This window comes from Chelmon rostratus, chromosome 11, assembly GCF_017976325.1.
Source record: "Chelmon rostratus isolate fCheRos1 chromosome 11, fCheRos1.pri, whole genome shotgun sequence".
NCBI lineage: Eukaryota > Metazoa > Chordata > Actinopteri > Chaetodontiformes > Chaetodontidae > Chelmon > Chelmon rostratus.
Genome location: NC_055668.1, coordinates 739,835 through 882,443, shown reverse-complemented (window position 1 = coordinate 882,443; position 142,609 = coordinate 739,835). Strand labels below are relative to the sequence as shown.

The following is a 142,609-nucleotide window of genomic DNA, read 5'->3' as shown; positions in this document are numbered from 1 at the left end:
AGTTGTGGTGATTGCTTCAGGGTGCTGTTTATGAACAGCTCCATCAAACCACGTGATCAAGACAGGACCCAACTGCTGCCATTTGCTGTATGCTAGTTTATGATGATCCGTCTGTGGCAGCACACTTTGCTTATATTGCACACTCTGCTGCCCTATCAATGACATTAGTTGCAGTTTGTGTATGGTAAGTAGGCATTCTTTATTTATGTTATACGGTTACCACAGAAGTACATGTGTATTTCTCTGTATGTGTGTGTGTATTGTCTGCACAGTGAACAGATGGCTGGCTGGCTGCCAGAGGAAATGGTCGCCCATTATTTATTAGCTGGGATGGCAAAGGATCAAACAAATCTGAATATGAACCACCCACACCTCTCTCTCTCTCTCTCTCTCTGTCTCTCTCTCTCTCTCTCTCGCTCTCTGTCTCACTCACTCACTCACACACACACACACACACACAAACACACACACTGACAGCATATCAAATCTGCTCTCCTATTTACCTATCGCTCTCTCTTTCTCTCAGGCTGTCTCTCACACACAGTAGAGGGGGTGACTTGCTTCTCAAGGTGTATCACTGTAAGCACTACAGAGTTTACAAGCTGACTTTCTCCCCCTCACATACACACAAAGTACTTATAAATGCACTCTGCAATGCAGCAGTATTGGGCTCCCGGTGTCTCTGCCAGTGTGCCAGTGTGCTATTATTTAGTTGAGTTCAAGGGTCTCCTGGGGTCCGTTTCACAAAGCAGGTTTACTGAAAACTATGTTTATATATGTTAACCCTGAAATGAGGGAAACTCTGAGTTTTCTGTTTCACATAGGAAGGTAAGTCAAACCAGAGAAAGAGGGGTAACTCAAGCCTGTTTCACAGACAGAGGTAAGTTAAACTCTGAGTCAGTTACCGCAGTAACTGACTCTATGAACCTAACCTGGTCGGGACCAGGGGTCCGTTTCACAAAGCAGGTTCAACAAACTCTGAGTGTAACCCTGAACTCTGAGTTGATCTACTCTGAGATAGGAAACTCTGAGTTTTCGATTCCACAACAGCAGATTTGAGTTAGTTTGATTAACTCAGAGTAGGTTCACCTCGAGTTAAGCGCATGCACCGCAACTTTAAAAAGACAGCATCAATGGAACCATGGCAGGAGTCACCATGGCAACGTGGAAGCGGAAGGCTGCCTACTTCCCGCCATTGGAAATTAGACATTTTAATGCGCTCATACAGCGAATATGAACACGTTTTTAGACGGAAGTCCAACACCGCTGCAGCTGCGAAGGAGAGGGAGACGGCGTGGGAGAACATTGCTGCTCGGGTCAATGCGTGAGTATAAATGTAGTCCTTTGAAATCACAATAATATTACAGGGCAAAACTGCTTGAATGGTAGCCTATTAATTTATTTCATTTAGGTGCAATCCCGCGGGGGAGAAGCGCACTTGGCAGCAGCTTAAAATGAAATATAAAAACATGGTTCAAACAGGTAAGACCTCTGCATGATCTCATGGAGGTAGCTACCTCATTTTGATCATGTTTTACATTGTAAAGTAAATATTAAGTGGCTCCCTTTCATTGTAAAATTGGTTATATTGTGTTCATATTATGTTTTGTTTTTTTGTTAACGAATGAAAGAAAATTTAAAAATGAAAAAAAAGTGTTCTCATCTATATCATGTTATGTTAAATAATTAAGCCTATATTTAAACTAACACAGACTTTTACTCAGCTAACAGAAAGAAGGCAGATGCACGAAGAACGGGTGGTGGCCTACCACCGATAACTGTCTGGAAAAGCAAGAACATCGTGGTCTGATAACTATGTCCTGACGAATATTTAATTCTCTGCGCAGTATCGCTGCACCTTCATCCACGGGATCATGATCAAAAGACGTTAACATGTCATGTTAACGAAAAAAGTCACCACCTACTGTGCCTAATGGACTTCCACTGACTGATATTTTTAATGATTTTTTTAATAACAGACGGCAGAACTATGCCAAAACTCGTCTGCCGACTGAATGAATGAATGAGGAAATGAAATACGGTGTGTGGTTGAAAGAGGGCGGAGACACAGAGAAACTCGAGGTTCCTTGAGTAAAACCTGGTCCCGACCAGGTTAGGTTCATAGAGTCAGTTACTGCGGTAACTGACTCAGAGTTTAACTTACCTCTGTCTGTGAAACAGGCTTGAGTTACCCCTCTTTCTCTGGTTGGACTTACCTTCCTATGTGAAACGGAAAACTCAGAGTTTCCCTCATTTCAGGGTTAACATACTCGGATTTTTCAGTAAACCTGCTTTGTGAAACAGACCTCTGGTCTATTTGCTCATGGAGGTGGTTCAGTATGATCCTCTCTATGGTCTTCATCAGGTGAGAAGTGAAGGTTAGATTAAGATTAGATTTAGATTTATTTGTCCTTTGCAAGGAAAATAGTTTCCCCCTTCCGTTCAGCCTCAAGAATACACCAATACTTCAAACTGGACAGAATACATCAAACTTGACAGAGACATACATGGAATTAACAACATACACCTACTACCAGCACATTCTCAAACTTCCACAAACCTCCACATCAGGGCCTGTAGCCTAGCCTTGCCTTCATCTTCCTGAATTCCTTCCTCACCTGATCTGCTCTTATGGAGAGGCTAGATATATAGATAGATAGATATACTTTATTTATCCCAAGCTGGGAAATTGCAGTGCAGCAGCAGCATTACACACAGGGTTAGGGTTAGGGTAAGACTATAAAGAACAAACTATACATAATAAAATATCAAAATAGCAATCAGTAAAAAGATTATATACATAATGATAACATAGCAAAATAGTAAACAGTAGTACTGAAAAATATTGCGCAAAAAAGAATATCTACAGCAAATGGCAGTGTGTAGAAAATAAAAGTACTACCAGCACATTCTCAAACTTTGCATACAAAAACACACAAACTCAAGGCACATTACAATTCGGATGTTCTATTCAGTTCTGTTATGGCAGAGGGGACAAAACTCCTGCTGAACTTCACTTTTTTCATGCCAGTGACCTGTAACGGCGACCAGATGGGACAAGTACAATGTGTGGGTTGAGGGGGTGACTGGGGTCAAGTGTTATGGTGTATGCACTGCGAGCAGTGGCTGTGGTTTTAAGGTCTGGGAGGTTGGGGGTTGGCAGGCTAATGATCTTGGCAGCCTTGTGTGTGATTTGTGTAAGTCTGTTCTTGGTGGGGATGGACAGCATATTAAAGAAGCAGGGGAGTCATAGTAGCTTACAACTGAGCTGTTATTATTGAGTAGTGCGAGTACAGCAGAGTCATCTGAGTATTTGAGGTATGTGATGATGGGTGAGGGGCTGACACAGCAACTGGTGCAGAGGGTAAACAGTAAGGGGCTCAGGACACAAACTTGTGGGGCTCCAGTGTTGGTGATGATGAGGATGTTGTGCTGCCTACTCTAACATACTCTAACAGACTGTGTACCCAGTGGATGAGAAGTGGCGGGACATTCAGGTGATGGAGTTTCCTGATCATCTGTCTTGTAGGTAAACTGGTTTGGGTGTGAGTGGTTTGACAGTTGGAGCTTCTGCAGGCATTTCATGATTACTGAGATGAGTGCAACTGGAGTGGGGTTTCTTGGGTACAGGAATGATAGTGGATGTTTTTCGCATGGTGGGCACTAAAGCAGTTCTGTAGTACTCCTAGAACAGGGAGTGCACAATGAGAGAGCGCTCCATAGCACACTCCTTCAGCACCCATTCCTGAATGCCATCTGGTAGTTTTTCTTTATATTTGAGTTTGGCTTTAAAGATTTAGTTTTTGATTTGTGAATTTATGATTTTGAGTGAAACCCAGCCCTACCGTTAAAATGCTTTCTGTTTTTATTTTCTAAGGCTTTGCATGGTAAGTTGGGTTTTGAGTTTGGATGTTTTAAGTAAAAATTTAACTGGGATTGTCGTGAAAATGCAGAATTTAATATAGTATGAGATGACTAAAACTCGGTCATTCAGACTTTCACCATTCACAAGATTAGTGCTGGGTGGAATATACACACAGCTGATGACAACAGTGGGAAAATTCCCTTGGAAGATGGAAAGGGTGAAGTGATAGTATCAACATGTCCGCATTTGGAGTCCAGGTCATGCTATGGTTCTTAATGTTGTCACACCGCCTGTTGTTGGCATACATGGAGACACTTCTGCCCCTCTCCTTGCTGGACTCCGTCGTACTGTCTACCCAGAGAATGGTGAAGTTGTCATGGTCTACCTCGGCATCTGAGACAATTACGTCCAGCCAGGTTTCGGTCAGAGCGATGACACAGGCTTGCTCCAGGTTCTCTCCACTAAACATTTTGCATGGAGTATATCCACTTTGTTCCAGAGAGACGGTTCATCAGACATGATGATTGAGGGAAGGGGGGGTTTAAAGGGCTGCTTCCTTAGCCTAGTGCGAACCCCTCCACACTTCTCTCTCCTCCTCTGTCGGATTTCTGCCAGAAAGACACTGCATGGCTTGATCCTGCAGGGCATGGAGGACCAGAGTTGGAGCAGAACTTCCCCTGTGTAGGGGAGTCCATTTCTGACAAGCAGAACTGAAGACTAACTAGACGACTGACAAATAACAAACACCAGCAGTTACTCGAGGCACACAAATGTACGGGCAGTGTTGTTGCAGCAGAGCATGTGTGACATCTGAATTTGTCTAGTGGCTTCCATGCAAGGCTTAGCATGGAGCGTGCTTGCCCAGCCTGAAGTGGTTGGGCTCTATGGGGTGCACAGTCTTTGGGACAAAAAGTTTTCCACAGGGTTGGAACTCTTGCCAGACTGAGGTTCAGGTTGAAAATTGTGCAGAATGACACGTCATAGCTGACCTACACCGTCCCAAAGCAGTCTGGACCTGAGGCCATCAATCAATCAAAATCTATTTAAATAGCACTTTACAACACTCAAGGTGACCAAAGTGCTTTCCAGTTAAAAACAAACAGTGAAATTAGAAATGAAAAACAGATTAAAAGAAAGCAACAATAGAACACATATCAGGGAAATAAAAACAGATTAAATGTGAATAAAATAAGATATGATAAAATAAAATAAAATAAAATGTCACCACATTACTGTGTATTAAAAGCCAGTCTAAAAAGATATGTTTTGAGCCAAGTTTTGAAGAGGCCAAAGTCTGTGATGGTGCGCATGTCAGGGGGTAGTTTGTTCCAGAGTCTGGGCCCAGCGACGGAAAAGGCTCGATCCCCCCAGTGTTTATACCTGGCCCTTGGGACTTCCAGTAATAAATGATTTGTGGACCTTAGCACCCTGTTTGGGTTTCGGACAGAGAGAAGCTCTGTCAAATAAGTAGGAGCTAGGCCGTTGAGGGCTTTAAAAACAAAAAGTAAAATTTTAAAATCTATCCTAAAAGAAACTGGAAGCCAGTGGAGGGAAAAGAGGACTGGGGTGATGTGCTGACGCCTTGAAGTGTTCGTGCAAAATGCAGCAGCTCAGGGCAGACTGGCGGCTCAGGGCAGACTGGGAAACACCAACCTAGAGAGCATGACAGTTATCTATTCGTGAGCTGATAAAAGCGTGAATAGTCCTTTCAAGGTCGGTGCGATTTAAAAAAGGCTTTACTTTAGATAAAGTACGCAATTGATAAAAACTCGCTCTGACCACGTTATCAATCTGTTTGATGAATGAGAAGCTGCTGTCAAAAATAACCCCAAGAGTCTTTACAAATGGTTTTAGCTTCAAAAACATAGAGTCCGAATCTGCAAGAACATTGTCACCAAATAGAATAAACTCTGTCTTGTCCTTGTTCAAATGAAGGAAATTGCTCTCCAGCCATGACTTGATGTCTCTGATGCAGTCTGTGAGGGACTGAAGAGCAACACTTTTGGTTGGGAACACTGGTAAATACAGCTGGAGGTCATCAGCGTAGCAGTTAAATGCTAAATTATGTCTCGCTATAATTGACCCCAGGGGCAACTTATACAGTGAAAAAAGCGAAGGTCCCAAAATAGAGCTCTGGGGAACTCCACAAAACAAAGAGGCAACAGAGGAGGACAGGTCACCAATCATTACAGAAAAGGTCCTGTTGTTTAGGTAGGACTCAAACCACTTGAGTGCGGTACAAGGACAACAGGACGTTTAGCATCAACAGACACAGCTATGTCATTGTGTACTTTAAGCAGCGCAGACTCTGTGCTATGCCGTGATCTGAACCCAGACTGGAATTTTTCCAGGATAAAATTATTTTCTAAAAATGCCTGTAACTGGATAGGCCTGTAGGGCCTGTAGCCTAGCCTTGCCTTCATCTTCCTGAATTCCTTCCTCACCTGATCTGCTCTTATGGAGAGGCTGGGGAGAACTGGCGGGTGGCTCCTGTTGAGTGAGGTGGGGTGAGCAGTATGTAGTCTCTGATGTGAAGTGGAGGGGGGTTGAGTGGTGTGAGCAGGTCTTGACTCCTGTGGGTGGGGGAGGAAATGGGTAGAATCCAATCTGTTGAAAAACAAATTCAGTTCATTTGCCTATCTCCAGGTTCTGGGCCCCTCCTACTGTCACAAGATTGTTTTCAGGCCTCTACAGATGTCTCTGCTATCGTTTCCCTGAAGGTATTCCTCTAGCTTCCTCCCATAGCTGTACTTGCCTCTCCTTTACTCCCTTTTCAGCTCCCTCTGCACCCTCTTCAGCTAATTTTTGTTCCAAGATCTCAAAATCCTCTTCTTCTCACTCAGATGGGCTTTTAGTTCTGACGGCACCCCGGCTTTGTTATTTGGGACACACCTTACCTTCCTGTTAGGCACAGTGTTTTCCACACTAAAGTTTAGCGGTCCGTAATCCAGTCTGGTCAGTGTCCTCCCTGTGTGGACTGCACAACACTGGGTAACTGAGTCCTCACAATGACATGCGAGAGCTCCCTTGGGAGATAATTAGGCTGAATGCTAACAGCTAGTATGTCTCTCGCTCAGCATTGATCCTTCACACATGCCCTGAGTTACACCATCTGTCGTTCACAAACACTGCTATGCCCCCACCCTTCCTCTTACCTCTCTCCACACCTCTCCTGTCTGCTCTCAGAAGTTTAAAGCCATCCAAAGCAACATGGGCATCCGGGGTAAGTTTATCCAGCCATGTCTCTGTGAGGCGCATCATGTTACTCTCCCGGTACTCCCTCTGCAGTCTGGCTAGTGCCATTAGCTCTTACATCCTATTAGGGAGACATCTCACATTCCCCATAATAAGAGATGGTATGGATGGTTTATGCCGTCTTTTTTTCTCACAGCACTTCACTCCAGCTCTGCATCCCCTCTTCCTTCACTTATTTCCATGGGGATCTCGAGTCATTCCACTGGGAGTACTTTAGTGTTGCACAATGCTAACAGCTGTTCCCATGTGTAAACAATGGAGCCGTGGCTGAAAGGATCTTCTGATGTGGTTTTGAATGGTCTCCCTAGTTGTACACCTGTAGGCGAACACATTCAACCGAGACAGAAGAAACACAAAAAAGCACTTGAACACACAAAAACAAAGAAAAGCTGTCGTAGCTGCCACTCTTGTGGTGCTGTCTTGATCCTTATGCTCAAACTCCTGAGTCAGCTAATAGCTGCCCTGCTAGCCTCCAGCTTACCCCCAGTTTCTGAGTCAGCTAACCACTGGCCTGCTTGTCTCTAGCTAATTTCTGTTCCTGAATTGCCAAGATTCCTGCCTTATTCCACTCTGATGATCTCTAGGAGTCCCTGTTGTCCAACTCCCCAACTCTGCCAGCCAGCCTGCAGACTGCAATCCCTCAGCTGGTGGGCCAGTTGGCTAGGGATCATGAGTTCCCTGCCTTATCCTGCCCTGGAGCCTCCATCTGGGAAGCCCCTGCAGAAGGCAGCGGGCTTCCAGTCCTCATCGCTGATCAGCACCATGGAGGTCCTGCTGCCCTGCACCGTGGAGGTTGCAACGCCAGTCTCTGTGGGCCACCACTATGTCTGCTCTTGAGTCGGACAAAATCCCTCCCATTCCTGACCCTGTTCCTGGATCAGCTGACACGTCATCGGTTCCTGAGCTTGTTCCTCAGCCTGACACCTCTGCCATTGCATCTCCCAGCTCCTGAGCCTGAACTGGCCAACACAGAGACTGCTCCTGAGCTGGCCGATGTGTCCTCAGCGCCTTCGGTTGATGCCATGTCTCTTCCTGAGTTGGCCTATGACTCACTCAAGCTCCTGGTTCCCAGTTGGCCACCCAGCCGACACCTGCTCCTGGTTCCCAGTTGGCAGCCCTGTCAACACCTGTTGCTGAGCTCCTGCCGTCTCAGCAGCTTCCTGTTTCTCTGGCTGTACCAACTCACCTGCTAGTCTCACATCTGCCAGCCTACAGTCCTGCAGCCCTGTCACAACCGTCCATTCCTGCTGCCGTGTCACCGGTTTGCTGCTGACCTGTTGCAGGCCTCCAGCTGTGATCTCCAGCTGCTGGTCTCTGCTCCTGCACTCCAGCTACTAGACTCTGATCCTGATCACTAGCCACATTGGAGGCCTCTAGAGGGCTCCTACCTATGCTGCTGGCTGAGCAGCAGGTCACCAGCTTGACCTCCAGAGGGATTCCACCTTTGCGCCCGGCCTACAACTTAACCTCTTGAGGGGTTTTGCCTTTGCTGCCAAGCCCTCGGAGAGGTGCTGCCTTCACCACAGGATCGTCAATCTGCTCAGCTTCCAGGCTATCCTCCAGGGCAACCAACTGTAAGGTCCATCCCTTGCCCTTCCTCCACAGCAGCTCCATCTGCATGACCAGCATCCAAGCCTTTGTCTAGACCTGCTCCACCCTTCAGCTCTGCCTCCTGGTCACCCCCCTCACCTGCACCACCCATCTGTCATACCTCCTTGCTGGCATTCTGAATCCCTCAGCCTGTCTGCTTCCCTCCTGGCCATCTAGGTCTGTCTTTTTTTGTTTGTCTGTCTGCTATCCCTGAATGTCTCCAGCCAGACACACTCCACTTTCACCCATATTCACAGGTTTTTCCTAATAAATATCTTTACTTCACCTTACCTCTGTGTCTGCGTCCTGCATTTGGGTCCACCTTGCAACCACATCATAACACTCTGAATGAGTGGAAGTGGGCTCTTTTTGAATATGTGGGTCCGAATATGAGCTCCCTAACAATCCTACCACTCACCAGTGGACACTTCTGGAAAATAATTTGTTGTGGCTTCACTTGAGGAGTTAACCTGAAAAGAAAGCTCCTCTGATGCTTTGGCATCAGATGTGATAAGGCAGTGTGTGTGTGTTTGTCTGTGTGTGAGTGTAATTGTAAAGGTATTCCACCATATCATACAATATGATACCATACGTTATACAACAGTGGTGTTGTATTGTATAGGAATAGGAATAGGGCATACAGGTCAGTATGGCACCTAGGCTATAGGGTGACCAGATGTCCCGCTTTGTGCAGGACAGTCCCGCATTTTAAATACTTTTCACACGTCCTGCAAATTGAGATAATGTTCCGCATTTATTGACAGTGGCACTTGGTTTTTGTTGAAATGCAGTCTCACCATAGGCTATAATCTGGCGCTTATCCAGCAGCTGTGTGTATGTGGCTCTGGGATGATCTGTCAATCAAGCTAGATGCAGGTGCGCGCGCCCGGCGCAACAGCATCACTTCGGCATGTAGCAGGAGACATGGAGGAAAAAGATGAAGGCATGACTCGTAAAAAAAAAGGAAATGCAGCTTCAACAAAGAGTGGGAAACCATTTACTCCTCCTGGGTAAGACCAGTGCAGGATGACTGCACTGACGGCTAAGGTTTTGTTGTTATTTTACATGAACCTGGGAAAGTTGCATTAAAATAAAATATCATATACTTGAGCAGAATACAGGTAGATTTTTTTTTATTAATTATTGAAGACAACCATGACATCTTGGTGTCCCACATTGTCCCACTCAGATGTAGTCCCTGTCCCACATGTGGTAAATTGGGATCTGGTCACCCTACTAGGCTTTGATATTAAAAGACTGGAGGGTGTTAGGGTATTATGTCACATTGAACAGTAAAACTCAGTGTGATTTAATATCCTAAAACACAATGAAAGTCCACTTTCCTACTGTCAGATAAAAACCTCATATTTTCAGGTTCTGGAGAGAGCTACATCAGACCTAGGTCTGGACAGATACATTTGTATTACCGTGTGATTCATTATGATATAATTTTACATGTAATGCCAACTGTTTGACTTAGATTTGACTCTATTTTACAAGCCAGATATATAAGTCATGTTTGCTTTGCTTGGCCCTCCTACCGCCAGCCCTGAGGCTGAGGGCCTCATGGTGATGTGGAGAAGTGAGCAGTTTGATGTCATTTAAAATGCTCTATATCTATCTCTCCTTGTTCTGAATGGGTAGTCAGAAGTGAGCAATGGGCAGTGAGGCAGATAGTCAAGCTAAACACGCACTGCTTTAATATTAAAAAATACATTTTCTTTTGGTACATTACCAATTCCTCAGAAGATAATAGGACAATTTCTTGATTTCTTTTTCATTATTATTATCAATTTTAGGTTACCATTTATACTGGGGTGTGACAAAACCTATGGTTCAGTCAGAGACACTTCAACATTTCATTGCTGTAGAGAGCTTCTGGGAGCATTTCAGCTCCGCTTTAGTGAGCTTCTGGGAGCTCTCTGGCATTTTCATGCACTCTGGATCCAACATGGTGACTTTCTCTTGAGTTAGCTGTCTCTGTCAACGGGTGGCAGGGTGACACAATACACTCACTTGGGTATGTAGGTGGCAGCTTTGACAGAATTTGTCTCTTTGACTCTTCTAACCTTTGATCAAGCTAGAAATTAGTTCAGCTTGGTGTGTCATTTCAGGATGCTGACCTCTGGGCAATGGAAGTGAGGTGGTCTCTGGACAAATGGGGCAGTGGCCCACTCACCAGGGACTATGATTTTTAAGTGTTTTTTAAGTCAATAGACTGAACTGAAGAGCAGAATACGAATAAAGATAAAGATATAAACGTAGGCCAAGTTTAAACTATGTCATAAATCTCAATCATGCTATGACAACATATACTGTATATCCAGAAAGCACATAAAAACACACAGATAAAGTATAAATACCTGTATGCACAACAAATAATGAAAATAAAATCAGTACTTGTCCTAGACTGACTATAGTGCATGCTCTGCTGCAACGACACAAGGCAGGCGTCTGTCTGCCTTGTGTAACTGTTGGTGTTTGTTATTTGTCAGTCATCTAGCTAGTTTTCAGTTTTGCTTGTCATTATGTGTTAACTGGCACATAGAAATATGGATCATATTAATCATCCTGTGGATTACTACAAAGAACAGTTGGGCACTACTGCCAGAGTCCCGTGGCAAAAATGGACTCACCTACACCACAACATCCTCGTCCTCCTCGAATTAAATTGGAGTGATGCCTGTTTTTAACTGGTACAATGAGTTTCATTAATTATCAACAACAGCTGCTCTATAATATGAAGGCATCTCTGGACCATGGCAGAAAGTAGGGGGTAAAACATTTAACCTGGATATATGTAATAATAATATAATATTAAAATAATAATAAAATATTATAATAAATAATAATATACAAAGGAATGACTGAATGAATGTACTACAAAAAAACAAACAAACAACTACAAATGGAAAAGAATGGAACTGTACATGGCTTACAGGCTCTTAAAAACCAAAGGGAGACATGATAAAACTAAAATGTCTGGCTCAGGATGTCTGACAAATGATCACTGTGGTCCTCTGCTTGCTGAAAATGTCTCTTTATGGACTCTTATTTTTTTCTTTCACCTTCACTCCATCTCTGTTTCTTCTTGTCTCTTCCTCTCTGGCAGTGTCATTGTCTTTTTAATCATCCTGTTCACTCACATGAGATGATGCTCACTGCTCACCCGCCAATTACAACCACTGTCAACAATAAAACCAAAATTTAATAACCGCAATATCTCATGAGACAACTGGGCCAGCTCACTGACTGATTTAGTGTCATGGAATCTCACAAAGAGAAGGGGAGACAATAATGCATATGTGTAAGTCTTTAGCTGTCATTAGCTGGATTTCTTCAGACAGAGAGGAAAAATAGCTTGAACAGTTTGTTAATAAGAGACCACAAATTTATATACAGTGGCATGCAAAAAATTTGTGTTACTGTGAATAGTAGTAAATGGGTAGAAGATGGACCTGTATAATTTTAGAGGGGAAACAACTAAAAGAGCACTAGACAGAAGTTTGGGCACCAAAAGAGATTTGGACTTTTACCAAGGTCTCTAACCTTAATTAGCTTTTTAGGGCTATGGGTTGATCACAGTCATTGTTAGGAACTGATGCTAATTTCAAAGCTTTATGAATACACATCAATGACAACTAGTGCTGGCAGCACACGGTGCGGGAGACCACCTGTAGCCCCGACGTGGAGCTTCTTTGCCTGAGTCTGAGGCCTGTTCATCTGCGGAGGGAGTTTGGGAACATCATCCTCTGCGCTGTGTACGTCCCCCCCAGCGGGAACGCTGCCAGCGCAGCCACCTATATCACAGACTGCGTTCAGCAACAACTCCGACGGTGCCCGGAGGCCCCGGTTTTCATCTTAGGGGACTCCAACAACTGCAAACTGGAACTGTCCCTCTCAGACAGAATCCTGGACAAATGCTTTGGTAACGTGCAGAATGCTTATGTGAGTAGAGTCAAACCCAGGGACCAGGGATATGGAGGCACAGGCAAGGGGTGCAAGAGACCCACAGGGCCTGGTGGGAAGGTTTACTGCGGGCGCAGACTGAGCAGGAGGCAACGAAGGCTTGGACATCCACGACCATGGATGGCCACCAGACACGACAGCCAGTCCTGTAAGGCCAGGATCACCACCAGCAGTTCTCGGTTCCCCACATCATAGTTGGTGAGAGGCGACGAGGGAAGAAGGTACAGGGATGCAGCTTCCAGTCTGCAGGGAGGTGCTGGGAGAGAACTAATGAAAACTAGAGACACAGGAGGCAAGAGATCAACTCGTCAGCAGGGTGACACGCAGGTAGCAAAGGGAATCATCTGGCACAGAGGTAAGTCTGGAGGTGGCTTAAGTAGCCAGGCTACTTAATACCTGTGTGTTTTTGCCTATATGCATGTTGGGGCTGAGAGTGCCGAAGAGGAGCTGTGCAGGATCTGATCACGTTTAGGCACCATGTTGAACCTGTGGTATGGTCAGCTTTCACTCCCAAGCCCTCACTCCACGAAGCAATTTCTAGAGCCTGAAACATCTTCAAGGTGTCACCCAGCTAATTTCCTGTGAATTGAATCACTGACAACAGGCAGCATGTGTGAGCATGGATCAATAGCAGGGCCTCTTCATCAGTCTCTGGGCCAGCTCAGTGAATTGGACCCTGTCACCAATGTCATTTTCTGTTTGTATAAATTGGCTGAATGACATCAGATTACTTACAAGTCTATCACACAGTGATCCGCTGAGCAGGCACACACACATTGCACATACAACAGAACTAACCTTCAGATGTGCTGCTTAAGCTGTTTACCTTGGTTTCCTCACTGGTAACCTTTTTACAAATGTCCCTGACTCTCATTTTTCACCCACAATCCCTTGCAGCTTTAAGCTGTCGGCCTGGAATTCTTAGGACCTGGCTTTGATCACAATAGTTAATAACATCACCTACAGCATAGAGCACGTAGCAAACACACCAGTGTGGGAGCCAAATGTCAATGATATCAATATTCATCACATAAATGCACAAACTGCAGTCTGAAATTCACACATGGTCCAACATTGACTTAAACTCTTTGTGTGATCTTGTCATGATTATCTCAATTAGCCATTTCAGACTTTGTACTTTGCAGAGTACAGTATATTATACGATATACACCAGACATACACCATTTCTGTGCAGAAACAAAACTCTCACAAAGAATTGCCAATTTAAAGCATTATTTATTATGTTGGGGTTGGACTGCAAAGCACTGATGTGCTTACATGGATGACTGGAAGAGACAGAGACACAACAGTGCTCACTGCTGCACTAAAATATGGAAATGTCAGTTTTTATGTAGCTCTAAAGTAATGCTGTATTGTGTATTGCAGGTTTTGTGACATCGCCATGCTTCTTCAGCTATACTGTTTTGTTTTAGTAATGTTTTAAGGATATTTTGGCTATTCCTCCAACTGTCTAATTTGGTTCTGCTACTAACTATCAGAAGTTTGCAATACCAACTACTGTACCTCAACTTCATAATTGCTTCAGGAGCAGGAGCTTAACATTTGTAGTCTCCTGACACAGCAGCACCGTCCTCATACCACTTCACCCCCCTCCAATCCACATCACACACCACTGAGAGGACAGAAAGAGACTCAACAAACTGGTCAGGAGGGCTGGCTCTGTCCAGGACTGCCCTCAGGACACCACTGAGGACGTAGCCGAGGGGAGGATGTTAGCCAAGCTGACATCTATCATTGACAAGCCCTCTCACCCCCTGCATGACACAGGGGGGCCCTCAGCAGCTCCTTCAGTAACAGACTGCTGTATCCACCCTGTAAGAAGGAACGCTATCGCAGGTCCTTCTTACCGACAGCTGTCACAGTGTTCAACTCCAGCGTTGCTTAATGTAGCACTGGGTCCATATTCAGTCAGTTTTTGCACTGATGTGTGATTTATCATACACAGGCCCGCTGTTGGATATGGATAACAAGGATAATGTTATGCTTAAGCAATAGAAATACTGACTCAACTCATTTTACATTTTAAACAGCAGCATGAGGTAATGCAACTAAATGCTGGTAAATCTGGTTCCTTTCAATTGTCACACAGGCATTGAATATTGTAATAAATTATCATCTTTCAGAGAATTGGGAAAATCCACACATATAATTTTAAATTTTAAAGCACACAGAAGTGGTGGTTGCCATTAGCCAAGTTTTTTTTTACCTCCACTTTCCAAAATCAGAACAGACCTAAGCTTGGTCTAGCATGCTGCAAAATAAATGAATTTAACAGTTTCATACTGCATACAACCATGAAAAACAGTATGTGATATGTATAGAATGATCAAAAATCATCAGTCCGTTATATGCAGTTTTAGTGTTACAGTTTTGGGGCGACTGTGGCTCAGGAGCTAGAGCAGCCAAGCTTATCAGAAGGTCAGTGGTTGGATCCCTGGCCTCAGCAGTCTACATGTCAAAGTATACTTGGGCAAGATACTGAACCCCATGTTGCTCCCAAATGTGCATCGGTGTGTGAATGTGTTACAGTTCGTAATGAGTAGGTAGCCTCACTATCATGTGTGAATGGATGAAAGCAGGCTTGTGTTGTAAAGGGCTTTAAGTGGTGGCAGACTAGAAAAGCATTATATGAATACAGTTCATTTACCATTTTGGTGTTTGCTTTGTCGGTTTTCTGTGTTATTTTGAAGTTTACCCTCCTTATGTGACATGTTTTGTTCTACTTTGTTTTTTTCCCACTTTCCTGTATCACCTGTGTTTTACTAGTGAATTAGCCTCTTGTGTATTTAGTCCACGTCCTTACCCTCTGCACTTGTCAGGACATCTGCTTTTGTTGCTTGCCAGTATTCTTTCCTGACTTCCTCATGCTTGAATGGTTTGTTCTTGGTTTAGTTTTTGTATTTGCTACGTTTGTTTTTTCCTGCTTGTCTGGAATCCTGTACTTGGGTCTAACCCCTTGCTTCTCTGCACCCCTGCATACACAACTGCGACATAGATTTGAATGTCTGTCCAGCTCTCTGGTCTGTCAATTAGAGCATGATTGTCAATCATCTTTATTTGAAGTACATTCATCTTCACACATTCTTTCCTGAATCTGTAACTCCAATCCATCGTTCATGCCCTTGGTAGTCACAACACATCATCTTCACTTCATTACCTTCATTGCTAAGAGCAGGTTTCGTGGTCTTAATAATCAGTTAACCAGTGTTACTAAACACACACAAGGAACTAATAGGAATAGTAGTCATTCCATTGGCATTTTTTGATTTTTTTTTTAACCAAAAGCTATTACATTTCTGAACACTCCACAACATTAGGGACATATTTAACTTGCAGAAAAATACATATTATGACCACAGGCATCAAATCCCTGTTATATTATGATCATCATTATTATTATTATAAGGGGTGCATTGTGGTGAATCCATATCAGAATGGCAATCCCACAAAGCAGGTAAGTTGGTCTCTCTAGCAATCAAAACAAGCCTGTGGCTGAGAGCAGCGCTGCGCAGCTGCTGAAGAACCTCTAGGTCGAGCAGGGGGAGGCACGCTCCTGTGGAGACCTGAGAGCTGCTGTCTAGTCTGTCTTGCTTGGACCGTCTGCTCTTGTGCCTCTAAATCGGCCGACCCAAACAACTCTCCTGGTTCCACCTCTGAGTGGAGCGACTGTCGCCGCCTGGACCAGGGTAGCTCCCTGGTCGTTAGGGTGAAAGCCTACAGGGACGCATCCCTAAAATTATGAGCTGATGTGTCTTGTGTAGTCTCCTGAAGGCAGGCTGAAAGGGTGAGCATGAGGTGTGACATTGAGTTACCGATGCGACCCGTATGAGCTGCTGCATCATAGGCTTTGGAAAGCAAATCATCTGTCACACAACACTGGGGTGAAGGACACCTCGCATTCAACCTCAGGGCCCCATCAGGAGAGACTATGACTGCGGCCTCTGTTGGCTCGAACAGTTGGCATGCGGCCAACACCATCAGACGTTGCATGAGAAAAAGTCTCTCCAACATGCATGCAACTCCTTCAGGTACTCCTCTGAAGGAGGCACAGTAAATGTTGCAGGGGCTGAACTGCCCCTGAAAAATGCAATCGCCAGAGCCGGTTGGGCTTGCAGTTCATCTAGCTGCAGGCGAGCCAAGGCCATACGAATTGTGGCCCCCATGGAGCTACCCTCTGAGCAACCACCTGAACTATGGGTCGAGGAACACAAGCCCACTGCTGAGGGATGGGAGACAGTGTCATGAGAGACAGTGTCCGCCTCATATTCCCCAAATTCAGTGGCCGAAGCTGCCGTTGAAAGGATGTCATCCTCTGGGCCGGACAAAGCCACAGGAAGAACGGATGCACACGTGCTCGCTGCACCAGTCCTCGTCTGGAGGGCTAAAAAGATGGACTTCATCTGATTAAGCTCTGCTGTCAGGAGGTCCACTGTGGAAGTATGTATGCTGGGAATGGGAGCAAAAAAACAGACTTCCCAACAAAGTTGCAAAGAGAACCAAAAGAGGTTACAATAAAGGTAATTCAATGACAGTACCACAAAAACAAGTAAGCCAAATAAGGAATGCTGTGACTACAAAACAGCACACAAATAATGGAAATAAACAGATTAGCACAAGCAAAGCAACTGTAACTGTACAAAACAGAAGTTGCCACCAAAACAAAACAGATTAACACAGCATGTACCGTTGCTAACTCCAAATAAGGAAGGGATGCTGCAAAAGTACAAGGTACAACCACGTCCTTACCAAAACAATCAGATTAGCTCGAGCGAAAGCACTGCTGCTAACCGTAACAAGACAGAACAAACACACCTATGCTGGGAGAGGGAGTGAAAACACAGCCATCCCCAACAGATTGTAAATGCAAAGCTACTAAACAAAAGAGGTACAACCAAAGTTGCCACCAAATAATAAAGTTAGCTGAAGTGGACACACTGCTGCTAACTGTAAAGATAACAGTCACAACTAAGCTGGGAGAGGGAGAAAGAACACTGCTGTCACCAACATAGTACAATATGTGAAGAGGATGATCCGAAGAAAGGAGTGTCCACAACGCCGATGAGACAGCTTGCTGTAGCCCTTGGAGGACGAGCACCTCGCAGCTCCGACCAGCAATGAGCAGTCACAAGGCTACCGGCGACAAGCTACTAATACTTTACTTCCAGCTACTGTTACCTAGCCACAGTTAAGTAACGGTGATCATTAGCTGCAAGCTAATCATACGACTACACCTGCAAAGCAAGAAGAACAAAGGAACAGATCCTCTGACAACACCGGAAGTTATAGCCTGTCTGGGGTCGTCAGGGGGTCACTCACAGGTGACTTTGTCGGTATTACTTCTCAACCTGCGCATGCACGAGACTGAGTCATTCAGTGCTTAAGGCACTGCCTCTGGCGGTCAGGAAGGATGAGATAGAACCTATGTTACTGTGTTATACTAGTAAAATGGAGCCTTAGAATTGTGAAAAAAGTTAAATGGAAATGTAATGTGAGAAACTGAAATTATTGTTTAAAGCAACTCATTATTACATACAACATTTTATTCATTTATATTTTTGCTTTTTTCTGTAAAACAATCTCACTGTACGATCAAAATATATCAGAATGGCAATCCCACAAAGCAGTTGAATGGAAAGCTGACCAACTCCCTGCTGAGCTGTGGCTGTAATTATTTCCTGTTGTCTCCGAATAAATCCTGACTCCTCCAATGAGTCGACTCCTGTGCAGTGTTTGGGGGAATAGCAGCCAAGACAAAGAGCCAACAAATTACAATTAGTTTTGTTACTTCCTGTTTTATGTTGAATACTTGCTGTGTTTTCCCTCCTGTGTAATTGTCTGATTGTTTTCACCTTGGTCTCATTAGTTCTCCCTCCCCAGTGTATTTAAGTCTCTGTGTTGCCCTTAATCTTTGCCAGTTCATCCCTTGTACATGTTGTGTCAAGATTTCCAGTCTGTTTGTGAGTGTTTCCCTGGACTACCTGTGTGTTTGGACTTTTGCCTTGTTTTTCCCCCAGACCTTGCTTGTTGTTTTTGGATACCTGAAGTCTGTTCCCTTTTCATTGGATTTTTTTTAACCTTATGTCATGTCTCGTCGTGTCTGTTGATGTGTCTGTTTACAGTGTCATGTCTTGTTCTGCACTTCCTGTTGTATTGTGAAAACCCTAACTCTCCTCTGGTTTCAGACCCTTGACTTCCTGGTGTCCTTCCCGCCTGTCTGATTGTCTGCCCCGCCCTGAAAATCCGATAGTGTTCCGATATATTTTGAAACGACACATGCAAAATATTATTCCAATACATTATTATTTAGGGGTGCCACCGCACATTTGTTTTGTTGGATGAAGTGGTAAACAGTGCTCAACGGTTGCCATAGAGATCTGAGGTAAGCAAAGACTGCAGCTCAAAAACACTGAGGTGATTTTATGTTTTTGTGTTGTTATGTATACTCTTATTACATATTACTCCCATATTTGTAATTGTGTCTTTGTATATTTGCATAATTTGAATGAAATGTAGTCATATTTATAGGTATTTGGTAGTCATTGCATCTAGCTAACATTAGCTAGCCACAATCTCCCAAGCCAAGCGCTCCAGTGAAGCTGCAGCAAAACAATTGAAGAAAATGGAGTGCAGACTTGATGCCACATTTCCGCTTTGGCCTCCAAATGTGGAGAAGCTGAATGATAACCCTGAAGACCTAGCTTTCTTGGCCAGCATGAAGACAGACAGAGTTGCCACATTTGGTGCATTAGATAAAAACCTGCAGCTCCAGGTGAAGCGACAAGAGGAGCATCAATCTGCCGTGGCAGCCATGTTCACATAGCCTTACCCTGAGTTTTGTGCAGCAGTGATGGATTATCGGACAGACAGACATATAAAGTTTAAATACTTTATTGTTAAACACAAGGGGCAATACTGTCTGACATACTTAAAGGAACAAACCCCTTCTAGTGGCTATCTCACTAGCAACTCACAGGACCTAAGAATAAGAGCTAACATTAACTAAATTTCAATCTTAATTGCTCAGTCTGTGCCAGACTCCACTCCACTAAGCAACATCAACAGGGAGAGACAGAGGAAATGCAACTTGAACTCTGAACATCACCAGTGCATCTCCCCCCAGATATGTCTCCCCACCTGCCACCTGAGAGTAACCCTCCTGTTCAGGGATTAGCTTGCGTTCGCAGCAGCGGAGGTTTAGCTGCTAGGCTAATCTAATGTGGCTAGCAGACCGAACAAGTGTGTGAATAAGTGAGATTAGTGGTCGCTAGAGAGATAGACCTATGAGTGCTTCAGCAGAACAAACGTTTAAATAACAGATCAACTGCTGTAATAAAAGAGCATTAACGCAGTTTAAGCTCAGGCAAGCGCGAGCAGCAGGAGTATACAGCTACCAACGCAGCAACCAGAAACAGGAAATGGGACAATACGCTTACCTCAGCACGTCAGCCAATCCAACACCATATTACAGATGAAAGAATAGGCACCTGTGTACATATAAACATACATATACACACATACACACACACGTCATGAAGTAAGGGGGGGGGGGGCTGCGACAGGGTGCAACAACACCCTTTTCTGTTGGGGAGCAGAAACACCAGGCAACAAATACCAGGAGAGGAAATTTGACATAAAAGTAATTCTTTATTACAAACGTATAAAAAAGCGATAAAAGATACTCTGGGGGAATGTCTTTAAAAAAAAAGTCCACAGTCTGTCCACGGCCTTCCAAGTGAATCCTCTTCCACGAGGTGCAGCACAGCAGTCGGCCAATAACTTTAAAGACAGTCACAGCAGATATCCTTCAGGGACCCCAACGACCAGTGTCTAGTTGTTTTTTAACTTATGAACAGAACACAGAAAAGTAAAAATTCAACACAAGAGGAAAAGAATTAAAACAAATTACTCCATTTAAAAAAAGAAAATATTCAAAACACTGCAAATTAAACAACATGAGCCCAGCTGCATCCGCTCATCCGCTCTCCACCGCTTGCTCTGCCCGTCTGCCGTCACCTGAAAAAAAGTGCAGGGGAGCGGTGCCAAGAACTACCCACACCTGTGACCTAATTACACACATGTTGCACATCATGAGAAGCGGGATAATTAGGAGCAGGCAGGCACACACACACACACTCCATTGGTCACCCTGTGACACACACACATATACACATATACACACACACATATACATATATACTGATGTTTATCAGCCAGGTCCTGCCAGTGGTGTGATGATGATGTAGAAAGGACTCCGCTGATACAAGCTTGAGTTGAAGAGAACTTTAATAACAGGCAGTATCAGATCAGATGCCGGCCATCCGAGAGAGTTTCAGGGTCAGAACAGAAAAACTCTGCCGTTATCCTAAAGACAATACAATATATAGCATAATGGTTTGTCCTACTCCACCCATATCTTACTTAACTCACAAATAAGGCCATGTTCTGTACATTGTCTTAGTGAGAAATGCATTCCTCCACTCTCACCCATATATGTCCACCTCTGTTGGGGATTCACATCTGAACAGTCCCCTAAGTATACATTTCCGCATTAGGACTCCCTCTTGCTAGCCTGTCCTGTGTCATCTCACATACCACGACTGAGAGTGTCTTGCAGTTTAAACATCAGTTTACCTCTTATCATGCAGAGATAGATAGATAGATACACTTTATTTATCCCAAGCTGGGAAATTGCAGTGCAGCAGCAGCATTACACACAGTGAAATAAGTGAAAATAAGACTATACAGAACAAACTAATCATAATAAAATATAAAAATAGCGAGCAGTAAAAAGATTATATACATAATAATAAAATAGCCAAATAGTTAACAGTAGTAAAAGTATTGCACAAAAAAGAATATCAAATGCAAAATGAATATCAAAATAAGAATATCAAAAGCAAATGGCAGTGAAAATAAAGTGTACCGTGACTGTAAGAACAAACTATATATAATAAAATATCGAAATAGCAAGCAGTAAAACATTATATACATAACAATAAAATATCAAAAGCAAACAGTAGTGATAAGAAGTATTGTATTATTATTATTAGCTTTTTTTTTTTGTAGCTGTTATTGTACAGTGTAATGGCATGTGGCAGGAAAGATTTCCTGTATCCGTCCCTTTGACAGCGGAGCTGTAGCAGCCTGTGGGAGAAGGTGCTCCGCTGTCTGTCCACTGTGTGATGGAGAGGGTGCTGATCATTGTCCACAATGGATAGCAGTCTATTCAGCGTCCTCCTCTCCACCACAAGACTCAAGTCTGAGTCCAAGTACAGAGCCAGCCTTCTTGATGATCTTATCAAGTCTGTTGGTGTCGCTGGCTCTGATGCTGCTGCCCCAACAAACAACAGCAAAGAAGATGGCGCTGGCAACCACAGACTGGTAGAAGATCTCCAACATTTTGCTGCACACGTTGAAGGATCTCAGTTTCTTCAGGAAGTAGAGTCTGCTCATCCCCTTCTTGTACACAGTCTCTGTGTTGGATTTCCAGTCCAGTCTGTTGTCGATCACCACTCCGAGGTATTTGTAGTCCTCCACCTCCTCCACCACCTCCCCTTTGATCCATAGTGGCTGTGAAGGCGTCTTTTTCCTCCTGAAGTCGATCACCATCTCTCTGGTTTTGCTGATGTTCAGCCTCGGGTGGTTCTGTTGGGACCACTCAACAAAGTTGTCTATCAGTGTCCTGTACCCCCCCCCCCCCCCCCTCTCTTATACACCCAACAACAGCTGAGTCATCAGAGAACTTCTGCAGGCGATATGACTCAGAGTTGTACTTAAAGTCAGTGGTGCATAAGGTGAAGAGGGAGGGAGAAAGCACAGTCCCCTGTGGAGCTCCTGTATCACTGACCACCACATCAGACAGCCCGCTGCCCAGACGGACAAACTGTGGCCGGCCTGTCAATAGTCAGCAATCCAGGAGATCAGTGAGTCGTTAACGCCCATCCCCCGCAGCTTCTCACCCAATAGCAGAGGTTGAATGGTGTTGAAAGCACTGGAGAAATCAAAGAATGTGGTCCTTAGAGCACCTCCTCCACCATCAAGATGCATATGGACTTGTTGCAGCAGGTAAATGACAGCGTCATCAACTCCTAAAGTTTTTACATATAACTCCTCTCGTGTTTATTTTAGATTTAGTTTGTTTGCGTGGTCAGGGGGCAGACACAGTCTCTATGGGGTATTGGGTGGGTAACTGCTTGAACAGAGGCATAGAAAAGCGTATAGGACTGCAGTTCGGTGTGTATGTGTGTGTGTGTGTATGTGTGTGTGTTTATATGTGTATGTGTGTATTTATGCATGTGTATGTACGTGTGTCTGTTTATGTACAGTATATGTGTATATGTGCATTCATGCATGCGTTTGTGTGTATGTGTGTGTGTGTAAATATGTGTGTAAATGTGTGTGTATATGGATGCATATGTGTGTGTCTATGTGTGAATGTGCATATGTGTGTGTCTATGTGTGAATGTGCACATGTGTATACACACATGTGTTTGTCTTTGTGTTTGTACAAATGTATGTGTATATGTGTGTATGTATGTGTGTGTTTATGTGTATGTGTGTGTATAAATGCATGTGTATATGTGTGGATGTGTGTGTGTGTGTGTATGTGTATGTCTATATATATGCGTTTATGTGTGTATATGTGTATGTCTATGTCTGTGTATGTATGTGTATGTATATATGTCTGTGTATTGAGGTATATGATCAGATGAATCAAATATCACACATATGTTAGATTAACTTGCACTTTATGTCAGTGAGAGGTGGTGCAACCTCGGACATGTTAGTGTGAAGGGACGTCTCTGCACCCCCGACATTGAACTGCTGGCTGTGGGAATGCGCCCGTATTATTTACCGAGGGAGTTCATGTCCACCATTGCTATCGCTGTTTACATCCCCCCGTCAGCTGATGCAGCGGTTGCCTGTGACGTCATCAGCTCCACCGCCGCTAAACTACTGACTGAACACCCGGATTCATTCATGGTTATTACAGGTGATTTTAATCATGCTTCACTGAACAACACCTTAAATAACTTTCATCAGTACATCGACTGCCCCACCAGAGAAAATAAAACCCTGGATCTTCTTTATGCCAACGCCATTGACGCATATGAAGCCCCCCCCCCCCCCCCCCCCCCCCCCCCCCCCCCCCCCCCCTGCAGGAATGCTTTGAGTTGACAGACTGGGATGTACTCTGTGAGCCACATGGGGAGGACATTGACAACATGACCGACTGCATCACAGAGTACATCAGATTCTGTGAGGACACCACCATGCCATCCCGGACCGTATGCTGCTTCTCCAACAACAAGCCCCGGATCACCAGTGACCTGAAGGCACTTCTGAACGAGAAGAAGAGGGCTTTCAGGTCTGGAGACAGAGAGGAGCAGAGGAGAGTGCAGCACAGACTCCGAGACACGCTGAGGACATGCAAGGACAACTACAGGAGGAAGCTGGAAGGCAAACTCCAACAGAACAGTGTGAGAGATGTGTGGACGAGAATGAAGCACATCACATGGATGAAGGGGAAGGACAGGCAGACATCAGGGAGCCTGGACAGAGCAAACCAGTTTAACCAGTTTTTTAACAGGTTTAGCTGACCTCCTGCCACCTCTCAGACACCCCCTGCCTCCCACACACCCACACTGTCCCAAATGGCTCGCACCACCCCCCAGCATTCTCCCGCACATCACCTCTCCATCTGCCCCCCCCCTCCTTCTCCTCCTCCTCCCCTTCCCCCACTGAGGACACCAGCATTAACCACCCAACTGTGACTTCAGGCCAGGTAAAGAGGCAGCTGGAAAGACTCAATCAGCGAAAGGCAGCAGGCCCCGATGGCATCACGCCTAGGATCCTGAAGACCTGTGCTCGCCAGCTGTCTCCTGTACTGAAACATCTGTTCAACCTGAGCCTGAGTCAGGAGAAAGTCCCAAAGCTGTGGAAGACGTCCTGCCTGGTTCCAATCCCCAAGAAGCCGAGGCCATCTGACCCAGCTGACTACAGACCAGTCGCCCTCACATCCCATGTGATGAAAGTCCTGGAGAGACTGGTCCTAGCCCAGCTGAGTCCACAGGTGAAGACATTCCTGGACCCCCTGCAGTTTGCCTATCAGCCCCATTTAGGAGTTGATGACGCTGTCATTTACCTGCTGCAATGAGCCCATATGCATCTTGATGGTGGAGGAGGCACTGTAAGGATCACATTCTTTGATTTCTCCAGTGCCTTCAGCACCATTCAACCTCTGCTATTGGGTGAGAAGCTGCGGGGGATGGGTGTTAACGACTCACTGATCTCCTGGATTACTGACTACTTGACAGGCCGGCCACAGTTTGTCCGTCTGGGCAGCGGGCTGTATGATGTGGTGATCAGTGATACAGGAGCCATGTCGCCTGCAGAAGTTCTCTGATGACTCAGCTGTTGTCGGGTGTATAGGAGAGGGAGAGGAGGGGGAGTACAGGACACTGATAGACAACTTTGTTGAGTGGTCCCAACAGAACCACCTGAGGCTGAACATCAGCAAAACCAGAGAGATGGTGATTGACTTCAGGAGGAAGAAGATGCCTTCACAGCCACTACGGATCAGAGGGGAGGTGGTGGAGGAGGTGGAAGACTACAAATGCCCTGGAGTGGTGATCGACAACAAACTGGACTGGAAATCCAACACAGAGACTGTGTACAAGAATGGGGATGAGCAGACTCTACTTCCTGAGGAAACTGAGATCCTTCAACGTGTGCAGCAAAATGTTGGAGATCTTCTACCAGTCTGTTGTTGCCAGCGCCATCTTCTTTGCTGTTGTATGTTGGGGCAGCAGCATCAGAGCCAGCGACACCAACAGACTTGATAAGATCATCAAAAAGGCTGGCTCTGTACTTGGACTCAGACTTGAGTCTTTTCAGACTGTGGTGGAGAGGAGGACGCTGAATAAACTGCTATCCATCATGGACAATGATCAGCACCCTCTCCATCACACAGTGGACAGACAGCAGAGCACCTTCTCCCACAGGCTGCTACAGCTCCGCTGTCGAAGGGACGGATACAGGAAATCTTTCCTGCCACATGCCATTACACTGTACAATAACAGCTACAAAAAAAATACAATACCTCTTATCACTACTGTTTGCTACTTTTGATATTTTATTATATATAGTTTTTTCTTGATAGTCCCATTTCACAATTTTCACTTTTTTCACTGTGTTATGCTTACAGTCATGGTACACTTTATTTTCTACACACTGCCATTTGCTGTAGATATTTTTTTTTTGTGCAATACTTTTAATTACTACTGTTTGCTATTTCGCTATTTTATTATTATGTATATATTTTTTACTGCTTGCTATTTTGATATTTTATTATGTATAATTTGTTCTCTATAGTCTTATTTCACAATTTTTCACTTATTTCACTGTGTGTAATGCTGCTGCTGCACTGCAATTTCCCAGCTTGGGATAAATAAAGTCTATCTATCTATCTATCCATCCATCCATCCATCCATCCATCCATCTACTCAATCTACCATCTACAACTAATCCAGAATGCTGCGGCATGTGTTCTGACAAAAACCAGGAAAAAAAGACCATATTTCTTCTATATTAGCCACGCTGCACTGGCTGCCTGTAAAATCTCGAATAGAATTTAAAATCCTTCTCCTTACCTAAAAAGCATTAAATGGTCAGAACCAGAATGGGAGCCAGAGCCTTTAGTTATCGAGCTGTGTGTGGTGTACATACACACACACACACACACGCACACACACACACACACACACACATATATTTGAATATGTATGTGTGTGTATATATACACACACACATATACACATACAGATACACACACACAAACACACATATATATTATATTACATAGTAAATACTCCTCTTTTTGTCATTAGTCATTTGTATATTTAAGGAAGGTGGGGATTTAAGGGAGCTATGGGTTGAACCCAGATGCAGACACGCTTGGTTCAAATTTACAAATGTTTTAATTTAAGGAAAACCAAAATCCAAAACTAAGGAAAACAATCACACAGGTGGATAGGCTAGACACAGAGGACGAAGACAACACAGGGAAACACTAAACTAACACAATGAACGTGGCACGGCTCATGGACAAAGACAACATTAGTAAAATACTAACAAGAAACGTAATATGACAAAGAAAACTCTGGAATTACACATACATGAAATGTAGCGTGGCTGAAGACAAAGACAAGACTAGAAAACACACGAAATGAGGCTAAAGAGTCTGGGAAAAACTAAACAAATATTCAAAACCACATGAAACACACCAGGGACAAAGAGACAAGGCATGGAAAGGGAACTAAGATAACACAAGAAATCACCATCTCTCCCTCACCCTGATAAAAGTGCTTTTGTTGCCTGTACTGAACTCTGCATAGTGGTGTGGCAGTGGTCGCCATCCACCCCAACCACCTCCCAGTTACTCCAGCACGGTACAGTAGTGTTTCATTCACTCAAAGAAACATTACAGAATTATGAATGCTAAATAGCTGTATATAATATTTAACAACTGATCATTTACAGAAGATGGGGTTGACATTTCTGCAACACAGATATCACCATCTCAGCAAAAACATTGGGACTGAAGGTTTTTTCATTTTATAAATACAACCCCAATTCCAAAAGTTAGGGAATGTGATCATTTGCTCATCCTTTTTGACATAAACTCAATTGAAAACAGTACAAAGACAATAGATTTAATGGTTTACATCATCAGCTTCATTGATTTTTGTAACCATCTGCTTATTCTGAATTTGGTGCAGCAACATGTTTCAAACGAGTCAAATTAATGCTGCCATCTTGTGGTTGAAGAGCAGACGTGAACAATGTTGGCAACAGACTGAAATTCAGGACATCAATCAGGACCATTTTTCACCCTAAATAAATAAATAAAAGTATTTTTTTGTGTGTGTGTACTCCATATATATATATATATATATATGTGACCTCTGCGTGTATGTCCTCCTTTAAATAATTGTCTGGAGCTGATCTGGGTTGTCAGTTCAGGTTTATTTCCTTTCTGCAGTCAAAGCATAGACACAGAGCAAATCACCGTCAACTGTGGACACAGCACATGCGCTCTCTCTACGGAGTTCCTCCATTGTTGTGAGGATTACCCATAATCCGTCGCCAACTAAGACTGCAGGTACCAATAAAAAACAGCAGATGGCACTGTCGTCCCATTCAGCAGGATTTAACCTATTATTCTATTCTGAACCTTTTTAACTATGTTACATACACCCCCCTTAAATCCTGCTAAATGGGGGCACAACAAACAATAAAAAAAAAAAACAGTGTGTAACAACAAGAGCATTACCCTGTTTACATCAGTTAGAAACCTTCCACTAGGGAACAAGTTAGCAAAAGGGTTGGCCGAGCCCCATACTAACTAAGACACAAAAGATGCCGTGTACACCTCTCATATTGTAAACATTGCTCCGTGAAGGGATAACTTCAAGACACTCAAGTAAGTACCAGTGCAAAAACCCTCATGACATCCGACATTCATTCAGAAAACATCTTCTTCACAAAAGAAAACAAGGAATCAACTGTTGAAACTGAATCATCCACAATCTGTTCATTCATTTCGCAAATGAAACGAGTTGGGGGTTTTATAAGTCTACCTGTCCTAGTGCAAAGTGGATGTGGCTGTGTGGAAACTACCTGGTCCTGTGTGAGTGTACCTGGCAGTGTGGCAGGAAAATATACAGGGGAGGGGACTCGTCGAGCTGATGAGAGCCGGGAGGGTGCAGTCTGGGATGCAACATGCCCAGCAGGAGGTTCAGGGGAGGGCGAACCTGCAACATGTACTGCAGGACCAGGGGCATTTGACATCTCACACACAGCGCGTGGGACCACAGTCACCTCAGCCTCCGAAGGCGGGGCACTCACAGACACAACAGGGGAACAGTCAGGCTGGCTGGCTGCAGTGTCCTTATCACTTGCATCATCCATCTGTAGAAGCCACGTCATAGTCTTTGTCTCACTGTCCTGTACATCAACAGGAACTGCTGGCTCACAATGTCCACTTGCAGCAACAGAAGAGCAACTAGACTCAAAGTCATCGTCACCTCCTGCAGGAAGGAAGCTAACAGGGAGTAGGAGGTTTCTGTGAACAACTCGCTCCCTCAGTGTCACAGGGTCTCTGATGCAGTACACATTGATATCTGGTTTCACAGATGCCACTTCATAAACTGTGGATTCCCATTTGTCTGCAACTTTCCTCTTGCCCCTTTCACCACGATTTGCAAGCAACACCCTGTCACCAACAGTGAGGGGAGACCCTTTTGCTTTGCGGTTATAGTTCTTTGCCTGGCGTGACTGTTCTGTCCGACTGTTCTGTCGGGCAATGCGCGCAGCTTCACACAGGTCGTGTCTCAGACGAGAGACAAACTCATGGTGGTCAACAACGGCACTGGCAGGGAGAGCATGCTGGAACACAACGTCTACAGGCAGACGTGGGATTCTCCCAAACATAAGAAAGAAGGGTGCAAAACCTGTAGTTTCGTGCTCAGTGCAGTTGTAACAGAATGTCAGCATCTGAAGCATTTGTGGCCACCTGGCTTTGGAATGGGGAGGGAGGGCTCTTATCATGTTTCCAAGAGTCCTGTTATATCGCTCGACAACTCCATTCCCCATGGGATGGTAAGGGGTGGTATGTGATTTTTGGATGCCAGCCATCCCCAAAAGCTCTTTTATGAGCCGACTCTCAAAATTGGCTCCCTGGTCTGAATGGATGCGTTTTGGGAACCCATATATGCAGAAAAAGTCATTCCAGAGACGACGGGCAACCTGCTTCGCTGACTGATTCTTGCACGGGAATGCATGTGACAGTTTGGAAAAGTGATCTGTTACAACTAAAACATCAACACACTTTTTGTCAGTTTGCTCAGCTGTCCAAAAGTCGATACATACTAGTTCCATCGGCTCTGAGGTGCAAATGCTTTCAAGAGGAGCACGATCGTTAGGCTCAGGGGTCTTTCCAACAACACAGCGGAAGCAGTTTCTCACATGACTAATTATGTCACGTTCCATCCCTATCCAGAAGAACCTCTGCCTGGCAAGAGAGAGTGTGCGAGCCTGCCCCTGATGACCAGCTGAGTCGTGGAGGCCATGGAGATCCTGGGCTTTGAGGGAGTCTGGAACGACAAATTGGTGAATTGTCATGTTCAGTTGTTTGTCTTTCTTTATCCTGTACAACATGCCATCCTTGATGGAGAGCTTGGGCCAGTGTCTCAACAGTCTCAATACACCACGAGACTCGTCAGCACGCTCACGCCTAGTGGGCCTCCTGTGACGCTGGATGTAAAAGAGAACCCTGCTCAAATTGCCATCCAGCTCCTGCAGATTTTTCAGTTCACTTCTTGGCAGTGAGGCAGATTGGTCAATACAGGCAAGCTGGGGAACAGCCGGGCCTGTGGCTCTCATCTGGCTGATACCACCAGAGTCGTGTGCATCCAACACAGCTGAGACATCCTGTGGCGAGAGAGACCCATGTGGAGGAGGCAGAGCAGCAACAGCTTCCTCCCCAGACTGGTCAACAACAAGTTGGCAGTTAGTGGTACACCTGAATGCATCTTGTACTGTCCCATTCATTAGCCCACTTACTTGGTTCAGTAAGGAGGTGTAAGGCTCAGTAACTAGGCGGTGGCCTATACAAGACTGGACAAATGGCTCTCTGCTAAGCGCATCAGCAACCACATTCTTTGTGCCAGGGACATAGTTCAGGTCAAAACTGTACACTGCAAGTTTTGAAACCCATCTTTGTTCACATGCATCTAACTTTGGTTTAGTCAAAATGTATGTCAGTGGATTATTATCTGTCCAGACTGTGAAAGACCGGCCTTTTAGCCAATGGCTAAACTTGTCACAAACTGCCCATTTAAGAGCCAGAAACTCCAGCCGATGTGCTGGATAATTCAGCTGGGAGTGTGACAGCGTTTTGCTGGCAAATGCCACTGGTCTGGCAATCTTTCCACCTGGGGGCAGCTGAAAGAGGACAGCACCTAAGCCATCAAAAGAGGCGTCGACTGCAAGGATGAACGGTGCATCAAAATCTGGGTGGGCCAATGTAACACTGTGCACAAGCTCATGTTTCAAAGTTCTGAATGCGTCTCTGCACTCATCAGTCCAATCAGTGGAAGACAGTCTCACGTGGCCTTTTTTTAGTTTAGGTTTAGGGCCTCTCCCCTTTTTTTGTGGTGTAGCAGGCTCGGCTACGAGGCTGAACAGCGGCTTAGCTTTAGCAGAACAACCCTCAATGAAATGGTGGTAGTAGAGCACCATCCCCAGGAACGATCTGATTTTCTTAGCACATGGTGTTTTCCCATCAGACTCCATCAAGTCAGCTTCCTGCACATCACTTATAGCCTGAACTTTACTGGGGTCTGTCTTGACACCATCTCCACATATAATGTGTCCCAGAAACTTGACAGATCGTCGGAGGAAGTGACATTTCTTAGGTGAGAGCTTCAGGTTGTTGGCAGCAAGGCGCGAGAAAACCATCTGCAGACGCTCAAGCGCAACCTGTTCGGATGGAGCATAGACCATAAGGTCATCCAGGTAGCATAACAGGCTTGTGAAGTTTTCATCGCCAAAAATGGACATCATCATGCGCATGAAAGTCGCAGGACTATTCGTCAGGCCCTGCGGCATCCTGTTATATTCATGGAGACCAAATGGAGAGGAGAACGCTGTGTATTTTTTGTCATCCTCGTGCAGCCTGACATTGTAGAAGCCTGACGTGAGGTCCATTGTGGAGAAGAACACATTCCCACCGAGTGCAGCGAGGGCGTCTGTCTGATGCGGCAGTGGATGTGCGTCCTTCACTGTTCTCGCATTCAACCATCTGAAGTCATTACAGATGCGGAGATCACCAGTCGGTTTGACAACCAAGACAAGGGGAGATGAGTACTCGCTCTGAGATTTCCGAATTATTCCTAATTCCTCCATTTCATTCAGAGCACTCCGAAGTTTGTCATAATGGCATGGTGGAACCCACCTGTATGGAAATCTGAAGGGTTTGTCATCCACTAGACGTATTCTGTGGACAAAGTCCTTAGCCTCACCACAGTCCATTCTGTGTCTCGAAAAGATGGACTCATATTGCCCGATGATCTGCAGCAGTCTATCTTTCCATTCCAGAGAAACTTCACAAGAAGAAAGGTCCAAATCCTGCAAGCCCATGTCACTCAAAACACGTGAAATCTCCTCTTCGGACCTGGGTGTAGGCGACAAGCTTTGTGTGTACTGTGTACTGGACTGGATGCGATCAGGCTCAGGCAGGTCCTGCACAGAGAGACAAGGGGAAACATCTGCAACCTTTGCATTTCTTTTTAGGGTTAGTGGCTTTGCAGTGGGGTTCACTATTTTGATTGGGACCCAGCCATCTCCCCATAAGGAAGTAACAACTCTTCCTACTAAAATCTGGGCGGGTCTAGACTTGGACTGGGTGGGCTCAATGATGACCGTACTCCCCACTGCAGAGGTATCAGACGCCGGTAACTTAGCCCACACCAAATGCTCAGACAATGGCTGCAGAGTGACTGATCTTTTAAGTTTAGCAGTGCCGATTGTTTTTGGCATAGCAACACCTTCACATCGATCTGAATCAGACAGCAGAGACAGTAAATGGGGCAGACTGTCATTCTGAGCGTTGTTCATTGGGGCTGTGATGTTTTGGTCACTGATTGTCCCCTTCATTTGTGAGATGAGCCATTTGATGGCGTTGCTGCCAAGGATCATCTCGTCGGTTTGGCCTGGCACGACTAAAACAGGAATGATCACTTTATAGCCATAAATTGTTGCAGTGAGGTCATAAATGGCAGAGGGTGTGACAAGGTGACCCCCACAACCAACAATGACAAAATGCTCAGCTGACTTCCTCTCAATGTTAGGGATAGACTTTGCAAGGTCTGTGTCAGCTGTCTCATTTATAGTGCAAGCCATAGACCCGCTGTCCACTAATGCTCTGAGAACATGTGTACTATCAATTGACACATCTGTGTAGAATAGGCTATCAGTCTTTGAAAGTCTCTGCAGGCCCTGCACAATCAGAGTTTTATGTGATGGCACTATGCTACTGAAGGAATGACACAACGATTCATAGTCATCAATATCTGTCAAATCCAAGGTGGGAGGCTCAATCACTTGATCCGCGCTGTCCTCCCCTACACGCAGATCATTCAGTTTCCCTGCTGGCCGTGAAGAGAAGGGCGTCTTCCCTGTGGGCAGTTGCGCCTCGAGTGGCCAGGTAGGTGACAAAGGAAGCAGAGTCTGTTTTCTCGGCAGTGTGTAAGGGCAGAGTGAGAGCTGTCGTTACATACTGAACAAGGTGTATCGTTCAAGCCCTCAATTTTTGGGAGCCTGTTGTTGACATGTGGCTTCCTGTTGGCTTGAGCATAACTTGGACCCTGAAGTAACACTTTCTCTAACATCCCAATTAGCCTCTCTAGAGTGGAGGTGTCTTGGCTCACTGACTGTTTCTGTTCATGGACCTCTGAAGATGGAGCAGCATTAGCGTGAAGCTCAACCTTGTTCATGTCGATTCTGCTACATCTCTCAGCGGAAGATTTGAGCCCCTTCTCCCGGTGGAATTCATCTAACACTTCCTGAACCTCTCGAGCTGACCATTTCTCAATTGTCTTGGACCTAAAGGTAAGTGCTAAGTCCCTATCGGGGCAATGTCTTATGAACATGCGTGTGACTTCGCCACCAGGGTTGTCAAACACTTTACCTTGCTCCTTAAGGCAACTCGCAGCAATATCAGCTGCTCTATTCAGTCTCAGCCAATACTCATATGGATCCTCTTGTTCTTTTGGCAGGGTGGAATAAAAGTCGGCCAGGGGGACAGAGGAGCAATGGGTGGAGCTGAAATGTTTGCGAAGGAGTCCATATATGGCATGTGGGTTATGCTGGACATCAATTTCACCATTTCTTATTCCAAATCTCACAACATCCTTCGCCCTGCCTCTCAGGTGGATGAGGATTTCCTCCGCCTGATTCTCCAACTGAACACCACTTTTCCTGATGTAATTTTTCATTGATTCCTCCCATTCGTCAACAGTCAGCGAATCTGAGCTCTCTCCTCGGAACACAGGTGGGTCTTTAACTTTAACTTTCTCTGAGTGACCAGCTGGATTTGAGAGAGATCCAGTGTGTGGCCGGGGGAGGGGTTTCTCTTTAGACTGTTTTCTTCATGACTCGTATGCGTGGTGGCTGGGGGGCTGGATGTGTTGAGGTGAGACATAATGCTATCAGCTAGCTGCTGCCCTATCTGCTGCACAATAGTGCTCATTTGGTCGACTAATCTCAAATCACCAAGGGTTGGGCTTGGGGCTGATGAGTCTGCGTTATGTGGTGGATGTAATAAAGCCGACTTCATCCCTATACTTGAATGGACAGTGCACAGAATCATCATCATCAAACATTTTTCTATCCCCCACTCGATGATCACTTAATGAAAAAGGGACAGGAGTGCTATGTAGCCCTCTACCTCTACCAATATCAAGAGGGGTCCCATCAGAGGCATTGTACCTGCTGAGACTCATATTCAAAATCAAAATTCACACTCAAAAAAAATACCAACCAGAAAAGGATATAGCTGTGAATAAAGCTGCAAACTTAATAAACCTGACAGATAAATATAATGAAAACAAAACAGAAACAAATGCAGCTCCAAAAAAAAAAAGATGTGGTAACCAAAAGACATCAACCAGGTCCAGCGTTGTCATGGACGAGTCACGGCATATATGTGACCTCTGCGTGTATGTCCTCCTTTAAATAATTGTCTGGAGCTGATCTGGGTTGTCAGTTCAGGTTTATTTCCTTTCTGCAGTCAAAGCATAGACACAGAGCAAATCACCGTCAACTGTGGACACAGCACATGCGCTCTCTCTACGGAGTTCCTCCATTGTTGTGAGGATTACCCATAATCCGTCGCCAACTAAGACTGCAGGTACCAATAAAAAACAGCAGATGGCACTGTCGTCCCATTCAGCAGGATTTAACCTATTATTCTATTCTGAACCTTTTTAACTATGTTACATATATATATATATATATATATATATATATATATATAGAGAGAGAGAGAGAGAGAGAGAGAGAAGAATTATTTAAAGAAACCAAAACCAGTTTTTAAACAAGTTTACATTCAGTTAAGCAGTAAGGAAGTTTAGTTTCTAATTTGACATAAGTTGCACAACTCTCCTCAGTTAATGGCAGGGGGTGTTAAACACCTCATCAGTTGCATGATGATCAAGCACTCATTTACGAAGTCAGATATCACTGATAATTACAGAGCCACATCATTTGTTTATTTTCAACACATACAGTTGTAAAAAAAAAAAGAAAAAAAAAAGTGAAACAAAGTGAAACATTTAGTCCGTTTCCAAACTAAATATCAATGGCCAGATTACAGATAATGCCATTGAAATATCTAATTTTTAAAAGATTTTTTATGAAAACCTGTATAAGAAAAAAGTTGATTTGTGTGGATCGTTTTCTTTCTTCAGTGGGTCTTTAAATGCTAGTCGACCCACTAACGATAAAAAAAAGTGATCTGTTGTCTGGTTTTCTGCAGGTCAGGAGGGCCAGCTGTGTCCTGGTCTCCCCACTGGACTCTGTGGAGGAGGTGGGTGAGAGGAGGCTCTTGGCCAAGCTCACAGCCATCATGGACAACAGCTCCCACCCACTGCACCGGACTGTAGAGGAGCTGAGCAGCTCCTTCAGTGGCCGACTGAGACACCCTCAGTGCAGGAAGGAGCGCGACCGCAGGTCCTTCATTCCCACTGCTGTCAGACTGTACAACTCCAATGTACAGTTATAGTAGTTAGCATGGTTATTATGTGCATAACCTCTGTTCTTGGTGTGACTCCAACCACCAGAACACTGAATAAGCTCCTGTCCACAATAGACAATCCTGATCACCCACTGCACAGCACCATCTCCAGGCAGAGGAGCAGCTTCAGTGACAGACTGCTGTCATTGTCCTGCTCTATGGACAGACTGAAAAGATGGTTCCTCCCCCACGCCATACGGCTCTTCAACACCTCCCGGGGAGGGCGATAAAAGCAATAAACTCCGGACTCACTACACATTCACACCACACACCATGGACACACGCACTTTATCACACACACAACTATATGCAGGACTTAAGAGTGGACAAACAGACTGTTGCACAATGTCATTTTGCACGACTGTGCTCACATTTAACCGCCAGATGTCGATCTTGTATACCTTAGTTCTATATTTTTATCTCACTATTTCTTCTTATATTGTTAGTTTGTATTTTAGAGCTACTTTAACCAAGTCGCCACAAGGTGTCGCCATCTTTCGATCTTATGGAGGAATCCGTTCCCACCTACGAGCGCCAGGACCCGTCCACAGGGAAGACCCTCATCTGTGCCACCAGGTGCGCGCCGTGCAAAGGCGAACTCTACACCGAGCTGTGGAACTACCTGCCCAGTGTCTGTACTGCAACAACTTCTGCTATAAGAACCAGGAGGTGGAGAAGGAGTGTACGGCGGTCAGCAACAGGGTCTGGCGCTGCAAAGAGGGCTTCTGCTGCGCCAATAACTTCTGTATCAGACACACGGAGTGCGGCCCCGGACAAGGAGTTCAAACGAAAGGTATTGATCAGTGAAAAGATCGTTTCTTCACATGTCATACATTTTCTTGATTTACTGTGTATAAAATTCAGGGAGCGATTACATCAGTTTCAGATTACTTCAAATTTATCAGGACAAATAACTAGCGGTGCAAATTTGGGAGAAACTTCACGAGTGAATGTGAAATATGCAAATATCGTGAACATGACTGTGGCTTTCTGTCCAGTGATCACATGACTGATGCATAAAAGTCCAATAATGAACAGTAAGTTCAAGTGATTCTTTAGAAATGAGAGAAGTGGCTGAAAGAGGGTGAGAAACTGTTGAAGGGAATAAAAACGTCTTATAAAGCTGGGAAAGCTCCTCCATCACCTCCAACCATCATTTTAAACACTGAGTTCTCCTCCTCTGCGCTGGAGAGTTTCTCCTGCAAGGTCCTTCTGTCATCCAGAGGCGACTCCTGAGCCGAATGAGCAAAAGGATGCCGCTGTCTCTGGTTCGAGGTGTTTACCCATCTGCCACTGTCTTGTCTTCTTGTCCTTGCGGTTAATGAACAGTATTTTTTTTTTTCACGTTTTATGATAAGAAAACATTACAGAAACAAAGAAACAGAATCTATATGAGTGAAGTGAAAAATGTTTGTTGCTTTTTGGTTTATAGTTTATACTGGAAAACTGAGTAAAACTTTATAACTCATGAACTTTATTATTGTCTTACAGCTGGTGCCAGTACTGTCTGTTTGGTTTGAACACATGGAGATGTAGCGGTGCACAGAATGACATCACAGATGCTCAATCTGGTGCATCACATTTAATGTGAATTTCTGTAACATACAAAAATATTCATTTCCCGTTTACAATTGCTACACAGCCTTGTCTGTACTCAGTTTGACCACAGATACTCTCGTTATCAGATACGATAACCAAACAATAATAAAACAAAAGAAATGTCACACAGATTAAAGATTTCCCCTTGTCCTGACATCTTTTTCATTGACCCATAAACCTAATATGCATCAGGCAACGCCACATTTCTTATTTAGCGGTCATGTAAAATATAAACATCGGTGGCGTGGGCTCCCTCACAGGAGGGCTCATTGCTGGCGGCCGCCCCACGCTCCGTCTACCACATTAGCCGCTAACCTGCTGTAGCTAACTCTGGCCAGACAATGATGAAGCTTACTGGTGTTTCGAGGATTTTAATTATGTTCAGCCTTGAACATTCCTTTGAACATAACAACATCTTCGTTCGGACCTTTTTCCTCACAAACAACGTAAGAGCTAAAAAGACAAATAACAGAAAATAAGCTCTTCACAAAACAATTTCACATCAAAAACTACATAAATGGACATAAAACAGAGAAAAACATCACAATACCTTGTTCCCATTTCCAGCCAGATGCTTAATAAATTCAAACAGAAAACTCGTAAAATCGTTTCCAAGTTTCTGTCCGTGCATGCATGTAAACAAAGCTTCCATGATTGTGCTTCAAAATAAAAGCATCGTAAGGTAAAACGACCTTAACAAAATAAAACCAAAAGAAAGTTTCACCTTAATAACTGCACTTGACCGGATTCATTTACACATGCTAACATCAACAGCATATCCTAATTAATTAACCAAACTGAGAACAGTGAAACACAGGTACAGTGTCCACATTACCCTTGCCTGTGAGCACATTATATCATCATCAGCTTACCTGTAACATACAAAAATATTTACTTCCCGTTTACAATCGCTACACAGCGTTGTCTGTAGTCAGTTTGACCACAGATACTCTCGTTATCAGATACGATAACGAGATTTCCCTGTTGCGCTCCCTCTACACTCACTCGTGTAGCCATACTGACACCTACTGGCGATCCACAGGTGCTGCTGAATCACATCGTCACTGATAATGAAAACACTGTACCCCTCATTTCTCAATAAATTCGAAACATTCTTCTCAATGAACACATATAAACATATAGTAGAACAATAAAGAACCAACTCAACTAATGTTAAACCTCAGGAATAACTGTTTTCAAAATTAAAGCAAGGCTTATTTGTGCCACAGAGACATAAAAAATAATCACATTTTCAGTGGAACAACTCTAATTTAGGCTCACCTCTGTCCCCAAATTAATACTAAGGCCTTAATGTGAATATCTGAGTCTCTAGTGGATGCTGGACAGTCATTGTTGCAGTTTGTCTTAGAAAGAAACAAGCACACGTGTTGGAAAAGCTCATACTGAGGTTATATCAGTGATCATCTGTTGGCTCAAGTGTCACACAGTGATATTGCTGCTTTTGATCATCTTGCTGTGATATTAGCGTTCTTCTATGAACCACATTAGTATTTGTACAAGTCAGAGTAGTATTGTGGCCTGTCCTAACTACTAGCCAATCCAGTCAGCTGTAGTGAAGCCAACAGCAGTAATAGTTGTATTAAAACACAGAGAGCAGTGATGGCGGTCCTCTCTTCAGCTCCTCTTAGCGGTGCCGCTCCTCCTCTCTGGTGTCCTCTGCGATGCTTCGGTGGAGAAATCCTAGCGCCAGGACCCGTCCACCGGGGAGACCCTCATCTGTGCCAAATGTCCACCCGGCACGCACATGGCCACGCACTGCACAGCCGCCACGGCCACCGGGTGCGCGCCGTGCAAAGGCGAACTCTACACCGAGCCGTGGAACTACCTGCCCAGGTGTCTGTACTGCAACAACTTCTGCTATGAGAACCAGGAGGTGGAGAAGGAGTGTACGGCGGTCAGCAACAGGGTCTGCCGCTGCAAAGAGGGCTTCTGCTGCGCCGATAACTTCTGTATCAGACACACAGAGTGCGGCCCCGGACAAGGAGTTCAAACGAAAGGTATTGATCAGTGAAAAGATCGTTTCTTCACATGTCATACATTTTCTTGATTTGCTGTGTATAAAATTCAGGGAGCGATTACATCAGTTTTTATTTCACTTTACAAGAGTTACTGCTGAGCTTGTTAACTCCATGCACTTTTCATTGTGTTTGAACTTAAAACAGAGAGAAGTCACTTCAGTTATATTTAAATGTTACTTTATTTACTGTGGAAACATTTCAGGTAGCTATTTATCCAAGTTTTTATTCAACTTTATAAGAGATGCTTCTGACTCTAGGAACTCCATGCACTTCTGGAGCTATTTGTTTCCTATTTGTTCGGTTAAATAAACATGCTTTAGGCATTTAAACCAAGTTCAGTGTTTGTATTATTCAACATTTTTTCACCAATTTTTACACGTTTACTGCAAATGAATTTTGGCTCCAAATATCGATTATCGGCCTCTGTAACTGCTAATAGACGGTATGGGTACTGAAACACCCATATCTGTCGATCTCTAATACACTCTGCTAATTCTGACGCAGACTTTACACATCAGCTTCCCTTTGTGTGTCTCTCCTCCTCTTTTTTCACCTCTCCTCACTTTGCAGACTATTCCCTATTTTACACACTGCAGCGAGATGATCTTGCATTTCGTCTGAACGGCAAGAGTCTTTTTTCACAAGTTGTTTTACTTCTCACCTTTGGTTCATACTTGTTTTGCTAATGTCGTCAGGTTTTCTATTACCAGCTCTGCCAGCATTCAAATAGAAAAGAATATTTATACTCTCTAGGTAACTACAGAGATCAAGATCACTATTAATAACAAGAAATCTGCTCTTTTAAATGGTGACAAGGAGCTGATTAAATTGGCACATAAGGAACTAAAATGTGTTTTCAGACAGTGGAAGTTACCAAGCTAATCACAGGCTATGGCCTTACCTTTGCTAAGTTACAAGAAAGACTTTCAGGACTTTCAACGCTGATGAGGCTAACCACTTCTTTGCCAGGCTCAATGAACGTGATTTTTCTGCAGAGCTTGAATCAATTTACTCCACTCCCTCTCTAAGGTAGTCTAATAGTAATAATAACTGTCACCTCTGATGAGGTTTACTCCCATCAGGGCAAATAAGGAACCTGGCCCACATGGGGTCTTGCCACATGCCCTTAAGTGTGTGCAGACCAATTTAGTGACCCAGTTAATGTAATCTCAAGTAAAGTCAATGTAAAGTAATGTCCGCCAGTCCAAGATCCTTGTAAAATGGAAAACCTCATGCATCATGACTGTTCCCAAAACACCAAATGCTCAGGGAATTAAGGACCTTATAGGCCCATGACTCTCACCTCCCAGTTCATGAAATGCTTTGAAAGAGTTGTCCTTGGGCATTTCTGTTGGCAGGTACCAAGATCCAGTCCAGTTTGCATATAGGAAGTTTGCTGGGTTTATGGACTACTTCACATCTGGACCCTAGTATATGAGTCTTTCAGGTATGGTATCTGATACTATTATTACCAACACAAGTGCTCTTCACTGCAAATTTTGTCCCCATTTTTATTATTCACTTTATATACTCAGACTGCAGGCTGAGTCTGACATCTTGCTGCCACCTGCAAAGATTTTGCGTTGATTCCGCACTCACTGGTTACATCCTTAAAGTCAACCAACAAGAGCTAGTTATGAGAACCCACCTAATTTTGGATATAAGACCAAGGAGCTTAGTACTGGTTTTCGAAAGAAAAAGGCTATGATGACCCAGTTGCATATCCTGTCCTGATTAAAGATGAGGCCATTGAGATTACACAATTTTTTGTGGTGCTGTTCTCTCCCCTTATTTTGTACTGCATTTAGGTATATATGCCTTCTCCTATTGTTCAAGCTGTTATCTGTGTATGGTGGCACTCAGATTCCCAGTGGGGGATTAATAAAGTATTTCGTTTTGTATGGTATCAGATGGTATTGTAATTAGTGTTTGAAAGATGAAAAACATGGCAAACTGGTTGCACCAATTTAAAAGCAGTAATAACAGTCTTTTGGCCACTTCAGAGCAGCACAGCAGGCTGTAAATACAACAGTGACATATCAATTTATGAAAATGACTTGACGAACATGTTGGAAAACAGTTACTAGCAGACATAGAGCAATGTTAGCATTAATTGTCTTTGTGTCCATGTGGTGAATGTAAGTTTCAACTCTGTTTTGATCTTTACCAGCTACTACTACTTTTATTTACATTTTATTTAATCACCTCATAGTCTTATATATTCATTTATCAATTCAATAATTTACCACTGAGCAACTTAACTAATCATGCAGGCACACAACAGCCTCCACACATGAAACTTATGATGACCCAGAAGACAAACTTGTTGCTCAGCTGTTAAAGTAAACATACATCTGTGCACATGGAGTAAAAACAACATGGATTTAATATTATTAAATAATATTTTTGATTGTTTTTGCTGGAGAAATAGACAAATAGACATACTTTCATCTTGTTTGTATGAATTTCTGCATGCTGCATTTTAAGGAGTTTGGCAGTGAATCATCAGCATTATTTATTCATCCTAAATTTACATCCCATTAATACAACTGTGAGAAGTTTATGCACTTTAAAGCCATTCATCATTAAGCAATGACCACCTAGACTCTGTCTTGACCTCATTTTGTCTCTCTTATCTATCTCTTAAATCTCTACAAAGTTTGATAGATAGTGCCTACCTGAGATCAGTAGTCAAGTCTCTGTATCAATTTTATTTCTATAGACCAAGATCACAAATAACAAATCTGCCTCTAGGGGCTAGAGTATATGGCACCCTCTGTCCTAAGACCATCTATTTGGATAAGGAAAAACTCCCAAAAAAGTGGAGAACAACTCCCACCTGAGAAATTTTCACACAGTCACTTATGAAGAGATGAAGAGGCACATAAAGACATATAGGGAGAAGTAGGCAGCACAGTTACACATAACCTGAGAAACAAAATATATTTTTTTTCTTTCAGCATTTAAATGTACATGTACAAAATTTCAAACCTTTTTTCCAACCCAAGCGGCAGACAATGTTGGAATTTCATGTTTATGCAAACCATGGATAATGTTCAAGCCATGTTCAATTTGTACATTTCATGCATATCATATTAACTTTTCAACAATATGTATCAAAGTGACGTAGTTTACATTACCCCTACCTGTATGTGAGCTGAATTTCTCATCGGGAGGAGGTGGTGGAAGATGGTGCGTGACAACTAGGTGAGACTACTGCCAAGTGGCAAACCACTGTCTGGGCCATGATTATGGTGACAAAAGAGGCTACTTTTAAGGAGACATTGAAACATTTTCCTGCCATGGTCGCAGACAGAAAACCAGGTATTTGAAGCCAAAACATGATCATTTCCTAACCCTGACCAAGTCTTTTTTGTGCCTAAACCTAATCAGACCCTAACCACAGCATTGTCACAGTGAAAAATTCAAAATTAAAACACAAGCAAACACAAAAAGGTTTGAACATAAGTTTGAACTTGTCTGTGTTTTGCAGAAACGTCCAGTGTTATTCTAACATGGACTGGGTTGATTTTTCACCAATAACTAATTTCTGCATGTACTTATATAATGTAAATATATAATAACAAATATATATAAACATTAAACAATGAGGTGAGAGGGCAAAAGTCACCAGATCAGTAACAGTGTTCTCAGTTACCTTCAAGTACAGTGTCTCTCTATGCTTTCATTAGTGAGCTCTAATTGATGAAGCAATTGCAGCATTAAGTGGCCTTAACAAATCCTCAAGCTTTTATAAATAATATATGACACATTTATTATTGGTGATGCATCATGACAAGTCCAGTATAATTATTTTAAACTATGAATGACTTAAGATAACCTTGCTCCTCCAAACCATGATTGTCCAATCACAGCTTAGCAATTGCATATCTCAACAACTCAGATGAATTACAATGAGATTTGGTACAAATATATTTCCTTTGGTGATCCCTTAACAGTCTACCTAGCGCCATCACCAGGTCAGAATTTTTAGCTGACCATGTATTTGGTTTATAACCAAATAACTGCAAAACAAATGACAGTCCCATCAGCAAGCAGTAGCCTGGCACTTAACAGCAGAAGAGAATTTCTCCATGCTGGTCAACAAACCATTCTGTGTCTTTGCTCATTTCTAATCACACGTACAGGTGATCTTTTTAATAACCATGAACATATAACATGGAGTTTTTTATGTTTTGCTGGATAAGCAGAGCATTGCTTCCTCTCCAACAATGAAGTTAAAAGGAACATCACGTTGTGTGATGATCAGTAGATGATCAGTGCCTGTTTGTGTGTGTGGGAGTGTGTGTCTCTGTTGCTCTCTTTCTAAAGGGTTGACAAGCATCAGTTGCTTATTTCAGCAATAATCAAAAGATTTGTATTATGTAATATATGAGTTATACAGTTTATATCAGTGAGTATCAGTGAGTTTTCTTATGGGATGCAAAGAAAATACAATATCAGTCGTTGCAGCCCTCTAAGCCTATCACTAGTAGGTTTATCCCTTGTGCATCCATGCAGTGCTGATTTAATCAACAAACTTTTATCCACTCCCACCTACAGTATGGGTCCCACTCGCGGCCTAACGTTGAATATAAATTGCATTGAAAGTGGACAAATGGCTCCAGAAAAAACAGCTTTCTCTTCAGATAGTCACTGAGCCAGTGGGGCCCAGAACTTAGATTCTATTAGTATAGGTGCAGTCCTCTATTTGTTCTATTTTGTATATGTTTTGATCTCTAAGGCTATTACTAGTGGGATAAGGGCGAAGCAGGATGTGGTCTATGCCCTACTGGGCCCATCCAGTACCACAAGCACAAACACACACCTACTTCACCGGATGACAAAACAATAAGCATACTATGCGTTATGCACAATGGCACTCAAGATAGTGCCAGAAGTGCCACTACGGCACAACATGAGAGAACTTTTCTCCTGAGGGAATGAAAGCTCGTAACAGGTAGAACTTACTGCTGTGAGAAAGTGGAGACAGAGGTTATGCACTTTAACAGTCCAATGTGGAGGAAGTTATTGGAAGAAAGATAGCTTGCAATGTGCAATGTGTCTGCGATCATTGACAAAACAATACAGAAGCACGAAGCACCACACAGGTAAAATAACAATGAATAACAGAGTGAAGACCAAGAAACCACAGTGCAAACCTGCAGTGTCTTCCACAGACATCCCTTCACGTAGAGGCGTAGAAGATGAAACCCCTTCAGTAGAGTGCACTCTGATGCACTCTGAAGGGCTCAATCTAGAGTGGAGATACCCGTGGAAAAGCTGCACACAGCCAGTGTGAAAGGTACTGTGCACACAGAGGAAGCCCCAAAGAAAGCTATCTGTAATGCACAAACAGGCATTAGGAATGGTGCAAGGCAGTCGTGCACGCAACATAGCAGAACAGCAGACATACTGGAAAGAGGAGATGAGACATGGCTTCCTCCTCACAGCACCAAGGAGGAAAAAAGTCATCCAAGGTTATCCTCATTGATCTGAAGGAGCTAGTGATGCTTTTAGTTGTATAAGCCTGGTTAGGGTGTACCTGAGCTGCCATCTGCTTGGATCCTAAGACATGAGGGAGCTACAAAGAGAGCAGATAAGTCACCAACCCAAACATCAGTGCCAACACCAAAGCCATTTTCACTGATATTAATTATATGAATATTAAGCAGAGTGTGATGATGGAACTTTGACCAGCATGTGTAAAACCAGCGCCAAATCCCACAGAAGGGCAAGGGAGCATGACAGCTGGCCTGAATGTCTGTATGCCTATCAAAACAGGTTGGCGTCAGGGATAAGGGTGTCTCTCTAGATTTGTCCTTGCAAACAGGTTGCTGCTATGACGTTGGATTCTTGAAGATAACCAAGCAGAGGAGAGAGAGACACCCGGAGCCAATGAGAAGGAGCCAACGACTGTTTCAGCATTTCCTCATGTTCTGTCTATAAAATACTGGGTCAGGGAGATCTAGTATCAGGGTTGAGGGTGGATCTGCTCCTATTGCTTCATTAAAAGAACCCAGAGGACCAGAGATTTTAGAGACTGTCCTCGACACTCTGTTGCACTGTAGATAAGAAATAATATAAAAATATATATGCATAGTGTAGTATTTAAGGAAAAAGAAATGTAACATTGCACCAGTTATATTATGTATGAGGTAGAGGGATGACTTGAATAACCTGGCGGCTGTTGGAATGAAGGACATGCAGATGCGCCATGACGTCATCAGCATTGGTATGGATGGATGGATGAGGGGATGAGTACGCCTCCTGAGATCGTTCTTCAGTCGAACTTGTTGTGGTATTTGGTCCTGTTAATGCCCATTCTGGTTTGGTCATATTGTATACTCTTGGCAATAGCTGCATACTTTCAATAACATACATTAAAAAAACGGAATGACAGAATAACAGTGGTCTGTGTGGCAAGGGAGGTCTGTGAGCATGACTGGCTAGTTGGCTAGCTAACCCAACAGGCATTTATGGAGCATCGCATCTCTGAAAACATCTGAGTATATTTTTGATTCATCATTAGTTTTCTTAAAACTGACAATATTTGAAATCTACACAGTTGATTTCTCACCTCAAAAACTGTCAGAAGTGAATTTAGTAATGAAATAGCATACAAAAATTGTAAACAAGCTTTGACCCAGCTTGTTTTTGTGACCACTCCAGCACTATGTAACGTGGGACACAGTAGGTGAGATACGCTGGTTTGATGCATACTGGACATTCTTAGTACCACATCTGGGTATTTTTGGCAAATAGCAGATTTTGCTTTGTTTGTTCTTTTGTTGTTAAATGCAACATTTTGTCCAAATCAGAATGTGCTGCTAGTATACTAGGCAGTTTCAAATACAGGCATCTAAGGTTACAATATGGAGGGCAAAAGGGGACCAGCAATGAAAAACACAGGCCTTGAAAATGATGAGCTACTCTTACCCCTATTAATGCAGCAACAACAGTAAAAATAAATCTCCAGAGGGGCAGCTCAGCCAAAGAGGGCACATGTGCTGTTGCTCTGGCAACTTTTGCCTGGCCTTTTGTATGTCCGTAATGGAGTGTCGATATGCTAGTACTATGCTAGTCATGCTCTTTATTGGAGTTGTAGAAGTTTGTCTGATATGACTAGAATGGAAATGAATTAATCTACTAGTACTTTTTTCTTGCTATAGCCCTCTAGAATACTAGTGCCAACAAGCTTCTTAAAACAGACAAGAACAGTTGATATGACTGACTATGTCCATGCCTACATGTTCATCAACTGATGAGGATGCCAACAGCATGTCAGGGTTCAATGGTTTATACCATATTCTAACTCAGTAGGCAACAGACTAATAACATAACAGCGGAGGTAAAGAGGATGTGATTTAGGGAGGCTAGAAAAACACAGCATTCAATACTATTGTTTTATATCTTCGCCCTCTGTACTGTCCAGACCAGGATGGAAAGTATATGGAAATGAGTTAAAGGGTTCCTCTGCCGACAACCTTGGCGGAGTATTTATTTATTGTACTTGTGATCTCATGACATTTCTCACCCACATCTGCTCTTCTAAACAGATTGAAATAAAAACTGTCTGTGTCCATTCTTGCATGTGTATATACACACATAACATTGAGTGTATGTGTAACAGATAGAAGAACCTACAGGAAAAACATTGTTGTTTCTTATGGCATGTTTTCCACTGCAATATGTATTCATTTCACCAGAATCCCTTTCTAGGTTTACCTTTCTTGGTAATGGGAGCACTGTATTGGTTGTGTTGTTCCGCCCTCTGCTGACTGTTAGTGGACGTGCTGCGTTATTTCCAGTCTGCACTGAACTTGACTGCAAGACGTATGTGTTTAAGGCAGCACAATTAAAAAGTGATAATTCTGAATTCTTATGGAGATCACACAAATTCACTATTCCTAAAATCAAATGCATTAAAATTCACTGACCTGGTTCACAAATAATTTACAAAGCAATAAACAACTTTGGTGATCATATAGACGACAGCACTCTGTTATTTATCAAACTTCACGTGTCGGAAACCTTGACGTTATGATTACAAGCCTTCACGTGGCCATGATATGTTTCCAGAACTGTCACTGACATATAAACCAAACACATCGGCCTGTCGTCACTTGTTCTGCTTGTTATCTGAGTGAAATAAAGTGTTGCATGGCTCGTATGTTTCCCTTCACTGACAGCTCTGAAATGTGTCTCATTGAACAGGGACAGAACACACAGCGAGGCTGATAAAGTTCAGGTCAGAAAATGACCACCTGTTCACCAGGAAGAGGCGTCCAGCCGAGAATAAAGTCAATCATTCTCATGTGCATTAATAAAAGTGATACGTACCATTTCCACATAGTCATAATGCCCATTACCTCTGTTCTATGTTGTTCTATATGTGAACTTGTAGGCTAACGTAGATGGTGAGAGACAAATTCTCTTTCAAGATGTTGTAACAGGTGATAACTGCCCTAACTAAAACAGGTATCAGGTTGTCTTTGTCATCAAAGTCTCCTTGTCCTTATTAACAAGTTACTGTAGTAAGTCACAAGCAGTCATGCAGTTTAGACAGGTGTGGCCAGTGATTTTGCCTTCAAACACCAGATAGTCCTGTCATCCACAAATTCAGCAGTAGTGACTTTCTTATCCCCTATAACATCTATCAGGACATGCCACTATAAATGACATGAAGCCCATAATTATTAAAAGATCGTGGACCAGTTCCATTAATTCCTAAAGGTACAATTTCACCCAGGGTTCATAAACTGACTTTCAGTCTAACGAGCCTGATAATACCCCAAAGGATTCTTGTTTTTGCAGGACCAGGTCTTAATTTCAAATACAGTTTCAGTAATAAGAAAATATGTCCTGTTCCCTCTAAGATGTAAATCAACAAAATGCTTACTGTTAACCATGGCAAGCTGATTTTCAAGGTTCACAGAATTGAGCAAGCTGAGACTATATAAAAGGCCAACTTTTTGCATATTTTCCAACCAGGAACCTGTATCCAATCCAATCCAATCCAACTTTATTTGTAAAGCACTTAAAAAAAAAACAAAAAAAACACGGTGGTGGTTGTGGACAAAAGTGCTGTACAGAAAAAAAAAATGAAAGAATGAAATACAAGAATAGATTAAAAGACATAAAACAGTTGGACCAGTAAAACAATAAAATAAATAACAATAAAACAATGAATAAAAAATGGAATAAACACATTCAACATCTCAAGGTCAAAAGCCAGGGAGAAAAGATGGGTTTTCAGATGGGATTTAAAAACAGACAGAGAGGAGGCCTGTCTGATATGGAGAGGCAGATCGTTCCAAAGTTTAGGAGCTGCTACAGCAAAGGCACGGTCACCTCTGAGCTTGCGCCTGGTTTTTGGTACACTCAGGAGCAGCTGATCAGCTGACCTGAGAGAGCGGCGGGTGAATAAGGCTGCAGCAGCTCAGAGAGGTAGGGCGGGGCGAGGCCATTAAGGGATTTAAAAGTAAATAAAAGAATTTTAAAATGTGAATAAAGGGGTATATGAATAAAGTGAAGACTCATAACCCGAAGAAATTCATAACTTGGGTATGTAAGAACAAGAAAATCATAAGATGAATGTATAAGATGGAACACTCTAAAAATATGACTTAAAATATGACTTAAAAGTTAAAAATAATCAATAAATAAATAGTCAAAGAGCAGCTTTGGAGATGAGCTGAAATGGTGAGGAGAGCTGGAAGCTAAGAGTTCACATTCTCATTCGTTTACCCTCTTCAACACATCATCAATACTTAGGAACAACTGTGTCATGAAATTTGGCACACACGTCAGAAATGGTGAAGATCATCATCTGATACGGGTCGCAGGAATGAGTGCGTCAAATTGGCTTGATAGCCCCCCCTAGAAACTTTTTTAATTCAGCCTCCGCAGTACGTTTTACCTAGATGTGCAAAATTTGGTAAGCTGATTAACCATGTGCTGACTTACGAAAAAGACTATTGTAGCAATACTATAAACCCAACTGGAAGTCAGCTATTTTGAAATGACATCAAATTTTGACATATTTTTGGCCATTTGCAGGGCACATATTTTAGCTAACTCCTCCTACAGGATACAGCAGATCAACTTTGGGCAGTGCACCCGGGAGACTACAATTCACACTGCGCTTTATGTCTATGTATGAATGGGTATTTTAATGTGAACTCCTTGTGTGCAGTTTTTTTAATATATATTCCTTCTTTTCTTTTCTCGTCTACCTCCTATGTGTCTGTTTGTCTATTACCTGCTAAGGGACTACTGATGTAAATTAGCAGGCTTGCTAACTCTGACACATTTACACATGTACTCACATACTGATGTTCATTAATGTTTACTGTCCCTTTCAAATAAATACTTTTTTTTTTTTTAAAGTGACCTTGATGATGACAAGTTGTGCTCATCCCTGCAAAATGTCGAACAGTGTGGGCATTTTCTCCTTAAAAAATAAGGTCATTGTAACTCCAAGGTAAACTCCAATCTGCCCCAAACTTCACAAGTAAGATGAGACTCCCAGTCTGAACACAACTGTATGGCAATATTTACTCATAATCATAGCGCCACTCACTGGCAACATGATGATGCTTTATTGTGAAGATTGGTACTTTTGGTCAGACAGAATTGCATTTCACTGCTTTGCCATGTAAAATCAACTTGTTGGAACTCTGTTGGAATGAAATTGAGTCATATTCATAGCGCCACCTATTGGAAACAGGGCGTTATTCACTACATTACAATGTATTTCTCTCTCATTATTATGATCATTCTCTGATATGAATGTACAGCAAGAGAGGCAAACATATTTTTATTGTCTTTTTTATTGCTTGTAAACAAACATCCAATATCAACACCCTTTTTAAAATATATTTCGGCTTTCTTTGCAGTTATGCAAGGATCCACTTTTTAACATGCAAACCAAAGCAAGATGGTTCAGCCAGCTGTGATACATAAACAATGATTGAAATGAAAGCTACAAAAGAAATTAAATTAGTACAATTACCAAAGAAATTAGTAGAATTACCAAAGTGACTCCACATTACCAATCAGCCGTTTATTTTGAAACAAACATTATGAAAGAAGTTGGACTTGGTCAGAGGCAGCGGAAAACCTACATTCACACTGATGTAGAATAGTTGGGGATGCAGGAAATCAGAAGAAACAGGATTACTTTCATTGAACCAATCTCACTTCACTCAAATCTGGACAAAAGAAAGGTTAAAAAAAAAATCAATCCTCATCTAGTCATGGAGCTACTCCTCCAACAGAGGTGGAGGAGAGAGTTTAAGCTGGAAATTCTCTGTTCCTGGTTGGGCTGTAATTAGAAGTCCTGTTTTCTCATTGCTATGGCTGTGAGAGAGTTCTGAAAGGATGGACAACTGGAAGAAAGAGAAAAAACATGAAAACAATTAGAAAAGATGATACATCGCCTTTTTTGTCTCACTCTGCACAAACATACTTAGGTCACTTTTGGGGAAATTACATAGACTTACATTCATTTCCTTGAGAGTAGCATAACCCTAACCATTATTTGCCTAACCCTAACCATTACGCGAGCCTTGGACTTAACCAACCATCCACAATTAACTAGTCTTGAGACTGAAATGTGTACCCAAAAGTAGCCAGACACAAACACACACACATACTTTGCTCAAGAGTATCAGGAAGGTCAGCATGAAGTAAAAAATGATAAATAGGGGATGATGTGGTAGAGAGTGTTAGTTTTGTTAACAAAAACTATGACTACTTATGTCATTCACAACCTTTTTCTTCCAGTGATGACAAGACAGCGCCAATGTTTTTTAACACTGACTGACACTGGAGTGTGTGTGTGTGTGTGTGTGTGTGTGTGTGCGTGTGTGTGTGTGTGTGCGTGTGTGTGTGTGTTTGTGTGTGTGGATTCCGTAGCCATTGCTTGTCATTGGGCCATCATTAAATTGGCATTGATAACACCAACCTAATCTGTTTTAGCAACATGTTTCACTGCATGAATCACTACTTCAGTGTAAGTCAGTAATGAAAAAAAAACATTACATTATCAATAAAGCAAATCAAATCCCCACAACAGTGCAGAGCACTATAACATGCATCATTGTCAGGACTCAAAACACTTTGCAACCAAAATTCAGGACAAAAGAAGATGCAATTTTGATGAGATGACTGATGAGAGTATACAGTATATTTCCAACAGGGGAAAGTCCTGGCTGGGAGAAATGTCTAACATAGGGGGCAAATATGAGACTGTTCTGTGTTCTTGAACTGGAGAGAACAGAGAGGGGTTAAGTTTGTTAGTAAAGTAATGAGAAAAAAAGATTATATCTTGGTTGGCATTTGATAGATTCTAAAGGGCAGTCTTCAGAATTAGAAGCCAAGAGAGTGTCACTAGTTCAGAAAAATCCAATAATATGATTCTCCAAAGCAGGTCCAATTAAACATCACAGGAGCCAAAAGGTAAAAAGAGCAATAAAACACACTCTTGGTGTTTGCTGGCCACAGCTGTCCTAGCATCAGCAGCAGTTTGGGTCATTGCTGACCCATCACTAAACAGCACATCATCATCAACATCACAAACAACAGTTGCAACAGTCAGCAACTTTCAATGTTGAGTTGTGCATTTTCTGACAAAGTTTTTACAGGTGCTATCACTGGGCTGGGGATCCACTGCATTTATCCCTAGTCAAGGAGTCAGTGCGAGGTTCGCTGGAAGAGTTTCTACGTCTCACTAGTCTCATGTTATCACAGTTTCATCAAAGCAGTTGTAGAATATTGTCTATATTTTTAATGTTTTGCGGATGGGTTTATAGGATACCAACAAACACTGAAACCTGTCTGTGTTTCCTCAAAAAGATTGTAACGATTCTGTTGAAGCATTGTCGTGCTTCCTCTGTAGATGTGGTGTGTACTGATTCTCTGATACATAATGCATTTAGCTGGAGGTGGTGTCTATCTTCTGCTCACTGTCCCCTTGTAATTTTATTTCCTGTTATTTTCAGTCATGCCTAACCTCGGCATATCATTTATGTAGCTGCCTTTTTTCTTCTACCACTATGAAGTTGACAGTTTGGGTTTTGAGTGAAATATCTTGGGAGCTATTGGATAAATGGCTGTAAAATTTGGTACACTTATTTACCATCCCCCAAGGATGAAGCCTACTGAGGTCTGTGGTCTACAGATGTTTCCTGTTGTGTCCTCATAAGGTCTAGAGTTTTTGTTTTGAATGAAATAACATCAAAGCTATTGTATAGATGACCACAAGATTTGGCACATATTCTCCTCCTGAGGTGGACATTCTCAGCTTTGGTTTGAGTGAAATATCTTTAAAGTACTGGATAGGTGCTGATTAAGTTGAACGATGAATGTCCTTACAAAAATTGTGTAATATTTGTATTGTTGGAGCTATCTGCTTAAAGAAACTGCCTGTTTGTGTGTTTTAAGTAATGTAAATGGGGAGGTTCTTCAGCTGCCACAGGCACAGTGTTCATACCCTAGATGGTCCTCGGTATAAACAGCGTAGCTGGTCCCAGGACTGTTCCTGATGAAGGTCCAATGTTGCCTCAACAAACACCTGGAATAAATATTAAGGTATATTTGTTACATTGAATACCTACAATACAAAGACAATATATTCCAAGTTTAACCAAATCAACTATGGTGTTTTTTGTAAATATATACTTTTTGTGAATTTGATGCCAGCAACACGTTTCAAACAGGGGCAACAAAAGACTAGGGCCGTATTCAAAACCACCAACTATACAAGCAGTATGTACTGATTCGGCCAACGTGTAGCATGTCGGGATGCAGTATGCAAACAAAAGCAAAATCTGCAAAAGACAATGCATAGAATGAAATGGAAAATAAAACCACAGAATGAAATAATAAAATACAGGTAAAAATACAGTACATAGAATGCATATGCATAATAGAGTAAAATATAACAATTTAAAAGAATTACAATGATGCATAAGCACAAGGAAAAGCACACAAGTTTCAGGCTTGTATGAGGAAAGTCATAGCAGCTAAAGGTGAATGTGAGATAAGTTTTTAGCTTTCTTTTAAGAGCTGGCTTCCCTGATATCTATAGGTAGTGTGATTGGGTATGAACGGGCAACCTCAAAAGGCCCTGTCAATCACAAGCAAGAAGGGCGAGGTTCACCGTTTTGTGAAGCACATGATTGTATAAAGGATATTACTACAGGGGCTCTGGAACACTTCATAAAACATTTATCTATAAAAACAGTTTGCATTCTGTGTTAACTTACACCAACATACTACAGAACATCTTGACTTTTTTAGAATCAGAGATGTGATTTCTAACTTTTACTAGGTCGGTAGGTTGTAATAAACTGGAATCATCCTTCAAAGTTTTCAGCACAATAATCTCCAGCAGAACCAAAGATGGAAGGCTACCAGTTGTCTTGACAGTTATGTCATTTGCATTTACGTCTCGTAAAATATGCTCTCTGGGATCTGATAAAAAAAACCTTACCTTCTTTCTGTCAGCCTCTGCTCCTGCATCATGATGTGCTGATGTTACACAAGTCTGAGACAGAGAGAGAAGAGGGCTGAGTCAGAAAATATTCTCTGTTAGTACTCCTAGATTAAAAGCAATATTGTAATCATAACAAATCCACCTGGCATGAAAAGAATCTGCTGCCACACCTTACAACAGGCCTTTTACAGTTGCTTCTACTTTTTTTGTTCATGTACATGTAGGTGCAGAAAACTTCTGAGCCATTTATGGAGCTTGACAGCAGTGACTCAAGAAATGTCTGTCACACTGACAGAGCGTGGCTTTAGAGCTGTGTTTAAGTAAGAGTGAGAGCTCGATCATGTCATTCTGGATATCTGGATCAGCTGGTAACTAGCATGTCTAGGCTAGATTATTTGATTTGACTGGTCATTTTCTCCTTTTGTACTTTATTTTTTATTATATATAAAAAAAAAAGTATTTCTCTAGATTCTTTCAATAACTAGATTTTTGTATTCATATTGTCATTATGATTTAGGATTTTCTTGAGAATGTATGCATTGCATTGCTTCTTAAAAAGGGCATATGCACAAAAATATTTTGACTTCAAATCTGTTAAATTGTGAACTACTGGAGATTTCAGACCATACAAGAAAATGTTATGTTTAGACCATTAGCCATTACTGTTTGTAATTACTTTAATAATTATTATATTTATTCTGTGTAGGTTAAAATGTAGTAGGAGATGACTGAAATGGTGGGTTTAAATGTCAGAATCAGAAATACTTTATTGGGAAATTGGGTCACATTACAGTTGCTCCACTCCAGAACAGAAACAAAAAACAGCACAGAGGGGAAAAAAATTACAAACACAGGTTAAGTAAAAAAAAAAAAAAAAGCTAAAAAATGGCTTAATGGCTTAGTTTAAGCCGACTTGATTACTGTAATGTATTATTTACTGGCCTCCAAAAAAACACTCCGAGACTTCATCTCATTCAAAACTGTAGCTCCGCTATTAACCAGAACCAAGAGGAGAGAGCACATTTGTCTTCCTGTCACATTCAGAATTGATTTTAAGATCCTCCTCCTTGTATACAAAGCCCAAAGCTACATTACTAACTCCCTTGTTTCTGATTTCCCTTCAAGAACACTGCGATCATCTGCCGCTGGTCTATCGGAGGCAGCCTTTGTCCATTATGCCACAAAGCTCTGGAACTACTGATAGATATCAGAGAAGCCAGCTTACTGATCTTCAGCCTTTAATGAGCTATGACTTTCATCAACTTTGGGCTTTGCCTTGTGCTTATGGCTGCTGCACTTCTTTTAAATGGTTGTATTTTACTTGATTTTATTATGTAATCTATTTTAATCTATATTTTATTATCTTATTTTGTGGTTTTATGCATTGTCTTTATTTTTATTTTCATCCTTATTGTATTTTACCTTTTCTCCAGCTTATTTTATATTAATTTTTAGCCCTCTTTTTATGTCACTCCTGTCTTTTCTATGTAAAGCACTCAACTGGAGCATGGAATTTCTTTAGAATACTATTGAAATAGATAATAATGGAAATGTACAGTATAAATGTCAGAGTAATTTCACTGTAGAATAATTGCTCAGAGCTGATATAACAGTTGAATAATAAGAACTGCATTTTTTTTTGTTTGTTTGTATAAGTTGTGTGTGTGAATGCCTGTAAAGGCACATGGATGTCAGTGTGTGTGTGTGTGTGTGTATGTGTGTGTGTGTATGTGTGTGTGTGTGGGTTAGTAAAAGAGAGCGAGGGATAGGCACACAGAGTTCATGAGCCATGGCACTGGTCTTTTAACTGAAAAAGTTCAATTTTCTAACAATTTGAAACTGACAATGAAAACAGTATTTGATATTTCATTGTTAAAGTCTTCATCTGCTCCAAAGTGGACAATATTCAAAGTCAATAGGTAAAACAGTGCCTCCAGTCTATTGCATTTACATTTACATATGATCACCCTGAAGTGGACAAAATTAAATAAAAAAAGGAAATTCCAATTGGGCGGTCCTCTTGTCAAGTCTGGTTTTCAGTTAGGACATCCCTGCTTCTGTACATAGGAGTCCACTGACTTCCTATCAGTTTGTTGTTACATTTTGCTTAGCATGTTGCTGGGGGCTAATTACAGACACAGATTAGCAGATATAGCCAATAGAAAAACTGAAAGCTTTCTATAACTGAAGGAGCAAAGGGTAGCTAGCCAACAGAAACTGGCTTGTTTGTTTGTTTTGTATCAATTCACTGTTGTGTGTTTTGTCCCTGTTCTGTCATTCTCGTTTTTCATTAGTATGAAAATAATTAATTCATATAAATCTGTATAAGAAGTTGTAAGTATAATTTCACTACTATAATGAAAAAATATCTTGAGCCTTTTTATTTACACCTTAAAATAGCATGTTATCAAATTAAAATTGACCCTGATAGAATTGTTACAAAGCAAACTGTGCAAAATTGTTTCACTTTCTTTTCTTATAGGTGTAGCTGATGGGCTTGAGCTGGTGAATCACTGCTGTTAGAAAACTGCATTTTCATTTTGTCACCAAAAGACCAATGTTGACATGTAAATGTAATACACAAAGCCTTTTCTGATGCATTCTGTCCTTGCAGTCATGTTTGTCATTTATGAAACAGGTGTAAAGAGTAAAACAACAATAAATCCACTGTTCTGACTTAATAAATGATGTGTAACCCTGCCGGGTAGGGGCGTATGCCTGTCTGAGTTTGAAAAGATGTTGTGAATATGTGAAGAGGTCATGTTTAAGCTTAAACGGGGTGTTAAGTTGCTCTTTAAACTCACATTTACTTTTGGCTAAACCGTTGTGGTAATGTCTGAACATGACTGCTATATTTTTCTTATTGTCGACAAATCCCATGAAAAGACCAAAACCAACAATTAATTGCTTCTACTAATACGCATGTGTTTATCTAAAGCCTTGTACAGATAAATGAAACTCTGGGCTCTACTTTCCTAAAATGGGGTGCAAAATCTCCAAGTACAAACACAAATGGGCTTCACCATTATTTTCTTATTTATTTCCCCTGGCCGTTTTGCACACTGACAATATCCTGACAATAGATTTTCCTTTTTTGCAAGTGCAAACATACACACCTGTGCCAGGGACATGCTGCGGCCTCCTTTTGGTTCAGTGGAAGGCCCGCCCCTCCCTCCTTTGCTGGAGGAACACTTGTAGCAACTCCATCGCTGCTGAAGCTCTGAAGGAAAGCCCCACCCACAGTCCTTTTGTTGCAGACACTGGAAGTGGAATAAATGGCCACAGCTGACAGGACACACACACACATGCACATGTTATCACCTCTGAGTATGTCAAGTTTTTTCATAGTGATGTAACAGTACATGTATTCATCCCGATCTGTTCAGTAGAGAACATTCTGTTTGGTATGCTACTTCCTAGGTTCAGTACACCCTGTGACCCAAATAATACGGTCAAAATAGTCTACTTATGTCTATGTAGTCGCACATGCAGAACAGAAATTACAGAGTGCAAGTTTCACCAGGAAAGTTTGGCCTTGCACCAGTCATTGTCTATCAGCTATACCATGCTAGTCTGATTAGCCTGGTTAGCCAGGTTAATCAAGCTCATGTAGTGTTGATGCCATCCAAATTACAAACAAAAATGAGAGACCAGAAAGGAAGGATCCTCTGGTCCACTGCTGAATGTTTACATTTTTCAAAATAAATGTCAAAAATGTTATTTTCTGCAAACTAATGATCTCGATAAGGGGCCGCAATAAAATCAATGCCAATCACGAAACAATAAGCTTGATGAGAATCAGGAGGCACAAAAGCAACTGTTTGCTCTGCCTCATTTCCCAAAAAGATATAAAAATTAAACGTTCAGGTAAATCATTGTAACACTGAGTAAAGACATAGAAGTGGCTTCCAATACAAGGAGTGTAATTATACACATACCCTATAGAGGTGCATACACCCATATGCAAACAGGCTGCTGGGCTCTATGATAACAGGTGCTGTTAAGTGTCCAGCAGCCCAAGGATAACAAACATCATCTCAAAACTAACAACAATTCAAGTTGTATACAAGTTACTCATTTCAACAAAGAAATAACTGGGCACATATTGGGCAATTTGTTGTTTTCATGGAGATGGAACAAATTAGATACAAAACATTTATTTATGAGCTGTAGAGGTGCTGCTAATTGGATTTGTTGCCTTCAAAGAGAGCAAATCTGGCTTTATCCAGTCTGTGCTAAGCTACGTGGCTACTGACAATAGCTTCATATTTAATGTACAGATATGAGAGTGGTCTATGCTCATTCACTTTCTTGAAAAATGCTGCCCCCTTAAATAAATTTGTGGGTTTTTTCTTTAATTAGAAGACTATGTGCCGGCAGACCTGCAATGAAGACCAGCAGGGAGGCAGCAACATTAATGACATTCATTAATGAAACCATGAAAAACTATTTCCATTTTTAGTCTTGGTCCACTCTGTGGAAGTATACACAACTTAATGTGACTTTAATGTTTATGTCTGCAAAGTCAAAGAGTAATATGAGGATAATGCCATTCATGTGCAGGGTAGCCACTTTAGCAGTGACAAGTCTATTGGTCTAGAATTTATCAAATTAACTCTTCTTTATAAAAGTAATAACTAGTGAGTCATTAATAACCTGGGGGGTTTAAAAATAATAATAATAATAATCACCATAATCACCTTTCATAAAAGAAATGCAGCTCAACATGCTTTACAACAAAGAAATCACATGCAGTGCTTCACATAAAAAAGACAGAACAAACAGGGCTAGAAAATGAATGTAAAATAAGATGGAGAATAAAGTTTCAGACCTGTATCAGAAAAGTCATATCTAGTGAAAGGCTAATGTGAAGAAATACGCTTCAGCTTTCTTTTAAAAAAAATCAGCAAGTTGGCTTCCCTGATGTCTATAGGTCGAGTGTCACCAGTTTTAAGAAATTCCTTCCTGCCTTCATGAGAATGGGACAGAGGTCACAGTGACCTTGGCATTTTACCTTTGACCACCAAAATCTAATCCATTCATCCTTCAGTCCAAGTGAACGTTGGTGAGCCCAATCTATGACCTCAATGCTAAAACATATAGCTGAATTAACATCTCAATGACAACACCAAAAATGAAAGATTTAGCATGAAAGGCATCATAAGAGTAGACTTCATGGCAGAACAGGTATACTAGATTAGTTTACAGTTGCACCTAATAAAGTTTCCACTGAGTGTATATGATAATATATGCATGCAAAGAGCCACATGCAGTTTGTGAGATACGTTTTAGCCAAACCTGAAACACACTATCAAAAACAGAATGCATTTCTCACTTCACTGTTGCCCAGAGGCCTATACTATGAAGCAGGTTTCGGGGTAACTTCAGGTATAACCCTGGGTTTTCAGGGTTATGACAGTGGTTCACATCGCCATTGTAGTTTAAGCTTCACACCTAACCTGTTTGAGATAACAGATCAATTCATGTAAAAGCCCCACCTACTGACCAAACCGATCAGTTCTCGTGGAAAATCATTATTCGTAGATCCTTGCTCATGCACAGCTCTTAGGTCTCTTAGGAGGGTAAGTGTATTTGGACACCGGCAAAGCCCTTTGGCTTTCCCTGGCAGCTTTTATATGCCGATATCATCCTACAGCAGATTCTGATTAAAGCACTAAAGCCTTGTGCTTGTTGTAATTATAAAATATGAAAGTAAGCCTACAGTATTAGCTGCTTTGAATTCAGATTTTTATATTCATTTTCTATTTGCTCCCAAATCCATTTGACACCACCAGAGTTTCAGATGAAAGAATAAGACTTAAATTGTCATACACACCATAAGAATACACCTAAGCAACACATGAATTTAATGGAAAACACAACTGAAATTATTGTCATATCTACTTGTGCCCTAATGACTGGACAGTGATATTGTTAGCCTATTAGCTTAGGTATTCACACAATCAGCCAGTGGTCCTACCTACATTTGGCAGCTGTAACTGTGTTGCTTTTAGCCTAAATTATGTATTTAATTTCTTCATATTTGTCTAATATTACAGTTTGCTCTTTGTTTATAAAATATACCGCACTCCTGCCAGTCAACTTTGCAACTGCTCATTTGCTCAAGGCTAGATAACCTATACTGAATTACTTACCACTGTTGTGTGACTGCTTAGCTGGACTGCAGTTGTTAGAATTAGTGAAGCCAGATAACCAAACAATATATTTGGGTATGCTGAACTGGCTTCTTCGTACAGGCCCCAGTAGGAAACACCCCCAGTGTGCGTTACCTGAACACAATGATCTCCTCAGCTGAGTCCTGCCTTCTCTTGTACTGTTGGAGGCAGATGTTACAGTAGTCCTGTCGTGGATGGAGTCCTCTTGTGACAGCGGCACGTAGCTGAGCAAGGGACCAGTGAAGGTCATGGTTCAACAGACTCGTGGTTGTTTCAAGTAAAGTCTAAAACAGAAAAGACAGAATTATTAAAGTCCAATCTGTATTTATTGCATCGTGTCAATTACATACATAAAAAAATAATTACAAAATAGCTCGTAGTTAAATTTGTTTTTCCTCTTATCAAAGGTAAATATATATATATATATATATATATATATTACCATAGAGTTGACAGAAATGAGCCAATAAACCAATTTTTACTGGCATCAGAAAAGATCACACACTAGGATCTGTGTGACATAACATGTCAGTCAGTGAGGCAGCTTCCAGCCCAGTGGTTTGCTTGTGGTAAAGACACTGCTCTGCTGTTAACCTATAAATCACAACATTTAGCTTTTGATGAAAAGGGCCGCTTTGCAGTATTATATCCTCAATCCCTTTTTTAGGAGCAGAGGGGAAGGAATCTGTGGAAATCTGACAACTTTTATTGCAATCTGTATCTTGAGTTCACCAGCACCACTTCTGTGCACCATACAGAAATAATGTATTAAACACACAAGAGGCAATAGGGCATAATACAGAAATATTCTAAATAGAATAAGACGAATTAGTCACAACAAGCTTTACAACACAAAGTAAAGAGATATGTCTTAAGAGAAGATTTTAAAATTACAATTACAGGCATAAAATAAACTATTCCATCATTCCACAGCCTTTGGAGCAACAATGGAACAGGGCTGACCACCATTAATCTATTTTAAGACAGAAAACTGCTACTGCTGTGATTGCCGCTGAGTGTGTTGTGTTCAGCATTTTTATTGGATAGTAGTAGGTGCTACTCCACCATCCAACTACCAATTATATTCGATTTGACCAATGGAGTGAAGTATTACAACTCCAATCTCATTAAGTAGCTTATGGAGCTACCATAATGCATAACCACTCATTGCTTTACCTGTTCATAGTTAAAAGTGTCCAGCATACCCAGAATGAGGCCTTGGATCTCTGCCAGCTTTCCTTTTCCATAGACTGGGTCCTAACAGACACATGCAAGCAGACAGCATCACGTCACGAGTACACAATAAACAGTATGAATGGAAATATCATCCATTTATTTGATTGAACACATTCTGTCCAACGTTAACGGTTTCTCTTCAGAGTTAAGTCATACACATTCATCAGATTTCCACTCATCACGTAGCCTTTTAACACCACAAACACATTGCTTCAGGTGCCTGTAGAATACATATGTGTATATATATATATATATATATATATATATATATATATATATTTCTATACTGACATGCCCATGTTTTGACAGAGCTGCAAAAACTACTAGTTAAATGAGAAAAGGTTTTGGGGCATCTGCGTCTGCTAAAGGGCTAAAAGAGACTACACTGAGAGTCTAAGGAGGATGAAGAGGCAGAGGACAATGATGCTGAGAAAAATAAAGAAGCCTATGCTGAAATGATACAGGTTATAGGTGGCAAAAGTCTTTCCCTGATTATGACAGAAGCAGCAGAAATGGGAGAAAAGTGTTGAGGAAAGTGAGGGAGCCAAGGGAGGTCACTCAGGATTAGCCTCTACACAGAGCTAACATCTCTGGGCGACTGTGGCTCAGGAGGTAGAGCGGTCGTCCACTTATCAGAAGGTCGGTGGTTCGGCCTCTGCAGTGCTTCTGCAATGATTCTGAAATGCTTCCCAAATAAGTTATGCCATTTGACATCCACATAACGCAGAGTGATAAGAAGATAACTTTTGGTGAGTTTAAGGCGGCCAAGTTGAGGAGCTACAAGAGCGCAGAGAAGTTAAACACCACTGTGACTGATGACAATTGTATGAAGGCTTGTGTGATGGGGATACATGAAGAAGGCTTAGAGATACATTAAACTGCCAGGAAGGGTATAATGCCTGGGAATGTACTGGTGAGCATAGAGAACAGAGACAGTGGAGCAGTTTTTGCATGAACTCTGCTCACAAACATACTAATTGTAGATGAGTAATGAGAGAAGATGAGAAAGAAACAACTGAGGCTTAAGCCCACATATTTACATTCAAAATAAGTGAATGCCAGGTTCATGGACTGAAACAGAAAGGGCGAATGGTTGATACATGGAGCAACCTGAAGGAATTGAAGTTAAGTCAGGCACAGGTGAAAAACTAGTCTTAGTAGATGTTTGGAGTAAGCCTGTAACAAATTTCAAGTTTGAAAAAATTTTGGAATATATCTTTGAAATGTGAACAAACCTATGTGGATAACTTTTCTAAAATTTCAACAGCCTCTCTCTTCCCCTGCATTGAGTGGCTGAGAATTAATTGCATTAATACACTTTCAGGAGTCCTGATATACTGTAATACTGTCTGCCATCCTAAAATTTTAGCGATTTGGGGCAGTACTGGGCCATATAAGAAAATCACTGATAGTCACTGGTTACAAGGTGACTTTTAAATAATCAACTGCAGGAATGTCAGTGGTTTTCATTTTTGGAAAAAATGTCCATAGGAACTTGTTAAACCTATCCAGATGTATGATTTAAATCTACTACCCATCACATCATAGAACTAGTGTAATTAGCTATATTTTGGGGAAACAGTGACTGTTTCTTCTTGGAACACAAATAACGAACATAAATGGGCAACAGAGCAGCAAGTTATACTGCAGGAGAAGTTTGAGAAGTTTAAAAAAAATCTTTGTTCCACTGGACTAACTAACCGGAATTTAAGAGGACACAAGCTGCATTTCTTTGTGAAGCAGGTCCACAGACAGTGACAGTTACTCAGAAGAACTACTTAAAGTAGCAAAGACTAAGAAAGGCTGCACAAAAACACAAATACATACCTGGAGAATTCGTTGGATGATGGCAGGAAGAGATATAAAGCTGCTCATGCAGTTGAGAACCTTCATGGTCAGCTCCTTCAGCACTGAGACATACACAAACAAAAGTAATATCATCTTATGGTCCTTTCAAACCTACAACGTTTGGTCTGGATTTTTGGACTTTTCAGTTTGATCCAAACCAAAATTACACCCTGACAAATGATCCGGAAAAAAACAGCCAAATCTTGGTCTGATGAAAAAGGTGGTCAGATCAAATGAACCGTGGCTCATTTTCTTTCTCGTGTGAAAACATCTTTTTGAGATGCTTCAGACTTTCAGACCAATTACAGAAAAAACAACACAACTAAATGAGCTGTGGTAGCACATTGGGAGGGGGGGAGAGCAGAAGACATGTGGTCCGTCGACTTCAGAAAAAATTACAAAAAAATCTGACAACTTTCATCTATTCTCTGAGAGGATGAGAGAGAAAAGAATTGAACTGAATTGGCAATGTGCCAATGTCAGATGCATAGCTGTCTACAACCCAAACAGTTACAAGTATAGGGAACTGCAGCTTGCATAGGTGATGACATCAGACCTTGTATAGAATGCTTGCATCATTGCAATGTGACAGCAAGACTAGCCAGATCAAATTAATACAATGCAACAAAAACGCAGATGTTTTTCAGTCTTTCAGGAGTGAAAAAGGCCTTATCAACAGTGTGATCACCATCATCATCACTGTAACGATTAGATTCCCAACAGGGCTTGTCATGCTGCGGCAGGTGGTTAGGTTGTCGTTTAAGATTGTAAATTACTTCCTGATATGAATTACCATAGTTATTTGTAATCCAGGGTTGTTATCGGGCCCCACAGCTTTACTTAAATTCACTCTCATCAGGGTTTTTTTTTTCACTGTACATACTGACAGTGGCCATTCCTCTGTAGGCGGAGTAGACTTTATAGCTGACTCTTTTGAGAAGATCAAAGCAAGCCACCTCTGAGCTCATCTTGCATGTGGCCTCACACATTATGGGTGTGCTCCTGCTTTGGCAGTTTGTGATGGTCAGGATCACATGCCACATATCTATGGTGTTGTTGGTGTTCTCTCTAGTCTCTGATATCTCCATTTTGCCTCCTTGATGCCATGTCTCACTGTAGTGGTGCTGTATGCTTCATTGTCACTCCATCGATAGGCAGCTTTCTTTGGCTCTGGATAGGGCCCTCACCTCTCCGCTCATCCAGGCTTTCTGGATGGGGAATTATTTTATTGCTGCGATCACCACATTATCAACACATTTGCTGATGTATGATGTCACTGATGATCTGTATGCCTCAAGACTGATGTGGTTCTTCCAGGTGGTGGTGTTTCTGAACATGTACCAGTCTGTGCACTAAAAACAGTCATGTAGAGCTGCTGTACACCCCTGATTCCAAAGAAGCTGTGAAGCTGTATAAAACTTAAATAAAAAAAGAATGCAATGCTAAAAACTTTAATGTTTTTTGTAAATATACTCATTCTGAATTCGATTCCTGCAATAACTTCCAAAAAATGGTGCCTTCACCTTTGTAAATTTCCTATGCCATGGGCACTAACACGCCCCCAGGTCGCCACAGATACTGGCTTTTAAATGTCATACTGGTAACAATCTCGATGGTCCTTATATTCTTCAGCCCAGAGGTCACAACATCCATGATTTCCAATAATAATCCAAAATGTGGACTCATCAAACCACAGCACACATTTCCACTTTGTGTCAGTCCATCTCAGATGAGCTCCCTGAGAATCAGCAGCATTTATGGATGTTGTTGATACATGGCTTTCGCTTTGCATGGTGTCTTAACTTGCATTTGTAGATGCACCAATTAACTGTGTTTACCCAAAATGGTTTTCCAAATTGTTCAAAGTCCATAGCAGTCATATTCTTTCTACAGCCATATTGGTTTAGTGCTGGTTTTTGGCCTTGCCTCTTATGTGTAGGTATTTCTCTGGATTCCTAGAATCTTTCAATGATATTATAGAACGTAGATTGTGAAATCCCTAAACTCTGTGCAGTCATGCATAGAAAAACATTCATGCATCATCCCTTTCATATTCACGCATGATATTATCATCTGTTACTAATTAACCTGTTTACCTGGTCTGCCCTTCAAGTACAATAGTTTGATTCGAGATGCTGTTGTAGGGCCAGGTCTCTGTAAAGATGTGGGCACAACAGTCTCTGATTTCCTTTTGCTGAATGAGCCCTAGGTCAAAGATAGCTTAGTTCTTATTCCAGCTCTTTTTCTGGGGTGATGGCACTGCTTGTTATAGTGTTTGGTTCACCTGGTCTGGCCAGGTGATCAAAAGATGTTGTGGGCAGTGACTATCTCAAGGTCCACTCCACTTAATCTAATCCTTGCGTTTTAAGACCACAGCTGCTCCCCCTGCTTCTTTAATATGCTAACAACCCCCACCACATACAGACTTCACAAATCACGCACAAGGCCGCCAAGATCATTGGCCTGCAAACCACCAACCTCCAAGACCTCACATGCAGAGCACACAGCATAGCACGTGACCCCAGTCATCCCGCAACCCCCACTTTGTACTCCTCCCATCTGGTCGGCCTTACAGGTCGCTGGCATGGAAAAAAAGTGAAGTTCAGCAGGAATTTACTTACTGTGAAATGTTGTACTGTCTTAATTTGTTTTTTATGTATATGGGACTGCGGATGGCAATTAGCGTCAAGCTACAATCCGGCATCTTTACATGTTTTAACATGTTCATCAATATGCACTGTCCCATTCAAATAAACAAATAAAATAAAATAAATAAAATACATTTTGTCTCCTCTGCCATAACAGAACTGAATAGAAGATCCAAATTGTAATGTGCCTTGAGTTTGCGTGTTTGTGGATGTAAAGTTTGAGAAAGTGCTGGTAGTGGGTGTATGTTGTTGGATCCATGTATGTATCTGTAGAGTTTGATGTATTCTCGGATTGGACTGCCAACACTGACGCTCTGTGCAGGAAAGGACAGAGCCGCCTGTACTTCCTCAGAAGGCTGGCGTCCTTCAACATCTGCAAAAAGCTGCTGCGAATTTTCTACCAGTCTGTGGTAGCGGGTGCCCTCCTGTACTCAGTAGTGTGCTGGGGAAGCAGCCTGAAGAAGAAGGACGCAGCACACCTGGACAAACTAGTAAGGAAGGCAGGCCCCGTCGTTGGCACAGAGCTGGACAGTCTAACATCTGTGGCAGAGAGACGGACACTGAACAAGCTCTTGTCCATAATAGAAAATCCTGATCACCCGCTGCACAGCACCATCTCCAGGCAGAGGAGCAGCTTGAGTGACAGACTGCTGTCATTGTCCTGCTCTACGGACAGACTGAAAAGATCGTTCCTCCCCCACGCCGCAAGGCAATTATGTCATTCAGTGAATCCTCCCCCACGCCGTACGGCTCTTCAACACCTCCCGACAAAAACAATAACCAACACAACAACTCCGAACTCACTACACACCTACACCACACATGGACACACGCACTTTATCTCACATCCATATGCTGGACTCCATCACACACACATCCATATGCTGGACCCCAACCGACTATTGCACACTGCTACTTTGCACAACTGCACTACTGCGCACATATTTAACTGCTCAAATGTTTAGTTCAGATGTTTATCCTGTGGTTCAGATGTTTATCCTGTATAGCTTAGTTCTTTATTTTTATTTCACTATTTTTTCTTATATTGTTATTTTGTATTTTGTGTTGGATTTTTGCCTCTTACTTGAAAGTTGTGCCTTACTTGAAGCTTGATCTGTACTTGAAAGTTGTTCATCACTTGTAAGTTTACTTGAAAGTAGTTCCTGTTCTTATTTTGCATGCCCTTGTGTGTCCACCTTTTTGAGCTGCTGGAACTGCAAATTTCTCTTTGGAGATGAATAAAGTATCTATCTATCTATCTATTCTGTCTAGTTTGATGTATTGTAATAATTTTGACACTGTATGGAAGGGGGAAACAATTTTCCTTGCAAAGGACAACTAAATCTAAATCTATTTATTTATATGAAATTTTTCTTTTCTGAAGTTGATGACTGTATTTCTGTCATGGGTAATACAGGCTTCGGGAACGTGAAAAAATAACAAACTGAACAAAAAAATGCAGCTAACTAAGTTTGAGGGAGCTACTGGGTGCTGAATCTGCCGTTGTCACCAGGCAACACATACACAGATAGAGATATATCAAACCAAGTTGCTCAATATAGCATTATCGCATCATCCGTAATCATAAAGACTGACATTAAGAATTATTTATGAACACACTTATAACTGCATTTATTGACTCTGGGCCTCAGGGTGCAGAGGAAATTAAGATAAAAAAGATCACATTTAGTGGAGAACAGACCTGCATAAAGAAGTAACAGTCTCCATAGTTTCTTTCAACTCTTACTCTTCAACTGTTAATTCAATATGGAAGATTAAAAATGCCTAAAACATTAATTAAAGTACTTAATCAAGTTAAATGTATCATCATGTATCATATTTTTAAATGAAAATTGTTACATGAATTGCATCAAATCACACAGTTAACAAAGTGAGGATGTGTATTGAATTTCAGTGTTGCCCAGCAGAGAGCAACTGATACGAAATGCAAAACACTTTCATAACACAAAGAACGGTGAAGGACCAAGTGCAAGATCAGATCCAAAAAACTTGGGAGATCAGACGTGTAGTAATACAAACAATTGTGACCATGTGTGTTTGTGTGTGTGTGTGTGTGTGTGTGTGTGTGTGTTTACCTTCAAATGTGTGTTTGGCATTAAGCCCCTTCACTAGTTTCTGAGAAGCCATCATGGTCTCCAGAAGTGGAAACCACAGGACCTGTGTGATAAAAAAGGAATGAATGAGCAGGTAGACAGTGTTTGCCTCCCCCCAACTCTTCCATGCACACACTGACAGTACCTCTCTTTGTTGCTGGTTAAGGTTTTGAGAGCTTTGATGACACAAGGCAATTATGTCATTCAGTGAATCCTTTACTCTTGTCAGCGTTGACTCAATGTCTGTCTCCTCTTCATCCCACCTTCTATCTCCTCCTTCAACTCTGCTGTCGCTCTCATTTGTGAGGAGACTCAGTTTTTCCTTCAATGTCTTCAGAAAGAGTATAAAAGTTAATTTGTGACAGTGACAGCTACATAAAACAGCAGTGCTGTAAGTGCATTTATTTTCTCACTTACTGTATTTAAGTACAGTTCGTTGTCTAAGTACTGTACTTGAGCATTTCCATTTATATACATTTATACTTGTGCCCTGCAACTGACAGTGGTGTCCATATGCATTCCAAAGTGTGGATATTGATATGACAGATATAATGGTCATTACTGCTTTGGATTCATGTGTCAAATTGGTAAATACATATAATGAATGAATAAATCTACTAAATTATTATTCTCTGAGTGCTTTGTAGCTACCTCTAACAAGACTTCAAAAGCTCCTTGAAAATCTCCTTTCTTCTCCAGTAGATAGGCTGTAGCCTCATTGTGGTGGTACTTCTCTGTTATCTAGAAAAAAGACATGAAAATAAAGAGAAAGAGAAACACACTGATACATAAGAGTAGGTAAAGTGCCCAAAGGCAGAACCCTATTGTTTCTGTGCCAGTTTATGATCTTATTTATTTATTTATTTATCAGCCAGTATGCCTGGAATTGCCATGAGCCCAAAAAATCTAATTCTAATAGACCTTCCCACCTTAAGTCCAACTGACTCGAACTTGGACAGACACGTCAAGCTGACCCTAACCCTAATGTGCACTACAAAAAAAAACTCTTCAACACCATTATGGATTTTCCACAACTTACATTAAAAAAAAAAAATAAAAAAATGAATATGAATAGAACTTGGATTATTACTGTATGAACACCAAAATGGTATACAGCATCGCGGGAAGATCAGTCGAAAAACAGATGCCAGCAATGAAAAGACTTTGCAAGTGCCAGGCTTAACAGGAATATGGCCATAACACATTAACAATTTGTTTAATTGACATAAATCAGGCCCTGATTGGGAACAGGCCCACTGAAGTATTTTGTGCCACAGATACCAATAACATGTACCTCAATACCCAGCGGACAGGATTTTACCAGTTTAGGTGTACATGCTCTGGGAGCAAGTATGAACCAAAACTGTAATTGCCATATAGATGATGCCATAAAGTGGGCATGGCCACATATTTCCTCTTCACTCAAGAGGCCTTTCAGCAATCTGGATTAAACTCAGTATGGACTCTGAACACAGCAGTGCATGGAATAACTCAATGCAGATGTTTAACTCTTGTACACAAACACATGCAATGCACATAATCAAAGTATAGCAGTAAGTACTTGTATGGCCTCCTCCAGTCTGTAGTGCTGGGAGGTCTTGAGGAAGCTCAGGAGCTGCTGGGGGGAAAAGCGGCTCAGCAAGTCCAGCAGAAGCTCATGAAGGTCATGTTGCAGAAGGAGGATGGTCCCCAAATGATGGCCTTCCCTGAAAAACAGAGGAGATGGCAGGTGAGAAGGAAGAAAAGGAGGAAACAGACAGGGGGAGAGGAGGCCAATTTAGAAGAAATGCAGGAGTGAGGTATCTGAATTATTATTAGCACAGGACGCACACCATACCGTGGCTCCAGGAGACAGCTGAGGAACTTGAAAAGTAACTGGTCATCCTAGACAGAGACAGAGAGACAGTGAGAGTATATTAAGATATTCAGTGGGTAACATTGACCAGTCCCACCAGGCTGTTGTTTTTTTTGTTGTATCCATTACATCCTAGGTGCAAATCGTTGTGTGCACATGCAGGTATTCAGCATATGCTATAGCCACCTCTGGGCACAGAATGTACTGCGTATCTACCTAAAATGGCAGATGATATCAGTGTCCATTATGCAGAGCAAGGCTGCAGCCCACCATGTTTTAAACTTTAATGTAATCGGTGCTGTTTACAGGAGACTTTGTTCTCTGACTTAACCTTTAAGGTAGGGCCTCCTCCTTGATAGTGATGGAGGTACCACACTCTTTCCTGGTTTTGGAGAGCATGTCATTTACATATTCTGCTCCACCTGATAAGTTATGTTCTGACATTACCATGATAACGTTGCACAATGTTGCAATTTGTTAGTTTTTAAGCAATCCTTTTCCATACAAAGTTTTCTTTATTTGACTCTCTGTAGCTCATCATTTATACCAAAGAAATGGGAAACTGTTGACTATGACAATCAGTGTATGCTTATATTTAGCAGATGTAATGTTTGCCATGTTCACCATCTTTCATCACCAAGTTTACAACTAATGAGCTACTGACTGAGAGTCAAATAAGAAACAGCAGGAGGTTTGCATCAAAGCTATCAAAGCTACTTTACATATAAGACAATTCAGAGTTTATGTTTCTTGTGGCAGTCAAAAACTGACTGCTGTTGGTTGTTATATTCTTTGTGCATTATATTTACACAAAGTTAAAATTTTCTCCACTCCCCCATATTGTGCTGTTGTGCCACTCAAGTCTTTGAGTGGGTGGCACAGCATGTGCTTAAAGATTTGATTCACAGTGACTGACATCATTAAACATCTCCAGTCTTTGAGTCCATCTATTAGGATTTCTCCATTGTGGGGAGGTTAGTCACACTGAGCCACGCTGTGAACGGGCGTGAGAAGTCGAGCTGCGCTGGCACAGAGCAAGTTTTTTACCACTACATCGCACAGCAAGTCAAAGCTGTTTTTCTTGATGATGCGTTGTAGGCGTACTGCTCACAAACCACAGTAAGAATCTGTTGCCTGCAACTAACTAGCTTTTCAGCTAACTGTTTTTCTACTAGTTTGCCTGTGATACTTCAATCCTCACTGCTTGGCTTGGCATGGTGTGGCTAAAGGGAGCTGACTGTGCCAAGGGAAAAGCTTTATAAAAGTGGATGAAACGGCACCAGGCCTTGGTGGAGGTGCTGTTTTTAACTGCGCCCATTGTACACATCATAGTCTGACCAGTGGTGCACTACCCTCTTAAGGATAAACGTGGGGAGCAAATGGCCCTTCGTTGCTGCCCTTCCACACAGTAAAAAAGAAGAACTTGATACAACTTGAAATTTAAAACAACAAACATCATAACAACAATATAATTTGTATCTAATAAACACAATACTGTCTATGCCTGCTGTGGCCATCTATGCATGGGGGCAAACTCATTGAGGTGGCTCCTGCCAGACACACATTATGTATAGTATGATATCTTTAAAGTGGACATGTGTTGTAAGATGGTGCATTATTCTGAAATGTTTTACTGTGCAGTACGCACTGGGTGTTGTGTTCAGAGTAGCTGTTGGAAAAGTTACCTTGCTATGTTTTCCATAAGAGCAATGTTTGAGGCTGTGGGCATGTCCATAATTTGTTATGGGAAGCAACCTAGTTCTGACCTGTTTAACAAAGCAATGCAAACCAGTCTCCAATATCCACTGTGTGCTGACATCTTTACATTTTCTTGGTGGAGAGCAATTTAAAAAAAAGCAATGGTGAATATTTTTTCTCTTTCTTTGGAGTCCCAGACTAAACATTTTCTGAAAGTATACTTGTGGAAGTAGGTGGGCACATTTATGTGTGTGTGTGTGCAGCATGTGTACAAGTACCCTCCCACCTCCCACCCTGAAAAATAGGGCTCCCACAAAAGCCACAGTGAAATTTGAACGCTGATTCAATAAACACTGAGTTCTGCAATTTAACTTAAATTAACGTCTTGAAGGTATCATATTATGCCTATTTTCTGGCTACCTTTATTTCAGGGTCTATTAGAAAATGTTGACAAACGTTACAGTGTAGAGTGTGGCAGATGATAACTACATTCTCACAACAGAGAAGATAAGTTAAAGTAGCTCAAATATTATGTATGGGGTGTCCACTTGGACATGGATTTCAGTTTTAGTGTAGAAAGTTTTCTTTGTGTTTTGTATTTGTGTATTATTTGCTAGCTGGTAGTCTGTACAGGTAACCACACAGTCTGTGCTAATATTACCAGATAAAGAACATACAGTATATAACAACAACATTATTCACCTGAAGCTCAGAGATGATTTGCTGCACATCTTCAGTGAAGTGAAACACCACTACGTCAGCTGACTTACTGGGGTCAAAGGTCACCAGCTCCTGAGAAAATATGTTAGGGGGTTTATATGCTAATGCAAACATGATCACAGACATATTGTTGGCCAGAGAATGTCCTGATGGCTGAAACAGGAGTTTGTTCTTTTATCTTGTGACCAAACAGCCCTGCAACGTTCTCCTTCAGACAAGACTGTGAGGCTGACTGCCTTAATATTTGTGTATGTACTGACCTGCATGTGTTGCAGTACTTTGTCCTTGACTATCTGTTTCTCCTCAGGGCTATAGGCGGGCATGGACAGCAGATTGTGGATGTAGCTGAAGATCTCCCCCTTGACATAAACACACACACACACACACACACACACACATATATACATATATATTTAAACACTTTATTTAAATCAATCAAATTACATTACAATTTTCTACAAGACTCAAATATTTACATAGGTTTCTTACATTCTTCAACACTCAGAGTTAAAGAAACCACAGTGTGGCTACCTGTTGCAGCTGAAATGGACCAAAATTTCACCCGCTGCCTAGCTCTGTCTGTCAGTCATTACCCACTGACAAAAATCACACACATATGAACATATACGCAAATGCACACATTTAAATTTAACACACATCAAACAAATACATGTGTAGTTTGAGAAATCTGAAATATATGCTACCTTTCTGAGGGGGTCTCTCAGGTAGCAGTCAATAATCCTGTCATACAGATGTTTCTTCTCATAAAGAAATTCACAGATTTGGTAGCTGTTAAAAAAGGAGACACAGAGACATGTAATTGACCCCACAAAATGTACAACTTACAACACAGTAACAACAATAATAATAGTAACTTTTGATGAAGAGTACCATAGATGGACTACTAAGTGATGCATGCCCGATAAAGTGTATTGTGTGTCTAGTGGAATAATCATGATCCATCCATTAATCCATCCATCTTCTCCCGCTTATCTGGCGGGGGCAGCAGTCTAAGCAGGGATGCCCAGACTTCCCTCTCCCCAGACACTTCCTCCAGCTCAGGGAAGTGCCCAGGTCAGCCGAGCAACATAGTCCCTCCAGCGTGTCCTGGGTCTTCCCCTGGGCCTCTTCCCAGTGGGGCATGCCAGGAACACCCTCCCAGGAAGGTGTCCAGGAGGCGTCCTATAAAGATGCCCGAGCCACCTCAGCTGGCTCCTCTCGACGTGGAGGAGCAGCAGCTCTACTCTGAGCTCCTCCTGAGTGACAGAGCTCCTCACCCTATCTTTAAGGGAGCGCCCCACCACCCTGCGGAGGAAACTCATTTCAGCCGCTTGTATCTGAGATGTCATTCTTTCCTCATAGGTGAGGGTAGGAAATTAGATTGAGAGTAAATCGAGAGCTTTGCCTTTCATCTCAGCTCCTTCTTCACCACAATGGACCGGTACAACGGCCGCATTGCTGCAGCCACCACACCGATCCACCTATCAATCTCCCGCTCCATCATTCCCTCACTTGTGAACAAGACCCAAAGATACTTGAACTCCTCCACTTGAGGCAGGAGCTCTCCTCCAACGCAGAAGGGGCAAGCCACTGTTTTCCGGTCGAGAACCATGGCCTCGGAGGTGCTGATTCTAATTCCAGCTGCCTCGCACTCGGCTGCAAACCTCCCCAACACATTCTGGAGGTCCTGGTTCAAAGGAGCCAACAGGACAACATCATCTGCAAAAAGTACACACGAGATCCTGAGGTCCCTAAACCAGACTCCCTCTGGCCCTTGGCTGCGCCTAGAAATTCTGTCCATAAATCACAATCCAGTGTGTAGGATTTAGTGGCATCGAGCGATGAGGTTGCAAGTTGCAAGCCGAATACCATCACGTCACCCCTGCCTTGTCAAGTGTGAGGGGAACCTACCTCCAGAGAAGAGGATCCACTCCCTCTGTAGATATAAAGAGCTCATTCGAAGGTAACGATAATACGAAGGAAGATCAGGAAAGGAAAATCATTTGCAATATTACATTCAATTTCTGCTATATTCTGCTCATAGCTGCCCTTAATCTTGCACACTGGTCCTTTAAGGAAATGGCTCCAACAGGTTTTGAAGTCCCATCCAGGGAATATGTGCAATTATTCAATGCAAATATCTTTAGTTCCGGTCTTGAATCAGCTACTTACAACTTGGCCTTCTCTGCCAAAGCCAACAGCCTTTCTTCATTAAACTGGACCACACCCCCAACCTGCAGCAGCTCCAGCAGAACCTACAAATAATAGAAGTACTTAGAAAGTCCTGCATTTAAAATGTTACTTAAGTATGTAGGTGTAATCAGGAAACTATATAAAGTAATAATAGAGGAACTATGGCTGTCAGATAAATGTGGTAAATTAACAAGTACAACAGACTCCAGTGAAGTACAAGTTCCTCAAATTTGTATGTACTGTAAGGAGAGAGCCCTACTTTTTCTCACTCAAAACTTTTCTTTTCAACTCTAATGGCATGGTCAAGTTATTTTTACTTGAGGTACTACTTGCACTGTTTTTGCCATCCAGCTGGTCCTATTGCAAGACAATAGTGATGACTAAATAAGATTTAGTTCAGGTGATGACCTAAACAGAACTTCATTAAGTAGAATGAGGTGTGCTTGAGTTGGAATTCAACAGACAGTGATCTCTTAATTTTCTCCAGAGCTATACATACACTATATATATATGTGCGTATATATATATATATATATATATATATATATATATATATATATAGAGAGAGAGAGAGAGAGAGAGAGAGAGAGAGAGAGAGGGAGAGAGAGAGAGAGAGAGGGAGAGAGAGAGAGAGAAAACCCAACCTGCTGCCTCTCAGTGTGTCGGGAGTCATCATCTGGGCAACACAGGAACTCCAGAACCTGATAAGACAGTAAGAGCAAACAAGAGTTGAGCTGGCTGGCAGGTTGGCTATTTTTGAAGAGAAGTATGATATCATAGTGTTACAGAAATCAGAGGAGTACAGGTGAGGAGGAAGTGAGTACGGTGGATTTGTAATATATGTAAGGAGGGAGAAGAGGGCCTTGGGGGTTCCTTCACACCAGAGTAGTAGATGGATTTGGCTTTAGAAATGCAGTCTTTGTAGTGGAGAATATGGGTAGAATGTATGTCTTTCTGCACAGTGAGACAAGTTTTCCTGTAGGGTCTTTCAAGCTGACGTCCTTTTGCTGTTAACTGTCTAAGAGTGGGAGTGAACCAAGGTGCAGTGAGAGTAAATGAGACAGATCTGGTTTTGAGTTGAGCAAGATTATATAGAAGGTTATGGAGGCAGTTGTTGGAGTGGGAGAGCAGTTCATCTGGGGTAGCAAAACTGTCAGCACTGGGGAGGCTGTTGATACAAGCAATAAATTGTCCAAGTTGATGTCCTTAATTGATGTCTGCGTCTCCCTTGTCTTGTGCCAGTGTGTCTTTGTCCGTCTGCGATTCACCCGAGCCTGTCTTCTCCCTTGTCCTTGCCACAGCCACAGCCTTGTTCGTAAGCTCTTGTTTCCTCTTTGTGAGTGTTTTTTGTTTGTAATTTTGATAATCTAGTTTCTGGTTTCTTTTCATAGCTTAGATCATAGCCGAATTGTTTTCCTCTTTATTGAGTGATTTTCTGTTGGATTAATTTTGTAATTTAGATTCTTGTTCCTCCATTATTTAGGAGTGTATTTTGACTTTGTAGTTTTTCTTATCTAGCTCCATTAAATAATTTCCGTTTTCATAGCCCTTTGTGTTTTCCTCCTTCGGGAGTGTCTTTTGTTTCTTAAATTTCATAGCCATAGAGAGTTAGTGTTTTTCCTCTTTGTTAATCGTTTCCTGTTTCTTTGTTGTTTTCTTATTATATAGATATTTCATCATGATAGCATTTTGCCTAGACTAATTTCATAGCCTGTTTGTTTAACACTCAGCGAAGTGGTTCTTGGGTTGAACAATAAAGAACTGTGTGAGTAAATCTCTGCGTCTGAGTCCTGATCTGAGTCCCGGCCTGACAGTGATCTTCAGGCAGACACAATTCTGTGGTTGACATCACTGCATAGGCTCAAAAACCATTGTCTGTGAACACAAGCTGCGTTTCCATTGCCCCTAGAAATGCACAAATCCTAAATATCGCAATTAAAAAACGGTAATGGAAACACCTAAATTTCGAAAATCCTCTCAAATATCGCTAAAACACGCTCTCATGAGGTGGTTTTTCAGACGTGTCGATATTTAGGTGTATCGCAAAAGTGTAATGGAAACACTTTTTTCGCATTTACACGTTTCCAAGGTCAGCGGACTCCCCGTATCATGTCAATTTTGTAGTGTATTTTGGATGTTTTCTGGATCTCAATAAGTAGCAGACAAAAACACTACAGCTGTTCCAGCTGTCACGCTGGCTGATCTGTTAAAGACAATCTGACAGCTGTGATCTCGTCCTGTGTCACTTTGCAAAATCTAATCATTCCGTTTTCATTAATCGTGAGATGAACTTGTGATGAGTGTGTGCACCTCAGCTATGTGGGAGACACGCGTGCACGCCATTAACTTTAATATTTACACATAATTGCTGATAGAAAATATGTTCAAAGGACACTTCAGTAATTCACAGTCCTATTTCTGCTGCTGCTCCGCCAGCGCGAGCTGACGCTGTCAGAGCGAGCCTCGCGTAATAACAAAGTGATGATGTGATGCATTTGTGCATTGGAGTATGCGCAATCCTACAAGGCCAGGAGCATGCATGTGCTATTTAATTATAATTACACACACATCTCGCGGGACGCCTGAGAACTTACGAGAATTTCGGATGGTTGGCAAAACACTGTTCAATGGAAACATCTGCAAGTCGCATTCTAACTTTGCCGAAATTTCAGAAATATCGCTTTTATTTTGCGAACAACTGTAATGGAAACGCAGCTAATGTTCATCGCTGCATCCACAAATGCAAGCTGACATCTATCATGCAAAGAGGAAACCGTATATATAAACCAGGTCCAGTATGGGGGTTCATTAGTGCACATGGTATGGCTAATCTGCGCATGTATGTACACTAAATGCAGCATTCACCTTTAATGCTAAATCATATATACAGGTTTTGGAGCAACATATGCTGCCAAGTAGACAATGTCTTCTTCAAGGCCTAGCTTATTACAGCAAGACAATGCCAAACCACATTCTGCACATATTACATTACTGCATGTATTATCCATAGTAAAAGAGTCTGGGTGCTAAACTATCCTGGCTGCTGTCCCGACTTGTCGCCCATTGAAAACATGACTTTCAAAAACAATGAAATTTCTCATTTTCAGCATTTGATCTGTGGGCTTTGTGATGTTTTCAATTAAATATGGGGTTTCAATGTTTTGCAAATCATCACATCCTGTTTCTATTTACATTTTACACAGTGTCCGAACCTTTTTGGAAACAGGGTTGTGAAAAGGCATGAAACTCTTTTTTGTGATTGCAGAGGTTTGTATGTGTGCCTCCACCAAGCAGCCACAAAAACTACTCTTTCTGCTTGTGTTTGCCATAAGAGATAAATCTCTCAGTCAGCACATATCTCTGCATTGTTTTTAACTAATGTTCATGTATTTGTATCTATTTCGCTGGCCCTTGCAGCCATACAATAACCTGTGCCTTTAGCTATGAGGATATGATCTTTAATGAAATACTTGAGGTATTGGGAGGATCTGATTGGTTACCTGATCAAAGAGCTTTCTGTTCACAAAAAGTGTGTTGTCTGGCTTGGCCAACTGACGAGCCAAAAAGGTGAAGAGCCCGCCCACCTGCGAAGGAGTAAAGTCTGGGTTGTCCACCATCACCTAGGTAACGCGGAAGACAGAGGAAATAATAAATACAAAATTAGCTAATTATACTTCAATTGCACCTTATTAGTATTTTCTGTCCAGGGCAACGGACACAAAATGGCTCTGCTACTGTTGTCTCTATTGTTGGGTTTGAAAAATACAGGAATATTGTGCAATTGAAAAAAATGACTTTAATGCTCCGGGTACCTAAGATCACCACTGTATTTTGTGTTTGGTTCCAGTTGTTTGTCTGATTTGCTGTCACAGACCACAAGTGAAGATTTGTTCTGGAAATGGTTTTGCAATATCACTATGTTTGTTTCAAAAAAAGCACAAGATTACTGAGCCTATCTTTATGCTTCATGGTGTCATTACCATCAAAAATAATGTGAAACAAATGCAACAACACATGGAATTATTTTTTGTGATTTTACCTGAAGTAAGATGTCCACTATCCTCTGCTGGTACTCAAGGGCCTGCTTGTCATTCTTAAAGTCTTCAAATGTCTAGAATGAAGTAAACACTAATTCTTAAATGACAGAAAAAAACTTTGAAAGAAGACAGGAAATGAAAGCACAGCCTCATAGTGGCCAGGTGAAACAAAAACAAGATTGATACTGCAGGTAGTGTGCCATCCAATTTTAATTCAAACAATTCAAAATGTACATTTCTGCAAACGAGCACTACCTAAAGGGTATGGCACCTTGTATTCCACTGCACATGTTGTTTAAAATGCAACAAATAATTTACCAGCATGACAAGAGTGAATATGATATGAAGAAATCTCACCATGGCAAGGACATTGAGGAACTCCCGCGTGTCAAAATGTAGGAGTGTACGAATAAATGGGAAAACCTCCTCCTCCTCTGACGAGTCGGCTGAATGGAGACGGATAAGAAACTCAAAGACCTGACAGACAAGCGCGCACACACACACACACACACACACACACACACACACAGCCTTAGCCCACTAATATACTGTACAGAAAAGCTCGGTTGTAATTCCTACAGTTACATTTCTTCAGATGACAAAACACTGTTGTTATCCCTGATCTGCACCCTCTCACCCCTCAACACATGCCCCCAGCATTGCTTATCAAGTTCAACAACTGTGACAAACTGAGTTAATAAGTAATTGGCTGCATAGAAACAGTCAACAACAGTCAAATAGGGTATTAGATGATACAACAGCAGCACTTGTTCTCTTTAGTTAAAAAGCTGTTACCTTACTGTGTGGGATGATTAGGCTCACTCTTCTTGTAGAACAGGAGGCTGTAACTACACATCACTAACTATAAGCTGAGCTAATTTTAGGTTTGCAAAAATTTCAATTACACTGTTCTAGAATGTGTAAAATGTTTCACCAATGTTCGTAAAACTGCCAATATTTGAAATCTACATTGTTGATTTCCTGTCTCAATGATATAATCATGTCAAAGTTAATGTAGTGATGAAATTACATTGCTGACTGGCTGGTTGATAGAGTAGTAGTATATTGTACAGCAGTTTTGAATGCAGCCTCTCTCTCTTCTGTAGGGTAGTCAATACAAAATGTTGACCAAGCTCGGCAAGCAGTCGACGGGAGGAGAAATGCCAATCAACCCTTCAGGAATGTGCCATCATAAGCAGTTTGACCGAATGGCATAGGCAACTGCCTGGGGCCTCGTCCACCAAAGGGCTTTATGATATTGTGTTTCCTTTTTTTTTTTAATTACTAAGATTTTTCTTTCTTTTTTGATTGAAATTAGCTTCAAGTGAGACATACTGGCAGAGGTTCAATACAGAGGAGAAGATTTCTGGAGACAGGTGTGACATGAAGTTTATTTTTAGCTGTTTTATTTATGAAATCATGGAGAAACTGCTCATAAATCCCAGTGGATACTTGTAAATGCTGACTAGGAGAAGGCCCAACCAATGAGTTGATTGTCTCAAATAAAACCTAGGAGGGTTGTGGCAGCTACTAGCAATCAAATTGTTGTTCATATACAACATTGTTGTCACTATTTTCAATCATTAATTAGCTCTGAGAGTTAAATAAAGCCACAATCATGTCCCACTTCCATGCTGAACTCTGGAATACAAACTTTTACAGCTTTAATTATCACCACAAACAAAACGCAAGTGGTCCTCTGCAAAAACAGAGCCAGTGAAATAGAATCAGTTTGGCAAATTTCCTAATATATACTGCATAGCCTTCCAGTAATATGAATACGGGAGAAAACAAACACACCCACATCCCATGTTTGTCAAACAGACCGTGACTACATACCTGGTTCTTAACTTGAACCACAAGGTCTTCAGGGATGTCTCCTAGTGGATATGCTCTTCCTGCAAGACAGCAGCTATACCAACAAACCCATGCACGCACGCACGCACACACACACACACACACACACACACACACACACACACACACACACACACACACACTTTTATATATGTACAGTATTTAGGATTTCAACTGTCAAATACATACATTAGTAGATAGACAGATTCGAAGTTCATTTTCTGGAAGTTGTTGGTAAGTTGCATAATAATAATAATAACAAAAGAAACAAAAACATATCAAAAAGAAAGAAATTATTTATAACCATAAATTCAAAGTATAACAGCACAATAGACTTTTCATAATATATCCTAACAATGACTGTATATTAAGAAGAATGACATGACAGCCAAGACATCTTGATCGCTACCTGGTGGATGGCAGCAGCATCGGTCATAAATCCCACCCGCTCCATGTTTGCAGATTGGACACAGGCCAACCTATGTACTAGTCAAATTTTTCCTAAAGCTGATTTCTGTCATTTTATGCAGTTCGTATCACACTCATGTATGTTCAAGTGTTCATTTTCTGTGACATCTGTTTTTATTACTTATTCTAAGGTATAAAATGGGTGTGTAACATCATGACTGACTGTAACCCAAACCCTCAACACTGTGGTTCCATCCCCTAACCACTAGTGCACAGACTCACGCTCCAAGGTACCAGCACAAAATTACAGCACCTGTATCTAGGAAATTTTGGATTCTTGTGTGTGCAGTGGGAGGAAGTGGAGACACATCATTTATCTTTATCTACAGTCACAGATCTTAACTCATCAGTAAGTAAAGGGGATGTATGTCAATTATTTTTTTTTGTACAGGAAATGAATAACGTATTTTTTCAACCTATTTATTACAATTATTTTTTCAAAAGACAATGTATTTAAATCACCTTAATCACTTTACAACTAACCCTAACTAATGTCAAAATCAATCTATGATTCAACTCCACATATCCATCTGAGGAACTTCCAATTGTTCTCACAGAAATCCTGTTATTTGAGAATATATATAATCCAGTAGAGTCTACAGAAAGGGCCCAGTTTTGAAATCTAGAATGCCTCCCTCTAAAGAAGCAACCCATTCTCTTTGACAAACACACCTTCTCAATTTCAGAGTTGTGCAACCTATTTTAATTTTGCTGGACTTGCACTGAAGCTCTAGCTGGTCTGCCTCTCGCTGTGTGCACACGCTAATAATAAACTATTAGAAACAATAACAATTTAATCTTAATAATAACAATAATAATGTTATCAACAATTACTGCTATCTACACCAGTAAAACCACCACCATCAACTGTATAATGATATATTTTAACAGACACACACATACAAAAACACAAGAACAGAATCATCAGTGATAATAGGAATTCATTTTTTATGCACTGCGGCTGTATTTGCATGTGTATTTGTGTTTGTCGTGTGCATGTAGATGTAATGATATATATGGATGTTACTGTAGATGTAGATGTATGCGTGTGCAATCAAAAAAAAAAAATCACACAACTCACATGCATATGTTTTATCCTTGCAGTGGGAGGTAATTAAAGAACAAAAAAATGTATGCTATAGTAATATTAATAATATTAACACACAAAAAAAAAACGTTTTCCAAGAAAGCTAAGATGCTATGTTAAACATAAAAAACAGAATAAATAAAACAGAACCTCAATTTTACGTTGTGCTTTACAAAGCATCCCAACTTTTTTGGAATCGTAGGTGCAGATATAAGTGTATTTAAACTATGTTTGGTAATCAGACAAGAAAATTAAAAAGACTGTTATCTAGAAGTAATATTTTCCAGTGTATAGTATGTAGGGTGTTCTGGTTCATGAGGATTGTTTTCTTAGCAACAGTTACAGCCAAAAGGAGTAAAAAACATTCAATTTCACAGAAATTTAATGCATTTTTTTCCAACATTATGTGTAAATGCCTTAGAAATACAGTAAATTGCCTCTATTAACCACAAAATAAAGGTTGTAGTTTTAAAATCAATAAAATGGGAAACTGGGGTTAGGGTTAGTTTCCTGGGATAAATGACAAAACGGGAGGGCACTGGGAAATGGCCTTGAAATACAGGAGAAACCTGGGAAAAATGGGAATGTTGGGAAGTATGATTGTAATATTGTGTTGTATGTGTCAGTGTCTAAAGTGAATGAGTGAAGATGAAAATAACAATACTACAATACAGCAATATTTGTGACGTGATGGCAATTGTCCATCCTGCTATCATATGTGTTTTAGGGTGCAAAGATGAACTGACAGCTCATCTTCACTAGAGTCTGGGGATCAAAAATAGTCCTGTTTGTTTTATTAATGAACTGATTTAAATATTAAACAATAACAAGCATCCATGTGGCTTTATAACAATAGATATGGAAATCTACATTTTAAAAGAAACTAACAAAATCTGAAATTCACAATAATTTATAGATTGGACCTGCATGTGTTACTGATGTGTCCATATTCTTCAAGAAATACATAAATAAAAAAAAAAATGCTGAATTTCTATGCCTTTTTCCACCAGCCCAAGTGGGACGCTGGACACTTTCCTCATCTTCAGACAAGATAAGATAAGATAAAACTTTATTTAGCCCCAGTCTGGGAAATTTGGGCACTACAGCAGCATTGAAGACAGTGGGAAGAAAAAACAAATAGCAGCAGAGGTAGAGAACAGCAAAGGTAGAGAACAACAACAAAAAAAATTGTGACGGCTAGGTCTTGTTCCCATTTTACTAAGGGTATGGTCAGCGTTTTGTCCGTGATATTATTCTGTCTATTCTGAAGAGGAGTATTTATGTGGACGGGATGTTAATCACCTCTTAGCTTGAGGGTGAGAGATGTAGGTTTGTGACCATTTTGTTTGAGTGGATGATTGACGTTAACACGATAACGTGACTTTTAGCAGCTCCAACCGTTTTTCTTTGTTTTAGTGTTAATTTGCGCTTTTCTCGAATTTTTTCCATCACTACTCTCAGTAGATCGTGTGTACTCAGGGATGTACAACTAGTGAGACGAGTGATTTGCTTTCTACTTTTTTTGGCCTGTTTAAAACAACATAGGGAGATCCATTCAGCAACGGCTGTATTGGTTACACTCTGGAACAGCTGTTGGCACTGTGCAATACAAAAGTACTCCCAGTGGAAAGACCGGAGATCCCCACAGAAATAAGGGGATGGAGAAGGGGATTCAGAGATGGAGTGAAATGCCGTGACGAGAAAAGAAGGTACAAACCCTCCATACCGTCTCTAATTATGCTGAACATGAGATTGTGAGATAACAAGATGGAAGAGCTAACTGCATAAACCAGACTGCAGAGGGAGCATCGTATCATATCATATAATATAAACATCGTATAATAATAATAAGTATCATCTAATCTTAATCCCATAGAATACCATGCTTAATTTGCAAGGAATTTATGCAATTGCCTATGCAGTAGGTACGTTATGACACACAAATCTAAGTCTTTGCACTTTTGGTTGAGTGTTGTTCATGTTCACTCAAATTTTTAAACCATCTTAGACCATAGGAATAATGTATGAATTCCTAAATTGGCTTAGTTCTCCTTTTGCTTTTATGCAACATGCAAGGCAAAACTGCTTCCAATGATGTCTGTATAAGTAATCTGAATGAGAAAATAAATAAAGACATATTAGGTATTCTGTTTGAGCTCTTACTGTGTCATCAATGTCAGACCTACATTATAATTATTTCATATGGCTGGTTACATGTTTATTCATTCTGTAAGGTTTACTGATAATACTATAATTAGCTAATTTCTTTCTAAAGAAAACAGTACAAGTAAATTTTATGATACATTCTGGTTATTATACATGATGAAATCTAATACATCTCAAATGGGGATCTGCAATGAATGGATTGGACAACACTCTGAAAAGGTCAACAGAAAAATGTAGATATGGATTAAATGCAAGAGTAGTTGATGCAGAGGCTCTTTGACACTTGTTTTTTGTACATTCAAAACTCCATGCACTAATGGGAAAAAGTCTGTAGATGTACTGGATGTTGCATTCAATTACTACGAAATAATCTTTAAACTTAACCCCATATATTAATAGACAAAGCTTATAGATATCTTGGAGAGTCACTTGTAACTACTTTATGTTATGTATTAACTAATAATTTGACATTTCTTTTAGCTATTATAACATGATGTTTAACATGATGATTTAACAAAAGTATAAAACCAACATTGAACAGGAATTTCTTGTAAATGAGCTGATTGTGTAATCACATAATAAAAGCCTAAAAATTGAATTTTATGTTTGTTTTCTGTGTTTTATATCCAGAAATCTGTTCTTGTGGATGAACTTGAGAATCCTGTGAATTTAATAATACTGTATGACAACAGCCTTCATTTAAGTTTGGTAATTTTAAGGAATTTCCGTAATATTTTTCATTTTTTGTGCAGATTTATACATTTGTTCAATATTTTAGAGATATTTTATAATGAGAATTTATTTTCATTCTACACCAGTTCGACTGTGTCTGCATTGTTTACAGAATTGAGCTTTATTTCCTGATTTATTTTCCACTGTTTTATTATTGTTTTATTACGGTCTGACCAACTGTCACACCTATTCTCTGCATAAAAACTGTGACATTTTTGTAATAATTATGCATTTTTCTTAGTACTTGTGGAGCCTGCATTGACAGTGAACAGCAGTAGCATCTACAGGCAGTTTCCAAACTTTCGGCCATAATGTAGCTGCATGAACTAACGGACTGAGGTATAAATTGAAATCTGTGTGAACTTACCTTATGTACACCAGAAGTTTATTTCCCATCACCACTTCCCCATCTGCCCAAAGGGAAAAAGAGCAAAGACTTCAATATGCTTTTCAAACTATGTGCATAATTGAGAAAGTTATAATAGTTGGGTGTTATGAAATCTGGGGGTGTGGTTTCCAGCCTTACCTGTTAGACTCCTCCCCTCCCTCAGTGGTGGGCCAATCACTGCAAAGAGTTTCTGAAACATATATTCAGACAACATAGAGGGAACATGTGAGCATTTTCTATCAGCAATCAAAAAGCAGAATGGGAGCGGTTTCTGAACTTCTAACTGAACCTAAAGGCAACAAACCACATTCTTCATTAGACAGCATGTGAAGATTTTCTAGCACATAAAGCTGATTATGGAACCTTTCCAAATGGACCTAAACTCTCATAACCCCTTATCCTGGCAAGAAAAGCACAATTTAAACAAAACATTTCATAAAGGCCAGACAAAAGAGGGAACTCGGATTAAACCACAAACCCTTCAACTCATTATATCTGCAGCCTCGACCTTTGCTTCAAAAAATCTTTTATAGGAATTGTATTTAACTGGACCTAAACTGAGGGCCCCAAATAGTTCATCCCAGCAAAATAAGTCTGAAAAAGTCAAAAGGTTTATACTTATTGCCACATATGACCACTTAAGTACTACGAAAATTAAAGTCATCCTTTTGATTAGGGCACATAATTATGCTAAATATTTGCATCAAGTCTGACAACATGAACATGATGAAACAACCTATTACCTCCATAGGTGTAATGTAGTCATTCATGCCACTGTTGAAAACGTAGATCATTGCGTCATAGAGTTGGTTCTCCCAACACACTTGAACCACCTACACACACGCACACCCACACACACACACACAAGTTTTAGTGTCAGTAGTATCCAAATTTCTTGTAACTTGTTTTGTCTGATTGCTGCTGATTGCTGTTGTCAGCATTATTTACTTACAATACAGTATTTGCTATACACAGTACACACCTGCTGTATGTCCAGGCTGGTGACATCCAGATGGACTATGCATCTCTCCAGGCTGTCCATCATACCATTGTCATGGTAATGGGCCAGGAGGTCCCTCATGATGGGCGTGGTGAGGTGACCAAGGCGGTCCGCAACTATGTATGACTCCAATGACTCCAGAAAGACACCCTTAGCAACCGTATTCTCCACCAGCCGAGTATACAGCTGGTTGAACAGCAGGTCACTGCATGTACGTGCATGTACACACACACACACACACACACACACACACACACACACACTGTTATTACTGTCCTAAAATGTAATTTAGAATGCTTCTTCGAAAGTCAGATGGTTTCAGCTAAATTGAACATCCCTACATATAGAACAAATCAGCTGTTCTTGTTTACATTCCACTGAATCTGCAATCAAACAATCAGCTGCTGAAAATTTGCTGTTTATATAATTATGTCAGTATGTATATTTCACATCTTGGCCAAATTGTATACAGAAATACATTTCCACTGCTATGCTGATAATACTCAGCTTTGTGTGGCTACAAAGGCAGGTGATCATGTTCATTAGTATTCATTTAGAGGCCTGTTTATCCACATTGAAAAACTGAATGTCACGTAAATTGTTGCTCTTATCTTTGGCCCTCATTGACAAAGAAACCAATTTGATCAAATAACAGTAACTCTCGACAAGTTTGTGATTCCTTTTAACAGCTAAAAATCTTTGTGTCAGTTTGATCAGCACAGAAATCACCAAGAATCACTAAGAGTCTCACCTTTGTTTCATTCAGATTTGATTACTGTTGTCATGTTTTGCTGACTGGTTTGCCTTGTGTTCGCAATAAAAGTCATTAAATGTTTCAGAATTCTTAACTAAAACCAGAGAATCTGACCATATTACACAAATTCTAGCTTCACTATATTGGCTCCTTACCCATGTAAGATGAAACTTTAAGGTGCTTCGGATGATTTGCACACCCCTTCATACCTGTCTGATTTCCCTCAACGTTATATCCCACCCCATATTCTATGCTATAGGAATACAGGGCTCCTGTCTGTCCCCAGAGTTAAAAAGAAATCAGATGGCTGCAGGGCCTCTTCCTAAGCTAGATCTAAACTAAAAACTTTTCAGCTTATCGCCATAACTTTTAAAAAGTGCTAATCCTTTGATATCTCAGGCCTTGCACTTGTTAGCACTAATTTGAAGGCTCAGTCTCAATCGATTAACTTTTGGACTTATGGTCCATATTTTAACTTTTCTGATAACCACTGAATTTTTAATTGTGTTTGTTTTTGGTTCCCACAAGCTGCCAAGCTGTGTGCATCTCTCTTTCTCTCTCTTCTCCCTCTCTCTATCTCCCTTCCCCCTCTCTCTGTCTCTCTTGTTTGCTCCTCCTTCTCCTCTTTTTTCACTCAGGCTTCACTGTGCTGGAACATTAGCTGTCCTTGTAGCAGCTGGTGCCTCATCCAGATGTTTGGATCTGGATCAGAGTCCTCCAGGAGATTCAGTCTCTCCTCTTTTCTCCCTCTCTCTGTATCTCCCTCCGTGTGTTTGTCTGTCTCTCCTATAAGTGTAATTGCTGTGCTGCCTCTTCCATGTTTGTGGGGCTTGTCCTCCTTCCAGGTCTCCATGGTGGAGAGAAGGCCATGTGGCTCAGGTTCTACCTATCCAGTGACAATCAGGACAATATGCACAATATCCTCCTGGATCCATTTATGTTTTACTATCTATCTATCTATCTATCTATCTATCTATCTATCTATCTATCTATCTATCTATCTATCTATCTATCTATCTCTCTACATATATATAAATAAGTATATATGTGTATATATGTGTGTGTGTGTGTGTGTATATATATACACACACACACACATATATATATATGCATGTGTGTGTATATATATATATATATATATATATCTGTATTTCTTCTTATTAAAATTTGTATATATTGGGATTCTTTAGTTGATCTATTCTCTACACATCTCTATTGCCTGTCTGACAGATCCTGCCACTGAAAACTCTTACTTAGGTTTCTTTCCTTTTTTTGCAGGGAGTTTTTCCTTATCTGAATCGAGGGTCTGAGACCAGAGGGTGTGGTATGCTGTACAGATTTGAAACCCCTTGAGTCAAACTGTGATTTGTGATGCTGGGATTTATATATAAAACTGACTTGACTTCATGCAAAGCTTCCCTCCAGTCCACAAGTCTTACCCATTCTTTCTTTCTTTGCTGTGTGTTTGCATTTATGTACCTATGAATACTTACACCCTCTGTAGCAGCAGGCAGTAATCCACCAGGACTGGAACCACATCCTGAACACATGAACACACCAGAGAGAGAAAGAATGGGTAAGACTTGTGGACTGGAGGACACACCAGAGAGAGAGAGAGAAAGAGAGAGATACTGACTTTTTGACTTACTGTTTTTCAATTAATCATGTAAACAGATTCGAGGGGAGAAAAAAAACAAAGCTTTTTTTGTCTGACGTCATAAGGATATAAAATGCAATGCAATAAAACGGTGGCTTCCAACTTTTTTGGCTTATGATCCCTAACTAAAATAACTGTGTCTACTTGGGGCACCTTGTTTGGCCATAACCAGGTGTCAGTTGGTCTACATTTACCTCAAATTAACTGCAGTTAATGTTGTTCATTGGTATATATTTATAGATACTGTTCGGGTCGATTTGACTGAAGAAGTGTCATATAATATTTGTTTCTTTGCAACTGTGAGACATATTTCATCCCAAACACACACACACGCACACACGCACGCATGCACGCATGCACGGACACACACAAAACTTTTAGTTTAGTCTCATCTGTAAAGTGTGAGAATCTAGGTGTTGTTATGATTTTTGACAGGAACTTGTTCTGTTCCTGTGTGCAAACTCCACCCACACTGAGTTGGAAAAACATATAAAGATTCTCTGCAAAGGAGTCCTACCAACATTACGCTCTGCAGCTACATATGATATACTCTCTGTCAGAGCTTTAGAAAATGAGCAGCAGAAGTAAACACCCTGAAAGGGTCCGGAACTCATCTTTGATCATGATGGTGAAATAGAGGACAACGTGAAGACCATCTTAAGGTCAATTCTGAGTCAAATGATTCTGATTATGAACCAAATGAGGAAACTGCTATTCATATTCCTCCAAGCAAGACACTGACATCAAAAAATGGTGAAATACAATGGTCTTCATCCCCAAATATACGTCACGCAAAACTGTGAGGGCTCACTAGGATGGCAGTGATTCGTGGGACAGACATCGAGTCATCAAAATAGAAAATCATTTTCGAAATGACTAATCTGGAAGGAAGGTGTGTTCTGGGGGAGAAGTGGGAGGAGCTGGATGAAAGGCATTTACATGCATAGTTGGGGGTCCTAATCTTGGCTGGGATCTATATGTCAAGAGATGAATCAACAGCCAGTCTGTGGGATGCAAAGACAGGCAGGGCTATATTTCGTGCCAAAATGACTCTGGAGACTTTTCATATTTTCTCCAGAGTAATCTGATTTAATAATCGAGAGACAAGGTTGTCAGACGGGACAGAGACAAGCTGGCAGCTATTAGGACAGTGTCGGAAAAGTAGGTAGAGCAACTTCCACTACTCTATAACCCAGGCCCTAATGTCACAGTAGATGAAAGGCTAATGGCATTCAGAGGTCGCTGCACATTTAGGCAATATATGCCTTCCAAACCAGCTAAATACAGCACACAAATCTGGGCAGCACTTGATGTAGCTATGCATTGAACATGCATTTTTTGTGGTTCAAAAACAAATCCTCATGACTCATTTGTCTTGATTTTATGTCAGCAGGTCAACTTGACCATGTAAAAAAGAGGTGTCTTGTGTTAATTCATAGCATCCCTCCATAAAAAGAAAACATTTCAAAATGTAAAATAAAATGAAATAAATAAAAAAAAATCAATGTCAAGTAAAACTATTGTATTTTATATGTAGGTCATTCCAATGTATTAAAAGTTTTAACATGCATTGCAATGAAAAACTAGTGATTTATCCTCATTGAACCATGATCTGTGAGAGCTAAAGAACACCATTGCACTAAATATTGATTGAAATGGTTAGTATTTGAGTTAATAATGAAATATAAACAATGTTTATTGGATTTTTTGGTTTCTGACACTTTTGAATAATTAAACATGCCCAGATCAAATAGACCCAGAAACATCATTGCTGTTCCTGAGAAACGAACATAACAGGAGGGTTAAAGTGAGTGACACTTAATTACAACGAATAGGTATACCTGATTACAATGAATGGTAGTTTGCTCAACTAAATGACATGGCCAGCTTCTATCTAGCAAGGTTGTTTCTTGGTTAATTCAGTCCTTACAGTCGTCGCTCGTGAGACAGTGCATCAGTCGCAGGTGATAAAACCAGCAGCATAAGTGTGGATGATCACAGTAAAAACAAAGTATTGTGGAAGATATTTACTTGATATCCACTCAATTATATATGTGTTCAAAACATAATGATGACTAAAATAGTGTGGGGTTGGTGGGTGGAATGTGCAATGGCACAGCTAATGGAGCACTTTAGGGTTCAGTAACCTGTCCAAGGACACTTACTCCTTACAGTAGTATTAAGGGTACTTTCCATTATCTTTGACCAGGATGAGTATATGTCCTTTAACTCCCATGTAAAACAAATTTGATTTGATTAAAGCTTATCTTCAGAGAATAGAATTTAAAATCCTTCTTCTTACCTATAAAGCCCTACATGGTCAGGCAGCATCATATCTTTAAGAGGTCATAGCACCCTATTATCCAAAAAGAACACTGCAATCCGAGAATGCAGGCTTACTTGTGGTTCCTAAAGTCTCCAAAAGCAGAATGGGAGACAGAACCTTCCAGTATCAAGCTCCTCTAATGGGGAACCATCTTCCAGTCTTAGTCTAGGGGGCAGATACACTCTCTACATTTAAGAGGAGGCTTGAAACTTTACTTGCTGGTAAAGCTTACAGTTAGGGCTGGTTCAGGCTTGCTTTGGACCAGCTACTAGTTATGCTGCAATAGGCCAAGCCTGCCTGGGGACTTCCCATGATACAATGAGCTCCTCTCCATTTCTACACATTCATGTCCCGTTTCTGAGCTGGAGGCTGCTTTTCTCATCCTTTGTGGCTGCACCTGGATGCTCATGGGGGGAATGTTGGGTCTCTGTACATTAAAGAATATGTTTTAGACCTGCTCTATACAGAAAGGTTCCTGAGACAACTTTTGTTGTGATTGGGTTCAATATGAATAGATACAATTGAATACTAACATTGGTTTATGCAAACTACGGATACACTATTTCCTCACTTGGAGAAAAGAGTGACAGAGCATCATTCAAGTACACTTATGCATTACTGCACCTGTGGTTCTTAAGGTGTCATGACTCAAGTTCCATATGAAATATACAGGCATGATATTTATATTCATGATTTCATCTCATTCTCAAAAAGATGAGAGTGTATTTATCACAATGTTGAACGACTTAATTCACAATGCTGGATTGTTTGGAGAACTCCATTGTCAACCATGATGGTTTAATGTCAGTCAAATGTCTGCATTTTATTTTCTCTAGACTTCAACTGCATTCGCTCAGTTCATATTCTGTTACTGTGCTGACTCTATGGCAGACTGGACAATGTAAGGTGTGCTTTTTAAGGTGTGTCAGCTTACGTGGAAGTGTTGCTCCATCACTTGGATCTTGCCTTGTTCTGGACACTTCTTCAAAGCATGCTCTGCAAACTGGAAAAAGATCTCTACCATCTGCAAACACAGAGGGTGGTACAATTTCAAAAATGAGCACATGAATGTTGTTGTACACTATCCAGGGCCGAAAATTTAAGATAGCAAGCAGTGGTTTTCTGTTCTTACCTTGTCACCTACGACTCCCTTCCTTTTTACTGGATCTCCACACAGACCTGGAATAAACATGTCACACATTATTCTTGTATCTTTAATCTGTCAAAAAACTGATGTTTCTATTAATAGTTTTCTATTCAAACATCTCTGATTAATCATACTTAATCACATGCTGAAGCACATGTTGAAATTTCTTGAAAAACACGCACTGAATCTGTGTTTAATGTGTTCAGTCTCAGTGAAACCTATATAAGACTTGATGTTGGAGTTGAACAGTCTGACAGCTGCTGGAATGAAGGACCTGTGGTAGCATTCCTTTTTACATTGTGGATGCAGCAGTCTGTTTCTGAGCTGCTTAATGCCCCCACTGTCTCATGCAGGGGGTGAGAGGGGTTGTCCAAGATTGATGTTAGCTTGGCTAACATCCTCCTCTCACCCACCTCCTCAATTTTGTCCAGAGGGGAGTGCAGGACAGAGCCAGCTCTCCTGACCAGTTTGTTAAGTGTTTTTCTGTCCTTCTGAGCTCCCACAGCCCCAGCAATCCACTGCGTAGAAAATTGCCACCACAGTGTCATTAAATACTGTTTATTGTCATTAAACAGTGTCATACACACTACAAAGGAGTATATGGATTCAACTGTGGTTTCTTGTAGAGGATATCTGTGTTGTTAGTCCAGTCCACTTTGTGATTGAGGTGGACACCCAGGTATTTGCACTCGCCCACAATCTCAATGTCCCTTGATGTTCACTGGTGTAGCCTGTGTCACCTTCCTGCAGAAGGAGGTTCAGTTCACACCATTTGAGAAAGCAGTTTGTTCCCCTGTGATATACGTCCAACGACAGCTGTATCATCTGGAGGTGACTGCTGCCTATGTTGTGTCTGTACTCTGCGGAGCCCCCATGCTGTACTACATCAAACAAACAGCTTCCCCCTGAGCAGTGATGGCTTGACTGTGTTGAAAGTACTGGAGAAGTGAAAAAACACAGTCCTCACATTTCTCCCAGCGTTCTCCAGGTGTAAAAAAGTTCTGTGCAGCAGGTATATGACTGCGTCTTCCACACCAAAGCCTGGTCCAGCTCGCTGGAGGGGGGGGGTTGAATTGGGGGGTGGCTCCTGTTGAGTGAGGTGGGGGGTATGTCGTCTCAGATGTGGATGTGGAGTGGAGGGGGGTTAAGTGTGTCTCCATGTGGACTTTATCACAGATTCTCCAGATTCCTGGAGTTGATACCTCAACGTCAAGATTGAGTGACTTTTGCTCCACCCATTTGCTTTCATGACCAGAGAGCTTGGCAACTCCTTTGACCTTAGCCTGGCACCAAGTGTGGCTTGCCCAGTCCAGTCCAGTGCAGGAAGACACTCTGCATGTTGCCTGTCATCCTAAGCCAGATGTTTGCGTCTGTACCCCAACAGGCCTTTGAGGACAGTGTGCAAGTGAACAGAGTCAGGTAACAGTTTGCTACCTTGCACTGGGGACCTTTGTCTAAACCAAGACATGCCAGCATTCTTCATCCTGCAGCTAGCATTGAGAGTGCCTCAAGAGCCTGATGCTCCTCTTCTGAGCAGGGCCACCTCCAACAGGCCCCTCCATAGCCTGCTGTTCAGACATCAAAGGGATAGGGCACCCAAACACAAGGACAATGCATTTGCCAGGTGTGCAGAACAAGGGCACAAACGACATTCTTTTCCCACCACCTCTGTAGGGGGCTACAGGAAAATCTAGCGGCCGTTCAATAACCTTTCCAGTGCTAGAGGTTCAGAACCAACCAAGGTTAGAAAATCTGGGATGAAGCAATTGTTCCATCTCCACTGACCATCCCTAAACGCATTTACATGGTATGTGGTACTAAAGTGTATGGATGCATTTCTGTTCAGTCCAGTACAAGGTCTGTGTTAATTAGTATTCTTAGACCCTCTGAGTCTACTACATAGGATTGATCATTGTCACCGTAGGGATTATAGAATGTTTTAGCATGTCACAGGGATTCTCAATCATGTGTTTTGTTTTTGTGATCGGGCTAATAATGGCACTATTGATGGTGTTATGTGCCTGTATGTCTGCTGTTATTACGGGCAATGTTAAAATGTCTACCAACATTGGCTGTTAAGATTAATGTGAACAGTATACTTTCTGTAGTCAGTACAGCAATAAAGACCTTAATCAAAGGACCACAAACATCATCATCAACACGAACCAATATTAGTTAATAGGTGAAATGACACACTTGGTGGAAAACACCTGCTGCATGACTGTGATGAAAAGACTGATTTACAGGCTGCTAGATTTGTGATATGCACCCATGTATACCCACCAACCACAGCCTTAGCAGTTCCCTCATGGAAGGACCAGGCCAGAGAGAGAGCCTCAACAAAATGTTCCTGCTTCAGAAGACAGTCTATGCGCTGGACACAAGCAGAGACAAAGAGAAACACTGATCAAGTTTCTTTGTAAGTGCATAATTGCTGCAGGGGGTGGGGGTGGGTAATATTGTAATTCTTGAATATAAGTGTTTTGTGTGAAACTACAGTTGCACATTCACGTTTTTACTTGTACTTACTTAAAACAATATGATACATACCTCTCTCCAGTTCCTTAGAGCCATAATGTGAGCTGACTGCAAGACAAGAGAATGCCACTGATCAGTAAGTATTTCATTCTAAACTGTTACTGATACCAGTGCCAATCCAAGAGTTTTTGCATGTAGTGTAATAAACGGTTCATTATGTTCATTATGTGGTGTTTTTTAGATTATTCATTCACTAGGAAATATTGACTTTAAGGACTTAACAGTATATTGTAACCACTATCAAAGAATCGCATTGCATTTTAAGTGTTTTACAGATGAATGGTTAATAAGCATGTATACTGTGTGTAACAGAAAATAAACTCTGTATAGTTATACAATCAAACTTGACCTTCCATCCCAATCACTCTTAATTCACCTATGACCAGGAGGATTCTTTTTTATTTGTTTAGTGACAATGAATCTCTCTTCTGTCACAGCTTACTCCCATAGCTCCATCCTTCTCATCAACATAAGCTTCAAATAAACCTATTATATTAGAATTAGTTCTGTACTCTGTTCTCTTGGACTCTGTGTACAATCTTACATTCCAGAGGCCTGCCAAGCACAGATGGAGGAAGAATGGACTAGTCGTAAAATATGCTGTCAATGGTTATCAGCCGCTATACAGTTCCACTTTCCAGTTCACAGATGTCCTCAGGGCCCTTTGCCGGGTGTTCAATGGTACAGGTACTGATAGGGTAAACATTAGATAGCAGCTCTTTTTTTATGTGGATCAAGAGCCAAGAAGGGATGACAGTTTTAGGGGATGACCAGGGAATTTGAGATTTTGATTCTGTATAAAATGCCTTGTTTGGAAAATACAAAGATCTTTAAATGTAGTTATGTCCCTATTAAACCGAACCCAGAAGGTTGAGTCTGTGTAAGAGGGTAAAATTAAGTCATTATCTAAAGTGGGGGAGAGCTTGCAGGCTCTATGAAGAGCACAGGCCCTTCGTGACTTAAGTCCAAATGTTTATAGAGTAAATAACTATTGAATTAGAGGGTAAATTTGTAGAAGCTGAGGGGAGTAGAGAACCAGGAGTTAAAATGATCAGCTGCATTATCAAGCCACCATAAGAGTTCTCAAATATTTCAAGACCAGTACTAGTAAATTAAATTTGGCAGTGCCAGGGCACCAGGATCTTTGGTTCTGCTGCCCCACAGGAAATAACTTGGTGTCAAAATTATCTGCTCACTCACTGTCCTCCAGAATATAATGAGATGAAGGGCAGAACATCAGGGCGGATCTTGGTGTGATATAAAGGAGATCTTTGCAATCTCACAAGTAAAACAGGGTAAATTACACATTTGTACTTTAACAAGTAATGTTGAACTCTAGGCTGTCACAGTGTCCTCAGCCTCTTACATACTGCCATTTCATTCACCTGTTCACCTGGCCAGCCAGTATTTTTCTAGTCTTGGTTGGATACAAGATTCTCCAGCTTTCTACTTTGGCCTGATCTCTGATTACCGAACCTGCTTGCCTTGGACTACGCCTTGTCTTCTGTTCCCCGGTAAACACATCAGTCTTCTGTCTCTGCCCATGGACTGTAAAGAGTAAACTCCCTCAGCACACTTGGGGCTTAGCATTGAGTGACTTAAAAACTGAACTTTGAACTGTGTGGCTGCTATTCTGTCTCTGCCGATTCTAAATAAATCAGCAAAAGGCTATCTCTGTGTATTGGGGTTACTGCATTTGGGTCCTAAACACACCTGTTACTGAGATCTGTATCTCTATGGTATTCGTATACCCCCAGTAATTTTTTTGGAGAGGACATTTTTGACACTCTATATAAGCTATATAAATTAAATCCTACGAACAGATCAACCCTAGACAGTGGAGACAAATTCATCATGGCCTTGAACTAACCTGGTGTGATGAATGACATATCAATATATAACACAAAACAAAAGCAGATTTACCACCTCATGGTTACATGCCTCCATAAACCAGTCAAGTGCAGTTTACATGCATGTCTATCCACAACCATATGTAGTGAAGACTTAAAGGAATTTAATAAAAGGTACTAGGTGTCTTTTTTTTTTGGCAAAATGGAGGTTGGCACCAAAACCAGTGAGCTTGTGGTGGGCTATAGTGCTTAAAATATGGGCACTGCTGCAAAGAAGGGATAAATTCAAAAACAAGGATGCTTCACACACTTATTCAACCTGGCAGCACAGAAGATCTATACAAGCACCACAGTTTTAAATCCATATTAGTATTCAACCAACCCCTGAGACATTTGTGTGAAACTAGCATATGGTCACAGTGACCTTTGACCACCAAAATCGAATTATCTCATTCCATCAGTCCAAGTGACTGTTTGGAATTCCCACAAGGCATTCCAGAGATATCGTGTTCACAAGAATCAAATGGGCATGAGGTCTAAGTGACCTTGAACTTTGATCACCAAAATCCAATGAGTTCAAGTCCAAGGCTGTATTCTAAACCACCTACTAAACTAGCAGTATATACTGATTTGGCCAAAATGTAGCATGTAGTATACAGTATGCAAACAAAACTAAAATCTGCATGCCAAAATACCTGAATGCCGTACTGATTCAGCGAGAAATCCCTACTTCAAATCTTTTAGCTAGGCTAGGCTAGGCTACATTGATCCTGGAGACGTCTATGTACTGGATGCATTAAGATGAAACTGATTATGGTCTTCCTGACAGACTCTGGCTAAAAGATCACATTGGTGTCTTTTTACTGTGTACTACAAGTCACAGTAAAACATTAATATTATGGGTCAATGTTAACTGCTTTTCTCGCTGCAAGAATTGTCAGAATTATCTTTAAAAATTGGTTGCTGATTAATGTTGACCAATGTATGACAAGAGACAACTCCACAAAGAGAGATAGCCGCTCACAGCTGTTGATCACACACAGACAACAAATAGAACAAATGCATACATATAACACTGTACCTTGGTTCCCAAATAGACAATCTGTCCGGCGTAGCTCGAGACTGACTGGTAGCAGGCTTTTTCCCCAACTAAAGCCTGGAACACAGACACACACAGAGGTCCAGTTAAAATATATTTAAAGTTCATTATCACTGTCTAACTCCAACTGACAAAGCCTCAGCTGAAGAATGACTGCAGCCAACCTGTGTGTGGCATCAAAGTGTTGCTTTAAGAGAATTCCAAACCGGTTGGTAGACAGTAGACGTAAAAGGGAAGTCCATCAGTTTTACACATCCAAGTCTGGTTACAGGAATTGAAGAGTGTGACTGCATATATGAAACATAGCTGATTGAAGCCTTTTGTGGCTTCAAAGGGCGCTGTACATCTTGAGCTAAATTAACTTGTTCTCCCTATCCAGGAGGTCACATGGGCAGACAGAACAGTCTATAATGCTCTCTCTAGGTAAGTTTGATGTGTTTCTAGGACATCTGGATCTGCTTAGCAAGAATGGACTCCACCTCAGCAGATCAGGATCCCGCCTGTCACCTCTCATTTAATTAGCTCTGCGTTCCTGCAATGCCACTAGTCTCTGATGTTGGGGAAACCCCAAGACTACACTGTAAAAACCCAGACAACACATTCAATATCTCCATCATAGTAAATGCTAACCATCTAAACACTATCCTAAAACCGTTTACAGGATGATTTGTAACCTGTAATTATGCTTGCCAGGCTGCTTTGAATATTTCAGCCTTTCTACGTCTAAAACCTGTTCCTTTCCCTGTAATCGTGATTTTATCTGCTCTATAAAAAAGCAGTAGTCAAGGCTTCTACTACACAATCTAGCTCCACTGAGCCATGTTGTTCTTTCCTCTAATAGTGGACGATTTAACAAACATAAATTAGTTGACATTATATCCCACTTATCTCTGACCCACTCTCCTCTTGAAATTTTTATATCTGAATTCTTCAAGTAAGTATTAAACCAAAGACCCTCCATTATCAATAAATTCCTTTCCTCTGGTTGCCTCATGCTATGGTCAATACTATTCAACCACTTGTGAAAAAGTCTTGATCCTGCTTTAACATCTGGTCTTTCTGGTCTTTGCACCAAATCAGACCTGGGTTTCCCTGGGTTCTAACTCAAAGGTAGTTTTCAGAGACCTAAGGGAGTCCCACTTTGTTTCATCTCCCCATGTCTTGACCATTGCAATTCTCTTTTTTCTTGTTTAAGCCAAAAACCATAGCATTTCTACTATTAGTTCAAAATTCTGCTGCATGATAACTAACAGACTCCACAGCATTCTCATATTACATCAGTGCTGGTTTTGTTACAATCGGCATCTGTTAAATTTAGAATTGTTTTGACAGTGTTTCCTTGCTCTGATTTGATCTTCTCATTAAACACAATGTTTCTGTCATCTTTTTTCTAATTGTGAGGCACTTTGTAACCCAAGTTTTGAAAACTTCTATGGGAAGAACACTGAATTACACCCAACTTGAACATCAGTGTCTCTCAACACTGAGACATGCAAATGTAAATATAAACAATAGGGAGCCTCTGTATGTCATTTCCCTGTGTGCGAAAATTCCATTTCAAACGGCTGTGTCATTTTTAAAGCCGTAATCAATTCAATTTGCTTAATGTTCATGGTTCCTCAGTTGGGGTAGAAAATGCAAAGAGGACTTTTAATTGCTAGTATAGTTCCCGAGTTCCTCTGGTTCCATAGTTCCTGGAACCTTTTGGTTGAAAAGGGCAAAACAGTTGTTCAGAATAAAAACTAAACAAAAAAAGTTCAATACAACCTCAACATCTCCTCTCAGCAGCAGCCCCACAACTTATATTATTTTTGAACTTGAGCCATTTATTTATTATCAATAACTCTCTTACCTTCCAAATCCCACTCAGTATCACTTTAAAAGTGAAGAATGTTTTAGAACATGGTTCAATGTTGGAGAACATTCATTTAAGATTTGACCTCTGCCTCTGAGTTCGACCTCTGATCAGCTAATCCCTCACCAGAGCCTGGGAGACATTCCCTCCTGTGGCCAGCGATTTGAAATGTCGGCTGTTATAGACCAGTTGCACCTGCTCCAAGTCCAGAGTTTCCAAAACCTCCTGACTGGGCCGGTCCACAACCTGCAGCTTTTCATGGCTGTCTACTAGGACCAATGTACGACTGTTAATCCACTGCAGAGACACAGAGACAGGAAGAGAACAAGTCAAGAACTTTGCATTTGCATTATAGCAAACATTGTCTATATTCATAAGTAGCCATGTAGGAGTTAGATCAGACTGATGGGTATGCTGAATATGCATGACAACATACACCACTACTGGTACCTTGGTATCCTCATGGTTCTTACACTAAGTCCTCTCCTATCCTCACCTCCAGGGCTTCTACATGTTGTTATTAGATAGGGATATGATGGGGGTATATTTAGATATACAGGATATGACTGTGTAACGATAAAATGAAAAAGGTCTAAGACCAGGGTAGCAAGTAAGCTACTGTATGTACTTTAGTATAGCTGAAGAGACTATTTCCATATACTGCTCTGCTTCCCCGCCAGAACAATAAAATCTTCACTTGTACCCAGGTGGGTTTATTCTTTGTCCTTACATCATCACATTTTAAGTAAACCCAACAACATCTGTGGCAGAAAACCCTCCCTGGTGGGCAGGTAAAGAAAATAGAGGCAAACTGAACTAGATGTTAGACACAAAACATAATGTAATGCTGTCAATGCACCTTCCTCTGAAGACTGAGCTTGCAAAATGAAGGCAACAAGCATTTTACCATCAGTTTTTTTATTTTATTCTATCTCATTTCACTTGTCATTACTGACTGTCAGACACAGGAAAAACAAAGATAAAACTGTGCATCATTGTGCATGGAAAACATTTTAACAGAACTTTCAGTGTCTCCACAAGTGCACAAAATTAAACTTTACTCTGCCACTCTAACTCTGATATATCATTATATACAGTATAATAAAGTGACTACCACAGGAGGTGAAGCATGTTGTTGTCACAGGGGTGGGGTCTATCACTGTTATCTTTGTTCTGGGGCAGGCCTGTCACAGTCACAGTGCTGTGGATTGCCGCTGCCATGGGAGCTAATGTAGTATAATGAACTGGAGTATTTATTGTTTGCTCCCTGTTTTTACCTAATCATGTTTGGATGTCACTATCTTGCCTTAATAAGACAAAGAAATACAAACACATTTTTAACAAAAGGAAAAATGGCATCTTGCTGGCTCCTTTCAGGTTTTGTTCATTTTTTTCTAATGCTTAATTGCACATTGTCAACACCACATTGTTGCGATGCAATGCTATGCATGGGCTCTATGCCCTTAAGCATAGTTGCAGATGTTCGGAAAGTGTGTATAAACCAGAGAGCCCTCAAACACTTGCTGATATAGTGGGACAGTCCTGAGCTATCATGAGAGTGTACGTACTTACACTCAGGCTAATGATGTCACAGCTGAGGTGGAGTTGTCTTTGTTTGATGACGTGGATGGTCCCTGTCTCCTCCTTCTTTACCTGAATCAAAAGTAGTGCAGATGAGAACATTCAAACACTACAAACAGCGGTGCCCACTGATCATTGCTCTCAGAATACACTGTTGAAGCAGTTGAGCATGAAGACATCTTGGAAATATTGCCATTAAAAACCAGTATAATTCTAATGTATGTATCAGCGTAACACTCGCTATAACTATGCTGTACATTTCTGAATCTGCAACAAGCACAGAGACTGTGTCAGTATTCTGAGGCGAGTGTATGAAAGGCCAATAATCCAATGACACTGGCAATACTGTACATTATCAAGCAGGGTTTATGTAAAGTGATGTATGAAATATTTATATAATACAAGTGACTTCTTAGTTGGTTGAAGAACTCTTAAGAACTTCTAAACAAAATCTATACACTGACTTGTGTGTTTTTTTTAAGGCTTTCATGTCAGAATTATAAAAAAAACTACTGGCCAGGGAGTTGAGCAGATACCAGGAGAAAGTGGACTGTATCTCCTTTGCAAAAAGCCAGGATCGGATTGACCGTCTTCTGAACAGGAACAAACTGCCAGGCCAGCTGAGGGACGCTGGATGGATCAGACTGGTGAAAGAGAATGCATCACACCACACTGAAAATCAACCAATCAATAATGTTCCCTTGAACCTTTTAATTTACCACCCATACTTGTGTATTCAGGAACTCAAACTAACTGATGCACAGAATCAGGTGCTAACACAGAACTAACCCCGTCATTGTATCAATATATCTGGGCCAACATCTACTCATCATCAACAACAAAATGAACAAGTAGACAACAGTACCTTGATGTAGGGAAAAGTCATCCAGACTTTCAGCGAGGGCTTTAGTCCAATGACCAGAATCTGGTGAAAGAAAACCAAAAGGGAAACACATCACAAACTTCCACAAAGTCTGGTGCATAACCATGTGATGGAGTATGCGCTGTGAGCAGAACTGTGTGGGTTTGTGTACCTTTGTGAGAGAGGCCATAGCCAACAGAGAGTAGTGTGTGATGGGATGGTCTCTGAAGTCTGGAGGAGCATGTAAAGGTTCAATGGAGCAGACCTCCCCTTTAGAACCACTGAAGAGACATTGAGAGTCACACGACCGCATCCCCATCACCCTCCTGGAAACAAAAACAAACAGAGCCAATTAACAGAAACATAGAAAGCAATAGCAGAGAATGAGAAGATCAAGGGAAGATGAAACAAGAACAAAGTTAGAGTAACAAGATAATAACTGGTAGAGGACAAGTAAGATGGAAAAAAGCTAGATACCAGGGTCACACCCTTTTCTCATGGTCAGAATGACATACAAGGCAGCTGTTACTTGTAGAGACAGAATTTCTTACTAACACAGGTAGCGACAATAGAGTGATACCATCCTTGGTTTTGGGGGTTGGCCTCACTCAGAGGATAAATACTTGAACCTAACACCATTTCATTAGACTAGAGCTGTCTTATCTAGTCTGGTGCGCATGAACTGATGAAGCCTGCTCGGATGAGAGGCGAAACGTCTTCCAAGACAAACCCTCCCACCCTCCAAAATAGATTGTCCAGAGTTTGGAAATGACAGCTGGATTTACTGGAGAGAAATAGTATGTTGTATTACACTGCAGCAGAGTGACATAGATGTGGGAAAAATCTTTATAAACAAATCTTCTAAGTGAGTGACTGAACTGAATCACTGTTATCACTTACAGAATCAGTAGCTTTCCCAGCTAAGCTCCCCTCATTAGTGACTGAGAGCCCCGTGGTCGGCTCAGCTGGGATTCACAGTATGCTACTTCCTATAGTAGCATAAAGCAGCATAACAGCGGCAGCGGGCACAGACATTTAGACTGTTAAATGTAAGAATTAGATTTTAACTCAATCGAATAGCTAAGAATACAGATGTTGAAAAGTCCAGGGGCCCTTAAACTCTCAAATTCTCATTAAAATAATACACTAATTTATATGATATTAGTGATACTAACTGATGTTGTTAGCTAGCTAACTACTTGGAATCGCCAAACCCAACCATTCCGCATTGAAAGTAAAGCCTTTAAGCCAGGCATGTCAAACTGATTCCATAAAGGGCCGTGTGGATGCAGGTTTTCGTTCCAACCAAGGAGGAACGCACCAGGCTGGAATCAATAACTAAGTGATTCCTTGATGTTGATTGGTTGGCTTGTACCAAGACTGTGAAAGTTATTTCATTTACTTCCATTTAAAGCAGAGTTACCTGAAAGCCAGCTCAAAAACTGATCCTCCACTGTCATTGCACACGGCAAGAGTTGGGTCATCTGTGAACTAAAGGCAGAAAATAGGTAAAATAATAAGAGACAGAAATCAGATGAAAAGTATGAGAGATCCAACTCATGCACAAGACCAATTTCTGAGTGTGTGACACTGAGTAAATTTGCTTTATTGTTTTAAAGCTGTTCATTTGGTCATGGTTGTGTATATAAGAGATTGTGTGTCTGTGTGTGTGTGTGTACCTTCACATGCAATATAGCTGTCCCTGGAGGGTGGGCATCATTGATCGTTCTCAGAAGCTTCCCATTGGCTAGATCCCACATTGTGATCTAATCATGGAGATAGAAAGAGAGAGAGAGAGAAAGAGAGGAGTGAGAAAGACTGTAAGTTTGTAACCTTGACACATATGCAGCGTTGAAACAATTAGTCTGCCTTGCAGTTGTATGCCTCTGCAAACCAATGAAGTTGCAGCTTATATCCATTTTTGTCTATACAGGCTACTAGTGTATAATGTATAGAACTGGGTTTTTAAAAATCAATCTTAATATAGTGCATATATTGGGACGGGGGAAACACAGAAACAGATGTTCTTTACCCAACATCACCTAGGGGTGTTCACAGCATGCCTGCTGACACAACCTCAGGAGTGTAAGCAGGCCGAGAATGTTGTTTTTTCTGACTCGCTACTCTCCTTTGTTTTGTTTGAGAACAGGTGAGGTGGTGGTTTTGGTTTCTTTAAAGAAGCCTCTGTTGCTGCTCCTGTGACATCGCTGCCACTGACCCATGAAGCACTCATCAGAGCTCAGAAAGGTGATCATTCCGAAGAAGTGTTTTGCAGCAGCTGTAGGAGATGTTACTAAGTGTACTGATACGCAATGATTCTTTACTGATGGTGATGTGTTAATGTGTAAGTGGCTCTCTCAGCCAGGTGATGCAGACTGAGGTACTGTTTTCCAGATCATTATGTCTATTGGATGGTGTTGTGAGAAAACCAAATCAGGTCGTGCCCTAGCTCCTCTGTGCCCTATCCCTGCTGTGGGTAGCCATTTGAATTGTTTACTGTGTTTGTTCACAATCAGTAACGTGTGTTTCCACTCGTTTCTCTGAGGCCATACCTCTGTGTAAAATCACTGTGCCGGCTACCTTTGGGTAGGACTGTGGGACTATGCAGACGGACCTAGCAACTCATTTCCTGTCCAAAACCCTTAAGCAGACCCATATTGGGTGCACGTCTGTTGATGCTGTCTTGGGAAGGAAGCTCTCTCTTCCTCCTAAGACAACATGAAAAGGTGGTTTGACAAGAAAGCAGTTGCACGACAGTTCCAGCCTGGTGACTGAGCAGAGGAGGAAAAAAACTGTTGTGCCACATTAACATGTTAAAACCCTTTCATTCCAGAGAGGCTGCCCAGGAAAAGCAGAGAAGAACCCTGGAGACCGCTGCCCCCAATGTGGTGTCTGCTTCCTTGGTTTGTGTGAAGTCTGAGTCTGATGATGGTTAGGCAGTGCCCTCTGATGGTCAGTAAAGTGGTAGGTTGTCTTACTCTGAGTTTCTGTCTAGCGTAGATTATTATCTAACATACCTCTCCAGGTCAGCGTAATGACATGCTCAGTTTGTTTCAGTTTTACCCCACTCTGTGTCAGCAGTTGGATCACAGGGTATCACAGTATGGAGAAGACGTGGAGAACGTGATGCTGATTGCTGCAATGATAGAGCAACACCTTTTGGTGGAGGTAGTGTGATGGTGTGGGCCAGTATCTCCCTAACTGGAAAAACGAGGCTTGTCGTCATTAGATTAGATTAGATCAGACTTTATTGATCTCACAATGGAGAAATTTACTCATACAGAAGTTTGGGGGTGCAAACAGCAAATGGAGATGCAAATATGGAGGCAATCTCAATGCAGAGAGATATTGAGATGGGATATTGCAACCAGTGGCAATCCCTTATCTTCACCGTCTGGGACTGAACTCTATACTCCAAGATGACAATGCTCGCCCCCACAGAGCGGTGTTTATTAGAGACTACCTCAAGAATTTGGGAGTGGAGAGGATGGAATGGCTTGCCAGAAGTCAGAAGTCCTCAACCCCAGTAAACACTTGTGGGGATCATGTTGGACGTGCTGTTCGTGCCTGAGTGACCAACACAACCACTTCGGCTGCCTTGTTACAAATGCTGGTTGAAGAATGTGATGCCATCCCACAGCAGTGTGTGACCAGGCTGGTGACCAGCATGAGGGGGAGGTGCCAGGCTATTTTGGCTGTGTATGGTTCTTCCACATGCTGCTGAGGCTCTTGTTTGTTCATTGAATAAATTGTTAAATTGCCAATATGTCTTGTTTCTTCAGACTTCAATCATCCGATTCACCAAACAACACCAAACAAAAGTCAGTAGCAGAATAAGCTGTTTGGCATTGGCAGAGAAGATCTGGCAAGTTTTTTAAGGGCACAACCCACATACTCTCTGCTCATCTCACAAATACATGTTCCTTGCAAATGGGGTACCATTTAAAAGGGAAATAAACAGACTTTCCAAGGGTATGAGATTTATTGCCAAGAAGCATTGTTGCAACAATGAAATAATGTACCAAACACTAATTTCCTTACTTTTTGTTCTATATGTAGTCACCAGTGCCAGACTCATTTCCATTGCCTACACAAGGATTGTATTGACAGCATCAGTCCCACAGTGTGCATCACCAACATAGATCTACTTAAAGAGTAGTGGCAAGTTCCTTTAACTCTCAGGGCATCTGACATTTCTGAATTGATCACACCTAACAACTTTGTGCACGGTCATGGCATTTGGCATGAGGAATGCACCTGCCACTTTCCAGTGCTTAATGGAGCTTGTGCTAGGAGACATGCCACATTAGAATGTATATCTTGATAATGTGGTAATGTATTCAAATGAGTGGGTGAGCCACATGTCCAGCCTAAGGCAAGTGTTTCAGTGGCTTGCTAAAGCATTGCTGACCCTTCACCTTGCTAAGTGTGAGTTCGGTAAGGCTATGGTTACAAATCTAGGGAAGCGAATTGGTCACACGTAGGTCTGTCCAGTGGATGCCAAGTTGCAGCAGTGTTGTCTTACACAGTTCCTACCACTAGACGTGAACTGCAGTGATTTTAAGCCATCCCATACAAACTCGTAATGGCCTCCTCCTTGCTGTATAAATGTAATGTTAACAATTATAATGGTAATTATTATGTAAATAATGACAATAATGACCATGTTATTATGATCATATCATTGTATTATTATATTATTATTATTGTAAGTATAATTCTATTACATCATATATTTATTATCATCATGACAACAAACTTTTTTTCTCTGCCAAACACACCATGCTCTTTACTCTGTCTGTATATCTATCTATTATGTCTATTTTATTTATCTTCCATGTTGCTCCTTTCATTTTTCTTTAGTTTTTGACACTCTATTGCACCAATTTAAACAAAAGGAAACTAGAATATTGGTATGTATGATTGCAGTGAATGATTTCCAGTGAGAAACGTGTTTTTACAGAGAAGTACAGAATCAGTGAAACCAATGACCTTGGGAGAGCCGTTGGCAGACTTCAATGTTTCAAATAGGGATGTTGCGGCAAATAAGCTAAAATTCTAAAATGTAAATGCTACACACACAATATTCAAGAAGATCTATACAATCGCCAAAGTTTCAATGTGGGGAGCCAATACAGTATCCGACCAAATGTGAAATTTGGTCACAATCTTCCCTTCTGTTCCTGACTCAAGCCATTGAGTAATGGCCAGAAATGTGTTTTTGTGGCGGGGCGCTCCCTTAGAGATAGGGTGAGGAGCTCTGTCACTCGGGAGGAGCTCAGAGTAGAGCCGCTGCTCCTCCACGTTGAGAGGAGCCAGCTGAGGTGGCCCGGGCATCTTTATCAGATGCCTCCTAGATGCCTTCCTGGGAGGGTGTTCCGGGCATGCCCCACTGGGAAGAGGCCCTGGGGAAGTCCCAGGACACGCTGGAGGGACTATGCTATACTCGGCTGGCCTGGGAACGCCTCGGGGTCCCCCAGGAAGAGCTGGAGGAAGTGTCTGGGGAGAGGGAAGTCTGGGCATTCCTGCTTAGACTGCTGCCCCCGCAACCCGGCCCCGGATAAGCGGAAGAAAATGGATGGATGGATGGAATTCTTGTGTTATGGCCAAAAATGTGTGGTCACACTGACCTTTGAACTTTTGACCACCAAAATCTAATCTGTTCATCCTTGAGTCCCAGTGGGCGTTTGTGCCAGACGTAATAAAATTCCTTCCAGGCATTCCTGAGATATCCCATTCACGAGAATTCATTTTTTTCTTTTTTCTTTTTTAACTATTACTCAGAGACCTGTGTTTTGAAATTGGTTTGTTTCCACTCATACCCACTCATCCAGTGGAGACGTCACTGACGATGTGAATTCTAATATTAGCGCTATATAGATAGATAGATACTTTATTCATCTCCAAAGAGAAATTTGCAGTTCCAGCAGTACAAAAGGTGGACACACAAGGGCATGCAAAATAAAAACAAGAACTACTTTCAATGACAAGACCATGTTTCATATAGCACATTAATTAGATTCTCACTATGTATATTTCATGATGTAGTTTGAGTAGTTGATGTTAAATGTATTTATTGTACCACTGTAATGTCAGTAAAGGCTCTATTCAGAATCAGCCTGTTTGGAAAAGTGTTCAACTCACTGGCTAGCCTACTTGCTTGCCCTATATATTTTAGTGGTTACTGCAACACTTGATGTTGAGAATTCACACAATCACACAGCCAGTATGGTGATCTCATTTTACGATTCAAAAATGCTTTTTGTTCATGCTGGCCATCTCACAGATATGCAGGCATTTGTTTCTGTGTGCTTTATCCTAGAAACTAGAAAATGATGCACCAGTAAGATGTAAATTTGCAGTACTGTACTGACAGCAAGCTCAAAAACTTCCCTGTCGTCTGTGTGGACTAGTAATAGAGATTAAAATTGTAAGACCAAGTGAAGTATCAGTAATTTTGACAACAATCTGAGATTTTCAGTGACAACCATCATGTGGTGCCGCTGACACTCATCAGGACTATCTACTGTGGAACAAACAGCACATACTATATTCAAACCATCAGCAGAAACCCTGTTGAACTTTAATCTGCATCAGTGCCCTGTCTCCACCCTTTTGAACTTTTTAAAACTCTTATTGAAACCCAGTCAACATGCCTGCGATTGTATGTATGTGTGTCTGAGTATATACCTGTCCTTTGGCGAACCCACACAGAAGTCGTGAGCAATCGTGGTTAATGCTGAGTGCAGAGACAGCTCCAAATTCTGACCCAGTTGCCTTGGTACCCAGACAGAGCCGCAGTGCTTGGTTGTTATCTGGAAAAGGAAGATGAAGAGGACATCTGACTACTGGAACAGGGGTACAGACTTAGAAAAGGTGTGGATGGTAAAATAATCCTTACAAAAAAAAAGACAAACTCAAGGTATTGCCAGGCCTCAAGTTAACAAAATTAAACAGCACATCAATATCAAAACACAACACACTGGCACCAAATGAAGAGCTGGAAATGCAATGAAAAATGCTAATTACAAATAACCAAATAAAGCAACAAAGCATGCACCAAAGTAGCTCAGCTAAACCAAAATGAAAATGGGCGGTGTCTCAGAGTCAGGTTGAACACAAAATCAGCAACATGAAGCATGAGTGACCCATCTGACAGGGATGTTCATACCTTTTCCTGTCCAGCCATCATTATGCCAGCAATATAGAGAGACATGAGTCAGCCCTGCTGAAACCTCCGTCAAAATCCAAACAACATCACAGTATGAACTTGAGTTGTATCTATGGAGACCAGCAGCTCTTTGCAAATTCTGACACTTACCCTGGAATTTATAATACTATAAAATACCAATCCTAAAAAAAAACAGAAAATATGTGCAGTCTAAAATGACTTGTGTTTTCTTTTAGCTAACTTCAGCTTTCACCTAAACCAGGTCCAGAGCAGGTTTTTGTTGGTCATATCTGACTCCTGCCAGTAACATGACTGTTAAAAATAGTAAGAGAACTATTTACAGTACAACCATAAACATGAACATTTCCATGTGAAGAGTTAAGTAGTGAAGTCAAGAAGTTACAAAGTAAAAAAAATCTCAACAAATTTGCAAGCAACATCAAACACTGACCTACTGATAAATACCTTACTGAGACCAAAGGCTTGATAAAATCTTGGAGCTAGGGCTGAAATCCAAATGCTTTTGGGTTAATGAATCTTACTGAAACTGAGCTGGTTCCTTCAGCTGAGACACAGAAATGCGTGGCTATATCGCCCCCTATCTGACAATAGTTCAAATTCATTCATTCCTTCTATCGTGAGTCGAGTGAAGGGATATTGGCATATTAATCATTTTCACAAATATTCAACTTTACATTCAATAAATGCATTCCTTTAGAGTATAAGAGTATGAGAGCAAGTTGTTAGTAAACCAGGGGTTCTCTTCGTAATTAGTAAAATCCTCTAAGAAAAAATCAATAAAAGTTTTCTGCTAAATCCAACTCCCCACAATTCGGATACATATAAAAACTACAAAAACAAATGTTCACATCTTCTCTGTATAGCAATAAATAAATAACATTCACGCAAGAGGCTGTAAGGCTCTGTTAAAATTTCATCTCAAATTACTGATGGTGAGATCTCATTCACTAATCCCTCTAAAATAGTGAATGGATTCAATGGCTTCTTTGCCAATGTGGGTAGCACTAAATCATTTTTACACATTGTGTAGATTTGAACCCCCTACATCCAGACAAGTACTTGACATCATCATCAACAACAATAACTCTATAGCAGGTTATTAAGGCCGACAACCGGGATTGTCCCAAGTGACCTGAAAGTAGCGAAGGTACCATTATTTTGGAAATGCCAATCTAAACAATAGTGTTAAAACACCGGAATTATAATAATATTGTGTATGAACACCAATATGGATTTTGACAAAATCACTCAATATACATGGCCCTCAATGGTGTGCTAAATGTCTGGGTGCTCTTGGTCAAAATCTATGTTACTGTGAATAGCTAAGCATGTTTTTTACAAAAAGCATAAAGTTAAAGATTCACATTTCTTTAATATTTTAAGACAGATTACTTTTCCATTTCCATTTTTTTGCAGCCAGTTCAGAGTCAGTTCTCGATGACAGAATTTTTCGCCCACTTTCTCCTTTCAAAAGACCTCTAGTTCTGTGAGATTTTTGGGCAGTCTTACATGCAGGGGTCTATCCACAGATTATCTTTTTTATGGAAATGAGGAGGTCTATCAATCTGTCCAACATTGCTTTTATGTCTATATCTGCCAAGTTTCCCTTCCTTTTGTGAGGCCAAGTTCCTCTTAGACACAATCTCATATACATGCAATCTGTGATGCTTCTGAGAGTGTGTGTATGGTGCTGTTGCTGACCTTCAACTTCATCATGGCCAACAGTCATGGCTAATATCTGACTCCTGTTGCTACAAGGTGTTTGTTGGCACAAAAGGATCTGAGATTAAGACGCCGACTGACACGAAGAGCTGGAGATATGTTGACTAAAAGAATCATCCAGCCAATAGCAGAACTCAGAGTAAAAACCTCCTTGAGCTTTCTCAGCAGCACAGATGGAGTCAAGGCCCTCTATTTCCTTGGGCTGCATACCAACTGCTGGCAAACTTAATCCATGTGTGCCAGCTGAATCACGGCCTGTTGAAGAACTCAGAAAATTCATGTTCTGTGGCACGGTGATATGAAATGACGCATCAAGCTTTGACCCCTGAACATGACAATATCCATCCAATTAGATTGGATCCAAAACATCCCACTCCAAGACTTAGCACACAAATGATAAAATGGAATGGACTGTATTTATTTAGCACTTTTTTAGTCTGACGACCACTAAAAGTGCTTTTACAACACATTCACCCATTCACACAATGGTAGCTAGGCTACTGCCTTAACACACTCAAACACAGATGTACAGCATCTGCATTTGGGGTTCAACATCTTGCCCAAGGATATTTCCACAAACCACCAACCTTCTGATGAGTGGACTGCTGCTCTACCTCCTGAGACACAGTCACCCCACACAACCTCTTTCAGACACAAGTCTTGCCCAATTTTACATGCCTGACCAATTACCAGCGTTGTGGCTAATCGTGAATGACAATCGGGCATCTATACCCGTGTAGCGTGACATGCTAAAGAACCTGTCATGTAACGTCTGCGATGCCCCACAACACCCCGACGAAAAGACTTGCACATCAGAATCTTGACATGCCTAGTATCTCTTACGACCTGTTCCTGTTGACCAATCAGGTGCTCTGTCAGTGTGCAGTCAGGTAACCATGGCAGGGAGGAGGGGGGGGGGGGTACTGAGGTTGCTGCTGTCAGGGACACCGAAAGGGAGGACAAGTTTGCTGACCTGTGCCAACAGTATCCCTGCCTGTTTGATGTTTTCCTCGAGGGAGTGCCATGACTGAGTCAAAAAAGACAAATGTTGGTGAGAAATAGGGGAAGCACTTCATCAGCCGGGCAAATAGCTGGCTATGTGGTTACAACATTATCCCTGGTCCTAATTGTAGGAATATGCTCATTATAACTAATTCCAAATCTAACATTAAAGTAGCCTGTTTGATGCGGCCAACACAGCTAGCCTGTTCCTTATAGAATAAATAACTATTGAAATAAAAAAACCATATGTGAAACTCGTGGTAATTGTTGTCCTGATGCTACCCAGTAAATGTATAAACAATCTTTTTTTTCAGTACGCAAGACTGCCAGCATCACACACAATGTTTCTGTCAGTTTGATAGACAATTGCTTCAAACGCCTCCCTGATGACATCTGAACTCGTGCGTGATCATGAAATAAGACCTGCTGCGATTAGTCAGGGTCATACATGTTGTTAATGGCACTGTGATCTGACATGGTGACCATCATCAATGACAAAAAAAATTGTGCAGTCTGGTCCAGGACGTACACACAGTCCTTACTGATGTTGAAGGCATCCTCAACTCAAAACCTCTCAGATTTATCTCTTTTGACCTTGCTGATCCAGACCCAGTCACACCAAATATGTTGGTGATTGGGCAGCCCAATTCCTCTCTTACTCAGGCAATCTTTAGTCACTACCTTCCAAACCTTAAAACCAGGCAAAAATAAGAGACTGACAAGGAGAAATTGAATTCAGGTCAGATTGTGTGTATAGTTGACCCCCAATATCCTTGTGCATCATGGCCTATTGGAAGAATAACTGGAACCTACTGTGGAGAGGATGAAAAGGTTTACACTGAGTTGAGGATACAGATGCACTGTTTACAGATTAATCCCACTCTCTGAAATCACAAATGTCTGAGTATTTCCCACTTTTCCTCATACCTGTGGATTAGGTCTTCCTTCTCTTTGTCTCCAAACACCTTCACTTAGATTGAGTGTTTGCAGGTGTACGCCATGTATCTTTTGAATAACCTTCAATGTAAGTAGCAGTTTCTTTTAATCCCTTTCATTCTGCCTTCATTTAAGTCTAATGAATGAATGGAAGACAACTACGCTGTAGGCAGAAATTTTCCTCTTATTTTTGGTGTATTCAGTTCTGAGATGTTATGTATGTCAGTGCAGTCTATTGATCATGTAGTTTTGGACTTGAAACAAAACAATTCCAGCCATATCTAATCAAAAGAATCCAATTAATAATAAGCAATATATTTCATATCTACTACATTTTGAATAACACGTTCCCCTCTTCACCTCTGTGCAAACCATTTATTTGTTTGTATATTTATTACAGTACATTTAACATTTCTGGCAATTATTTAGTTTCGTTTTTTCCACATAATAAAATCAAAGTATAAATAGTGAATACTGTACACTATATTATACTGTGTACTGGACAACAATACCATTACAACGAATGTTGGGACTGCAACTGTTACTGAAACCAGTAACAATTTTACTGGAATTATTGCACAGTGTAATTGAAGTCAAGATAATGGTAGTAGTTAGCAGCAGTGGTACCAATAAAAACATGTTTTTTTTATATATATATATTTTTTTCTATCAGCAGTCATCAGTCATATCAGTCATACCTGCCTGTAGTCATACCATATCAATGCAGTGGCAGAAATTTGTGCTCAAATTGGAACCAGAGAATGTGCCTAAGCTCTAAACCAGCAGCCAGTTTGAACATGTTTTTTTTTACTACTGTACACCACTGTGACTCTCTGCTACTACCGTCACCAACTAAATTCAAACTTTTTATCAAAATCTTTAAGCAATAAACATGACAAGAAATTTTAACTACGTTTAAGTTAATTTTTTAATCCCTTTAAACTTAAACAAGCACACAAATTGAATTCAGAACATTGAAATGTGGTCAAAGACCACAATGATCAAATCGCTCTTATCGTTTTGACGCTGTGAGTAATGTTTGTGTTTCCGCACACAGTGAATTAATTGGTGTGTTGCTCCTCCTTATAATCTGTTTTGTTGTGTTACCCTGTGAACAGTCTTTACCCTCCTAACGTTCGCCGAGTACAAATAATGGTTACCCTTAAAAGGTTTTGAAAAAAAAGTTCAAAACAAAGGCATACATTGATGTAATAAGCCTGATCCAATCCTGTCATGGTGATAAAGTGGTGGAGAGGTCCGGGAACAGAGGTAGGTGCTGATACCAGACAGGAGATAAGGAGGCAGTCAGGCGGTGCCTAAAGGTCCTGATTACTAGAGTCAATAAAACTCAGTGAGCGAGCAGCTCATTTGCAATGTGACTTCAGCATCCTGTCAGAAACCTGGACCAACAATCTGTCACCTCAAACAACTCGTTTTGGCTATTTTCTTCACTTTGCAGATCATAAATAGGTAAGCACACCTAGATTTGCATAATATGTGAATTTTACACTGTAGTCATTAGTGATTTTAACTAATCTTTACTAGTACAGGCTGATATTGCTAATATTGTTTAAAGTTTTGTGAAATTTACTTAATTTGTACTTTGGTTTAGCCATGACAATGATACATTTGATGAACTATGTCAATCATGTTCCAGTCTCTAAAATCCACATCATCATCTTGGCAGGATTCTAATCATCATAATGAACATTAAAAGTTATTTTATCAAACACAGTTTCTCTCCTGACACTACAACACACTCACCCTTTCTTCCCATGGCAACAGTGGGTCACATTATCAACCCTTTTTTTTGTGCCAAGCCAGGCCATTGCTTCTAATTTACTTTCTGTCACCTTCTCACTTGGCTGAGCTTGGGTTCTGCCATTTCCAGGCTCCAGCACTGTTTGCACTACTACTGGAGGATGAGTCAAATTCAATAAGTTATGGATTAATATGATTGTTGGTCAACCAAAGTTCTTTGTGAATAGCTTTCTATAATGAAATTCATACTACATCACTCAATTTTCGCATTCAGGGGCAAATTTTAAATTCCATCTAATAAAATGTTTCTAAATATAATGATTTTGGATCACATGAAGCCTGTAAGTTTAGTGTAGTTATTCAGCAATTCATGTGATATCTGAACTTGGCAAACAGTTAATAATATTAATGGCTACATTTCAGTGCCAGGGCCCTGGAATGATTTATGCTGACTCACAGCCGTGGCATGCTGGTGCACCTTGATAAGTTTGAATAACTGTTGCTCTGCTTCAGGGATGCTAAATTAACTGAAATGATGCTGTCTTGTCTCTAGTTCACAGCCATCCTCTTGCCCTGTTGCCCATCAAGACCTCCTCACAATGCCACATCGTAGCTGTTATGTTGAGATTAACAACAACTCTGGCAGCTACACTCTCTGCAATCCAAGGTTATGAGTTGCTTTTGTACCTCTCTTTTTCTAAGGTAGTGATAGTACATTTTAAACCTGACTTAATAAGTTCCATGGTATATAGTGGTAGCATTTTGTTTGTTTTTTTTACACATTTTTGCAATGAATGAGTGTTTGACAAACGAATGAACACAATAGATTTTTAGATTTGTGTATGTTGCCCTTGTCTTCTTGGTTTTTCTTTGGTTTCAGTTCACTGCTACTCTGGCCATGAGAGTTCAACAAGCTGCCACTTAAGAATGACAGGTTATCACGATACTTATGAGTGGACGTTCAACTGTCCACATAGTTTTGGCTATGTAGCGCATTTTATAACAGGCGTGTGACATTAATGTATCGTGGCCTGGAGGAAGACACAAAAAAACACCTGTAATTGTAGCATCTATATGTATAGGTATGATTTGGAAAGAAAGATTTTCCAAGAACCAGTCTGATATATTCTGTCTCTGTGTTCAGGGTGTTCACTGAGAGCGGCTGCTGTGAGGACCCTCTGCCACCCATGGTGGGTCCCTGCTCCACTGCCAGCGCACTGTTCAACAAGATCACCGGTGCTGCGACCGGAGCAGTCGGCGTCTTCACCTATGACCTTTTCAACACCGACCTGAATGACTACAGCCATGTCATGGCTATCATGTTCTCTGTACCCTTCGACCGAAACCTCTACTCCAACTGGTTTGCTGTGGGGATCTTTGATAGAGGAAGCAACTGTGACTACAATCTTTATGATATTATGTATAATGGAAGTGAAAATAATTTTGTAAGAGCAAAGGCTGATGGCTCTTGCATTTCTTATGAGGGCGATTATGCTATTGTTAGTGCCTCCATGTCAGACTCAGGTGAAGCAGTCCTGAAAGTGGACATCAGCGATACTGGCATGTACTAAGTCAAAAGAAGAAAGTTCTTACTGTTGTTATGTAAGCCATATGAGATGATCACAGTAATTTTAGTAGCGTATTTCAGTGTTTGGGGAATCTCAATTAACTCACAGAGTAGGTCGCTAGCTGAAAGTGTTGCTTAATCAATATACTTAATGCACATGATTGTACACCAAATATTGGTTATTGGTTTAATTTTCAACAGTTAATGCCTTATTACAACTAAAAAACAAGACCTTTATGGGTCCATCAAATCGTCTCCTGGTTTGTATTTGTCCATGTATAGATAAAATTCAACTGTATGGGAATTTTAATTGCTTCAATCATTTTCTCACAAACAGAAGTAATACAAATTTAATTTGACTTCTCTTTGACATTGAAGATATCCAAGTGATACAAGGACATTTTGGTTCCCTAAGACACCCAATGAGGGAACTAATCTTTTTATTATAATGTTTTTATTATATGAATTTAATTACTGCAATTTAATTATATTTTTGTTTCATTCAACTCACTCAACTTGTGGCCTCTGTCATGCCATCAACACTACATGTCAAGTAATAATTTAACATGAACCTGAGTGTCTCTGTTATGAGTCTTCTCCTGGTTTTAGTCATGCGTGGGAAAATATAGAACTTACAACTTAATGCTTCACTCACTTCCTTTCTCTGGTACAATAAAGTACATTGTTCGAGTAGAAGGAGGTCTTAAATTTCCAAATTTAAATCACCAAAAAGGACTGCATTACTATGCCTCACAGATGTTAAATGCAGGATGGAGGCTTTCTGAAAAGGCAGTGAGGCAGGTGTGATGGGGCCACTTTAAGCATGTCAGTGGCTTTTGGAGTCGATCGCCTTACTGCAGTTCTGAATGGTTTAGCCCTCTTTAGTTGCTGTATCATCTGTATTATGCAGTGATCTGAGTGTCCAAACTGATGACAAGAAAATATTAGGCTAGAGATAAAATTCAGGGGTTGTATTCATAAACACTGTGAGAGTCCTCTCAGACAGAACTTAGCCTCAAATTTTCTGGGAAGGAGTCCTGGCTTAAGAAAGATTTAGAAAAATTCTAAGAGCAGCTGTGAGGAAGGAAGGGACTGAAACTGTTATCTTAGAGAGGAGGCTTGGTTGACCCTGTTGCTACGTATGGTACTTTTAAAAGGTGTGATTGGTTGAAAAAACACAGCATTCTCAGTGAGAATGAACAGTGAGAGATAGAATTTAGACTCTATGAAGACTGTAAATATGAACACAATTTCAAGTAATGAACATCTCTTTTGAATAAATTATAGGCATTACTTCAAAAGCAGTCAACAAAAGGTTTGAAAACACATGCCTGCTTGCTCACATGAAGTACATTGTTATATTTATTTGCTTACGTTTGATACCATGCTGGTAATTTCACTACATGATCTTGTTTGATAGACCTACTAACAGGGACAAATGGCCCCACCATAAACATAACTCTCCAATCATTACACCAACAACATTGGTGAAACCCACACTGTCCATGAACACCCTTTTGTAAGCCTGCAAGGTGGAGACATCCAGTGGAAACGAGATGAACTGCACCACAATATGAGACCGAAAGCTCTACAACTGCAACTCTCATTCCTCTTAAAAATGATTACAAAGATTACAAGCAAAACACCATACTGAAAAATTGAATTAAGATAATCAGAAAAAATATGATATAGAGTAAGAAACTTGGTTATTCATATCTCTGAATGATTCTAACATTGCCTAGGTTTCTGATTGTCTGTGCAGGACTGTATGTGACTCCTACACATCCCACAACCAATCCTCAGAGACTCAGCCAAATACTTCTCCAGGGATATCCCGTTCACAAGAATGGGACAGACAGCCTGGAACACGATGCTTCTGACCACAGTTGTCAAGGTGCAGAGACATAAAAATCTTTCTCGTACTTTATAAATTTGACTTGTTAACGTAAACAATTTGTTATCATGAAAATAAACCCAATATGTACTCATGTGAGATTAAGAGCTTCTAGATAAGAAACACACCATTTCATCATCAGCATGCAACAGAATGCTTACTATTCCTTCCAAATAAAACATTTCACAGTGAAAGGTTCACACAGTGTAAGGCATTGAGACTAGTCTCTATGTACCTATACAACCAGTCTCAAAGAACTTGGTAGGGTTGACTGATTCAGATTCAAAGCAATAATCGCTGACAAGTCTAATAAGTACTAAATTAAGAGGATGAACACGTACTGAAGGTCTAACTGTTAATAATTCATTCCCCTCAGTCCTTGGACACGCAGCCGTACGTCCCAATCAAGCCAAAGGACCAGACTGGACTCACTATCCTTGCTAAATGTCTGGATTATATTCAAGGATGGGTGGCGAACAACTTTGTACAATTAAATGAAAACAAAGGAGAGATCATACTGTTTTGCCCCCCAAACTCATCCAGCGTTACTGTCCAGTCCCTCAACCAGTTATCCAATCACATCAGACCCTATGCAAAAAAACGTGAGGTGCCCAGCTGGAATCAAATACGCTGTTGGCCCAGTATGTGGTATGTGTCTTAATCACAGGACATCCCAACACAAATATACAATGCTACTGCAACACAGGCAGTGTAGATATAACTAATTAAAGGTAGTAACCAATTATTTCTTTTCAAAACAAGCTAAAATGGGCAGCTGTTAAACCTTTAATTTAAGTTATAAAACCGAAAAGTGAATTCCAGCAATCTGATTGGCTGTTAACTGTGATATAATGAGCATATATCACGCCTACCGTTCTAAAAAGCCTTATCACAGCAGATCACTCCGCTTCGGGGATGCAACAATGTTTCCATGACAACAATCAACAGTTACAGTAGCTACGCAGCAAAAAGTAGCCGGTATTGATCCTCATTTTTTTGACAGCGTTAACAACATTTGAAAATGTTCACTGTCGTATACCTCTTCAATGTTGTCACTATTGTCAGATGGGTCGTATTATTATTAGATTAGATTGTAAAATCCTGCACTGTGCATCAATGAGTAGTTAGGAGTCACATCGCAGACCACGGACAGCTCCCTTAGGCTTAGACAGTCACAGGATCAGCACCTTGACAGAGACTGAGTGCTCTGCAGGCTGATCTGCCACTGATTGAACAGCCTCATGGAATTCTTCACATTATTTACTAATGAAATTCGTTAAGACAAGTGATTTGGCGCTTTTAAAGTCATGATATTCATTGAGGTTTTGGGTGGATTCTTCCGGACCACTCACTCATAGTTAACTGCGGGGGGCCTCGCATGTTTACGTTACGGGGATGATTGACAGAGAAGCAATGACGTCTCCATGACAACAAACTGTTAGACAGCAAAAAGTTGCTGCGGTTAGTTGAATTCACATGTTTAAGGTTAACTTTCACCTCCAGATAGGGTTAACAAGGGTAGAGATGATTGAGCAGTGACTTTCTCCAGAAAAAAAAAGAGGAATAGACGACAAGCAGAGCTAACGTACGGAGAGGTGGGAGCATTTTTTTCACAGAGGGGCTATTTTATTAGATAATATGTAATTCTATTTAATTAAAAACTACATGAAAATTATTGTGTATTCTTCTTCCATATTGCCATTATTGGTAACCGTTTTATAAAAGCAATACATCACGACAGGCCGTGATATGTGCTCACTATATCACGCTAAGGGGGGTTTTCGTGCTTCCACTCCGCGTCGGGCCGAAGAACGCCCCTTAGCTGTGATATAATGAGCACACATCATGGCCTGTTGTGATGTATTGCTAGAACACGGCACTCTTAAACACTTAATTCTGATTGGTCAATGGCCAAAATTCAGCAGCGTTTATTTCTCGATAGATGACTGCCTGCTCAGGAATTCCTAACAGTCATAGACTAAAGGGCCAATCCCTTAATGTACCAAGCTCAATTACAGATTGCCAGCTGATTTGAGAGGCTAAATATGGAGCATTTTCCGGACATTACTTTTAATTTGTTTGGAGAGGACAAAACACTTGACTGGAGAATGACGTCCACAGCAACAAAGACAAGAAAAGTAAAGAACAACGCTGGACCGACGGGAGGAGCGATATTAAGGCACAATCGACTTGAGGACACAGAGACTGACCAGACTGAAGCGGAGAGACACAAAAAAACACAGCATGAGGGATCGACCTGCTAACAGACTGCTGAGTGGAGACAAAACTGGAGACAGATTTTTTAATGTATGACGCTGAACGCAGAAATCAGCTGCTGCGGGACTTATATCCATCAGTACGAAATAATGGCGGTAAACCAAACTCTGTCTCCAGCTACCTCTCTCTCAGGTCTGGGATATCCCGTCACTTCCCCACATTTGACATGATTACACTGAATAACTGTAAAGACATAAGTTATCCTGCCTGCCGGCCTGTGCACAGTGAGAGGTGGTTACTAGGCAATGTACGTGTTTACTTTCAGAGCCGCTGCGCAGTAAGAGCGGTGACAGACGAGAGTAGGCTCATTTTAAATCAATAAAATATGTTTTAATCAATATTTTGTGTCACATTATTGAATGGTGTAGTAGTAAGCCGTGTTCTGCTTCACGTCGGGCTTTTATGTCATCCTGTAGAGTTTTTTTTTTCTCCAGAGGAACCTGCTCACTATACATTATATTATCCCTTCATAATGCAATATAATGTGGAAATATCCTTTGTAATCAAGCATAGACTCACCAAAGACCAGAGCCAGGCCGTGAGATGTTCCCACAGCAATCACACCCGACATTGTCTGAACACAAATAATATATGGATTAGAAATGAATAAGAAGAAGCCAGGAACATTTAACAAATGAAAAACAAAGACAAAACACCATAAAACAATATCAAACTTTGGACTCATAGAATCAAAGACCATAAACATAGACCCACCCGTGGCTATACTTTAGTTTGAACGTTGTTCAGCCACTGTGCTCTTACGGGCTGCAACCTCTCACAAATGTACACACTGTCACATTCTCTTTCTGCGCCTCTCCAACATATTTCTAACTATTTTCACACAAGTACAGAGTTTCATGTAAATGCTGTGGCTTCTCTGAAAATAAATTAGACTTTGCTGTTGGATTGTTGTACAAAACCTTCTAAAAAAGGGCCTTCAGTACTTTGCACTATTAGCCATACCTCCAACATCCCCTTATTTATTCTGGTTTGTTTCCTGTCTGCCTGTCTACCATCATCTGCTCATGATGGAAAAATGCCAAAAGCAAAACCTTTAACTTCCATTTATTTTCCCATGTCTCTAGTATATAGCCACATTTGAAATTATTAAACAGCTAAAATGCATCATGCATACAGAATGCAACATAACCAGCCATAAAAGTCAAAGAAAGAGTGATAGAATGTGTTATCAAATTGTCCTTCACTAATATTCATAGGTAATAAACCAACACTCACGATCGCAGTTGGCAGTCCAGCATCCACTTTGTCCTGAAGGAAAGATACAAATGTTTTTATTATGGCTGAATACAATCTTGAATGCATTATTCTGCTGACACAAATGTACAATTCTGAAGCCACAGGCAAGTACAGACATCTAAAACAATACATCATCCAAATAAAATCAGTCAAGAGCAAACCTGCAAAGAACACATAATTACTAACTGATGATCATTCTTTTAAAACAAAAATGAATCCTGCCATTGATTGATTACTGCAGTCTGACAGCTGTACCAAGTGTTTTGATTAAGTTAGTATTTGAAAATCCCATCATTTTATACATATATTATATATTCATAAAGTATATACTAGAAATAAGCCACTGTGTAAGCCATACAGCTTACACAGTGTCATTCACAGTGTGTGAGCTGCTACCCAGCTACTGAGTGAGTGAGTGTGCATGTTGATGACACTGCACTCAGCATAGCTGCTTTGGACTCTTTTCTACTTGCCTATATATGGCTTTCCAGTATTTTCTTATATTGCAGATATATCCAAATACATGTAGTATTGACATCAACACAAAAACAGACATCGCCACAACGCCACCCCTCGCCTGAACCAAAAGGAGTGTTTCAAGTAAGTGAGTCTGAAATGGACAAATGTGCCACGTGTGTGAAAGGGCAACTCTGGACAAGACCCAATTCTGTGCTCATTGTCCAGAGGTCATGACACAGAATGGCTTCGGTGTCTCTACTATACTTTAGCTGCATATACTGTATTTGGGCAGCAGGACTCTTTACTGTGTTCTCACGTCACCTGAGACGACAGCTGGTGGTGAAAATGCACCTCTGCTGCATCTCTGGTGTTTTCATTTGGAGCCTTGAAGCTTCCACGTTGACAGAGAGTTAGTTTAAACAGTTTTGAGTCTTTTCTTTTTGAACTCAAGTGTTGTCTCGTGTGAGGCAGTTGTTTTTGTCTGTATGGAAGTCCCAAATAAAAGAAGCAAAGACACACATGTATACACATAAAAGTATTGTGAAAATTATACAAATATGTTATAATTATTATTATTATTATATATTATACTTTATAATACTATTATAACACTGTACTGTATCTGTCCTCTAATCTGCCTGTGAAGATCCTCAGTCATGAATGTCATGGTTGTCCAAGGAGGGTTGAATCAAGAGCAACTGCAAAACGTTTTGCCTCTCAACCAAAGGGCTTCTTCAGTTTTAACTGACTTGTATGTAACCGCGGTCTGGGGGACTCCCCACCAGTCAGTTAGGCAAAAACACTAACAACAAGTTTAAGGACATCAGAGCCTGGTGTAGTCATTTTTCTTTTTCTGTGTGTGTGTTTGTGTGTGTGTGTGTGTGTGTGTGTTCTTACAGCAGCGGAGACAATCTGTGCAGAGATGCCTTTCAGCAGGCTGTGTCGAAGAACAGACCCGTGTACTGCTGGATTCATATCTACTGTCCTCCTCTTTCTTCATGTACATCCACAAACGCGCACACACACACACACACACACACGCACACACGCACACACGCGCACACACACACACGCGTACACACACACACACACACACACACACACAAAAGACATGTTGAATTTTCATGAGGTATCGATCAAAACAGCCTGACCTTGAGCCTGAGTTTCACACTATTCCTCAGGTGGAAAAAACTGGAATGAATACAGTATATAACATGTTGGACAGGAGTCAGAGCCTGGTCCATACTGACACTATTTAACAGAGGAAAGTGGATCTAGACTACTCACTACCTGAGAGACAAGGCTTGTTTGGAAAAAAAAAAAAAAGTACTTCAATATACTCCTGCATTAAGATGTGAGGAATTGTCTGTCATCAAACTTTTTATAGAGTTTTCTCACTGATATAAAACAAACTATTTTGCTACATTTAAACAAGATGTATAATGACAATGACTGGAGACACCTTTAAAGTGTTATATTATCAACAATAGGACTGTGACTGTGTGTGTGTGTCTGTGTGTATTCATGCCGTTTGAGGTGTACTGGGTCTCCACTGTCAGAGCTGGCCAGTGAAGAGGTGTCACAGGAGTGAGCATCCATGTTGTCTGTGTTTAGCATGCAGGTGTCTTCCAACACAAATGGTTCTTCCTCATCCTCGAGCTGCAGAGACACAGGACAACAAACCAAACACACCTACAATTACAACTTTATCCTGGGTGATTTTAACTACTGTAAAAAGACACAAAACTGTTTTTATGGTACAGTACATCACGTGTCCCAAAGCAATAGGACACTGCGCTGAAACTGAGACGGCTGAGTCAGCTGTTTGGAAATACTTGAGGAAAATGAACAAGGAAAGGCAAAGGATATAAGCAAGGCCATTCTTGCTTTGTGAATATGTAACAATTTCAGAGGCTCTCGAACAAATGCACAGCCTCAAGGAAAATAGTGTTTTCATTTGTGTAAAAAAGTTTTAATTATTATTGATGTTTACTTGAATCATTCTGCTTTTCTCTGCTACTAGCCTAGAAAAGAAAATTCATACACTGTCATGTTATGGCCTCATTATATTTATCATTTAATGCACCTCTGCTGCATCTCTGGTGGTTTAATTTGGAGCCTTGAAGCTTCCACTTTGACAGTTAGTTTAACAGTTTTGAGTCTTTTCTTTTTGAACTCAAGTGTTGTCACATGTGAGGCAGTTGTTTTGGTCTGTATGGAAGCAAAGACACACATATATATACACAGAATATATTCATAATGCATAAGACAAGTTGCGTAGTGTTTCTGATGAACTGATTACAATTCCTTTCAAAACGTTCCCATTATACTGTTGATAGTCTGTGATGCAGAACACAGTTAAATACAGTGATCAAAAAGCACCATATACTTCACCTCATTGAGGATGCTCTCCAGCGTGGGCGGTGTGTCCACTTGGGGAATGTCAAACTCTTTGTCATCAATCTGAGAACCAAAGTAGAGCAAAAAAAAAAAAACAGTTTGAAGACAGTATTTGTTTGTTTGTGCTTTTTTGTTGTGTGTATATGTGAATGTCCTTCATGTGTTTTCCAATGAAGGATCCACACAGATGCAGGACTTAGCAACCATGGTATTTAGAAGCAGCGAGTTGGCTTCCCTGAGTTGAGCAGAGCTGTGCAGCTCGGAGGTTAAAATAAATCCAAGCTTCTATCATTTTCAGTTGGCTGAAGCTTTTGTGTATGTCCAGTTTATGTGACATTATTATTTTTGGCAAATGACGACTTAAAACACACCAAATGTGCAAATGTTTAGCACCTATTTGCTGCCCTTTTCTGATTATTTACCGAGAATTCTTCTTCTTTTCCAGGAAAAATACCTCTGTGAACACTTAACACCCCTCATGTCAGTGTTTGTGCTCTTGTGTGTTGGCTTGAGGCTACTGAAATAAAAACACCTTCAAACTTCATTACCACCACTACTTAACTGCTATTGCTAATCACTAGTCCTAGTTGAAACACTGTTATACAGCAATATAAGTGGATCAGCTTTTCAACTTATGTTTCATTCTCAGATTATGGTTAAATTGTGTTGCATAGGAGTATGGACAAGCCATGCCAAATTTGTAAAAATCCATCCTCTGAACCACAAAGCTTGAAGAGACGGATGGTGTTTTGTACATTTTTCCTACTACGCATTTTTACGAACTACTTTTGTGTTAGATTGCAATACATTTTTCATTACCTCTGATCCAGGCCCTGTTGACAGCTGCCATTAAAATGCCTCTTCTGTGACCTGATCACAAGTTGACAGCACTAAACAATAGTGTAAACAGTGACCAAGACACATTGTGATCTGATCGCTCAAACCTCTTACTGAGGTGGTCTGGGAGGAATGTGATCATGCGTCTTTTGTAGTGATTTTGCTAATCGACCTGATGTGGTCCCACAAAGGACAAACAGGAACACACCTCATCAGTGCAGGGTGTGGCAGTTGTTTTGGTCTACACGTATATTAGTTCCTGAAAAAATGTTGTTCTCTGAGCAAGCTAGCTGTCCACACTCTATCTATCTATCTATCTTTTGAATAGGAAAAACAGAGGAACAACTCTTCCTCAGGTGAGTGAGAATTTCAGTGCAGGCTGTGATCAGGCTGTCAGCAATTATACAAAGAGGGATATTATGGTAGGGTTGCTGTGCACAATCTCTCATTACAAAGACAAATGCACATTCAGTGGTGCAAAAACCATAGGCACTGGTCTACAGAGATGTAAAAAAAGTGACATGGTCAGATGAGTCATCCTTCCCCATATTCTGGACCGGTGGGTGAGATAGTAGTCTGCCAGCTGCAGCACTCGATTTCAAAAAGTGATATTAATCACTACTTGGACACAAAAACACTGAGGGAAAGGGTCCATAAACACAGGTGATATTTGACCAGTATTTTCTTCATTTTTCCGGGAACACTGAACTCTTCCAGGGCTGACTGAGCAACATTAGTCCAGTGAGTGCCTCAAAATTAACCAGTTAGTTACCAATCAGACTTTAGAAAGCAAAATGAACTGAAACTGACACCCCTAGTTCAGTCCCTTCAGTAGAGTTCCAGAGACTTGTTGGCACCCTAAATGCACTTATTTTGGCAATTTTGGTCCATCTGTAACACAGTTGTGGTCAGAAGTATCTGACACAATGTAGTCGCAGTAGAACTATGGCAACAGACACTGTCAATTATCAGTCAAGGGATTTCATTTTAAAAGGACCGCATCCTACATGTCTGCCTTTTATTTGTCTACTTTTGTACTTGGTTATGCTTCGGCAACAAAACTACTTGGTTGGGTTCAGGATGGTTTGGGTTCAAGTACACTCTTTCACCATGTTAACCACATGTCAGGGGGGCTCCCCTCTCACATCAGTGTGTTTCACCTGGAAACAGTCTGAGTGATGAGCAGCACTGATGGTCCTGGAGCATCATTATTATAACACCAACACAGCTGTATCAGCTCGCACAGTACACCACAGTACACCACAGTACTGGTGCTTCCACTTTGACCGCCAGTCGGTGGGTGATACTATAGGACGCAGTTCTACCGGGAGGGGACAGACTTCAACACAACACCCGGCCCTGCCCACGTCAGTGTGGGTAATTCACAACTAGAACTGACGACGCCGGGACACTACGGACGACAGTTAACGCCATTAAACTACCTTTACTTAAAATGTTCTGAAAATTACTGCAAAAGAGCACATTGTTAAATCAATGTGAGACAGATGTTTGGATACGCTTCACGCGCTGTAACCTGCACGGTAAATAATAGCCGATCACGTGACAACGTTAAGCCTTCTGGACCGTTTCAATAACATTTATTAACAGACTAGTCTGCTTATAAATGAGCTGATACAGTCACAAAACTCAGCCTTAAAATAGCATTTCACTCGCCAATTCCACGCAGTCCCCCTTACAGTAACACGCTTCGGGAGCAGACATGCGCAGTGGGGCCTATTAGGAATCTGTCATGAGACAATATTCGGTTAGTTATTTACAAAAACCTGTTTTCCTATGTCCCCAGGGGGACGTACTGTGTACGTCGAGAATCAGAGTAACCGCTGTGCAGTGCTACTTCTCATGGTGTACCAATGCCGGAAGAAAAAGACTGCTAAGGCAGCGAAGAGTTCATTTTCGTTTTTGTCAATTGCTACGACATTGGAGTAAGTACTGCGTCTCTCACCGTGTCCACCTCCATCAGGTTGAGCTGGGACGAAGCAGAGAGAAGGCTGCGAGTATCAGGAGACTCCGTCATCTCTCGCTTGATACGAACTAATGGCTCGCCTGTGTATTTTTGCGACACCTATAAACTTGGTATCTCACACGGACGGTCGTCTTTTGCAGCACTACATGCTTCAGGGAGGTCCATCACTGTCTCAGCCGTGCCCCACGGTGGAGAACGAGTGATACTACCTTTGTACCCATTATGTAGGTTCCTACTTTTTTTTCAGTCATCTGTTTGAAGTCACAATTAGGCTAGAAGTCTCCAGTAGGTTTAATGTTGGGTTTTGGTAACGCGGGGAAGGCATACATAATAATGTCAGACGGATAACGTAAAGTAAGACAGCTGGGCGAAATACCAAGTTTTCAGGGAGTCAACTTTGCGACACCTCTGGCAGGAACTACATTACTCACATTTCCGGTTGAGTATTTCAGAATAAATTTTCTAAACATATTCAACTCAAAAACTGACTGAAAACATTTAATTCTTTTCCCAAAATTATGACAAAAATAAATAATACAAATGTAACATTTATGTGTAGTACAATAGTACAAAAGCTAATGCAATAGTACAGTAAACCCCACCAATACAGTCGTGAAGTTTGTGGACGACACTACAGTAACGGGTCTCATCTCAAATAACTACGAGACCCACTACAGAGAGGAGATACACCAGCTCACCCAGTGGTGTTCAGCCAACAACCTGGTGCTGAACACAGGGAAGACCAAGGAGGTCATTGTGGACTTCAGGAGGTCCAGAAAGACGGACCACGCCCCCTTCCTCATGGACGAAGAAGTGGTGGAGTGTATGGACAACATCATGTTCCTGGGCCTCCACATCACATCTGATCTCTCCTGGTCCATGAACACCTCCCGCCTGGTGAAGAAGGCACAACAAAGGCTCTTCTTCCTCAGGAAACTGAAACTGGCTGGACTCTCCTCTTGGTTGCTCGTCAACTTCTGCAGGGCCACAATTGTAAGCATCCTCTGCCTTAGTGTGACAGTGTGGTATGGCAGCTGCATGGCACAGGAGAGGAAACAAGTGGTTAAAACTGCACAGGGCATCGTGGGCTGCCCCCTTCCTGACCTAGACTCTATATATGAAGGCCGGATCAGGAAGATGGCAAGATCCATCGCCACGGACCCCAGCCATCTGGGCCACAGACTGTTTGTACCGCTTTCCTGATGGAAGCAGTACAAACAGTTTCTGAACCTACACATACAGCTGTTTGAATGTTCCAGGCTAGGATGTTTTGGCTGGCTCAGGGATTAGTTCATGGCTTAGGGCTTTTTTCTTTGGATTTTTATGTTCATGCTCCACATTTTCATAGTCCACATCTCTCTCTCTCTCTCTCACACACACACACACACACACACACACACACAGAGGCTGGATTGAAAGTACTGATGTCTTCGAGTGGGCCTGACTGTAAGTCATTCACTAACTCACTCATCTCAAGTGGGCTAGTATGAAGATTAAGCCTAGTAAGTCAAGGAGTATTTCAATATACAGAGGGAAAGTAAGTGATAGGAAGTTTGCTATAGATGGTGAGGAAATCCCAACAATTAGGGAGAAATCAGTTAAGAGTCTAGGACAGTGGTACAATGTGGACCTGAATGATGTTGAACAGGTTGTGCAATTTAGAAAGTATGTTGCAGAAGGGCTGGAGAGAATAGATAAATTAGGGCTCCCAGGAAAACTGAGGTTGTGGTGCTTGCAGTTTGGCTTGTATCCTAGGTTAATGTGGCCAATGTCAGTATATGAAGTCCCATTATCTGTAGCAGAGAGAATGGAAAGGCTAGTTAGCTCTTATATTAGAAAATGGTTGGGTGCTCCCAGGTGCTTAAGCAATGTAGCTTTGTATGGGAAAGAAATGCTTCAGCTGCCAGTATCCAGTCTAACAGAGGAGTTTAAATGCACTAAGGTTAGGACAGAACTTTTATTATCTGGGAGTAAGGACATGTTAGTTAGCAATGTGGTTCTGAATTCTTCTGGGGGGAGGAAATGGAACCCAAGGGCAGCAGTGCAGGAGGCAGAGGCAGCTCTTAGGCATGCAGAAATAGTAGGAAATGTTCAATTTGGCCGGGGAGGCTTGGGGCTTGGCCCAGGCAAACCAGTGTGGAATAAAGCAGGTCTAAAGGAGAAAAGAAAGCTTGTAGTGGAACAGGTGCGTAGGCAGGAGGAGTTGTTAAGGGGGGCAAAAGCAGTTTGTCAAGCCAAACAGGGACAATGGTTGAATTGGGAAGGTGTTGAGAAGAGGAAACTTCGTTGGAGGGACCTGTGGAATATGGAGGAAGGCCGTATTAAATTTCTGATAGGGTCGACATACGATGTGTTGCCAACCCCGCAGAACCTAAGTCTCTGGGTACAGGGCGATCAATCGTGCCCACTCTGCTCAGGTACAGCAAGTTTAAAGCACATTTTGTCAGGTTGTAGAATTAGCTTATCACAAGGCCGGTATACATGGCGGCATAATCAGGTGCTGAGAAGCTTAGCCGCAGGCATTGAGGAGAGAAGGAAGCAGGTGAATTCTGGAAGTTCTAGAAAGGACAGGTTAGATGTGCAGTTTGTTCGAGAGGGGGAGAAAAATAGAGCTGCTAAGTCAGGGAGAAGGCAGGTAGGTGGCTGCCTGGTAGGGGCTGATGATTGGCAAATGCAGGTCAACTTGGGAGGAAAGCTAGTTGTGCCCCAAGAAATAGTTTATAGTAAAGGAAGAAGACTAAGTATGCAGATTTAAAGACAGAATCTGAGCAGAGGGGATGGAAGACCAGGGTCTGTCCGGTTGAAGTGGGGTGTAGAGGTTTTGTTGCAGGGTCAGCTGTTTCACTGTTGAGGGAGCTGGGAGTGCATGGGCAAAATTTAAGGAAGACAGTGAGGGAGATGTCAGATGAGGCTGCTAGGTCTAGTCAGTGGATATGGATCAGGAGAAATAATAGTAGTTGGGGGTGAAATAGGGACAGTGAGGGGGGGGCAGAGGACATGCATGCCTAACCCGGCGGGAGAAGAGGTTAAAGTCTGAACAAGACACCTCTCCTCTGCTCTGCTTTCCCCGCCCCATCTTCTCGCTCTGCCAATAGGAAGAGAACCAGGAAGAGGAAGTTTAGATAAGGTGGGGGTGTGGCCAGCTAGAGTCTCTCTTTGGGACCATGCGGCCTGTTCAGGTGAGTTTGCGTTGTAAGATACAGAGTTGGCTTGTTTTTTGATCTTTTTGGTTGTTTTCCTGTGTTGTTTGCTTCTTGAAGGAAATGTTAGGGTTTGTTTTCCTGCTTTGTTTGCTTTTTGAAGGAAATGGTAGGGTTTGTTGCTTCTTGAAGGAAATGTTAGAAGAGGCTGATAAATCTAGTCTGTGGTTTAGGCCTCCACCTTCAGCACCCTCTAAATTTTCCAACCCCTACCCGAACAAGGGTCTGTATCCAATCCCTACTTTCATCTTTTGACTCTACCTCTTTTTTTTCTACCCCCTACCCGAACCAGGGTTTGTATTCCCACCCCGCTTTTTTGGTGCAGTTGGTGAGAGGCAGGTGTAGAGGATGGTAGTGTGGCAATCGGCAGTTACATGTGGCATCTAGGCCTGTGGTAGCATTGTAGCAGCTAACAATAGCTAAAGCGGTGAGAGTGTGATAGTATTTTAGCAGTTAGTATTGGTAGCTAGCAATTAACATTAACAGTATAGGTGAATTTAGCTTTATTGTCTTCTTCTGTTCCTCTTAGCAGGTAGCGGTTAGCACGTAACATTAGCTAAATGGTAGCATCGGAACTGTATTGTCTTCTTCTGTTCTTCTTAGCGGTTAGCATTAGCATTAGCAATAGTTAAATGGTAGCATCGGTACTGGCCACTACCTGGAGTATCTCTGGGTCAGTTGAACGTGGCGGTGCTGTTTGGATTGTGTAGGAGCAGTGTGAACTGGCACTAGGGGGGGTGACTCTGGGACGCCGGAGTTCACTGCCTAACCTCCTGGAGGTGTAGTGGGACTAAGTAGGCGAAACACTGTTGAAGGGAGGTTTCCACCTGATGACCCCCAGAGACGTGTTAGGAATCACTGCTCTTTGGCATGTATAGAGGCAGATTAGGGCTCCAAGGTTCTTCACTGAGAATGAATCCTCTTTTTGAGCACAAGTATCTTGTGTTTAAATTAACTCCCCTGCCATTGCCCAATGCTTGGACTTCTACACTTAACAATGCACCTTATAACAGCCTGAACATACAGTTGAAATTTGGACATGATGTAACATGGCTGGTGGTGTTCATTGTATTTTCTTTTTTTATTTAAACTGTTTTTGACAGACGTCATTATATTTACAGAACATTTTTTGTTAAATTAACTTTTTCTTTATTATTTGTGCGACTGATTTAATGCTGGACAATATATTAATTATATGAGATGTTACATGATATATGGTGGGTGAAGGGCATTTGTGTTCTGTTTCTGAACCTACACAAGTGTTTGAATGCTATAGTCTGAGATGTTTTGACTGTCTGAGGAGTTAGTTCAAGACTTTGGATATTTTTCTTTGGATTTTTATATTATGTAAATGTATGCTGTAGCTGTCTCTAACTTTGGCTTATCCACTAAACTGTTATGATCTGGTCACCTGGTTTATATTTTTCAATATACGGTGATATAACATGTCGATATTTCTGTGCCATGTATTGCACCATTTTCATCAAAAAGCCAATGGTTTTGAGAGAGAAGGTTCTCTATGTTTTAGTTTTGTTTGCACTCTTGCTGCAGTGAGCAATGTATAGCAACAGAAACAATTCATTTCAAGCTTACCTTGTGGTTGAAAATTTGTAGCTTTACCACGTTTTCAAATTGATGTTTAGAGAAAAAGTAATCCAACAGGAGCCTTTCACAGTGTGTCCATCATTTAAATTAAATAAAGAATAATGATGTCATTAACAATCAATGATCTGTGTTAGAAAAAACATCAAGAAATAAAGCTCGATGCATGTCTTTTCAGACTGCCTCCATCAAAGTGAACAAACCTGAAGTATACAACTATCTTTTGAAATCTCCAGGCAACGGATTTTAAACATCTGTCATTAGACGTTTCATTTTTCTTTTGTGACAGTCTGTCCAATGTAATATTACTCTAAACGAATTACATCACTGTAGCGAAGCAGAACAGCAGTCGACTTAGATAGCCATTTGTGCTTATTATGTGACATTTTACTACAAGCTGAGAGAAGTAGAAACAGTGGGTAACCTGTACAGGCACAGTAAAGGTCAGAGTTGTGTAGGGGGCATACCTGAAGTCTTCCATATTGCATGCGCCTAGGCACTTCCAAAATTATGATGACTTTTCCAAACCTGAGGAGAGCTGCATTGCAACCTGTGTTACAGGCTTTGGGTTTTTTATAAACTAAGCACAAAAAGTATGGAAACTTGTGTTTGGAAGACTTCTTTGTTGAAACAATACTTTTGCTGTTGCTATTGACTCTTGTTTTGAGCTTCGGGTACCCCCAGATGGAGACCTTTTCTCACTGGAAAAACTAGGCTTGTCATCATTGGAGGCAATCTCAATGCAAAGAGATATTGAGATTCTGTAACCAGTGGCAATCCCATATCTCCACAGTCTGGGATTAAACTCTATCCTCCAAGATGACAATGCTCGCCCCCACAGAGCAGCGTTTATCAGAGACTACCTCCAGAATTTGGGACTGGAGAGGATGGACCTTAACCCCACTGAACACTTGTGGGATCATCTTGGGCGTGCCTGAGTGACCAACACAACCACATTGCCTGACTTGCAACAAATGCTGGTTCTAAGAACGTGATGCCATCCCACAGCAGTGTGTGACCAGGCTGGTGACCAGCATGAGGGGGAGGTGCCAGGCTGTTGTGGCTGTGTATGGTTCTTCCACATGCTACTGAGGCTCCTGTTTGTTCATTGAATAAATTGTTAAATTGCCAATATGTCTTGTTTCTTCTTCAATCATCCAATCCACCAAACAACACCATACAAGGGTCAATAGCAGAATAAGCTGTTTGATGTTGGCAGAGAAGATCTGGCAATTTTAATGAGCGCAACCCACATACTCAGCTCTACTGCTCATCCTACAAATGCATGTTCCTTACAAATGTGACACCGTTAAAAGGGAAATAAACAGACTTTCCACCAGTATGAGATTTATTGCCAAGAAGCATTGTTACAACAAAGAAATAATCTACCAAACACTAATTTCCTTACTTCTTGTGCTATGTTTATACAGCTAGACATTATGATTGCATTGTATTGTGTTGGTGTTGGCGTCATTGGTGCAGTTTAAAAAGTGATTTTGTCAGAGCTGAATTTATGTCATGTTTTCATGAAGTTTTCACCAAGAGAGTGTCGACGTAAAGAAATCCTTTTGAGAATATGACTACCTCATTTGTTGGATCTTCATCCACATCTTCTACATTTTTGTCCCAACAAAATGCAGTGAAAAACCAGTACCAGGCTTAGGTATCAGTATCTCTGTTACAAACCTTAATGTTCTTCAAACTTTAATGTGTTTGGGTGTGCCACCTGTAATTCTGGAACCTAGGCTCAAGGTAGTGAAAACCAACAGCATTTTGGACCCGGTCTGTTACAGTAATTGTAATTCCTTGGTTACATTTGTCTTATTTACTGCATCCTACAGTACTTTTGACAAAAACTTTTAAGAGTTCAACCATTGACTTTAAAGATCCATACCAGTGATTCTGAATGTTTTACCCATTCCCTACAATTTACTCACATTTTACATTGCAGCAAACTACAATTTTTTTACATCAAAATCCCTGGATTTTGAATTATTGGTTTCAGATATTCTCCTTTTAAGGTTTCCTATCTGCGACTCACAAAATTGTCACCATTCATAAACCACAGAACTGACAATTTGCTGTGTTAACATTTCCCAGGGAACTAATTTGAATGCACTGTTTGAAAAAACATTTCCATGCAGCAGTGGAATAAACAAAAGATGAGGTATAGATAAAAAATAAGAAAAATGTGCATTCTAAAATACCACTGTTTGGGAAAATATTAGCAGGAATGGAATTATATTTATTTTGTTCACATTAGGCCAAATATGCAAAAACACATGTATGGTTCTTGAAACCATTGCAGTATCTTTCTCATATCAAGGAAATGCACCAGCTAATGGAAAGACATGTGCCAGCCAAGAGTTACATTTAAGAATACTGTTTAAAAAAAAGGAGGCCTTAAAGATACAAATGAAGCTCTAGTTGAAGTTCAGTCAGAAAGACGATTATTTTGTATGCTTAGCTCTATCGCTTATTTCTCATACAATCCCGCGTTCACTCCTTTCACACATGCTCATTCATAATTTCTTTACTGTTATTGTCTGGAGCTGACAATTGAGATATCAGCTGTTCTCATCAGCTGGTCACATCTATCCAATAGCAGTGTGACATACCTTCACCGTGAATCATCGTGCTGCCATCTTTTTGAATATGAATCTGCCTTCGTTTTTTCATGCTGCCATTATGTGTGCACCTCCACCTCCCCATAACTTCCTAGTTGACACAAGCACTCAGGCACAAGGTTCTGGACTCAAATGCACGACTCGAACAGGCAGAGGAAAAAGAAAGGCTCAAGGCCGCTATTAATGAAAACAAAAAGATCTCAATACAAAAAGTGGAACAAAAGGCGCAAGGCTCAAAAATACAAACACAAGACGCTAAGGTTAGGATATTCTCAAAACTAGATAATCAAAAGAGCTCTCAAGGTTATCAAAGGCTTGACAAGGACAGAACGCTGGACTGACATGCACACCAAGGTAACAAGACAATCTGGCACAGGACAAGGGGAGACATGGACAATATATACATGAGCTTACAAGGAACAGGTGGAGACAATCAGGGCGGGGCAGACAATCAGACAGGCGGGAACACACCAGGAAGTCAGGGATCTGAAACGAGAGGAAAGTCAGCGTTTCACAATAAAACAGGAAGTGAGGCAAAACTAGGCGCTGGTGAAAGAAACAGCTTAACAGACACAACGAGACATAACACTAGTTTTTGCAGATCTTCAGGTTCATCATTTGATCATCCTCATCAGTCAACAGAGTCGTCAGCCACCACCACCACCACCATTGTCTGGAGTCCATGACAGGATTTATCATGCCGCTGCTCAGGGCGACGACCCTCTATTACAAATCTCACTGTTGAGCCAAAGCGCCATAGACTCTCTGATTGACTGAAGAATTATCATACTAAACAATTATCTTTGCTTCATTCACTTGTCTCCTGACTGAAATACATTTGACTTTCTAAAATGACAGCAGTTATCCTATACATTTCATCTTTCTAAAATGTCCAAGTTCTTGACATTTGACTTACGTATGCATTATGCAGTATGTTTCCAGACTAAGATAAAGACACTCTCTATGTAGTGGAAAAAATGTTCAAACAACATAAAAACACAGGGAAATAAAGATGAGTTGAAGATAAAATTGTAACATGGTAAGAGGGGTAAGATAAAATCCAGCAAACATTTAATATTCACAGACACTTTCCTATAAATTAAAGTTTTAAGAGGTGGAGTGTTCCACAGTGTGGGGGCTCGAAGAGCAAAGTCGTGGTCACCTTTTTTCACAAGACAGGCTGTTGGAACAACCAGCAGAGCTGCATCCTGTGATCTCAGAGAATGCCCAGGGGCATAGAGAAGCATTAAATCCTTTATATCATTTTTAGCAAGGCCATTTAATGCTTTAATAGCGATCAACAAAATGTTTATTTCATCACTTAAAAATCAATGCACAATATAACTGGCAATCAGTGTGAACTGGCTAACACAGGAGTTGTTACAGGCTCGAGCAATGAGAACCAGGACCCAGATGCAGAGTGAAGGGCAATATGTATTTATTTGACGAGAAACAAAGTACAACAGAAAACGCCTTGCAGGAAAAATGCCAAAAGTCAAAGTTGCAACTTAAAGGGCTCGAAAATGTCCAGTTTACAACCTTGTGTAAACTGGACATAGAAAAAAAAATTCTTCATATTTTAATTAAATACATGTGATGACACTCTAAAACAGTGATCAGGAACAGTGGGAAAAGCTATTTCTGGTTGGTAATCATATGAACAAAGCCCCAAAACAAAATGTCTAAATTACCAATACAGTTAGACACCATTCATTATTAAATTATTTCTACTACACTGATAAAATTGTTTTTTTTCTTCCTTTCTTCTTCTTTTTGAGGACTGCAAAGTTAAAGTGCAATACAATTTTAAATAAACAAAAAACAAAGCACTAGCTGTTACATTATTATTTTCATGTGCCAATTTGTGGCCTATCTTGAAGAGGATTTTATAAAAGCCAAATATGAACATTGTTTTGCCTTTCTAGTTGAAAAGAAAAAAAATCTCTTTAAGGAAAATAGGTTCCTAATCCCTGCCTTAAAAAAGGATACATTGGATGGATTTGAGTGCCCGAGGAAATTAAACTGCTACAGACAGCAAAGAATAAGAGAGAGACATAGAAAGATCAAAAAGACAATAAAAAAGGATACAAAATGAAAAATACAACGAAGGATGTTTCGGGTTCTATGGATCCCCAGATAACAGGTGAACTTGGAGGAGTGGGCCCATTGAAGAACACCAGATGGCAGAGCAGAAGGAACAACAGGCAATCAGGCAGACAGGCACTGGGACCAGGTTGATCCTCCACAGCAGATTTCACCCTCTCATCAATCCAATGTGGTGGGAGGGACAAGACAGGAAGCAGGAAAGATGGGTGCGTATCCCTGAGTAGTCTCCTCCCTCTCCTGAAACTGGCAAGACAAGGTGTCAGGTTTGATGTTGTGGGACCCAGGTTGTTAGGGGAGAGTTGAACTGGGTGAAGAAGAGGGACCACCTGGCTTGAGTTCAGTGTCTTGGCTGTGTGAAGACACTCCAAGTTCTTATGATCAGTCCACACATGGAATAGAAGTTTGGTTCCCTCCAGCCAGTGGCTACACTCCTCCATGGCCATCTTCACAACCAGCAGTTCCCGGTTGCTGATGTCCGAGTTTCTTTCAGGAGAAGCCATCATGATCAGAATATGGAACTGGACAGTCTCATGGTGGGTGAAAGGCTCACCAGTACCTCCCCAGCCACTGGTGAGCCCTTTCTTTTACTGGACAGCTGGAGACAAAATGGCTGGGGCCAGCGACCACAATACAGGCAGAGATTAGCTTGATGTTGCTTTTGTCACTCCTCAGGAGTCAGTCTGATGTGTCCAAGCTGGATTGGCTCAACTGATGACTGGCACCCTGGTGTTCTCCCGATGTGTCTCTTGTTGAGGTCATCCATGTGTACAATCTGTTTGGGTCGAACAGACTGTGATCATGACCGCACAAATTAGTGTACTACTGCTAAACAAGGTGGAATTCTATTCATGACATGTATCAGCCCTACTTGAGCAATGATGGCCAATATCTGCAGTCTTGTCAGAAAGAGTGTTCATTTAACTTAGATACATGTACCCTTAAACTCGCTGATGATACTTAGGGTTTTACAGAGGAGCTTTCACCTGTGCTTCACTCACTGAAATGTGCATAGAAGGGATGGTTGCAGCTGAATCAGATGAAACTGAGCTGTTGTTCAAAAAGCTGTTGATGGCTGCATCTGCCATCACAGTCCTGTTTGGCAAGGATGTTTTCCAGAGCTTATTATAAACATCCTTCATCCTGACCATGTGGACATGGTCATTTTTTTAAATAGAAAATAAGGAATAGGCAATAGGCTTGAATAGTCGCTCAGATTAGGCTGATTTTATGAACAGAGATTAATGTCAGCATTGCCATCACTCAGGTATGTTCATAATTTACTAAGACATGTTCAAAAAAGACTTTGTTAGCCTTCTACACAAACAAGAGTACTTGACTGGAAAATTTGTTAAGGGCATATCACTGAAAAGACCTACAAACAATATTGGGAATATGTCATTGGGTCAACAGAACCATAATCTGTTCTCTTTTCAGTCATCATGTAAGCCTATCAACATTTTTCACAGTATCTATTTTTACATGACATAGTATTTTAAACACGAGTGTTACCAAAGGTACTGTTCCATTCAAGTCAAACAGAGTTATAATACTTTTTGTGTTTGTTTATTTTTGATAGCAATCTATCTCCATACAAGTGCCTTGGTTAAGTAGGGTGAAGTACTGAATTAGTTCATTGCAATCTGCTTTGAGAGAAGCGTTCTCCACGCCACCAGACGCGTTACACACTGCATGTCAAACAATTGAACAATGGCAGGTGAAATGGAGAAGATACTCGAGGCGATTGAGGCCAGCAAAAAAGAACTCCTGGCGAGGATGATTTGGCTACTGCGCAAAGCTCTATAAAAAAGATTGAGACTACTGTAGCCACACTTCAATCAAAAGTGGATTACATGGAAAATAAGAGCAGACAGTTGAATCTGTTGATTGTTGGAGGGAGATGATACCGGGGCATTCCTGAAACATCTGATTCCTGGCCTACTTGGAGCAAGTAACTTTCCAGAGCCGATAACTGTGGAGAGGAGCCACCGGATCGCCGCACATAACAGGGGTGATCCACAGAAATCTCGACCCATCATAGCGAAATTCCTGAATTATCAGGATAAGATGAAGATTCTACGGCTTCTACGGAGGTTGGGTTGGACAGGAGTTCCATGCTTCATATAACAGCAGAAGTAGGGGGGTTGCTGTATTAATCCATGAGGAAGTTCCACTTAAAGTGGAATATTATGAAGAATGAAGAATTATATCAGACCCAGGTGGCTGCTTTGTTTTCCTCATGGTTCTTTGTATGGGGAAATGATAAGCATTTAAAATGTTTATGCAGCTCCAATGACTGTATTTACGAAACTCACCTCCCTGCTTGTTAAGTATAGCTGTCCTAATATAATTATTGGTGGTGATTGGAATTGCATACTGGATGGGAAATTAGATAGGGAACCGAATACTGTCTCCTCTATTTTAAATCCTAGACAGAAAACTATCCATCAAATGATAGAAGAGGTTGGCCTGACAGATGTCTGGCGCTTGTTTAACCCCAGCAGTAGAGATTATACATTTTATTCCAATCCACATAGGACTTACTCTAGAATACTCTAGATTTTGTTTTTGGTTCCACGAATTTCTGTTGAATTAATTGATAAATGTAATATTGGTTCTACCCACATTTCAGATCACGCTCCTGTTTTCTTAGTAATGTCTATTTCAAAAAATTATTCAAGGACATACACATGGGCATGTAATAGATCTATTTTATCTGATACAGATTTTTGCTCCATGGTTGATAGGGAATTGCAGATGTTTATCCAGGAGAATGACAATGAATACACGGACCCCTCAAATCTATGGGACAGGACCAAAGCTTTTTTAAGGGTCTTAATTATTTCGTATTGTTCAACCAAAAAGAAGAAGACACTAAAGGAGCTGAGACGCCTTGAGGTACAGTTACAGGAAGCTGAATCTGAACATAAACACAATGGGAGTAAGTTGAACTGGGAGAAAGTTTTGAGAACTAGAACAGCTCTCAGTACACTTTTATCTCAGAAAGCAGAAAAAGGGTTGCTCAAACAAAAACACAAGATATATGGGACATTGTGGGACATGATCAGACAGGTTTTATTCCAAGCAGGCAATCTTTTTCAAACATCAGGAGATTATTAGGAGTTTTACAATATGTTAAGATAAAGAAACTTGATGCTTTGGTGGTAACGTTAGAAGCATTTGACTATATAGAAAGGAAATACTTGTTTAGAACTTTAGAGGAATTTTCTTTTGGAGAGGGTTTTATTAATTGGGTCAAATTGTTTTACTCTGCGCCCTGTGCATCTGTATCCATTAATGGGAGGCTGTCTTCTCCTTTTGAAATAGGGAGAGGTACTAAACAGGGATGCCCCTTATCCCCTTTATTATTTGCCCTAGTAATCGAACCCCTGGCAGAAATCATTAGATTGAATATTTCAATTACAGGCATTCACACTGACCAGAGAGTACATACCATCTTGCTATATGCTGACGATGTTCTTTTATTTTTGAGTAACCCAGAATCTTCAGTTCTTGCCACAATTAAAGTAATTAATTAATTGAGTTTGGGATGGTATCTGGATATAAGATGAATTATGGGAAACCTCTAGTACTGATATATCAGCATATAGCCCTTTTCAGTTATATCCTACCGGTTTCAAGTATCTTGAATTTATATCCAGTGGTGAATGAAATCAAAAAAGACCTTCAAAGATGGAACCCCTTGTCAATTTCACTTCTTGGAAGGATTGCTATCATAAAAATGAATGATTATTATACCCAATGCAGATGGTTCAGAATTATATCCAAGTTAAATTTTTCAAAACACTACAGAGTATGATTGGCAAATTTGTTTGGAAATACAAGCGTCCCAGATTTAAATTAGATAAATTGCAGTTACTTGTTGCTGAAGGAGGACTAGCACTTCCCAACATAATGTACTATCACTGGGCCTCTCAGATAAGATACATTGCAGAATGAATAAAAAATGACCCCAATTCAACCTATCTGGACTTAGAAAGTACTGGTTGTGTGACAGGTATCTCAGATTTACCATTTATACATAATGCAATCACACAGAAGGGAATGAAAGAAAATGAGATCATTAGAAATACCCTTAAAACCTGGCATCAGATACGTAAGCACTTTAGAATAATAGATCAGTACTCTATACTTGCACCCATTGTTTGCAATCCTGACTTTGTACCCTCGTGTTCAGATATAGGATATAAGACCTGGAATGATGTTGGAGTTAATAAATTACAGGACTAGATGGAACTCTCAAATCCTTCTCACAACTTATGTCTGAATTTGATCTTCCTCGAGCACAATTCTTTCGCTACTTACAGCTCCGGAGCTATCTTAAGTCTATACCAACATATAATGACTTACATATTAACCTGTTGGAAAAAATATTACTGAAGGCATCTTCTTTACAGAAAAAGGTTTCAAGTTATGTCTATGATCAGCTATTTGTCAACATTCCTTTTATTGATAGTAAAACATCTTGGGGGGAAGAATTTGGGTTCCATATTGATGATGACATGTGGCGGAATATCTTATTGAATGCAAAAAAATTACATGTTCTAATAAATCTTAAGGAAACCCAATATAAGATTATTCATAGATTACATGTCACCCCAAATATTAGATGTAAATACGATGTTACATGCTCCCCATTATGTTTGAAATGCAAAAATAGTTGTGGTACATATAGTCACCTAATGTGGTCATGTCCCAAAATTGGAAACTTTTGGAGAGCTATTCAAAATGAGATGAATATTTGGGATAGTTATACCCTTAAATCCACACAATCTTGTATTGGGATTAGATCTCAATTATGGCTCTGGACATAAGTACATTCTTAGAGTTGCTCTTTATGCAGCACACCTTACAATATTACAGAAGTGGTTGGACGAAGATCCTCCGGATATAAAAACTTGGTACGAGAAGTTAATGCACATTTTACCTTTGGAGAGATTATCACATGTACGCAGAGGCTCTCTTGAGCAATTTGTAAGAGACTGGTCCCCACTGTCCATATTTTTGAAAGAAGAATGGTCAGTGGTTATTAGCATGGGAACTACAAATGTATCTCCCTAGGTGCGAAATTATTATAGTTTATTAAAAAAATAAAAATGTTATCATCATTGATTTTGTTTGTTTGGCTTGTCTGTTTATGTTTGCCCTTTCCCTTTCTTTTTTCTTTCTTTCTTTTTTTTTTTAAAGCTGCCTCACCTTGCAACTTTGGATCAGGTCTTATCAAGCTATATTTGTTTTCATAAATACTCTGGAATTATTACATTTGGATACATAGGCTCCTGGCTGATTGCGCACTTATAGGTTTAGTCAGCGGGGGCGGGTCCGGGTATGGGAGCTGAACACACAGCGGCCCAGGCCCGTCACTGCTAGGAAAGGTATAGTTGGTAAGGGTAGGTAGGTGAAGTTAGGTAGGCCTAGATAGTGTGCGTGGTTACCTGGGGGCTTGTGATCCCAAATTGCATATAAGACGTGAATTGTTAATTTATTTATTTATTTTATTTCATTTGTGTTTGTCTTGTTGTTGGTATTGTATTATTAACTCCTTAATAAAAAGAAAAGTAAATAATGAAAAGACAGAAACAGAAATACTCTGTGCCATGCAGTCCCTTCCTCACACATAGGTCTTCACTCCCCTCCTCTCAGTGAACAGAGCACGGACAGTTTAAATACTAAATGTAAACAATGAACTGACAGAATATACATACCTGTACAAATCAATAAAAGAACAGAAATGCTATGTAACATGCAGTCTCTTCCTTTCACAGGTCATCACACCCCTGTTAGCAGAGAAAAACACAGGGAAACCCGGTAGCACTTGGAAGCACATGTCTATAATAAAACTTTAAAAAGTGTGTTTACAAAGTTTATACTCAAATGAGACAGCTTAAGACTAACATTTATAACTGCATACTACTACGTTTTTATTAACTACAGAGCAAAATAAATGTTTAGTCATAACCAGGAAAATAATACATACCTCCTCTCAGTGAGCAGAGTAGGGACTGAGAGTGGTGCTGCATTGAAGTCAAAAAAGTTTGACTTCTTAAAGTGACAGTACAGGTTTTAACGCTTTAATATGAACAGGTTACAAAACACACCATAAATGTGTTCAAAACAAACATTATTCAATAATTATGAGGATTTGGTGATCTTTCAACTGAAAAATAAGGATATTTT

At 41.0% G+C, this 142,609-nt stretch overlaps 2 protein-coding genes across 2 annotated transcripts; one reads left to right on the top strand and one right to left on the bottom strand.

Moving 5' to 3' along the window:
- Positions 1 to 49,814: 49,814 nt before the first annotated feature.
- vps8 (VPS8 subunit of CORVET complex) lies at positions 49,815 to 126,953 on the bottom strand. Its single transcript, XM_041947489.1, has 45 exons — positions 126,859 to 126,953; positions 124,053 to 124,121; positions 123,187 to 123,317; positions 122,556 to 122,652; positions 121,179 to 121,211; positions 120,462 to 120,516; positions 108,282 to 108,406; positions 103,271 to 103,357; positions 103,015 to 103,082; positions 101,764 to 101,917; positions 101,595 to 101,654; positions 101,266 to 101,373; positions 100,721 to 100,801; positions 99,275 to 99,445; positions 97,276 to 97,350; positions 94,357 to 94,392; positions 94,090 to 94,180; positions 91,792 to 91,838; positions 91,594 to 91,683; positions 88,170 to 88,216; positions 85,905 to 86,127; positions 85,666 to 85,755; positions 85,061 to 85,112; positions 84,902 to 84,944; positions 80,064 to 80,136; positions 78,582 to 78,701; positions 78,227 to 78,298; positions 77,688 to 77,807; positions 74,832 to 74,888; positions 74,167 to 74,249; positions 72,699 to 72,783; positions 72,255 to 72,353; positions 71,977 to 72,066; positions 69,559 to 69,605; positions 69,283 to 69,427; positions 68,373 to 68,462; positions 67,867 to 68,052; positions 67,704 to 67,785; positions 62,939 to 63,021; positions 61,052 to 61,132; positions 59,990 to 60,159; positions 56,816 to 56,984; positions 53,697 to 53,750; positions 52,695 to 52,775; positions 49,815 to 50,589 (listed from the first exon to the last, which is right to left on the bottom strand). Exons 1-45 carry the CDS (start codon positions 126,928 to 126,930, stop codon positions 50,464 to 50,466), a joined length of 4,218 nt encoding a protein of 1,405 aa, XP_041803423.1. The 5' UTR covers positions 126,931 to 126,953; the 3' UTR covers positions 49,815 to 50,463.
- LOC121613847 (DELTA-sagatoxin-Srs1a-like) lies at positions 114,804 to 115,775 on the top strand. The gene is made up of 2 exons (XM_041947520.1): positions 114,804 to 114,871; positions 115,349 to 115,775. Exons 1-2 carry the CDS (start codon positions 114,804 to 114,806, stop codon positions 115,773 to 115,775), a joined length of 495 nt encoding a protein of 164 aa, XP_041803454.1.
- Positions 126,954 to 142,609: the final 15,656 nt, after the last annotated feature.

Coding starts and splice junctions, on each gene's coding strand:
- LOC121613847 (XM_041947520.1), top strand. CDS start 114,804: ATGCCACATCGTAGCTGTTATGTTGAGATTAACAACAACTCTGGCAGC. Junction 114,872..115,348: donor TACACTCTCTGCAATCCAAG/GTTATGAGTTGC, acceptor CTCTGTGTTCAG/GGTGTTCACTGAGAGCGGCT.
- vps8 (XM_041947489.1), bottom strand. CDS start 126,930: ATGACGGAGTCTCCTGATACTCGCAGCCTTCTCTCTGCTTCGTCCCAG. Junction 68,463..69,282: donor GACTGGAGGAGGCCATACAA/GTACTTACTGCT, acceptor TCTTTTTTCTAG/ATAACAGAGAAGTACCACCA. Junction 52,776..53,696: donor CAGAGGCTGACAGAAAGAAG/GTAAGGTTTTTT, acceptor TATTTATTCCAG/GTGTTTGTTGAGGCAACATT.